We start from the raw sequence: 144,179 nt of genomic DNA on the forward strand, positions 1-144,179 counted from the left end.
ATTTGTAATAACTGTTTTAAGATAATATTTACATTTCGAACATATTATATTCGATCAATAATTCATATTTTTTTTAATATATTATCATTTTAATTATAAATAAATGTATACATTTATATCGAACAAAGTTTATAATGAAATAACATTTATACAAGTATTAAACATGTTTTGAAGTATGTTTACACAATTTTCATTGTATTTATTGCTGTCAAATTTAACTTTTTTTTTAACGTAACAGATAATCAAAGGCATTTGTTAAACATCCTTTTGTATAGCATTTATAATAATAGTCAATTTTTTTATTGTATTCAATTTCTTTTTCTTAATTTACGAAAAGGCTGGCTGTAGTTTTACGATAATACTCTTAAGAATCTTTTAAGAAGGATGTTGATATTATTTTCATGTTAGTTTTTAATTATTTTTTTATAATAAATACTTTTTGTTGGAATAACTGTTGAGTTATTCCAATTAATTACAAAATAAAATGTTTTTTCTTTTTTCCTTTCATATTATTTAAGAATATCTTAAAATAAAATGATAAAGGGGTCAAAATGAATTTTATATTTCGACCCCTAGGGATCCTAGGGGCTTTGTAACGACCTCGGGATCGTTAGAAGGTAGACTTACAACTGTCAATTAAGGTCTACGGCGGCAAACTAAGCCGAGGGCTGGCCTCTGTGAAGCCTGAGTCTGTAAGTGGACTCCCATAATCTTGGACTTGATTATGTATGGACCGCTCTAAAATATAATTGGATCTAACGGAGATCTATCGATAAAGGTAATTAATGTGTTATCTTTTCGTAATTCTTCAGATAGGGTGCTAAATTTGTAAAGGTCTCGCTGCCCTGTTGAAGTTATTGAGACAATTTTTTTTATTCAAATAAAAAAAAATGTGCGTTAAAAGTTCTACTTCTTCGGCGTAATTAAATATAGTTTTCACTTACGGGCAAAATAATTAATAACGATTAATAATAATTATCTACTCATTTATAATACAAAAATAATCATTCTTTTGATAAATGTAATTTCTTCTTTTGTTACCACTAATGTAACACACACATTTAAACATCCGCAATTCAAATTTGTAATAAAATAAACATTGTAAAATGAGATAAGGTGTGAAGTTGTCTATTTCGAGCGACTTGACAGTTATGTGACAGTTTAGCGGGCAACTTCATCGTCATCAAAAATAAACGTCATAATTTATTTTTTAATTTTTAAAGGCTTTGAATAAATGTTCTTTAAGGTATATGATATATATGGTCATGTTTTACAAATAAACTCGTAATCTCTATTAATTTAAAAAGATCTTGTTCAGTATTGTAATAAAACAAAATTAATTCAATATATTTATTAATTTTTAATTAAGAACTCATTCAAGGCCGGCATGTATTGTTTTCTGGAAGCGGCCAGATTCAGCTGTTTGAAGTAGAGACAGGTGTCCGATTCAGGTTCCAGTTGAAGTGGGGGGCTGGACCATTCTTGGAGGAACTTTGCTAGCTGTGAGATATATTGAAACAATAATTGAGATTTGGGGTCTTAACACAGGAAAAATTTAGTAGGTAATTTTTTTAAGGCTCCTGCGGCGTCGTATGTAGTTTGATGTTATATCCCTTGTGCCTGTAGTTTCACAAACTTTTTTTTTGATGTCATAGGTTTGCGGTCGAGCGTATGGGCCACCTGATGGTAAGTGGTCACCAGCGCCCATAGACAGCGACACTGTAAGAAATATTAACATCCTTACATCACCAAACCTTGGGGACTGATGTTAATGTCTAGGTTAAGTATACTAAGTAAAGATTTGTTAACAATTATTGTAAACCTTATCACCCCTCTCCGGACACGAGCTGATGACAGCGACGTCCCGCTTGAGACCCTCGTTGAGGTCCATGCCGAGTAGCACGGCTAAGTTACAACTCCTCAAAGTCAGGGCTTCGTTGACGGCTTCGAACGCTTGAGGTTTTTGAAGAAATTCCTGAAAATATCGCAATCGATAGATTTTGAATTGAACCACTAACTATAATTAATATCATTCTTCCACGACATATATTCATCTGTTTGTATACACGTGTTACTGTAAAATCTCGAACTAAGGTAAATCTTAAGATTTTCCAGTAAAATCCATCACAGGACACTAATTATTGTGAAAAAAAAAGGGTTTTAAATCTGTTTATTTGAAAAGAGCAACTACGCGAGTTTCTTGCCGTTTCTTCTCGCTGGAGGCTGCTTTCCGAAACGGTGGTAGTTTTTTAATATCGACGATTCCAAAACGCTTCGTTGTGAAGTTTACTTGAATAAAATTGATTTGATTTTATTTTATTTGAAAAACATAAGATTTACCGATTATGAATGGTAAATGTCGAACTTTTACCATCATTCACTTGGTGAATCTTAGGATTTACATGTTAGGTTAGGTTAGGTTACAATAGTGAAAGTCCGAAAGAGTCGTCCCTTTATAATAAATACTTACATTTACCAACTCATGTCGGTAAATCTTAGGTTTTACTGGAAAATCTTAAGATTTACCTTACCTGCAAGTAATTTATGTAGACGTATTTAAATTTTATAGGATATTATAAATAACTGAAATGAAATTAAAAATGTCCTGTCGTTAAGTTAATTAACGTTATTTTTTTGTGTTTGGTCCTAAAACGCTATATATTATTATACCCTGTACAAGAAAGCTTGATCTTTTCGACAGATGTGAACAGTTAAGTATAAAATCACGATATCCGCGAGTTCGGAGCGGAAACATTTATCACGGGTGACCGCAATTTTTTACCTTAACAAGTATAGGGAAGCTCGGTACGAATATGTCTTCCAAGATCTTCAAATCTTTCCTAAGAAGCTGCGATGGGGTCAGCGATGTGACGTCACTGCGCGCTCTGAGCAAGCGATCTAACTTCGACTGCCTAGAACAGATTAAAAAAATATCCGAAAAACAGTTGTAGAAAAATATTTATTCGGATACCTTTAATTCATTGTCTGGAGACTAGAACCAATCCGCTCAAGGTTACCATAAATATGAATATCTTTAGAATTTTGTTAGTTTTGTAGTTTCGTTAGAATTTGTCTTTGGAATTGAATGTATATATATAAAATTTCAACTCGCAGGATCAGATCAAGACAAATCAACATAGAAAATGATAAATACACTGCTTCGTGCCAGCAAAGTTACCTTCCTTGTTGAATATCTTCCAATTCGATCATTCCCTCCAAATAAACAGCACTGTCCTCGTCAAGAGGCGTGGCTTTGTTGACTTCCTTTGAAAAATTCACCGTGTCCAATATTATTACGTCTGAAATTAAGGAGATGGAGTCGTTAGACGCCGCTAATCTTGATGGAAGTTTCGTCTTCGGACGCCCTACGACCTTTGGTGTATTTTATCTTTAATTTGTGTTTTTTTTTTCTGTGACGGCGTATTTTTTTACCAGGCAAGATATATTAAGCAATATCTAATATCTATCTGCAAATAAGTCGCAGATTACAGACGGACATTCAAATTTGTCCTCGAAGATGTGTTATTTGTTTGACGGAAGATTAGAGGATCAAACCCTGGCACCAGTGATTAATTTTTGGTACATAGTCCTTTTACGCGGCTTACAGTAGTGTGAACTGACAGAAATCGTCATGTAAAGAAAAAACGTTACGACACACGAAACGTATACCCCCCCCCCCCCCCCCCCAACGACCTATCTCTATCTGTTTCCGTCTGTATGTTCTGTTATTTAAGCTGTTCAGTAAGAGATATTGAATAACAATGTTATGTCTTATTATTTATTTTATTGTGTCTATTATTTACATACATAGTATTTAGAGAAAGCGACTATTAAGTTCTAACTGGGTGTCCACCTTTTTTTTTCCAATTTCCAGTAAAGGAAATAATTGTTAGGACACCTAAACTCTACCACACATTCTCTATCTTGTACCACCACTCATAACACATACGATCGTCAAGCAGCGGTATAATATTCAATATACGTGTGTTCCGGTTTGAAGAGTGAATGAGCCAGTGTAACTACAGATAACTACATAACATCTTAGTTCTAAAAAGTAGTGGCAAATTGCTAATATAGGAAAGTTTAAGTTAAAAATTTCGCCATGACACCAATGTCTGTTTGCAGAGGTGACAGTTCACTTTCAAGTGGTCTGTTTGCACGTAATCCCAGCGAAGGCATTAAAAAATAATTATCACTTTATAACACTGTCGTATGGATAAGAGAGAAACTCGCTGCTCGTGTTTCTTTCTATCTAACCAAATTTGGTATAAGCTCTTCGTACAAGGGGACTCCTCATTGCCACATAAAAAATCATTTACTAAGATTTAGTAATGAATAAAACAAACTTACCGTGTAAAATATCCGCACACACAGGATACTCTTTGAAAAATGTATCCGCTACCAAACCATGTTCTTTAATCCTTTGGGCGACCAACGTACAACAAGAGCCAACAGTAACGATGAAACTCCGAACACCATCCTTGTATTTCCATTGAGTTTTATCCAACGGTCTATGATCGATTATTTCATTTACAAACGGTGTTAAAAACTGTAATCTTTTCGACAAAACATGGTGATCAACTAATATCACATTCGTCTGAGACGTTGTTACTAATTCTTGTAAGTCTACATCGTCTCTGAAATAAGAATTACTTATGTATTTTATTTTATTTAACACAAAGTCTATTATTCAGATCGGCAATCAGAAACAAGCCATTTGCACTAGAAAAAATATAGTACATGAGTGTATATGTTACTTTAAAAGCTCGAACTATGGTAAATCTTAAGATTTTCCAGCAAAACCTAAGATTTACCGATAATGAATGGTAAATGTCCATAAAACTTTGGGATTCGAACTTTTAGCATCATTCACTTGGTAAATCTTAGGATTTACATGTTAGGCTAGGTTGCAATGGTAAAAGTCCGAAAAAGTCGTCCTTTTATAATAAATACTTAGATTTACCAACTCATGTCGGTAAATCTTAGGTTTTACTGGTAAATCTTAAGATTTACTGTAGTTCGAGCTTTTACAGCAACATATATATCATAAACTATACATTTGTAGTCACTTTTGAATTAAACTATTTAAAGTAAAGCTACTGTAGATTCTACCGAGAAGAAGCAGCAAGAAACTCAGTAGTTACTCTTTTTCAACGTCTAAAAATACAGTCATGTTAGTTGAATACAATGGCAATCCAACATAGTTTTTGTTACTTTATGTAGGTAGACTGGCAAACAAGCCACCAAATAGTTATCGGTCACAATTGCCCGTAAACATTACTTCAAGACTTACTAACCATTCCTTATATCACCAATGTTGGGAAGATATTATGTCCCTTGTGCTTGTACACTAGCTCACTCCCCCATCGAACTGCCACACAAAAACAAGTACTGTTGTTTGGCAGTAGAATTTAGGATGGGTAATGTCTATGTAACTTGCACAAAGTCCAATAACCAAGAGATAGAGATTCTGCGGTAGAATTTCATACCATAGAAGATGAAACATCAGGGGCAGAATGTCTGTATGTGATTTATAAGAATCATCATATACTTAAGCATGATAATATCAAGTGTGCAATTGGCTAGTATCTCTTAATAAGAAAATTATACCGAAAAACTAAATTACTCTCCAAAATCCCACACTCCTTTAGGCAAAATGCAACCTCAGTTTTTAAAGCAAAGTCACATCTATCCACATCTAACATAGAGATGAATATAGAATTATCATTCTCATTTGAAGATTTCTCATAAGACCAATTGAGGAATGAAGCGTAGACAAGAGAGCTCACTGCCGAGTCTAAATCACAGCTTTCATTACCCATTACAATGTTTAAAGTAGTAAAGTTGTGTGATTTCTGAAAAAAAAAAAAAACACAGAAATTAAAAATATTTGTTGTTTATGACTAACAAGATAGACTTTTTTTTAATTTAAAAATTTAGGATCTTGGACAATTTTTTTTTTTTTTAATAATTATTTTATTTTTTATTCTATTTTATAAGATGATTTCACACATACAAACTACAATACTTCTTTAATATATGTTATTTTATTGGTTAAAAAATTCATCACAATGCAGAAATATATACTTATGAAGAAATTATTTAATACTATTAATTATGTTAAATTAATAATCATAATTTTTTTTTTGTTTTCTGGCGTTAATCTTTGGTAGTTGAGAGCAAAATATTCTGCCAATGTTACGTTTATTTTAAAAATACTAAACTAACCATTTTACTTAAAGTTTCTGATAGATATTCGTTCATTTTACAGTCACAAAATGTTTCCGTATTTAAAATAAGTATTTTAATATAACCTCACTAATATTTTTATTAGACTGAACTGTGAACTAATATTATTGGTTTAACTGGTAAAAAATGTACTAATCTTCAATGTCAATGTCACAAATCATATTGAAATTAGACAGAAAATCAGTTCTGCCAACTTGGAGGCAAATAATAATATATTTTTTAATTTTAGTGTCGTTATATTATGCTACGTACGCAGAATAGGCAGGCAGACTAACATTTTGACTAGCCTTTTGACATTGTATTTTTTTTAAATATTGATGCAAAAATTAAAAAAGATACAAATAAATTTTGCAGTATTTTTGAATTAAGAAAATTACTAAGCATTCATTTACTAAAGTAAATAAAGTTCGACCTAACAACAAATTAAATAATGATAATAAAACACGCTCATAAACATTATGATATTAATTGCGCGTGTTATTTGATTTGACGTTTAATAAAAGTTGACAAAAAAAAACCTTTACTGACTCTGAAAAGCGTTAATAAGAAATGTTTCTTTATTTCTTAATATTTTTATTGGGTTCGTTATTTTTTAAATTGAATTTAAGAAAACATTTTTCTTCGATAATAGAATTTAAAAAAAAAAACAAATACTTAAAAAAAGGTTGTATTTAAATGTTTGTAGTACTCCACAACGAACTTACAATAACTCAACAATTGGTTATACCGAAGCATAAGGAAACTGTGCATAAGGCCAAATGTAAAAATATCAAATGTCCGCCGACGGAAGATCCGGTGTGTGTAAAAATTAAAAATGAGAAAAATAAACAAATTACTTTTATCGTAGCAATAAATAAATGTGAAATACAATACGCAAAGTGTCGTCAAGGTAATCTACGTTTTGTACATTTAATATGCATAAAATATATCTTACCAATTTAATCTGCGTTCTTACTCGAGAGAATTTGTGAACTGTGTGGGAAATTGTATATATGTATATATATAAATCGCAGAAACTATAACACCTACAAACTTGAAATTTGGCAGATAGGTTCCTTATAGTGTGGAGTGTAGACATCCGCGGACAGACTTTACGAAATTTCACCCCTAAAAAGAACGGTGTGAAACGGTGTTGAATTTTGAGTTTCATAAGATTTGCGCGGGCAAAGTCACAGGTTCAGCTAGTAGTGCGTAAGTGTGTGCACAAACACAGGTGCACTTCCATAATAGGAGACTGTGAATGTGTGAATGTGAATTCCTATCGTATAGGAATTGATTCAGACACAGGATATATTTATGAGCTGCCGCGGCACGTAAGGATAAATCCATACGAATCAATACTAAAATCTTGAACAGTTTGTTTAGTTGAAAAACTTATTCAGTGTTCGATAGCCCATCATACTCATTCATAACATTAGCATAGCATCACGCCACGACCAATAGAAGCGGAGAATCAATGAAAAATTTTGCAAAATCGGGATACATAATGTCGTATGCTACTGGGCTCGCAATAGTATATCCTAACCTCCTAATATATCTTGAGAAAGGCTACCGTGATTAATTCGCTGAGTCCAAAACAATACGATAAGAACAATAAGAACGACTTCATCTTTACATAGTATAAAACAAAGTCACTTCCAGCCGTCTGTACGTTTAGATCTTTTACGAAACTATACTTTAAACTACGCGACGGATTTAATGCGGTTTTCATCAATAAACAGAGGAATCAAGGGGGAATTATCCTTATTGTACGCGTAAATAGTTAATATATAAATAAACAAATAGTATATGACGGAGTGTATACGTCGTTTCCCGCCGACATATACAAAACCAATAAACAGCGTACAATAATGAATTAAATAGTTACTTTAACATTTTTCTTCTTGTGTATAGGACTTGATGCCGTTGTAGTGTCTATGAAATACTGTCAACACGAGTTAGGAGATGGTAGAAGGAGTAAGTAAAAAAAAATGTGTTTTTTTTCTTGAATTCGTTCATTGGTGGTAGGGTTTTGTGCGAGTCCGTTCGAGTACCACCCACTCATCAGATATTGTACTCATCAGATCAAGTAGCAATAATTAGTATTGTTGTGTTCCAGTTTTAATGAGTGTGAGTGTAACTACAGGCTCATGGGAGATAACGTCTTAGTTCCTATTATTAGGTGGTGCATTGGCGATGTAAAGAATGGTTAATTTCTGTGACGGCAATAATTTCTATGATTGGTAGTGGCCACTAACCACAAGGTGGCTCATTTGCACGTCCTTTTTCATAAAAAAGTGATACTGAAAATTAATCATGTTTATAAATAAAAAAAACAACGTACATTCACAAAGACTTGAAACACAACGACGAAGTAGAACTGAAAACGTTCAATGTTTTGTTTTTAGGTTCAAAACGACATAAAAGGGAGACAGGAGGTATGCCTCAAATTTATAGTTTATTACATATCCATTATAATATAATAAAATTATAAAATATTGTAGATAATCGAGTTAAATTTAATATTATTAAAATTGAATTGATTTCCTTCAAAGGGATTAACGATAACGACGTAAAAACAATATTGACATTGACATTCAAACTCAAACTCAATTCCTTTATTCAATATAGAAGCATTACACTTTCTTATTGATGGTCAAATTAAACACTACCAGCGGTTCGGAAAAGGAACACCCTGAACTGAGAAGAACCGGCGAAAGAAACTCAGCGGGTCTTTTTTTTTTCGTCTAATTAATTATATACATAACTGTATATTAATAGAAACAGATTTTTATACACACAGACATTTGACATCTTGAATAATCTGTGGTATTCGTTGTGGATTCAAAAAATATTGCGTTCTGAATGTTGGTGAAACTGTAATCGGAACTTTAGAAGTAAAATTTAAATAGTGTTGTAGTAATAAAAATAAGGATATATTAATTAAGAACTATTTGTAATGTATAATATTATTTATTTATGCTATTGTTAATAGCTCTGCTATATTATACAATCGCATGGAATATGTAAATCTACTATTTGTTAATATTTACCCTTTCGTGATACGTATGGATGTTAATCGCTTTTTAAATTCCAGACAGACAACCGGATTATGCTGTATTTCTTTCTAAAAAAGATGCTGAGGCAAATGATAATGATAAAGGTTAGTAATTTTTTTTTTATATGATAACTGACAAACGAGCAGGAGGCTCGCCTGATGGAAAGTGACTACCATCGCCCATGGACATCTGCAACACCGGAGGGCTTGCAGGTGCGTTGCCGGCCTTTAAAGAAGGAGTACGCTCATTTCTGGAAGGTTCCCAAGTCGTATCGGTTTGGAAAAACCACCGGCGAAACCTGGTTCCACAGAGTGGTTGTGCGTGGTAGAAAATGTCTTAAAAATCTCGCTGTCGTTATTTATAATTCGTTATTTTATTATATTTCGCAGAAAGAGTACCAAACTTTGCTGTATTTGTCAATAAAAATGGCGGCGGCGATAACGCGAAAGAAGAAGGTATTGCGTAATTGTAACTTTTCTTTTAATTAGTTACTAATTAGACTAAGATTATATATTTAAGACTGGTGGATGTGAAAGGAAGAATTTATAATTAGAAGTACTAATTAAAAGCAACAAAGTATATAATATACGTGAAAGGCGAATACTTAGGAATAAAGAGCGTTGGGGAGCTGTTACAGTAATCGACTTTCTCTTCCCTAAGGCGCGCCAGTAGATGTTTCACAAGAACATTTTCAAGGCAATTGCACTGGTTTTGACATAACTGACTTTAATATAGTCTATTCCAATCGAAGTAGGAATAAAGATAAACAAACCTTAAATTTGACTATTTCATGCGATTTACTTAAAATTCAGCTTTATTGTGCACTACTGAGAGTTTATGATTACTATATCTTTATTTATTATACAACACTATTACACTTAACTACTTATAATATCTTTAATTTTACTTGCAAAATTCCAATAACAAGTTTGTCGACGTTCAAAACGCTATTTTTTCGCAAATCTACAGTGAATAGATTAATCAAGCTCGACCAAAGGCATCGCGTCAATTTGCTGTCAAATTTTGTTTATTTGGCTTTTCTCCTCTTATGATAGAGTATGGGTTAATCGATGACACATAAAAAAATTATCCACTACAGGCACAAAGGACATAACTTCTAAGTTCTGAAGGTTGGTGGTGCATCGGCTACGTAAGGAATGGTTAATATTTCTTAACATTGTCTATGAAATGTGGTGACAACTTACCATCAGGTGGTCCATTGGTTCGTTTGCCTAGATATATCATTGACAAAATAGAGAAATCTTTGCTTAATCAAATACCCGCTTTTAACATTAAAGCCATACGTGTTTTTCGTGCGTTTAACAGATCCAAAAATAGCTGAAGATAAAAATACTGCTGATTTAACTCGAGATGATGAAAAAAATGAACCTAATGAAGAAATTAATGAGGAAGATGTGGTTGGAGATAATGAAGAGGCTGTGGAGGGAGACAATCAAGAGGCTGAGGAGGTAGATAGAGAAGAGGCTATGGAGGGAGGTGATGAAGAGGATGTGGAGGAAATTAATCAAGAGGATGTGGAGGCAGATAGAGAAGATGCTATGGAGGGAGGTAATGAAGAGGCCGTGGAAGGAGATAATCAAGAGGATGTGGAGGAAGACAATGAAGAGGCTATGGAGGATGATAATGAGGAAGCTGTGGAGGGCGATAACGAGGAAGCTGTGGAGGGAGAAAACGAAATTAATGTTGAGGAAGACAAAGTGGATGACGAACAGAGAGATGAGGTATGCATATCATTGATCTAGTTATGTTTTTGTTCGCACAAAAAGCCTCACTTTTGAATGATAAGCATATAGACAAAACATATGCCCCAGGGCATAACTTACACCGAGGACTGAAATTGGATTTTATATAAAAAAAAAAACGTTTCAAACCAGTCTATCTCGGTACTTACATTGAGCTACTTTTTTTCTCTGTTAACCCAATTTAAAAACTTAGGAAAGTTCATGTTGTGGTTATTTTAATATTCAGCTCATATGCAGAACTGGTTTCTGGGATAAGTAGTGTTAGGGCGTGGTAATAAAGTGCAGTATATTTCAGCACTTCTGTTTAATGATTGAGAGCATAGTTCACTTTTTCATCTTATTTATACACTCGGAATGAACGTTATTACAAATTTTGTTATCAACGTTATACAAGTAACGCCATCTACCTTTACGTTTAACAAACCACAGTGATAGTAATGATTTGCAAACAACGCCATCTATTATTACGGCTACACAACTACATTAGTTAATATTTTAAGCATTATGAATCACGATTACAGATATTGACATAATTATCATAAGATACAATATTTTATAATACATAATTGTAGACAATAACTAGTGCAATACGATAGGCGTAATATTAACAGTTAACAGTAGTCTGTAACAATTTTTCCCATGCTTCAGAAAGTTTGAACTCTTTCAGTGTCTTATAGGAATAAAGGAATAAAGAGGATCTATGATTTTGTTTATTCAACTAACATTTATGTTATAATACGTTACCGATCCTACTATATCCAAATTAGACTATTCCTCACGAAAATAAAACTCAGATTAATCGTAACTGCTGACCCCTGCACTTAAGACATTTCCGATCGAAATTCAATCGAACCGCAACAGTATCGTTGTGTAGCAGAATATGATAATGGCTGAACAGCAACGATAACGTTTTAATTCAGTTGCGATAAAGTGATAATATAATAGACAAACAAGTAGAATTAGCGCCGCGTATAGTTTCTTAGTGTTGTTAGTGAGGAAACGTACATGTACGGCTTATTTCAACGAAATTCTGCCACACGTCTATTGCACCAAAACCATCAGTGTGGTGGAATATGCTGCATACCTTCTCCCCAAAGGTAGAGGAGGCTTTAGCCCAGCAGTGGAAAATTTACAGGCTGTTGATGTTAATGTAATGTAATAGTTTGGTAATCTCAGCTAGATTTCCGAAATCGGTCAGACGACTTGAGAACCTTCAAAAACTTACACCTTTTTTAAGACCGGCAACGCATCTGCTAGCCCCCAGGTGTTGCAGAGTGTCAATGGACCCTGATAGTCACTTACCATCATTGTATTTAACTAAAATGACTTCGTATTTAAAATGTTGATAAAGAGTAACTACTGAGTTTCTTGCCGGTTCTTATTGGTAGAATCTACATTCCGAACCGGTGGTAGCTAAAGTGGCGGTGGTAACTCCATGGTTAGGATTTACCTGAAAATATAAATAGGACTTTATAATTGAACACGATTGTTTAATTTGTACAATGTATATGACGGAGTGGCTTGTCCCAGCTTGTTTTTAAAAACATGACGTCAGCATTAATGAAGTCACGAATGTCAGGGTTTGGGATTTCTATCCATCTACGAAGGTATGACATTAAACGCAGGAAATATTCATCTTTGATTTATTCCAAGTTGAGGAAGTCCGATCGCTTTGACGGCTCGAACAAGCCTGTCGATACCGACGGGCGCTCGGTCTTTTATAACCAAATTGAGTGGGGGGGCACTATTCACTCAACATAACACTTATTTATGGACGGTAAAATATATCAGACTTTAACATCTCAGAATTCACTAAGTATTATTAATTTAATAATCAAAAAGATTTCAATTAATTATATAATCAAAATAATAATTTCCAGACACGTGTTCTTCCTAAATACGTCGTTTCCCGCTGACGTATATTATATTTCTTACCAAATCTAGATTGTTCTTGCTTTTAGGAACACCAAGATAAAGCTGATATTATTGGCAAAAACCTATTAAATACGTATGATGATGACGAACCACAAGAAGGGGGAGGTGAGAGTCGTGACAAAGAGGATAACGAAAATGAAAGCGAAAAGAGTAAAGATATAAGTAACCTGGCTGCTGATTACGATCAAATAACCGAAAATGGTATGATGTTTACCGATTAAGTACTAGCTACAGCTTTACTTGGGGTACCGTTTGGGTACCACGCTCTTTAGTTTCTACTGAAAAACTGCAATATTTCTTACAAAGCAATGTCTATAGGTTTTTTTTTAATGGTTTAGCATGGTTGTTGAACATATGGGCCACCTCATGGTAAGTGATCACTACCGCCCAGACAATGGTATTGTAAGAAATATTAACCATTCATTACATCGCCAATGCGCCACGAACTAAGATGTTATGTCCCTTGTGCCTGTTATTACACTGGCTCACTCACCCTTCTAACCGGAACACAACAATACTGAGTACTGTTGTTTGGCGGTAGAATATCTGATGGTAGTACCTAACCTACCCGACGGGCTTGCACAAAGCCATACCACCGAGTAAACAAACGTGATGATGACATAACATTAGGTCCATATTAACCGTTCGCCTATATTTAATAAATTCATAGAAAGCTATAAATTGAAGGTGTCTTCCTGATATATTTGGGTGACGATGGCTAATCTCATTGGAGAAGCACTATAAAAACTTCTGTGGGTATTTGAACAGGCCCAGGTGGACTCTCTATTATGTCACTTTCATAATCGGACATTCGGGGACAGCAATTCGTCACCACCGGATAGTTTAAGCACTTGGTTAGTGTTGATGATGATAATGTCTTCAAGCCGATTTCGGTGACGGCGGCAAATCTCATGGAAGACCAGCTAACTACGCAGGACATATTATTTTTATACTTTATAAGTGTGTGTGTAAATAGATGAGGTGCACTCTCAATTCTGACAGTCTCATAATCCGATGGAAGGGCTAATCAGATACAACCAGAAATATGTTGTTCAGTTGCAGGGCCAAAGGTTTCACGTGTTTTCCGAGGCACGGGAGTGTACACAAACGCACACTCCCAATGTCTAGACTTGGGGATTTTATTGTGCATGTTTTGACAAAGAAAACCCAATAACTTTTGAACAGCCCAACCTGAGGTTTGAACCCAGAACCTGAGGATCTGTGGCCTTAGCCATTAGACCAACGAGGTTAGTGATAACACTGCCAAAATTCAGCTACCTGACATTCGTTCCCAAAGAATTCAAAATACCACTTGTGAAATTACAACAATTTATGTTTATGAATAAGCTTTCAATGTACCCAAAACTAAATTTCCTTTACTTATTTCAGTGGACTTCGATCAAAACGAAAAAGATTGCCCGTCTGCTTGTGCGGCTCGGGACGTGATGGTCTGCGCGAAGTGCCAACATAACATCTACCGGACATTTATGAGTACGTGTCATCTCCGACTGTTCAACTGCAAATATCCTGACGAAAGTGAGTATAACTATGTCTCCTACATTTGCCATTTCATAAGTGATCATCTTAATTTAGAGACATTTCCATTGCCAGAATTTACACACATATATAAAACTTAAGTAACAAAAATAAGCCTGTGAATGTCTCAATACTGGACTTCTATAAAAATATAATATAGAAGAGGAGGTTTGGAGATCATTCCAACACGCACACAATCGTGTTGATGGTTTTCAGAAAAGCGGTATCATTTTATAGAGAATTGAAATATTCAACAAGGCCCATAAAAACACTTTTGAATCGGCATATTCGGAATTTGGATTCTACCGAGAACCGGCAAGAAACTCTTTTCCAAAATTTGAAATACAAAGTTATATCAGTTAACACAATATAATATCAGGCACAATTCATAACATTTTAGTTCCCAAGGTTGGTTTCGCATTGGTGATACGAGGAATGATTTTTGCGAATTCTTGAAGAACCAATGGCTCTTACTAATAAGTGACTCTTTTCCACCAATTTAATTACACAGTATGTATGTGCTTAATTTGTGTTTATAATTCATCTCGTGCTCGGCGGTGAAGGAAAACATCGTGAGGAAACCTGCATGTGTCTAATTTCAACGAAATTCTGCCACATGTGTATTCCGCCAACCCGCATTGGAGCAGCGTGGTGGAATATGCTCCAAACCTTCTCCTCAAAGGGAGAGGAGGCCTAAAGGCCTCAAAAATGTCCCACTGCTGGGATAAATCCCAGCAGTGGGACATTTTTTTTGGACATTTTTTTCATTGGACATTTACGGGCTGCTAATGCTAAAAAAAAAATGCTAATATATATAATGCTTGTTTGAAAAATAACTGTCGAATTAAAGAAAAACAATACCGTGACTCTGTGTCACGACACATGCATCTGACGGAGTGGCTTGTCTCAACTTGTTTTAAAAAAAAAATGTCACGAATGTCAGGGTTTAGTTTTCTATCCATCCTCGAAGGTATAAAATGAAACCCAGGAAATATTATTTTTTGATTTATTCCAAGCTGAAGAGGTCCGATCGCTTCGACGGCTCGAACGAGTCTGCCAATACCGGCGGGAGCTCGGTCTTTTATAACAAAATTGGGTGGGGGAACAATTCACTCAATATAACACCTATTTATGGACTCATTAGTTTGAAATATTTCAAACTAATTTAAGATCAAAAAATTCACTAAATATTATTAATTTAATAATAAAACAGTTTTTACTTATTAAAATAATGCTTTTCCGGGCACGTGTTTTTCTTAAATACGTGGTTTCCCGCCGACATATCTAATGTTAAAATGTCTTAACATAGCTGTCTTAAATCTTGTTCCAAATAAAACAGATGTTGTCCGAATTATTCGTTGTTTCAAAGGATGACGTCATATATCGTGGCTTGCACTTGTTTCTTACGGCATAACGACGTACAGCAACGTTCTATGTAACTTCAGGTTTGGAACTGATAAGTAGACAACCCTGTATGCAATCGGCGCCATTTTTAACCGACTTACCTGGAGCTCAGGGTAGAATATCAGAGCCAGGGGATCAAGACAACGTGCTCAAATTTATACATTGCCGAGACAAAGGAAAATTAGGTAATCGTTTTTTTTTTATTTAGTTCTTAAAACTGCGGCTCTACTACGAAATTTTTAAGACTTTATCTATCACAATAACTCTTATTCCAATTTTACACCCTAGAGGGGTATTAATAATATAAATATTAGTATTATACATATGTCGGAGGAGCAGGATGCCGAACAGTTGGGTTCGGGGATTGATCCGACATTTGGAAGACTATGACGTGCAATGGAGATATTCTCAAAATAAAACGTATTTAATATCTTCTAATCACTGTATTAATTGATTCAATAATCGTACACCACAAATATTAAAGGATTACAATGATTCATCTCGATTAAGAGCGAATGGGTTTGCAAGCAACCATCGCATTCGAATCGCCTGTCAAAACGTAACGGCTCGCGTTGCCATGACACTTACAACTCCATTCGGGGTGACCCGCTCTTAAAAGTAAATTAGCCATCAAACATTATTGCCAACTACTCGATTCATTAATTATCCAAATCAACAACTAAAGTAACCACGCTCCGATATGTATAATGTATACGTTATGTTGTTAGCGAAAATATATATACGTTTAACTTTTTAAGTTTTAATTATTTTTTCTCTTTTCAGATGATCCAAGATGCAGCTTCGATAGATAATATATAAATAAATACATATTTTATCTAATACTACTAGCCTTTCGTAAGGGTAACATTCATAGATAGATCCCCCCCATCCCTTTTCTACACCTTATAGTTGAAATTTCCAAAAATCGTAAAAAAACGTCTACTTCGGAGGAGTAACCGTTTTAAATATCAAGTCAATGGGATCTTGTGTTTATGGGCTTTCGCTTTTAAATTAAAAAAAAGATTATCTAGGCATTTATCCTTCTTTCTAAAAGTTTATGATTACCATATCTCTATTTATTAAACAACACTATTAAACTTAACTACTTATATGAACTTTAATTTTACTTCCAAAATTCCAATAACAGTTTCGTTGACGTTCAAAACGCCATTTTTTTGCAAATCTATAGTGAATATTAGAGATTAATCAAGATTTCTACCAATAATATCGCGTCGATTTACTATCAAATGTTTTTTATTTGGTTTTACTCGTCTTATATCTTAATTTAAATATATTTTGATGTTTCAATTTATTTAATAATTTGCTTTGATGTTTTAACCACAAAAAATAGTCCTATTATTATAAAAAATATGTATATATAACCTTAGACTATATTTATGTATATCTATGTAGATATATTCTTATTCCAACCACAACAAGGCAAAAGTCCAAATAAACAAGACTTACGTCGAACTGACGCGACGTCATTGTTTGACAGCTGGAGTAATTATGAGTTGAAAAAGCGTTTTCAACGTCGACGAAACTGGCATCGGTACTTTGGAAGTAAAATTAAATTACATATACGTAGTTATAAATTAAATATATATATATCATAACGATTTTAGTAGTGCAGAATATAACTGAGTTATTAGCAAATATAAACACATTTAATAAGTCACAACAACAATATTTCTGTTTGGCAGAAGAATATCTGATGAGCTAGCATAAAGTCGAATAGTCTATAATGTATAGTAAATCTAAGCTATAAAAAACAGTATACAAGAATAGGTGTAAATCTTACAAGTAATAAAATATATAAGTATAAATGAAGAGGATATATAGTAGAAATAAAACAAAGAAAATATTTTTATTTTATATGAAAACTTTCCCATTAATTATCTGTGGTATTAATATGTTATCTGTCGAATCAATGACTACTTCAATCTGTTCGGTGGAAGCATCTTCTTCGAATGTTACTTCTATACTATCTTTTGTATTATTATCCAAAATACTCCTTAGAATTCTATCAGTCAGTACGTTCGTCAGTTCATCAAAGACCCTCGACTTCGACACTTTATCTATGAGTTTTTTGATGTTAACCTTCTTATTTGGTCGACTTTTTGAATCGGCTATATTTTTTTGTCTGTCGTTCTCTGTAGCCTTTGTATTGTCTTGGCTCTTTTGTGGAAACAATCGTCTTGGATGGGTACCATTGTATAGTAAATTTATGATCGCTAGAATTGTAAAAAATATTAAGCTACTTTTCAGTTAGTTAAATGATAATCTAATATTTTAAAGAGGTGAAATTTGTCTATTGGTATGAAGGGGTAATCCCCGGAACTAATCATAATTTCTGATTGGCTACAAATTGTATTTATATTATATCATTTTTGTTAGTAAATTTCACTCTTGTGAACACGAAGGTGGTTGACATAGCTCAGGGGATAAACCAGCTGAAGTGACAGTGGGCCGGTCACATTTGTCGAAGAATCAATAGCCGTTGGTACAAGAAGGTTCTAGTGTAGGACCCCCTATGGCGCGGTGGAGCGATGATGTACGGAAGGTGGCTGGTAGAACATGGATGAGAAGGGCCGAAAATCGGTCTCAGTTGCCGCTTAGGGGAGGCTTATGTCGTGCAGTTAACTAATACAGGTTGATCATGATGACGATGATGAATCCGAGGGCAGGTGTAATGGTCTGTAAACTCTTTAGTGTAGTGACACAACCGGCTTTTGTAATTGGCCCAGCTAGCAAAGTAGTTTGTATAAAATTGACCACTATTTTAAATGACAGTTAGATCCAGATGATGCGTTATGAATAGATGCACGTGTTCAATCTCAGGCTTAAAGTGGTATCCGAAGCACGAGAATGTTATAATGCTTGACTAATACTGGGCAATGTATTGACGTCCCTTTTTGCTTGTCCGGCCCAAGTTTGAATTTAGGATTTCGAGATTTGTCGCCTTAGAATTTGACACTGTTAGGAATGTTAGTACTTCACATTGTCACTTTTTAGACGCCTGAAGACTATGTTAGAGTTATGTCTTGGACTCTATTGTAGTATGAGTAAATATAAATCCCACGACACGTCAATTTTTTTTTAAAATATAAGGATATTTTGAATTTACAAAAACAGTCTACTCACAGGTAATATAAAATATTTTTTCAAAGCCCATTCAAATGTTATGTTAGGTCGACTTAATATCGGTGTTTCCTCTTCGATAACATTTTTATTTCTGTTTCTATTTATGTATATTTCGTTTCATTCAAACTTTATGGGTTTTATTTAAATTGCGTTCTGTAACTGTTTATGGTGCGATCGCAAATTTTGATTAAGGCTATTTGTTGTTTAAACGAGCATTCTAACTAAATTTATGGTGGTATTCTATGGCGACTTGCTGGTCTATTGGAAAGATAATGTCACAGATGAACGGGTCCTGGATGAAGACCCCCGTGTCGGTCTGATAAAAAGTTATCTGAATTTTCTGGCTGACACTAATCTCGGAGTCTGGTAGCTGACAATTCTATGCCTCTAACAGTTTCCGGTTCTGTCGGTTTAAGATTTGCCGTCCAATCGGATAAAAGAGTTAAGGAATGTATCTCTGTGTTTACGCACACACTGGTGCACTAAAATATGTCCTTTTTAGTTGGCTAGTCTCCCATGAGAATGTCGAAGGACGACATATCACTCTGGTGATGGTCTAGCTTGGTTCTTACAAACAGCTCAAGGTACGCCTCTAAGAGGTATCCCTATATCTATTGAGTCACAAATCTTGGTGACAAATTGTAATTATTTTATGAAATTAACAAAGCCATTGCTATATCAGTTGGCTCACTCAGCAAGATACGTCGGTTAACTACGTTGATTTAGGGATTTCGTCAACCATGAAACCTTCTTGTCCGCCAAAATGAACAAATTGAATCGTCCAAATTATTTAGACAATTCAATTCCTCAAATCTAGTACAAAATCGTGGAAATTATTAATTATTACTAAATTTAAAGTAAAAGCGAATTAATTAATAACAGAACGACGGATTGATAATTCGTATATTGATACGCTAATTTAAAAATTCACTGACCATAAAAAGCAATAACGTATTGTAACGTACAATAAAATGATAAAACTGACATTTGTATGTAAGTATGATTTTTCTAATGCCATTTTATAAAAACTGCCTCTTTGGTCTATTGGTAGGAAACCCACATAACCCGGTTTCCCCTAGGGGTACCTTTCTGAAGGATTCCACAGTGTAAAAAAAAGTGGTAGGTTTAAATAACTTCAGTACCCATGGGCCTGGGATAAAATAAGGTCGACTATTCATTAGTTGTGTACAGGAGAGCCACACGCATGGTGGTCACGACTCTCAGTAATGAGGAAACGACTAGGAAGAAGAAGAAAAAGATTTATTAGTTATTGGGTTTTGCCTGTCGAGAAAATCTTAGGAACAGTCCTGAGTCTGCCAGTAACCTTACTAAACGCCTTTGGGCGGAAAACACGATTTGTTATTAGGCTCATTTTAGTCCAGGGTGCAGGGGATGCAAGATTTTTGAAAGATTTTACATTTGGAGGGAAGGCTTTGAGCAAGCCCGTCTGATTAGCTACCACGCAGTCATCAGATATTTTACCGGCAAACAGGAGTACTCAGTATTGTTGTGTTCCGCCAGTGTGACTACAGGCACAAGGGACATAACATCTTAGTTCTCAAGGTTGGTTGTGCATTGGCGATGTAAGGACTTGTTAATATTTCTTACAGCGCTATAGTCTATGGGTGGTGGTGCCCACTCACCATCAGATGGCCCATTTGCTCGTCTGCCAACCTACGTCTTAAAAAAATGCAAGAGACTTGTGAGAGACACCGATGACCCAAGACTCAAGTCTGGGATCATCGGTTAGACCAACAAGGTTCCCTGTCCAACTAGCTGATACCATTAGCATAACCGCGGAAAAAAGGGTAAAGGAAGTGCTTTTAGGCGGTAGTGACCATTTACAGGTATCCCATTTATCCGTCCACCTACCTACGTCATAAAAAAGCAATGCCGTATTTTTCTTTCGAATTTGATTTTAAATCAATGATGTAAAGAGTACTCTTTCACTAAACAATGTTTATTAATAAGATCATATTATTTTACAGTCTCCATAGTTATGACTCAGACATTCAGCTTAATTAGTACAAAATCGAAACTTTCAAGAGCCTACTACAACCCTTTTCACCCGGAAGACGATTCCGAAGAAGAAAACCAAGATGGCGCCTTTAAATACGACAGTGACAGCGATAAAGTTGACGTCACGAAAGTCACGAAAAGTGAAATTAAACTAAAAATAAATGGCAGGTTCTTCGATGATACAATAAATAAAGAATATTAGTGTTGCTGTTATTAAAGTGATAACTTTTTATGGGAGGGTAAAACGCTTCGTTACGTAACGCGTTACAGCGCGAGTCTGGCTTCCATTTCTTACGCAGCGATAAGCGGGCGCCTCTCTCACTCTAACACACAGCGCTAGCGGTATTTTTTATTTAATAACGAAATATGTTATTGATTTGTTTGGAACGAAGTTCTTTTACGCGACTTACAGTAAAGTGAACTGGCAGAACTGATAAAAAAAAAACATTATCCACGCAAATGTTTCATTGATACTGAATTGCGTTATTTCCTGATAAAGATAATGACTTATTTGATGACGTTCATTTTCATTATTTAATGACGTGTTAGAGTTTCATCGAATACATGATCAACCTTTACTATCTATTATTCGTACCGTGTCCGTTGATTCAGGGCCGGATCTACCATATGGCTTTTTGGGCTTCAGCCCAGGGCCCCGTGGATTCAAGGGGCCCCCAGCTAAGTCAAATTTGATTTGTCAAAAATAGATGTTAATGCGAAAGAATCCATAACTTTATTAAATTAAATAGATCGTATGGTTTGTAGCCCTGCGAGTCCTGCAATTAATAAAACCCATTCAATTAATTTAATTCAAGTCTACGTTCAGATATGTCCTAGGTGGGCTCTAGGAAGTATTAGCCCAGGCCGCCCGAAATTTACGGTCCGACCCTGCGTCGATTTAAACCTGAGATTTAAAAATATTATTAATACAATTAAATTAAATCTAACATTATTGTCTACATCCGGTTTTGACTAAAATATTTTTTATTTTAAAACAGATCAACGGATATTGTTACTGGGAGAGATGATTGTAAACATTTTTAACATTTATTAATGAACATGTCACATTGACATTCTTACTTTAATCCTGATATCTTTAATAGTGAATCATTTTAGGATCGAGCAAAGAAGTATTTTCTTATTACCCCTTTGCCTAAATCACCCAAGTCATTAGCAGCATAGTTAGACTGTCTAGTGATACAGTTAACTATGCTTCTATTTAGCCATGTCGTTTTTTTTTAAATACTCATTTTGTGAAATTAATGACATTTGCTTAAAATAAATAAATATTGCTAAAATAATAAATATTTTAGAATACTGGTATGCCAATCAAATAAATCAGGTGAAATGGAATAATACTCTGTCAGAGACGTATAGGTTAACAAGTGGAGTGAGGCAGGGCGGTTTGACTTCGCCGGTCTTATTTAACCTGTACATAAACGAGTTGATTGAGGAACTGAGCAGCATGAGAGTCGGATGCCAGGTCGGTGGAGTGCGCGTTAATAACCTAAGTTATGCGGACGACATGGTGCTGCTTAGTCCGTCGGTCAACGGCATTAGGCAATTAATAAATATATGTGAGAAGTATGCTACTAGACACCACCTAACATACAATGTAAAGAAAACAGAAGTTATGATATTTAAATATAAGAAAGGCCCTGATGTAATATTGCCGATAAGTTTATGTGGAACAGTGTTAAAAATTGTTACGAAATTTAAATATCTGGGACATATTGTAGCTGATAATTTATTGGATGATGACGATTTGGAACGACAGAGGCGCAGTATAGCCTGTAGAAGTAACATGCTAGCCAGACGTTTCTACCACTGTTCCAATCAAGTGAAGGTAACGCTGTTCAAGGCGTACTGTCAGTCGTTATACACCAGCCAACTCTGGTACCGGTACACGAGGAGTGCCTATAACACTCTTCGTGTACAATATAATAACGCATTCCGGGTGATGATGAACTTGCCCTGGCGGTGTAGTGCGACTGACATGTTCGCCGAGAGCAGAGTTGCAAGTTTTGCCGCGCTACTACAGAAACTCAGGGTCTTATTCTACAGCAGAGTAGCCATGAGTAACAATAGCATTCTGTCCTCAATATTCCAAACCGTTCATCTAAAAAGAGAGAGAAAAGACTTATAGTTATTCTTAATTTCGTTTAGGTTAAGTTTTTTAAATGTTCTATTTTATTTTGTTAATATTATTTTTATTGTATATTTCTTTTTATTATTATTTTTAAAATTTTAATGTATGTTGGTCTTGTGTATCTTATGGGTTTGAAATTGCCTGGAATAAAGAAATATTTAATTTAATTTAATTTTAATTTAAAACGTTGCGGTCAAATCACTCAGTTCATAAATATTGAGCTGTTAACGAATATATTAGATTCTCACATGCAATGCGATCTCATTTAGTAGGTCGTCCATGTCTATTACCCAAAATAACATACATTGTTCATTGGTTTGTTTGTTTAATGATAAACGCCGTTGATGCGATTAGACAATGTATGTCAATAAAAAGGTGGGTGAACATTAAAGGTTCTAATATTTTAAAATTATATTTCTTGCTGTAACTCGTTGAAAAATAAGGTACATAACAAAATAATTATAACTTTTTCACAAACTCTTAATGTACCTAAGAAAACTAAAAATAAAAGTATTCCGAATCCTGTTACATTGCAAACAAAATATGAAATTGGAGTTGCCTGATTAAATAATTACCCGATATTGCTCGGACAGCTACAGATAACAGAAAAAACTTATTTACAGTTATCAAAATATTTAATTTTCTAAAATCGTTGAGTTTTAAGAATTACCAAAATGTAGCTTAATTATCTGGTTCATTTACGTTTTTTTTATTAAAAAGCATATAATGCTTATTAATAAAAAAAAAATTGTCATTAGTATTATTATAGTAATCCTATTTGGTCGATGCTTATATTTATTTTTAAATTACGTTATAATTAAATATAAAAGTGAAAGCAAAGAGGCCATGCAAAAACTAAACGCAATCATCTAAAATGTCATAATCTGTAGTCACATTCACAATTGTCAATCAAAAATTCATGGCGGATCGACTTGCAACAAAACATTAAAATCGCGCTAATTATTAACAAAACATCAAATTATCAAAACAAAATGTCGACAGTCGTATCTGACTGTTTCACTATCGGCAGCATAGTCGCTACTCGAACATGTTATAACGAAGATATTGAAGGCGAAGTATTAGCTTTCGATCCTCAGACTAAAATGTTAATTTTGAAATGTCCCTCATCTAGTGGAAATCCTAAGCGCCACGACGTTAATATCGTCAACCTGTCGCTGGTTAGCGACGTTCAGATCAAAAAAGAAGTGACCACTGTCCCGGAACCACCACAGTCTTTAAATTTGCACAGACTCAACACGAGAGTTAGAAACTCCATAGAAAACAAGAGGAGATTAGTGAGTAACGTTTATATTTATTACTAGTTGTCACCCGCGGCTTTGCTCACTTTTTAGGCGTTGGTCGCCAACTGTATGCATAAAAAGCCCATATCCTTTCTTGGAGTTCAAGCTTGCTTTATATCAAATATCATCAAATTCGGTTCATTGATTTGGCAGTGAAAGAGCAACAGACAGACAGTTACTTTCACCTTTATAATATTAGTATAAATTAACCAAAGGAACCAATAATTGTGCTTGGTCTGTATGAACTATGATATTTACACAATCATAAAAAAAAAACACTATAGTTGGCACTAAACCGTAATCGTTGTAACTGTATACCTCTTTACTTCTTCATCATACATTCCATATTTAAAAGTTGTCTGGAGATCACTCCCCTACATTCTGAATGTAGTAATGGCAATTTGACGACCTCCGTGGTCGAGTAGTGTGTACACCGGTTTTCATGGGTACGCTACTCCGAGGTCCCGGGTTCGATTCCCGGCCGAGTCAACGTAGAAAAAGTTCATTAGTTTTCTATGTTGTCTTGGGTCTGGATGTTTGTGGTACCGTCGTTACTTCTGATTTTCCATAACACAAGTGCTTTAACTACTTACATTGGGATTAGAGTAATGTATGTGAAATTGTCCAATATTTATTTGAAAAAAAAAAAAAAAAATACTGCTTTTGTACATACTATTAATTTTGTATAAAACAGTATATTCAACTTGATTGTCTCTTAGTTCATAAAATAGACTTTGCATTAATATCAGTCGAGTTACTACACTATTATATAGTTAAGGACAAACCCCTTATTATATAAAAGTCGTTCGTAATAATTGTAATTGTATACTGGTTTACGAGGGATCATTTTCTTGTGCTTAATTTGTGTTTATAATTCATCTCTTGCTCGGCGATGAAGGAAAATATCATGAGGAAACCTGCATGTGTGTAATTTCAACGAAATTCTGCCACATGTGTTTCCACCAACCCGCATTGGAGCAGCGTGGTGGAATATGCCCCAAACCTTCTCCTCAAAGGGAGAGGCTCTGAATGTTATGTAATGTTAGTACATTTGAGTCAATCAAAGTAAAATATATATGCATAAACTGACTGGAAATTGATTAATACTAATTACACCCTTTTTTTAATACTAATAACTAGCCCCGACTTTGCATGAGTTCAATTTCTAAATAGTAAAGGCCTATTTAAGAAAAATTTATTGTTACTGCCAGTTATCAGTCTGCCCATTGGACAGTGAATTATTTTGGTTGTACTTAATTTGGAATCTGTGGTATCTTTGAGAGATATTTAGTGTTACGGAGGTATATTTTATTGTACTCCCACTTGTCATTCATCACATAATGCTAACTGTTTTCTAATCAGAGCTTGTCGCGAATATAATAAGCATTTTAGGAACATTGATATATTTCATTTATCTTTGATTCAATTTAAAGATAATATTTGTAACAATCTTAAATTAACTTAATTATATATTTTTAATATTGTCCAATAATTTTTCTCTTATTGTGTTAAAATATTTGAGTGCATTTTATGTTTTATCAATCGGTGGAAACTTTGCTGGATAATGTGATTTTTAAATTGTATTATGTAATTAGATTATATTTTATATCTGTTTGTTTCCCAAATATTAAATAAATAAATAAATAAATATCGGACTTTTTAGACAACTTTTTGCAATAGCTCAATATACATGATACATCTTAGTTCCCAAGGTTGGTGGCGCATTGGTGGTGTAAGGAATGGCTAATATTTCTTACAACGCCATTGTCTATGGGCGGTGGTGACCACTTACTATCAGGTGGCCCATTTGCTCGTCCGCCTACTGAAGTCATAAAAAAAAAAGATAAAATTTACCCTACATTACTTAGGCATAATGTAGCTTTCGACAACTGAAATATTTTTTAGAATTGGATTGTTAGTTCTGGAGATCACCCCTTACATACAAACAAACAAATTTTACTTCTTAATAATATATTGTATGGATATAACATTGTATCTGTAAAATAATGCTAGTTTTGGCTGTTATATTTAAAGTGGCCTCGATAAACGAACATTGATAGAATAGCATTAAAAATTACAAGATAACAATTTGCACTCTGACTTATGATTTATGTATTTTCATTATAATGCTAGAATATTTCTAATTAGTGAATAAGATATCCACAAAATTGATTCATCATCATCAGACCATACTCGTTCACTGCTGGACATAGGCCTCTCCAATTGCACACCACTGACTATTCTTGAAACACATTGACAGACAACATTGACTATTCCTGAACATTCTAAATATAGTAATGAAAGGTTATGTTATATTCTCGTTTGAAAACGAATAGTTAAGTCACTCAGAGGACTTACACAATAATTCAATAGCTTATTGGTATGTAGTATTTATTTATTCATTTAAAATAAGTTTGCTAGCAGTTTTTACATATAAATATGGTAACAATATTATGGTCAATAACACTAAAAAAAAATAAGTCCACCTCGTTAGGTACGACCCACTCATCAGATGTTTGACTGCCAAATGGCAATACTTATGATTGTTGTGCTTCGTTATGAAGGATGAGCCAGTCGTAACTACAGGCACAAGAGACTTATTTTGTTGGGATTTAGATTATGTAAGGATCATATATATAAATATTAAGAATGAATTATTTTATTAAAAAAAAATATTATGTTTTTTTCCAGGTTTCAGCATTACAAGCCTGTCTAGATCCGGAGGGGCAGAGATTGTTCCTCGCTATCGCTAGAGTTATAGAAGATGTATCGTGGTCTGGACAGAGCATTCGTGTCTACAATGAAGTAACAATAACGCCCCCATATAAGGTAACATTGGCTAGGCTGCTTGAGTTAAAGAAGTCGAGAGACTTTTAATTCTGTAGAACTCGTCACCAGATTGCAATTGAGTTCCCAATTTGCATGATTTTTCATACTGCTTCTAAAATCATTGTGAAATATCAGTCAATTTATACAAAAACACTGTGAAGTCCCTAAACCTTCCTCATGAATCACTCAGTCGTTTGGTGGACAGAAACGGCAGGCAATCTCTGTTTTATATTATCTAATGACTAATTAGAATTATGTGAATAATGAATGATTTCTAATTAAAAAATTTAAAGCTCATCATCAAATCATTGTTTAATAAGGAATATTACTCGATACAAGATTATATTAAAGATGAAAAAGTGTGCATTTAGTATTTATTGACTTCTGAGCAGGATATATATAAAAATAATGATTGTTTATTGATATTCTGTAGTTAAAATGGTGGAAAAGAGAGTAACTACTTAGTTTTTTGCCATTCCTTCTCGGTTAAATCTACTCTCCGAACCGTTGGTAGCTTTAAATTTAATTCAATACTTCAACATGACGATTCCAAAGAACTTATATGAGCCTACTTGAATAAAGAATAGTTTGATTTTGAATGGTGCTACGTGTCTGCAGTGCAAAAACCAACCAACCAAACATCTAGAGAATGTTTAAACAAAGTACATTAATATAAAGAGTGAACTATGCAATGCGTCAGGATTTTGTTATGTATAGAGCGGATTTGGTCCTAAAAACTCTGCAAAAAACTTGGTAGTTGAATTAAAGGGAAAATCCTTTTTGGTTTTCAGCGTATGAGTGAGCACTCATATTATACCAGAGAATATCAGTACTTAGTATTTTTTTGCTCCGGTTTGAGGTTTGAGTGAGTCCTTATAGCTACAGGCACAGAGACAAATATCTATCATAGATGAGTAGTGGCGACTTACCATGAAATAGCCGATTTGGATACATAAACAAAGTCGCTTCCAGTAGTCTGTATGTTTAGATCTTTTAAACTATGTAAACGGATTTTAATGCGGTTTTCACCAATAAACACAGTTATTCTGGAGGTTTATACGTATAATACATGCATTATAGTAGAGAATTTTAATTATCATAGCCGGCAAAAACTGTTTTTTTTTTTTTTAATTGTTCTTTAATCTGTAGGTTGTATAATATAGTACCCTTGTTGTATTTTTGTGGAGTCGGAAGTGAAGCCAGTTTCTTATAAAAAGAAGGTATCATTATTTATGATTTCAGGTTGAAAACGTATTAGGCGAGCCAGAATCGAAGCCATACAATTACATACGGAAGTTCGTTGAACGACACTGGAGGGATCACCGAGACCACGCCGCTGCTAACTCTTCAAGACTCCAATAAATAAATATATACCTTCCAACTTGTGTTATTTGTCTTATTTGACATTTTCCCAATATTATTTCGTGTGGCTGTCCGAATCGCGATCTCAGTCTACCTATTGAAGCCATTTTCCCGCTAATTTTAACGTCAATTCGTTTTTGTGGTTGTCAAATTAAATGTCAATTTGATAGTTTTCATTATTATAGAACAGAATGAGTTAATCTAAGCGGGTGGATGGATTGATTTTGGAACGAAGTTATTTTACGCGGCTTAGCTTAGTGAGTTGGCAGAAAGGTTGGCCCCTTCAGACTATCTATTGCTCTTTCTTTTATATACGGCTTAATATAACATTATTGAAGTTTATTTCTTTGCTTTTGTACGGGATTATTAATAAAACAAATTTTATTTCTTGTCATTTACGTTGTTAATTTATTTTAGTATCTGTTCTAATTATAAATTTTTGTCTATGGCTGTAAGTAAAGCGGTCTCAGTTCATTTATTTACCTATATTCCCGCTTATGTGTAGTCATATGAAATTTTAATTTAATTTGATACATTTAAATTATGGTGTAGAATGAATTATTTCAAATCCACGGGGGACATCACTGATATGATGATACATTTGTTTTGATATTTTAGCTGTTCATTGTTTTACCAAAAATTTATTGTCAGTTTTTTTTAAATTAAATAAATGTAAGTCTTTAATTAGAACCAACTTATTATTTTTGGACTTTTACTTGTTATTATTTATCGTCAAAGGGGGTGGTGGCGTAGTGTAGGGTGTCTCCTATTTGATGAGAACGCACCTCGGATTCTGATACAGAACGTAATCGGAACGTAATTGTTATTTAAGTCTAGATATACTGTCAAAGTTGAGAACTGATCGAAAAAAATAGTTGCCTACTGAACTTAATAAATAAAATAATTTAGTCACAGTAGCGTTTTTTAATTTATTATCAAAGATAAGCATTTTCGATAACGCAGATTTTAATCTTTTACTAATGTTGCCGCCCTTTAAAATTTATTGCTAAACAGCTTCGAACGCATCTAGTGTAAAACCTATCGTTTTACACTAGATGACTACTAGACTAGGTACACTAGACTTTAGCGCTGTGGTTGACTTCTTTTGAGTCTTTGCTAATTAAAAATAACAAAATTTGGCGTTGCGTTTGAGCTATTTATTTGCTACAGCAGCGTTAATACGTAAACACTTTTTTTTTAATTAAAAAAACGACGCAAATGTCAAAAATAATTCACGAGTACTCATCATGTATAGAACTCGCATTATTTAAAAATATGTAAAACTAGAATAACGCTTTCAACTGATTTGAAATTCGAACACGTCATTGTTTAACTAAACGCCATCTTCACAAAATTATCAAGTAAATCCATTAAAGGGTTGAAATAAATAACAAAATATTCGATAACATTTATTTTCAAAGTAACTATAGACTAAAATTACTACAAACATCAAGCAGATACTCCCTACAACGTTAAATTATGATTGAAATATTTGTACTAATAGAAAAAAAATAAAAAAAATCAATTGATAAATAGTACTATATATACTCTTTTTAATTATAATCAAAAGAGTCGTTAAAGAGCGTTTGTGTGCTAAAGGATATTACAACACTAATGACTTTTTAGTTGACTGCACACCTTGGGAATAAAATGATCGCCTCCAGGCTGTTTCAAATAACTAAAATTGTACATGGAAAATGGTGAAAAAAAAAAAAAAATTTATCCCGCTAAGTTTCTTTCGCCGGTTCTTCTCTGGTCCGAGGTGCTAAATTCCGAACCGGTGGTAGATTTTTGACAATCAATAAGCAAGTGTAAACACTTCTATATCGAATAAAGATTTTTGACTTTGACTTTGACTTTAGACACATTATTTTATTATTGTTTTAAAAAAAAATCAAAACATCAACAATGAAATCACCAATGTACATATTTCAAATAAGTAGATACAGAAAAATTATCTCCATATCTATAATGAATTCCAACGAGAGGATAAAAGATAAATAAACAATTTTGACCTTGAATTGACGCGATATCATTGGTCGAGAGCTTGATTAGTCTATGATATTCACTATGGATTTTGAAAAATTTACGTTTGAACATCGACGTTGTTGGAACTTTTGGAGTAAAATTAAAGTGGATGTAAGTATTTAAGTGTAGTGTTGTATTATAAAAAAATAGAGTAACTACAGAATTTCTTGCCGTTTCTCGGTAGAATCTACATTCCTAACCGATGGTAGCTTCACTTATATAGTTTGTTAAATGACGATTCAAAAGTGCTTGTAAAAGCCTACTCGAATAAAGTATATCTTGATTTTTTTTTTGTATAAAGATATATTCATCAAGAACAATTTTTAATGTAAAAATAATGTTTGTTCATCTTCAATCCCTCTTTGATTGGAATACACTATACACATATAATCTGTGGTCATAATATGTAAAAAAAAAAGAAACTTGAATGATAAAGCATATTGCCTGGTATTAAAAAGACCAAAATCAATAAACTTTACTTTTGGATTTTTTTTTATAGCATCCACAAGCGAACGATCAAGCTGGTAACTTGATGGTAAGTTGTCAACACCGCCTACACTACTTGAATAAAGTATATTTTTGATTTGATTTGATTTACCAAGCGGCTGTCCAAGGACACCTCTTGGTTTTCTTAAAGAATCTACTGATTCGTATTCATTAAACATTTTCACAAGTTCTAATATAACGTGATTATATATTTGATTATATTTGTTACTAGAGATCTATAATTAATGGTTAACAGTTTCAGTTTACTAATTTCGTGACGTAGTTACTTGGAAACAGTCCCGTCATCCCGCGGAGTTCACCTGAAAAATTGGGTTTAAATTATATCATTACATATATATATATATCTAAATAAAGGAGGGGATGGTCCAGATGTTAAACGGTTTCGGTTAACTGTTGATTTTTCACGTGCATATTTTGTGTTTAATGTATCTCTTGTTCAGTGAAGGAATACATCGTGAGGATCGAGAAACCTACATGTGTCTAAGTTCAATGAAATTCTGCTACATGTGTATTCATCGACCCAAAGCGACTGCAAAACGACTAAAAATTCAGTGGTGCCTGCCTGGGCTTGAACCCAAAAGCATCGGTTAAGATGCACGCGTTCTAACCACTGGGCCGTCTCGACTCTTGTTAATTTACGCGCGTACTAAACCCTCAAACATAACAATACAGAACATTTCTTTTTATAATTAATAAATCATCAAGGTAAACCCCAGCCCCCAGCTGTAAACTTAACCGACGGGGTAAATAGGAATATCAGTAACTACTTAAAAGAACTTGCTAAAATTTTTGTAAGAAAAATAATAGTAAATTAGTACAACTGGTACCACGCATGGTAATTAGTACAACCTTGCCACCACGCGGGATCCTGCGAGCGATCGGTGACGGCGATAATGTCGTCCTTTTCGAAGCTAAGTTCATCAGCGTTCTGTGCTGTGTACGAGTACAGAGCTATGACCTGCAAATGTCGAATACAATTTTAATTATAAACTACAAACGGCTAATTAATACTTAAAAAAGATCTTTAATGGGATATCCATTTGGAACGGAACAGCTTTTGTTTTTTGAAGCTTATGGAAGGGTAAACCGCTCCGTTACGTAACGCGTTACGTTACGTCTGCCCGTCTGCGGCAGGCAATATTGATACTTATAATGTACAGACGGGGTAAGAAAAGGTTCGTCACCTTAAGGTCTATTTTCATGTGCGCAGCATGCGCGATAATCATTACCGATTGAGTATGACATAATGCGTCGCAATGTACACTATTTTGAACCTAGTTACCATACTATGTTAGTTTAATATAATGTGCAGTTTTCCGTTTAATGCTTTAGTTTCAAAATGTACTAAGAGTTTACTACTTGATAAAGGAATTAATTTAAAAACTGGCGAAGGTTTTCTCACTCTGATTGTACAAACACATAATTCTAATGTACAAATTCGTTATTTATTTATGTCCGTTATTTAAATACATATTATAAGCAGAAAACGACTTCGTTCCAACGGATGTCCTACTATTCATTTTTTAATCATTCTCATATCTGGACGGTAAATAGTTGAATACCTTATCAATGACAGTTTCCGTCGGCACCGTGTCCATCTTGGACATAACCGGGGTCGTTCTTCCAGAAGTTCTGCCAGAGGACTGTAGTACCTGAAACATTAAATAAAAATAAACTAAAGTAACTAACTTAAACTAACTTCTTGGTGGTAGGGCTTCGTGCAAGCCCGTCTGGGTAGGTTAGGTTACTCATCAGATATCCTACCGCCAAACAGTATTCAGTATTTTTGTGTTCCGGTATTAAGGGTGAGTGAGCCAGTGTAACTACAGGCACAAGGAACATCTTGGTTCCCAAGGATGGTAGCGCATAGGTGATGTAAGGAATGGTTAATAATTCTTACAACGCCATCCATCCATACCATCAGGTGGCCCATTTGTTAGTTATAAAAAAAATATCACCAAGACTCAAATCAATATACATTTTACTAGGTGGTAGGTACCACTCGTCAGATATTCGACCACCAAGCATCAGTAATTAGTATTGTTGTGTATCGGTTGGAAGGGTGAGTAAGCCAGTGTGTGCGTAAACACAGTTGCCCTCTAATCCCTCCACTTTCATAAACCGATGGGGCGGAAAATCCAACCAACCAGAGGCGCGGGAGTATGACTTCCAGCTTCCAGGTTCCGAGCTGTTACAGAGACTTTTTCTAAAGAACCCAATCACTTTATCGGCCCGACCTGGGGTTTGAACCCAGAATGTAAGGATCTGCGTCCTAAAATCTCTTAGACCAACTTTGTCAAGGAATTATTTATTATTTCGTACATACCTTGACGTAGCTGGCTGGGAACCAGCCGCTCTGCCTGTTGCGGCCCTTCGCCTGCAGTTCCCCCTCCCACCAGCCGCTGTCTGCTTTCTTACGCACAATGAGCAGCTGGCCTTTCATCAGGGACAGTTGTTCGGAGCTGAAATTATTAAGATTATATTTATACTTAACATAGCCTTGTTAGCGCCTGACATAAACATCATAGTAACCTTACTCACCTACCATCACCTATACGCATGCGACCACATATTACCGTTCAAAACGGTACGCACGCAATAATCAAGCTTTACACATCAAAAGGTCATTTTTTTCGCCATGTCATTATACAGACGCTGTTAATTTCATATGCATCGAGTTTTCTTTGAACTCATCTTATACAATACAAGCCTTTTTTAAATATTTTATATAGGTAGGCAGACTGTCAAATGGGCCACCCAATCTGTGAGCAGTGGTGACTATTTACCATAGTAAATTGTCACCACTGCCCACAGATTGGTACTATTATTCATATATTAACCAAAACCTATCGACCTTCCTCAACTATGAAGTCATCTCACTTACGTCTGTTGCACTAGCACACTCACCCTTCAAACCAGCAAAACCTAGTCCAGTCTCAATTCACCCTATGTCACCTAATCCAGTATCATCTCGCTCTATCTCACCTAATCCAGTATCATCTCGCTCTATCTCACCTAATCCAGTATCATCTCGCTCTATCTCACCTAGTCCAGTAACATCTCGCTCTGTCTCACCTAGTCCAGTATCATCTCACTCTATCTCACCTATCCAGTATCATCTCACTCTATCTCACCTAGTCAAGTATCATCTCGCTCTATCTTACTCAATCCAGTATCATCTCACTCTATTTCACCTAGTACAGTATCATCTCGCTCTATCCCACCTAGTCCAATCTGATCTCATTCCATCTCGCACAGACCAGTCAGTCCCGTAGGCAGGCTGCAGGCCGCTGCCCTCACCTGGTGGCGGTGTAGTTGGCGAGCGCCTGCGCCACCTCGTGCTTGCGGCGCGCGGTGGCGGAGTCCCGGCCGGAGTCCCGCCGGGCGGCCGACGGCGGCCGGGCCGTCTCCGTGATGGAGGCCACCTCCGACGATATCGGCGTCGACGACTTCTGCTCCTGGAGATCACCAGGACAGACGCCGTATGTTAGTAAGTAAAACATTGGACAAGTTACATATTAAGAAATTATTATCCATATCGATAGTGAATCTTTAGTGTACACGCAACTGGCCCATTTTTTTACTAAGAGAGTTTAGATCATACACCACTATGCTCTTTCGATGCGGATTGATAGTTACACCAATAAAAACTATGATATATTCCATTAATTAACTATTGTTTGTTCTTCTGAGTATAGAGTAAAAATGAGTTTTCAAACGCACCTCAACAACTTGTATCGGCTCGGGCTGCTGCGGCGGTGGCGCGACCTCCTGGGGCTCCGCTGGCGGCTCGCGAGCCTCCGGTATACTGGACATGGGCTCGGAGCTCGTCGTCGTGTCTTTGGTGACGTAGTTCGATGGGAATATACCGGTACTGTAAACGAGGTGTTTGTTTTTTTGGTGGTAGGGCTTTGTGGAAGACGAAGTGTTGTGTTCCGGTTTGAAGGGTGAGTGAGTTAGTGTAACTACAGGCACAAGAGGCATGACATTTTAGTTCCCATGGTTGGTGGCGCATTGGCGATGCAAGGAATGGTTAATATTTCTTACAGCGCCATTGTCTATGGGCGGTTATGACCATTGACCATCAGGTGGACCATTTGCTCGACCGCCTACAAATATCATAAAACATAATATTATTGCTAGATGTCTGTCTTTGCAGACAGACATAATTATATTGCGTACGAAATCCATACATCCACTAAAAAACAAACAAATCCTCAAACTTAAATCACAACGCAATACGCCTTGAATACAATAAAAGTTATATTAATTAATTTTTTGAAAAAATTGCGTTTTGAATGTCCAGGGAGCTGTCGTCGGAAGTGTATGTTCGGTAGTGTATGTTTGGGGGGGGGGGGGAGGGGGGGTTCGGTCTCACCGCGGGCCGATCCTGCCGGTCCACCAGTCGCCGTCGCGGCGCACGACCTCGATGCGCTCGCCCGCCTCGAACACCAGGTCGCCGGGCTCCGACGAGTTGTACGGGTACGCCGCGATGTAGAAGTCGCCGCCCTCTGCGGGCGGAAACGAAGACTCCGTGTTAGGTTAACGCGACCCGATTATAAATATACTAATATTCGAACTTCTTTTACGCGACTCACAGTAAAGTGAACCGGCAAAATACGTCACGAAAGAAAACGCATAGGAAAACCCCCCACATCGCTCCAGGCTACCCTTTTTCAGCATTAGCAGCCTGTAAATTTTCCACTGCTGGGCTAAAAGCCTCCTCTCCCTTGAGGAGAAGGTTTGGGGCATATTCCACCACGCTGCTCCAATGCGGGTTGGTGGAATACACATGTGGCAGAATTTCGTTGAAATTAGGCACATGCAGGTTTCTACCGCCGAGCACGAGATGAATTATAAACACAAATTAAGCATACGAAAATTCAGTGGTGCCTGCCTGGGTTTAGAACCCGAAATCATTGGTTAAGATGGGTCACTGCGCCATCTCGGCTCGACCAGGCTACCTTTCCCTTTATTTCTCTCTCTGTGTCTCTTTCTATGGTTTTGTAATAAATATACATTTGTCAAGTATATGTAATCATGACATTTCAGCGGAAGTACTCACCGACAGGCGGCATGGCTCCACCCAAGTCGTTGGTGATTTCCGCTTCCGGTACTTCAGCAATACCTGAGGTAACATTACAATGATAAATTCTCTAATTGTGGATTTTAAATGGGAATTTGAATTATTATTTAACTGTCATTATAAAATATTATATTAAACGAGCTACCCGTACACACAACTCTTGGATTGAAGAACAAAGAAAAAAATAAAAATACCTTTTTTTAAACATGTTTTTTTTCGTTTAGGACATTTGAAATTCTTGGCTTATCTCTACTGTAATATACATGTACATGTAAACCTTCCTCTTAAATCGCTCTATTTATTGACGAAAGCCGCATTAAAATGCGTTGAGTAGTTTAAAAGATCCAAGCGTACAAAGCGGAGCGTCTTTGTTTTTTACTATGTAGAGGTAAATTTTAAGAAATAAAATTTTAGAAGTAAAGTTCAGAAAACAGCCTGTAAGTTTCCCACTGCTGGGCTTTCTCTTCTTTTGAGGAGAAGATTAAGAGCATATTCCACCACGCTGATCCAATAGCAAAATTTCGTTGAAATTAGACACATGCAGGTGAAGCCGAGATGGCCCAGTTGTTAGAACGCGTGCATCTTATCCGATGGTTGCGAATTTAAATCCAAACAAGCACCATTAAATTTTAATGGGCTTAATTTGTGTTTATAATTCATCTCGTGCTCGGCGGTGAAGGAAATATCGTGATGAAACCTGCATGTGTGTAATTTCAACGAAATTCTGCCACATGTGTATTCCGCCAACCCGCATTGGAGCAGCGTGTTGGAATATGCTTCAAACCTTCTCCTCAAAGGGAGAGGAGGCCTTTAGCCCAGCAGTGGGAAAATTTACAGGCTGCTAATGCTAAAATGCTAATGCATTGGTCGAGATCTATGTAATCTGTGTCTTTATGGGTTTGTGACTAAATGGCGTTTTGAATATCGATTTTGCAAGTAAAATAAAAGTGGATATAGTTAGTTAAGTGTAATAGTGTTGTATTATAAATAAAGATATATTAATCATGAACTCCCAGTTGTGCACAATACAGCTGAGTTATTAGCGAATCGCATGAAATACGTAAATCTAAGGCTTGTATCTTCCCCTACTTCCATTGGAATACTGAACATCAGAAACTCACCTTCGAGTTGCGTCTTCGTCTCCAGCGGTTCAATCGTCTCCGCATACATTTGAACGGCATTTATATCCTCAACGTACGATTCAGGAAACCAGCCGGATTGACCTGGAAACGACGAATCGTACTTAGTTCGAGTAGGGTTCTTGAAGTTTGAATTTTATAGAACTGTTTTAAACGGAAATCGACCAAGAAGAAAGAACTGTTTTAAACGGAATCGGAGAAGAATCGACTAGGAACTCGGTAGTTACGGTTAAGGCATATTATTTAATACAAGATTATATAGATGATAAAAAAGCGTGGAGTTAATGCTCGTTGACTTCCAGGCAGGAGACATAACATACATATATAATTGTATTTAACTAACACGACTGTATTTTTAGATATTGAAAAAGAGTAACTACTGAGTTTCTCGCCGGTTCTTCTCGGTAGAATCTGCATTCCGAACCGGTGGTAGCTTTAATTTAAATAGTTTGTTAAATGACGATTCAAAAGTGCTCGTAAAAGCCTACTCGAATAGAGTATATTTTGATTTCGAGTCTATCGCCTCTTACCTCTGGCCATGCCCCACCTCCAGCCTGGCTCAGCGTCACCCCTCGGAGCCGTCGCCTCGCTAACCTGACGAACACATAAAGACCAACAGTTATTATTTTACTTATTTAACACAAACCGCTGCAAATAGAAGAATCTAATCAACGTTAACGTTTCGTTAAAACAACATTACGACAAAACGTTATGCCCCTTGTGCCTGTAGTTACACTGGCTCACTCGGACGGTCTTACCTAACCCCCCACTCGAAATTATATGTAAAACTAGCTGTTGCCCGCGGCTTTGGTCGCGTGGAAGTTGAATATATTTACAGATTAACTTATATAACACTTTGGTGTGTATTTCACCCCTTAGGGGTAGAATCACTAGAAACGCTAAAAATACGTATCTGATACTAATTTTTAATCGGTAGCCCAAAAATAAAATTTCATGAAAGTAACTTAAAAAACGACGGACTTCCATACAAACTTTCAACCCCTATTTCACCCCTTAGGGGTAGAATTTTCAAAATTCCTTCTTTAGTGAGTGTTTACTCAATAAAACGATTCAACTCACCAAATTTCATGGCCCTAACTTTAATAGTTTACGTTCAGCGATGATGGATCAGTCAGTTAGTCAGGACATGTTTTTTTATAAGTAACTTTACATAGTATAAAGATTTTGATGCGGTTTTTTTAAATAGATAGAGTGATTCGAGAGGAAGGTATTTGTATACATAGACAATATAGTTAAGTAACACTGATAATTTTAAAAGTTTCTAATGTGATGTCGTAAATTTATACATTTTTTGCGCTTACATTGTAAACGCTGGCTGAACCCTACGAGATAGATCAAAATAATGTACTACAGTATTGTACACCTTAAAACGGTCTTTAAAAAAGTCCGCGATGGTATATGTCTATCTCTTAGGGATTACCCACATTGCACCCGTGCGAAGCCGGGGCGGGTCGCTAGTAAATTATAAAAGAAAATCTGTGGAGTGTACTACTACAGTTACAGATATAACGCTGTTATTTTAAGTGGCAACACTAAACAGACGAACTTATCGAACTGCCGTCTCATTCGGTACTTGGTAACACTCACCAAATCTCCAGGCTGCAGGCTGAGCTCGTCCGCCGTTCGTGCGTTGAACTCGTACACGCAGCGCCACTTCGGTGCAGCCGCAGACGTGGCGGGTGGTACCACTTCAACGGCTGAAAGTTGAAGTTCGTGTTAAGTTTATCAACGATTTAGTCCACGTTAAATTGAGACTCTCATTGATGGTGTAAATTGCACCTAATTGTCTCAATCTAAATGATTAATATTATTTGTGGCTTAATCTCGATAAAACGGTGGCTTGATATGATTAATTTGTGTTTATGATTCATAAAAAGGAGTTATCCGTTGGAGTTCACGCTTGCTTCAAAACAAAATTTTATCAAAATCGGTTCAGTGCAACATTCAAACAGACTTCCGCATCTACAATATTTTTTTTAAATATTAATAATGCCTTGGTTGGCGGACGAGCATATGGGCCACCTGATGGTAAGTGGTCACCACCGCCCATAGACAAAGGCGGTGTAAGAAATATTAACCATTCCTTACATCACCTATGCGCCACCAACCTTGGTAACTAAGATGTTATGTCCCTTGTGCCTGTGATTACACTGGCTCACTCACCCTTCTAACCGGAGCACAACAATACAGTGTACTGTTATTTGGCGGTAGAATATCTGACGAGTGGGTGGTAGTAACCCAGACGGGCTTGTACAAAGCCCTACCACCAAGTAAACTTTATAAACTTTATTTGTTTCAAAATAATCTCCATCGTCTGCAATACACTCCTCCATACTCCAGACACTTCCTCGCGTGCCAAATCCCATGAACGAATTGACTGCTCATCATCGGAATACCGGTGACCTTACAATTTATCATTGCATTAGCATTAGCAGCCTGTAAATTTCCCACTGCTGGGCTAAAGGCCTCCTTTCCCTTGAGGAGAAGTTTTGGAGCATATTCCACCACGCTGCTCCAATGCGGCAGAATTTTGTTGATATTAGACACATGCAGGTTTCCTCCCGATGTTTTCCTTAACCGCCGAGCACGAGATGAATTATAGACACAAATTAAGCACGTGAAAATTCAGTGGTGCCTGCCTGGGTTTGAAGCCGAAATCATCGGTTAAGATGCACGCGTTCTAACCACTGGGCCGTCTAGGCTCTTTATCTCATATATCATTGGGAAGAGACCAAAGTCACAGGAAGCCAGGTCAGGGCTGTAGGTAGGGCGCTCTAGTAGAATTAATTCATATAGACTAAGAAAACTAATAGAGTATACATTCATAGTCTGTGGTCAACTGCACGTGTCAAATTTGTATTGGAAGAGCGCGGCGGAATATTCTCCAAAACTTCATAAAAGATGAGATGATGCCTCAGCCCGACAATGGGACATTTCCAAGCTGTTGGTTTACGTTAAATCAGCTCACCGTTAGTAGTGGGTGCGTCTCCCCAAGCGCCTTCAGCGGGCGTCGGCTCACCCCAAGCTTCGTTTGAAGTACCCCAGTCAGCGTCTGGATTTATTTTAATAACATTATTAATATCTAGAACAAAAACTCTCTTCGACTTGATATCAATTACTTATAAACTATTCCGATGACAGCATTAACGATAGAAGAACAAGTTTGACCTTGAAATTATCAACTACTTCGAGTTGGTTTCCTGTATCGTACTTAGAAGATATGACAAAGAAGCTTGGTGCTAATACTTGTTTCACCCGAGCAAAGTCGGGGCGGATCGCTTGTTATAAATAAATATATATTTAGTAGTAGTTGCCCGCGGCTTTGTTCGCGTGTTTGAATATATTTACAGATTAAGTTCAAATATTACGTTAATTTAAGACCTCTTTATACACCACATTGTGTATTCACCATCATTATTATTCACCTCTTAGGGTAGAATATCCAAAGACGCTTAAATATAATTTTTATCAGTATACCAAAAATAGAATATAATGTTTTTAACTTGAAAAATGACGGACGATCATGCAAACTTTCAACCCGCATTTCACCCCCTAAGGGGTAGAATTTTCAAAATCCCTTCCCCAGTGGACGTCTGCTCAATAAAACGATCCTACTAACTTTAATAGTTTACGCTCGGCGATGATGAATCCGTCCAAGGCCGGCCGGCCTATTTTTATTTTTTCTTATAACGGGGGGGGGGGAGGTAGTCAAAAACCAGTGAAAATAGTCTTACGTAATAAAGGAAAGGCCCCTTGTAGTGCATACTATAACTGAATTATCAAATCGCAAGGAATATCTAAGCCTAAGGTGGCCCTCACCGGTCCCCCAGGCGGCGTCGGCTGGCGCGGTGTTCCGGTTCTGAACGTACTCGTCGCGCTTCTGCTCGTACAGCTTCCACACGGTCTCGCACTTCTCGCTCAGCTGGCTGACCGTCGCGGAGAGCTCCGACAGCTGGGACTGGTTGCTTTCCAGGTCCGATTTCTTGCTTTCGACGATCGCCTTAGCTGCGTCCACCTGCGAGTGACATCGACATAAAAAAAAATTTTTTTCAGCAGTCAAAAAAATAACCGTCTGAACCTTAAATTAAAATCCAAATGATCTTTATTCGAGTAGACTTTTACGAGCACTTTTGAAACTGAATTTAGCAGAACTATATCCAGAGAAGCTACCACCGGTTCGGAATGTAGATTCTACCGAAAATAACCGGCAGTGTTACTTGGTTGTAGGACTTTGTGCAAGCCCGTCTGGGTAGGTACCACCCACTTATCAGATATTCTACCGCCAAACAGCAGTACTCAGTATCGTTGTGTTCCGGTTTGAAGGGTGAGTGAGCCAGTGTAACTACTGGCACAAGGGACGTAACATCTTGGTTCCCAAGGTTGGTTGCGCATTGTAGATGTTTTTTTAGCATTAGTAGCCCGTAAATGTCCCACTGCTGGTATAAAGGCCTCCTCTCCCTTTGAGGAGAAGGTTTGGAGCATATTCCACCACGCTGCTCCAATGCCGGTTGGCGGAATACACATGTGGCAGAATTTCGTTGAAATTAGACACATGCAGGTTTCCTCACGATGTTTTCCTTCACCGCCGAGCACGAGATGAATTATAAACACAAATTAAGCACATGAAAATTCAGTGGTGCCTGCCTGGGTTTGAAACCGAAATCATCGGTTAAGATGCACGCGTTCTAGCCACTGGGCCATCTCGGCTCTCTCATTGTAGATGTAAGGAATGGTTAATATTTTTTTACAACGCCATCGTCTAGGAGCGGTGGTGTCTACTTACCATCAGGTGGCCCCATTTGCTTGTCCGCCTACCGATATCATAAAAAAAAAGTAGCTGTCAATTTATACTGTGCGCTCATTGGCCACCCATTGTGTCATCATTGAAACGGACCAATTGCAATTCAGATTAAAATTAGTAACTTCACTTCGATAACCGTTTCCCAAACTCGAGGAAAGTCAATCGAAGCTGTTTCCTAGTCAAGGAAGCAGGCTACATACCTTATCCCGCAGCTGTTTGAGGGTGACCTCCATCATATTGAGTTTTCCATCATCATTTCCACCATCGGACGCCTTCGTCTGTGAAAATTATACATATATTTAGTTATCCAAAAGTATTCCGTTTGTTGGTAAGTCGTGAGTAGCTATTACGAATCGGGTTCCGAGTTCTCATCCCCACCAAAAGGCTCGGCGTTAGTGAATTCATTTATTTATTTACTGGCTATTGCCCGCGGCTTTGCTGGCGTGTAAGTATGAATATATTTACAGATTAAATTAAAATTTTAAGTTAATTAAAGACCTCTTTGTATGTGGTAAACATAATCGTGTGTTTCACCCCTTAGGGTAGAATACCTAGAAACGCTTAAATACGTATCAACTCATTTTTAATCAGTATCCCTAAAATAAAGTTTCATGTTTCTACTACTAACTAAACTAAAACTAAAAAACTAAACTAAAAAAAATTACGGACTTCCAAACAAATCTTCAACCCCTATTTCACCCTCTTAGTGGTTTAATAAAAGTACTAAATAAAACGACCCTCCTTAGGAAATTTCATGGCCCTAACTTTAATAGTTTACGCTCGGCGATTATGAATCAGTTAGTCAGTTAGTCAGTCAGAACACGTTACAAACACACATGGTACGTACAACGCACACTATTCCAACCATAAGAGGAGAAAAGACAAATAAACAACATTTGACAGCAAATTGACGCGATATCATTGGTCGAGAGCTCGATTAGTATATGATATTCACTATGGATTTGCGAAAATAAGCCGTTTCGAACGTCGACGAAACTGTTATCGGAATTTTGGAAGTAAAATTAAAGTGGATATAAGTGGTTAAGTGTAATAGTGTCGTATTATAAATAAAGATATGTTAATCATGAACTCTCAGTAGTGCACAATGTAGTCGAGTTATTAGCAAATCGCATGAAATACGTAAATCTAAGGTTTGTTTATCTTTTTTCCTACTTCCATTGGAGTAATAAAAGTTAACGAAATTTAAAAATATCTCGTATCCGGTCAATCGTACAGACACTCAATGGAACTTTAAGATACGTAGAAAAAATGAGGCTCAACTAGACGATGCCTTGTCACTAATACAATTAAAAGAAAAAGCCCCTGATGACATGACGTGCGTTATCATTGGCAGTATGAATTTAAACTATGAATGTTTCATATTAAATAGATAAATGTGTGTCAAACGTATCGTAGTGTGTGTAATGGTTTTTTAATTATTATTATCTATTTCTAAAGCATATTCTATAAAAGTATCAGCTCTGCACTACTAGCCTATGGGATGATGGTAAGTGGTCATCACCGCCCATAGACAATGGTGCTGTAAGAAATATTAAACATTCCTTACATCACCTATGCCCCACCATCCTCGGGAACTAAGATGTTAAGTTCTTGTGCCTGTGATTACACTTCTCAACGTAAACTTTAATAGTGTCAAATTTCGTACAACTCCGTGCGCGTCTTTTTGGTACCAAATGTGTACGAAGATATTGCTTGACGTTTTAATAAGGGAACTGATTTGAAGAGTTCATTGAACTCACCTTGCTGTCAAGTTCGGCCTTTTCTTTGTTCAACGATATTTGCTTGGCGTTGAGTTCCTTCACCTTCGCCTTGAGCTGCTGCATCTCAGCCATACTGGCGTCCCTGTCGGACCTGGAATTTGACAAGATTAAAATAAGTAACAAAACAAGATAACTGTTCTGCAAACTGTACACTTTATTGGCTACAGGAAGAAACATCTTTAACGACGACATGTCAGACAGATAACAAATATTATTTTTAAACTATTCACAGGCAAACGTATACACGTATACGGCCAAGAACAATTTTATAGACGTAAAATTTAATTCAATAATATTGACTTTGGATACAAATCGACCTTGAATGTAATATTTCTTGAACATTTACTACTAAATTCAAAAAGTGACTTGGTAGATTTAATCTATTACTAGTAATTCGTCCGAAATCATTTAATAAAGTTAATTGTGAGTGAGCGAGTGAGCCAGTGAACAATTTTAGATCTTTCGGTAAAAAGTAAAGTTAATATATAAAGATGTTCATCCATCATCTGCAAACTTTGTAGAACTGTTTTAATTGTAGTGAGCCAGTGTAACTACAGGCACAAGAGAGGTAACATCTGAGTGCCCAAGGTGGCTCATTGATACGTAGAGTGATAATTATTTCTTGCAGTACACATGGCGGTGACTTACCCTTAAAAAGATTATTTAGGAATATCGAAACCTATGTCAGGTTTTGTTTTGATTCCATTTCCTTGCAAACCGGAAGTCACTCGTCTACATTTGGCGCCAAATGAAACATTTAAAAATGAAATATCTAATTTCAAATAGTATACACTAGTTCGGTTAGAATTGGAGTTTGTCGATAACACTTTACCGTAGCACCGCACTATAGCCGACCGGTAAGTTTTTCCCATCTCTTAAATGTTAAATTTTAACAAGAGCTCTTCGACATGAGACCATAACTGATCTTGTGCAGCTATCGTCCCATAAATCGGCTTATATTAGTAAATATATAAGATAAACGTTCACTGACCTCATCGAATCAATGGTGCACTTGGCGGCCGCCACCGCCGTCCTCGTGTCCCGGATGTCCTTGGCCAGGTTGCCGGCTCGGAGGTTGACCGAGTTCAGCTCGGCGGTGATCGCTTGCGCTCGAGCCTTCAGTGATAAGACTTTGCTCTGCTCCTCCGTTCTCAGAGTTTCTAGCTCCCTCGTTCTAGATATCGAGAACATTTTGACGTTTAGGCGGTGATGAGTTATAGAATGCCGTCTTTGTCTAATCAATAATTAGAAACACCCCCAACGAAAATACCCCCATTGTACAATGTCACCTATTGGATTTTATTTACATAAGTCTTTGTTCAACTTTAACAGTTGTGTGATCAGTCAAATCAAATCAAGTAGGCTTTTACGAGCACTTTTGAATCGTCATTTAACAAACTATTTAAAGTAAAGCTACCACCGGTTCGGAATGTAGATTCTACCGAGAAGAACCGGCAAGAAACTCAGTATCTCTTTTACAACATCTAAAAATACAGTCATGTTAGTTAAATACAATTATATATGTATGTCATGTCTCCTGCCTGGAAGTCAACGAGCATTAACTCCACGCTTTTTTATCTGTGGAATCTTATCTGATATATGTAATATTATATATTATTACATCACAAGTGTCATCTAATTGTTTCAATAAAAAAAAAAAAAAAACAAAATTCCTAACATGAATCTCTGGCAATAGAACACTGTTCTGAATCCAGAATCTTCTAGAATAGTTATAATAACATTTTGCCCACCGTTTCTTTTCCCATTCCAGTTGACACTGCCGTTCCATTTCTTTCCTGGCCGCTTCGCGTTTTTCCTTAAAAAAAAAAACACTTAAATTAAATCCACCCAACTGAAAATAATGTCTAAAAATTGTATTCAATGAGATCGGTCTGATAAGCTCAAACATATGCCTCTGCTGTTAAAATGTGGGGAGTTGGTCTATCTGGTTCTAGATGACAATGGTAATATCAATGAAGTCTACTAAATTTTTAGTAGATCAGTAGTATTTTCTCAAATCCCTTTAACAACTAGAAAGTATCTAGACAGTGGTCAGAACGCGTGCATCTTAACCGATGATTTCGGGTTCAAACCCAGGCAGGCACCACTGAATTTTCATGTGCTTAATTTGTGTTTATAATTCATCTCGTGCTCGAAGGAAAACATCGTGAGGAAACCTGTATTTCTCTAATTCCACCAATGTTAATGTGTATTCCACAAACTCGCATTGGAGCAGCGTGGCAGAAAACGCTCCAAACCTTCTCCTCGAAGGAAGAGGAGGCCTCAGAGACTGTTAACTTCGACTTCAATAGAAATTTATTTAACAAAGAATTATTTTTTGCCGAAGAGCCTCAGATGGTAAGTAATCACCACTACCCAAAGATATGTACTGTAAGAAATATTAAAAATTCCTTCCATCACCAATGTGGCTGTAGTTACACTGGCTAACTCACACTTCAAACTACAACACAACAATACAAAGTATTCCTGCTAACCGGTATAATATCTGATGAAAATGAATGTATCTACCGAGATGAACCCTACCACCAAAACGTACCTGTTCTTCTTTCTGCTTCCGAAGCATTTCCTCCTGTTCCTTCTTCTGCGCTTCCAGACGCAACTTCTCTTTCTTCTCGGCTTCTTCTCTCTCTTTGCGTTCCCTCTCCGCCTTAATAAATAATCATATTTTATAATTAATAATTTTAAGGGACTATATTTTATTTATAGTCACACAGACGAACAAAGTTACTTATATATGGCGTTGGTGACCACTAGGCTTAGTGCCATATGCCAGTTGCCAGTCTAATAAAAATACTCGAAATAAAAAAAAAATACAATATATAATAGAACAAAAAAATAATTACCTCAGCCTCCTGGAAGTGCATGAAAAATTAATAAAACATTTCATATAAATATGGCAATATGGCGGAAAGAGTGCGCCATATTCAAACTTCAAAATTTGAAAATATAATTATCAATTTAAAATGGCGTTTATTTGTAAGAGTGGTATTATTTACCTTCTCTTTCATTTGTATATCGGCGAGCTGCGACCGCCTCCTCTCCAACTCCGCCTGCCCTCTGGCTAAGTTCTCCTTCCTTCTCTCCTCGTATGACTTCACGCTGCTTAAGCTGGACACTGAATCACGCCTGGAATTTTATTTTACGCTATTATTAAACGGCATGAGACGTGAGCACCTAGACCTGCGCAGTAGTACATTTTTAGGTCTCTTTGGAGGAATGAAGGAGACGGGGGCGCCGAGGCACCGTAGATAAGTGTAATAGTGTTGTATTAGTAATCATAAACTCTTAGTAGTGCACAATATAGCTGAGTTATTAGCGAATCGCTTAAAGTGTTTGTCATATTTACCTAAAAGTAGGGGGGATTAAGTCTGGCGGTAGCTTGGCAGGCGGTTGCTCTCCCTGTGTGGCGCGTTCGCACAAGTACATCGCGAGCACGAACTCTTCACACCCTGTAAATTAATTACCGAATAAAATTAACACAAGAGCCGAGTTAACCAAGTAATTAAAATTTATGTTTTAAATTATTAGTTTACCGATTTTTACTTTGCCGACTCATAAATTCAAATCGTTAGTAAGAAAACATAAATAAATCAGGCATATCATTCAATTGGGTACAATGTTCTTCTCTAAAGTTAAAGTTTGCTTCATACAAAGTTTTATCAAATTCGGTTCAGGGGTTTGGCAGTGGAAGACAGACAGAGTTACTTTCGCATTTTGTAGTATTATAGATATAATATGGATTTATTATATGTTGACGGATTTTACTTGGTGGTAGGGCTTTGTGCAAGCCTGTCTGGGTAGGTACCACCCACTCATCAGATATTCTAACGTCAAATAACAGTACTCTGTATTGTTGTGTTCCGGTTAGAAGGGTGATTGAGCCAGTGTAATCAGAGGCACAAGGGACATAACAGCTTAGTTCCCAAGGTTGGTGGCACATTGGTGATGTAAGGAATGGTTAATATTTTTTACAGCACTCATGTCTATGGGCAGCGGTGACTACTTACCACCAGGTGGCCCATATGCTCGTCTGCCAAACAATGGTATAAAAAAAATTATAATTGAACATACCCAATTTGCCATCCGAGTCCAAGTCTGCGAGGGCCCATATCTGAGCTAATGTCTGCTGAGGAAGTCTGGATTGTAGCATGATGGACCGAGCTTGGGCACCGGATACCGAACCGGTTTTGGCACGATCCGTTGCGTTGAACAATTGAGTATATCTGAAAATATGTAAATTTAAAGGATGTCGGCGTTTTTCAAAGCGCACTGTCTATACCAGACTCAGATATGTCCAAAACGATTAACCAGTTTAAGTTAAAATAAGTTGTTATTTTGAGGTTATTATTATTGTTGCTGGAGGTGGAAATGTTTTAAAGGGACGATGGTACTGACATTTAATTTTGTCGCTAAAAAGTCCCATTTCAACGAAATTCTGCCGCATGTGTCATCCACCAACCCGCATTGGAGCAGCTTGATGGAATATGCTCCAAACCTTCTCCTCAATGGGAGAGGAGGCCTTAGCCCAACAGTGGTAAATTTCCAGACTGTAAATGTAAAAAAAAGAGTCTTACTTGAGTTTCTGAGGCTGTGGTATACTCCACTCGGCAGCTGGTGGGGGCGTGACAACTCCCATCGGGACCTCAGTGGGACTGGTGGCCAGTGATCCTGAAATAAATGTATTCTTTAGTATATTAACTCTGTAAAGACAAGAAGATTGTTCAAGGTCATACTAAGAGATATTAATATTTAAAACTAAATAGGAGTTTGTAAAATAAACAATTTTACTATGTGGCTCGTTTGGGTAGGTACCATCCACATCATATATACCGCTCAGAAGTAATAATCAGTGTTATTGTTTACGTGCTCTCCGAGGCAAGGGAGTGTCAACAACTGAATTACTCCAGGCCAAGAATGAGAATTTTTTTGACTGGAAAAAATTTAGGTAAACATTCGAATAGACCAAGGCAGTTGATAATTCGTAATAATAAGTACCTGGTTTGGAAAACGAATCACTTTTGACGGCCGTGATCGGCGTCGATGTGATCGGTTGGCCGGACATCGAACCCGCCACACTCGTCACAGCTGGCATCGGCGGGCTACTCATAGAAGCGACTGTCGTACCAGTTGGTATTTGGGGTTGGGAGCTGGGCACTAATGGGGTTGGTCCAACGAGCGGTGGATTTTGACTCAAACCAACTAATGGTTGAGTTTGATTCAATGGTTGATTTGACATATTCATGATCGGGGGTTGACTTGACATATTCATGATCGGCGGTTGAGTTGGCATTGTATTTATCAACGATTGATTAGACATCAACGATTGAGACATCAAAGGTTGGCTCGAATTCAGTTGAGGTTGAGAAGTGTTGATTAATTGGTTCATTGGTTGAGTTGAATTAGTCAAAGGCGCTCCTGGTACTAATGGCTGAATACCTCCAATCAAAGGTTGAGTTGAACCAATTAACGGCTGAGTTGGAGCTACTAGTGGTTGAGTTGCACCAACTAGGGGCTGAGTTGCGCCCATAAGAGGTTGAGTGTTACCTATCAATGGTTGAGTATTAACTAAAGGTTGAGTTGAAACCAGCGGTTGATTTATCAATGATTGGTTATTAGACATCAATGGCTGAGTTGGCATGGGTGGTTTAACACCAGATATAAGATCAGGTACAGCTGTAGGCTTCGATGGGATCGGTGGTTGGTTAAAGTCACCCAGTAGAGATTGATTAGACTGTGGCGGTAAGCCACTTATAAGTGGTTGAGAGAGATTTGGCATTGGTGGAATTGGGGGTTTTGGTGGGGGGAATTGTTGTTTTGAACCTGTAAAAAATAAAAATAATATTAGTAAAATATGTAACCACTACACATGCAGACTAAAAGACTACACGGTGCTTATTTACTTTGAATTAATATATAGTCTGTTCCAACCACAAGAGGACAAGAGATAATTAAAAAACATTTGACAGCAAATTGAAGCGATATCATTGGTCGAGAGCTTGACTAATCCGTGATAATCATCATGGATTTACGAAAACATGGCGTTTTGAACGTCGAAGAAACTGTTATCGCAACTTTGGAAGTAAAATTCAAGTGGATATAAGTAGTTAAGTGTAATAGTGTTGTATTATACATACAGATACATTAATCAAGAACTACTTTTAGTGCTACTTATGCATGAAATATGTAAATCCAAGGTTTATTTATCTTTACTCGACCTGCCATTGGAATAAACAAATTTAGTATAATCACAAGAACTTCTGTAGATGTTTTTTTTTATTTTACAGCAATAATGTGACTAATGCTGTCTTATTCTTTCACATACCAAATCTATAATGACTGAAAGAGATAAAAAATGTTTGTTAGTAAGATCTGATCGTAATTACCAGTGGGACTTAATGATGCAAGCAATGATTGCGGCAATGTCTTCGGTATTTCGATTCCATGTAACTTTAAATTTATTATCTGTAATAAATATAGCGTTAATTAATTAATTATTTATCTTATTTTCTTATTATTTCATTTATAACATCCACGGGCTTACAGTTGCCCGTGCCTTTTTACTGAACATCAGCAGATCTTCGCTGGACCTCGAGCTTGTCGTCTTCTTGGAAGACGTGGCCCACACTGACATTTCTTCTTTTTTTTTTCATTTTAAAATAATGTATAAAGTAGTTTTTTTTATCCTATTTACTGCAATCCAGCGGACCCTGCACGCCTCGGCGACTCTGATGTCGCGTTTATGTATAGATATCTTATTAACTATTTATCAATTAATTCTTTATGTTAGGTATTGTCGTTTTTTTTTTTGTTGTAGCAACACTTTTCAGCAACATCACTTAGGAAGGAGAATACAATCAAATACATGGTAAGGCAAGCTAGGTTCTCCTCCAAGTTACGCCAATGATTTGGTTCACTCAACACATTTTCCTTTAGGCAAAGATGAATTAAACATTTGAATTAAGAACATGTTTATACATATCTAGAGATTTATATCAGGGTCTGCGACTTTGAAATCCTGAACTCAAACTCCATATTAATAATCTGATGTAGTATCTTCGTCGATAAGTCCACAGTGTGGCTGGACCACCTCTTTAGAAACTGGCTATCTTGTAAATTAAATAGACTAACTAACCTTGCAAGCAATTGAGAATTCCTTTAAATCCAATTTTCCATCAGCGTTTGTGTCGGCAAGCGACCATATTTGACCGAGAACAGGTGGCGGTAGTTGTGACTGAAATTGTTCAATATGATATTGTGATGAGCGAAGATCCTACTACAATTATAAACATGAATGTCTGGGAAGGTACGACCCACTCAATAAATATTCTACCACCAACACTTAAGATTGTTGTGTTCCAGTTTCAAGGTCAGAGTCAGAGTAATAGGAGGCACAAGGGAAATAACACCTTAACTCATAATAACATTTTAGTATTAAGCGATATTTGATCGTACTATTCTATAACGACAAAGGAAGTAAAACTCAATCCTAGTCTCTCTTAAATGCAATTCATATAATACTGACTCAGTATATGTTTTAATTGTAATCTGGGACAGTTCGACATATAATAGACATATAATTGTATGGAACTACTGTATTGCTTGCAGTTCTATTTGGAATATAAATTATAAATCAGTCGTAGATTTACATTTGAGTTGGTATCGTTAAATGTTTTTAAATATTGTAACTGCCTAATTGAATGAAGTAAATATGTGTGTATATCTACACTACCTTAACCCATTGACTGCCGAAATTTTTATTCTCACAAAGTTGGCCATTACCATACATTTATCACTTTATGTATATATTCATACATGGCACCTGCGAATACTATTAAATACCAGGAAGCCAGCAACGGTTAAACACGTATACGTATAACTACATACACATGGCATCAGAGATATAATAAACCAACCTTTTTATTTAAAATAGTAGTTTCAATTATTTTTACAATAAAAAATAAGTTTTTATGTAAAACATTGTCCAAAAATTGTTATAGACTGTTTGATTCTTATGTTTTTTTTTTAGTTTAGAGTCAATAAAGTTCTTTTTTGTTAATGCTTATTTTATTTATGATGCCAAACTATAAAAAAATGTTCACTTAAGGAGGCCAGCTAACATACATTTCAAATAACTGCAAAGCAAATATATACGTATATATACATATCGGCACTCGATGGGTTAATACACTGAGGGTTGCTAGTAAGAGTCTCATGTCTTTATACTAATATTATAAATGCGAAAGTAACTCTGTTACAATTTCAAACGTAAGCAAGAATTTTCTGTAAGCAAATTCTATTTTATTTTATGATTAAATCTCGCTTGCTGCCCTTACAGGTTAGGGTTAAGGTAAAAGTGCTTATGGGTTCAAGCTTCATACCTAAGTTCAAATTTTTTTTATGGTTCAGCCTTGAAAGCAAAACAGTTATTTTCGCATTTACAAGACTAATATAAGTTACTTTATGATTTGATTTTTTTTTGAATAGGTAACTGGAACAATTTACATACTTGCAACATAAATCTCTTGGCCTGTTCTCCCGTTAGGGTACCATTGATGGGTCCAAGGTTACGGAAGTGCTCCGCAAACTTTGCATGCTCATGGGCTTGGATAACCCATGGATCAGCCATGGTTCTGTAACGAGTAACGTTATGATATAAAATTTTATCGTCTTAAGTGGGTTTCTGGGTAGCTTAGATTGGACCCAGTAGGTGGCGCTGCGATAGGGAAGTTATTAAACTTCTTATTGCACCCGGACGAAATCGGGATGAGAAGCTAGTGCTATATAAAATTTTATTTTAATATTTTAAACTACAGTCGTTTAAACAATCATACCGTATAGGAAATGAAGATAATTATGTTTATTTGTGGATTTACGTTATCTTTAGAAAGTTTTGATGTTTATTTTTCAGAAATGAAATAATTTATTAAATAAAAGATAGAAACTTAAAGATAGTTTACGATATAATACTCACGTAATATTCGAGACCTTATTTAAACAAGTTACCAACGCCCCTTCAAAATATAAAATGTAGTTACAAGTTAGGAATACTTCTACTCGACTGTATTGATTGAAATCAACTGTCAAAATTATGGTTCAGAAATTGTTGAACGTAAACATAGTTATTAAAGGATGTTTAATTTACTTACAAATACTATTATAATTTACCAAATAAATTCGTATTTCGTATTTAAATAATACGAAGATAAAATATATGTAATATATGGTAAATGATCTTTGCTCAACTTTTTAGTAGTCAGTAATTAAAATTACATGTGCTATTTACTGAAAATATAGATAAAGACGTGTATTATTATAGTGATTATTTATATTTTAAAAGCTAGAAATTTGTTAAATTAAATTTATATACATTTTAGAACGATTGTTATGTTAGAATTAATTCTGACAATCATACAATGACAATAAACATATGATCTCGTTTTCCGTCATTATATTTTTATAAACATCGCATTGGCTGTTAATATTTCTACATAACCTTGTTTTGATAAAATAAAAATGACAAAAACCGCCGATAACGTGAACCCTAACGTATACGAGAAGGGTTCAGAAAGGGAAATCACGTCAACGGAACTTGATGAAGACGTCTTGGATGATATTGATGAGCGTGAAATTTTCGACCTTATACGTAATATCAACGATCCCGAACACCCACTGACTCTTGAAGAACTACGTGTGGTGGAACAACAGAATGTATTTATAGATAATAAACAAAATTTAGTTCGAGTTTACTTTACACCAACGATACCACATTGTAGCATGGCTACTCTTATTGGTAATTTAACTAATATATATTTAAATTTATTTGTACCAGCGACCCACCATAGCCTCGCACGGGTGTAATTAATAAAGAAAATACTATAATATAAATATAATTTATACCATACAGCAAGCAGGAATATTGTAGCTTTTTTTTCAAATCAAGTCATTATTTCTTACCACCTAAATTGAAATATTATATTATAAAAGTTTATAGTAAGCCATTTTCGGAGAGGATATAATGTCAACGCTGCTTCTCCATGATGACATGTGAGGTCTTATAAATCTTATGTGACCACTTTAAAGTTGATTCTGTTAATTATTATATTGCATGTTCACATGTTGTATGGTGTGCCTTGTGTTGAATTTTATTTTAATGTGATTGTGGTGTTATTACCAGGTAGCGTCGAATCTATCGAAGGACACTTATGATATTTCCTGTCCTGTATATATATTATATATCAAACACTTCATATATATATATATATGTTTACATGTCTATATGAAGTGTTTAGTGTATATAAATGTTAATGATAACAGATAAACATCTTATCATCATTTTTATATACGTAAATAAATATATTAATTTGTCATAATTTTTGTTAACTGCAACAGATTTTAATAAAACAAAAACCGAACAGTACCTTGGAATAATTAAAGTAATGCATTAGTATTAATCCTGATTATCCATAAATAATGATTGTTATTATTTATGGATAATCAGGATTAACATGATTAATAATGATTGTTAAGAGATGAGATGGCCCAGTGGTTAGAGCGCGTGCCACTGAACCCATGATTACGAGTCCAAACCCAGGCAAGCACCACTGAATTTTCATGTGCTTAATTTGTGTTTATAATTCATCTTCTGCTCGGCAGTGAAGAGAAACATTGTGAGGAAACCTGCATGTGTCCAATATCAACGAAATTCTGGCACATGTGTATTCCACCATCCCGCATTGGAGCAGCGTGGTGGATAATGCTCCAAACCTTCTCCTCAAAGGGAAAGGAGCCCTTAACCCAGCAGTGGGAAATTTACAGGCTGTTAATGTTTGTAATGTTGTGGGTGGTACCTACATAGATGGGATTGTATACAGCCCTATAAGCAAATAAAATTTTTATTGTATAAATCTGCAAATATATTTTATTTATCAATTTCCAGGTCTGTCAATCCGAGTGCAGTTATTACGAGCCCTGCCAAGCCGATTCAAAGTGACAGTGGAAATTTCTGAAGGTACTCATATGTCGGAGCACGCTGTGAACAAGCAGTTAGCAGACAAGGAGAGGATTGCCGCTGCTCTGGAGAATAGTAACTTAGTCCAGATTATAAACCAATGTATTGCTAGTTCTTGATGATATTCTGTAATTAATATAAGAAGTTGATACCGTTTGTATCACAGATATATAAGTAAAGTATATAAATAAAAATAAATATATTCCTTATTCGAGAAGGCAGACAGTTTCAAGAAATGTAAAGCTACCATCGATCTGGAAAGTAGATTATACCGAGAACTATCGGCAAGGAACTCAGTAGATATACTTTTGCACCAATATAATTAAAAAAAAAAAAAACATTACGATTTTAGTCTCGTTTAGTTAATATTAATAATAGCCGGCATGAATCTTGAGTTCGGCCGAATAACGATAGCCGAGTGACAAGTGAGTGTCCAATCGACGACAAGTACAGACTGACGGACCAATCACGTGCCTCGGCGCCCCCAGCTCCTTCACTCCTCCAAACTAGGGGCACTCTCTGGCCTGCGCTCGATCGGTCCACATCAGCGTTGCAGAACTATCGATAGTTGACCTCGAAAACTATTCAGGATATCGATAGTAGAGCAATACTATCGATAGTATCGATAGTTTTGGGCTATCGATAGTTTATGTTAAAAGTAATACTATCGATAGTATTGCTCATGGGGAGCTATCGATACTATTGATAGTCTATCGACAGTTTTGACACGTGACAATACTATCGATAGACTATCGATACTATCTCTAACACCTTAACTATCGATATTGTATCGATATGCAACACTAGTGCACATGTTGAATCGTTACCACGCTGCATAAAGTTCATTAGAAAGTGTTTTTATTTATTATTTTAACAAACTATGTCGGAAACCTAGCCGATATACATATATGTAAATCTAAGGTTTGTATATTTCCTTCGGTTCGAAAAGGCTACAGATGTGTCAATTATTATGTCATATATCCTCGATAGTATAGTGGTGAGTATCCCCGCCGTGGAGACATTAGCTTTTCATAAAATTTACATTTCTTTATTCGAATATTCGAATCCTAATTCTGTAAACAGTGAATAAATTTACCATCACAATCATAATCCTCGGTAGTATAGTGGTAAGTATCCCCGCCTGTCACGCGGGAGACCGGGGTTCGATTCCCCGCCGTGGAGTTTACTTTTTAACAATAAGTAGCTATTTTTGATTTATATTACGCGTCTTTATTTTTTAGGTCTAAAAAGTTGTATTATAAATCATTTCAATGTTTGTGTGTGTATCAGGTATCTGCTTATGTGTAGTTACAACTACTTTAAATTAAAATGGGATCTTTTATTTTTATTCCGTATAATATGATTATATATGATACTCGAAGTCACACAAAAGATTAATTAAGAAATAACAAATCAGTTTCTAAATACTTTTTTATATGACATGTTTAAAAATAAGAATAAATCTTCGGTTATCAATTGCATTTTTATTACACAATTTTAATAAACATATAAATAACAAATGTTTTGTCCTTGTCTGGCGTGGATGCTACGTGTCAGTAGAGAAAGTGACAGGTTGTTTTTTTATTAAGAATTATTAGCTTTTGTTTCGTTCTTGATGTCGTCGTAAGAAGTTTGGTTCTGAAAAAAAAAAAAAATGATTTAAATATATATAATATCTACGTAAAGATTTATATATTATAGAAGACGAAACGTATTTATGGAATAGAGATAAATTAATATTTTCGTGGAACAAGATAGCGGTCTCGTAAATTTGCCAACATTGCTCATAGACATTGAAGTATGTTTAAGTAATTATTTATCTGTATTCGTAGTCCATCATAAGAGGAGAAAAGCCAAATAAACAAAATTTGACACCAAATTGACGCGATATCATTGGTCGAGAGGTTGATTGATCTACGATATTTACTATGGATTTTTATGTCGACGAAACTGTTATCGGAATTTTGGAACTGAAATTTTAGTGGATATAAGTAGTTTAGTGTAATAGTGTTGTATTATAAATAAAGATATATTAATCATAAACTCTTAGTAGTGCACAATATAGATGATTGTTTATTTTTATTCCTACTTCGAACTAAAACGAGCTAACTTTTTTATCTTGGTGTGTGACAGTTACGCCTAACACTCGCCGAACGTCATACTTTACTATACCCTGTTTAAGTTAGCTTGATCTTTTTGACAGACGCGCTAGTGATGAGAAACAAAATATAACATATATAACAGTCGATGGAACGATGGAATGCGTAATTCAAATTAGAATTCATTTCTTTTTTTACTTATTTTTCTAGAAAGACTTATACCAGCTAAAGAGGCCCCAACCAAAAGGACCCCTGTTCGTAACAATAACTTAACAATGATCTTTAATAAGGTTTTTTGTAATCGATATTTGTAGCAGTTACTGCCTGTTATTCGCGTCCCTACCGTCCGACCGATGTAACATTGAACAAGCGTCTATTATTTACAGTTCAATTTTACTTCGAAGCAATATATGATAGAAAAAGTCTTAAAATTTTCGAATAACGCTCGAATCTTTAGGAACTTTTGTATTATATATATTTTTTTAAATATTCTTACAATTTTTAAAATCATTTATTTAAGAAAATAATATGTTCGTCATTGCAAAGTTATGTCGATCAGAAAAATTTACATCTGTCAAAAAGATGAAGCTATCTTGTACGGAGTGTAGTGTGTGTGTACTCAAAGAAAAACTATTGTTGTTTTTTTGACGTTGACAAGTTTTGACAGTTTATTTAGACATTAATAATTTTCCTCGTCCTATAAATGTTGAATGTTTGTTGACGTTTGTGTTTAGTCCATTTTGTTCTTTTTTGTGTAAATATATTAAATGTAATAAAATTAAGTTGTGAATAGTCCAATTAGGTGATATATCTTATTATATATAGTTTAGTTTAGTTTCTATTACTAACCCTTAATGCTTGTGTTGTTCTAGGTTACGGATTAACAAGGAAATTACTACTACTATATTTGGCTTTAAAATTTAATTGAGTTTGTTATCTCAACCATACCGATCAATCTCATTCGTGTCTTCTCCATCCTACGTGACATTGGCGAAATAATCTGTGCCCTGTGGCACAACTAAAAGCCATTAAACTAAGAATTGAATTGAATTGTCACTTTTTATAAACGACGTATTTTTATTAAAAACACTAGCTGTGCCCGCGACTTTGTGCGCGTTTGAATTTATCAAATAAGTTTTTGTTGTAGCCTAAGTTACTCATTACATCAGCTTTCTGCCAGTGAAAGTACCGTCAAAATCGGTCCAGAAGTTTCAGACCGGTTTTAATAATACAAACAGAGTCCAATTTTATTATATATATAGATTAAAATTTATACGAAATTTTGTTTTATTACAATTAAATAATCATAAATGATATTAATATCACTATTAAAAAAAAAAACCTATTTATCCCTAATGTCGAATTAAAAATGAACTCATAAAAAGTATTTAAAGGTCATTAAATTCTGTACAAAGACAATTACCTCCCACAGATCGTCCTCCCAGCTCGGGAACATTTTCTTGAATGTCGAGGGCTCCTTCCCTTGTTTCAGAGTGACAACAATGGCGGAATCAACGGTGCGCTCTAAACCATCGTCTTCTATGTATTTCTGTGAAATTGTTTTATAATTTTTACACTATTATTTATTATTAAGAGCAGAGATGGTCAAGTAGTAGGAGCAGGCACCGCTGGATATTCATGTGCTTAACTTGTGTTTATAATTCATCTCGTATTCGGTGAAGGAACATCGTGAGGATATCTGCATGTGTAAAAAACCGTTAAAGAATGTTGTGTGCTGAATATTGTTATAAAATTAATGATTTAATTTATAAGCTTTGGGAATAAAACGATCGACTCCAAACAGTTTCGAAAAATTTTTTTTTTATTGTACCTAATCACGAATATTTTACCAAAAAAAACCTGCTGAGTTTCTTTTACCGGTTCTTTACAGGGTAGAGGTTGCTTTACAAACCGATGGTGGAATTCTGACAATCAATAAGAAAGTGTAATGCAAGTTGGTACAAGGAACAAACACAATCAACTTGTTTCTTCTGTTACTCGACTGCATAGAGTCAGTAATTCTTTTGTGGGGCAATGTATACGGTTCTAGAACAGGATCCCAAAAAGCGTTCAAAATGCCTCTGTTTCCAAATTAAAAAAAATAATGTTTAGGAACGCTTGTGTGCGAAAGGTTATTATACAATTAGTGAGTTTATGGTTGATAACACACCGTGGAAATGAAACGATCTTCTGGCTATTTCTTTTCATATTGAATATTTGTAAATAATAAAACTAACAAAAAAGACCCGCTGAGTTCCTTTCGCCGGTTCTTCTCAGGCGTTTTCTTTTCCGAACCGGTGTTAGTGTTTAATTTGACTTGACTTGAATCAATAATTAAGTTATAATTCTATTTTGAATGAAGGAATTTGATTTGATTTGATTCGTTGATAAAGATGTTTGAATTTGGTATTTTGACATGTTTGCACCAAATCTTAACATCGAGTATTTCTTAATTTAACGTTTGCATAACATCACTATACTTACAGTTATGATGTCAAGTCTGGCTGCCTTGACACGGTCAGGGATGTTCGTGCCCAGCCACAAGTAAAGCTCCTCGCCATTGTCAAGGACATAAGCACCATCATCAGAAAGGTCCTGAAAGAAAATAGGTTATTTGGTTAAAATATTATCCTAATTTATGCAACAAAAACTTCACCAATTTTATTTCAACTGTTGGTAAAGAGTAACTAGGTTATTTTTTTCGGTTCTTCTTGGTAGAATCTACATTCGGAACCGGTGGTAGCTTTACTTTATGACTCCTCTTATGTGTACACAGTGGCCCCAGGGCAGATGCCCCGGTTGCCCTCTCCTAAGAATGCGAATGGCACTGATAAAGAATATCTAAGTCAAATTTCTAAAGGACAAACTTTAGGCTTTACTTACCGTCTGGCTGAAATCAGGTGGTAGCTCCTCGAACTTGATCTTTTCAGAGGCGGTGACGGTGACGGCGGTAAGTGTGGGCGGTGTGGTGACACGCCGGTTGACGTTTAGCTTCCAGCGAGAGGGATCTTCTTTTTCATCAGGGGCACCACCTAGAAAAAATGGGACAATTCGAATCAGCGATTTCCAATAGACCAAATTATCAATAATAAAGATCCATTAAACGAAACGATCTCCCAAAGCGATAGCGCTTGTGCTCGTTGAGAAACGAATGCGATATGTTGAAAATGTTTTGGTCAGAGTTTTTAACTTTGCCGTTTCATAGATTCAAGTCAATTGTAAAATAGTCATCGGTAAAGAAGACATATTATTCGATACAAGATTAAAAGATAAAAAAGCGTGGAGTTAATGCTTGTTGACTTCCAGGCAGGAGACATAACATACATATATAATTGTATTTAACTAACGTGACTGTATTTTTAGACGTTGAAAAAGAGTAACTACTGAGTTTCTTGCGGATTCTTCTCGGTAGAATCTACATTCCGAACCGATGTTAGCTTTTCTTTAAATAGTTTGTTAAATGACGATTCAAAAGTGCTTGTAAAAGCCTACTTGAATAAAATATATTTTGATTTGATTTGCCAATGAAGGTTACGCGCTGAAACATACATTTTAGGAAGGTAATGGTTAACTTGCCTAATAACTCCCAGAACTCCTCAGGTTCCTCTCCCTCTTGCACTTCAGTGACTTCTTTCTCGTCCCCAATCAGTAGAGACACGAAACCCTTTGCAGCTTCTTGTTCCTTTTCGTTTGACTCCTAAAAATTAATCCTGATTAATTTAGTCTGTGATTCGATTCTAACATCGTTCATCTAAATTAAATAAATGTTTTATCAAAGGCACGTACGACTGCGAAGAAAGTATTTATTAGAAAAAAAAACTTCCAATCATAAAACGCTCATTACGTACATACATACATTAGCAGCCTGTAAATTTTCCAGTGCTGGGCTAAGGCCTCCTCTTTATTCCACCACGCATATTCCACCACGCTGCGACGCTTGCTCCAATGGGGCTTGATGGAATACACATGTGGCAGGATTTTGTTAAAATTAGACACATGCAGGTTTCCTCACGATGTTTTCCTTCACCGCCGAGTACGAGATGAATTATAAACACAAATTAAGCACATGAAAATTCAGTGGTGCTTGTCTGGGTTTGAACCCGAAATCATCGGTTAAGATGCACGCGATGCAATGCTGATACTAAATATACTACAGAATGTCTTACAACTTTCACACTTTTTCGTCATTAGACAATACAAACCGCTATATCCCTGCGTTTTAAATCTGTAATATCTTCGAAAATATCCATTTAAAGTACATGCTGTAAAGGGTCATATTGATCTATATCCAATGCACAATGTATTTAAGGATGGAGTGTACTTAATTGGAAAAGCTAAAGGCCTCCTCTCCCTTTGAGCGAGAGGAGGCCTTTAGCTCAGCAGTGGGAAAAATTATCGGCTGTTAATGCTATGCTAATGCTAATGCAGCATTGCTACCGTGCGAAGCCGGGGCGGGTCGCTAGTATTTGTTAAGTATATTTGTACAAGCTAGCGCTGGACACGTGCCTGTAAGTTCTTTGACACTTGACGTCACACAATTCGTATGACTCAGTTACGACCATTACGTTATTACATTTTGATATGTACTTTGAGTGTAATAAAGACGCTCCGTAGTATCGGTTGGCTTGACAAACATATTGTTTTCTTTGCTTGACGACAACCCCGATTGCTCTCCGATCTACTTGACATCTGACATCTGACGAATTAAGTGAACGTGTGCTAACTAGTCCGTTCAATATTTATTATTATATCTATACTGAAATAGAAGATACGTTCCTCCTATAAGAGTGGTCTTACCTTCCCAATCCATAAGTAAACTTGCTCAGCAGTCTCCAATATAAATACGTCGTCATCTTCGAGGGAACTTGAAGTTTCTTCAACTTGGGTCGCTCGCATGTCGCCTCCTAACTTCGTGCCCTCAACCTGAAATAGAAAAAAACAATGGAATCATATTTACAAAGATAGTTACAGAACTCATTCGAGGGCCGGATCTACTATAAGGCTTTTTGAACTTCAGCCCAGGGCCCCATGGATTCAAGGGGGCCCCAACTAGGTCAAGACAAAGACAAAAACAGAGGATAATGCGAAATAATCCATAACTTTATTAAATTAAATAGATCGTATGGTTTGCAGCCCTACGAGTCCTTCAATTAATCAAACCCATTCAATCAATTTAATTTAATTCTACGTTCAGATATGCATAGTCTTAGATGGGCCCCTAAGTAGTGGTGGCCCAGGGCCCTAAAATAAACTTACGGTTCGGCCCTGAACCCTGATAACTGATGAACTGATATTCAGGATAATTTACTCCTTTCGCGACCTAGACAGAAGGGGGCTTTTTTGGAGTATCTGTAGGCGAGCGGGCAAATGGTCCACTTGATGTTAAGTAGTCACCACCGTTCATAGATATTAGGCATTATTAGCAATTGCACTGACCTTGTGAGCCAAGATTGTTTTGTCTCTTGTGCCAGTAGTTATATTGCCTAATCTTTAGAAACATAACAATACTAAGTACTGCTGTTTGGCGGTAGAAAATCTGAAGTGGGTGGCACTTATCCAGACGCCCTTACTGGGGTAACTTTGTATGAATAAGCCCTGTACGAAGTCGTGACGGATCTTCTATATTATATAAGGGTAGATTGGTTCAACGGCATCGGAGAGTAGCATACTGTTTGCCATAGCCCCCAATAGAGTCAATAGATGTGTCTTCTAAAAACTGGCTCTAAGCAGCGCGTTCAAACAAGTTAAGCACTTTTCCTTTAACGAGAGACCGGTCTTTGATTATAAAGGGTCATTACGGAGCTATCCATACATATAATAAAATTGGAGTGTCTGTTTGTAATATTAAAATAATCGATTTTTACTTAACGACTGTGCCATCTCGGCTCTTCGGCTCGGTCACGCGGGCAAAACGGTACTTACTCTGAAAAGTCGAACGCTGTCGTCGTCGAATGTTTTATTGAAATTTTCTGATTTGTACTCGTTATCCTTATCACCGCACAGTATCATGAGTTGGCCTGTAAATAATTTCCATTAAAAATATTAACATAAAAATACATTAAAATCTAAACAATTTATTTGTTTGTAATTCAAATAATGGTTTCGTCCTGATCGATTACAGCAACGATAAGGGTTACTAGGCAAATACGCAGGACATATAATAGTGCCCAAGTTTGTGCGCTAAGACTGGTGCGCTCTATTTTATTTATAGATTTTCGAAACACCATCGGCATGCTCACAAAATATGATTTAAGTTAAAGTTGGTAAAAAATTCTTGTAAAGTCAGTATTCAGTGCAGAATAACAAAAAAAAAAAACAAAACACTACACTCCTTAAGATAAAAAACAAAAGTTTGATAAACAACTTGAAAGAAAATAAACAATTACAGATTAAAAAGAAATAAGAACAAAAATTAAACTTGACATTCCATTCTCTCATTATAAACCAATGGGACGTGAAATTCAACACCGGTAAGAGTTCAGGTTACAGATATTTTGACAGAAAACCCCTAATAAATTTTAATCCGCCCGATCTGGAGTTTGAACACAGAATCTCGGGATCTTTTGCCTTATTTGTACACTATCCCAACGAGATAGTCATACAAGGCAATTTTGATGCAGCGAAAAGCACCACTGGAATTTCACGTGTCTAATTTGTGTTTATAATTCATCTCGTGCTCGGCGGAAATCGTGAGGAAACCTGCATTGGTCTAATTTCAACAAAATTTTTAAAGGGTATACCTTTGAATATGTTCAGGAAGTGTCTTATTTCTTTCCCTTGCGGTATCTTCACCATGGTAACATTCCCCTCCAGTTCTTCTTCAATTGCAGTAATGGCTTTGACACCAGCTAACTTAGCTTCGTCGTCAGCGTCTTTGCCCTGAGGAATGTTTGATACTAGTTAAAAACCCGGCATCGCTCGATTAAATAAATAAAACTAATAGTCCAGTCAATAAAGCCTAAAATCCCTAACAAATTCGTAACACGGCGAAATTTTGTAAGTTTTTTTCGTAAGGTAAAATAACTTACCGTGTGATTTTGCAGCGTCGTGGGTTGAAGGGAAAGGGTTGAAAAGCCGCCCGTTGAACTGTTACGTCGACGTTAAAAACGCTATTTACGAATCCGAATATTAAATATCATAGATCAATCGAGCTCTCGACCAATGATATCGCGTCAATTTGCTGTCAAATGTTGTTTATTTGTCTTTTTTCCTCTTATGGTTGGAATAGAGTATACCCAGATGGGCTTGCGCAAAGTCTAACAAGTAACCATTACAGTACTTTAGATTTAGAAGTGTTTTATACAACTTACGATCCATAAATACACAACAGTGGCGTCTTCATCGTTTTCGTCTTTGTAATCATATCTCACAGCATACACCTCGCTTTGGTACAGTTTTGGTGCTTCAGCTTGACTCTCTGTTATATCTTCTGCTTCCTCTGCGGCTCTGGTAACAATTTTTATTATAAGTTTTTTGGTAGGAGTTTGTTATACGCGGCTTACAGTAGAGGGACTGTCAACTGTCAGAAATCGCCTTTTTTTATGATATCGGTAGGCGGACGAGCTAATAGGCTACCCGAAGGTAAGTGGTCACCACCGCCCATATACAATGGCGCTGTAAGAAATATTAACCATTCCTTACATCAATAATGCGCCACCAACCTTGGGAACTAAGATGTTACGTCCCTTGTGCCTGTTACACTGGTTCACTCACCCTTCAAACCGGAACACAACAATACTGAGTACTGCTGTTTGGCGGTAGAATGTCGGTAGGTTTGAACGCGAAAGAGTAACTGAGAGAAAGATAGACAGATATTTTCTCATTTATAATCTAGTACAGATCTATATCGAGCTGAAATTACTTGCATATATGAATATAATAGTTAAAGTCCAAACTTACCTGAAAATGGTAAGAGATCCAGCACCCTGGTCTGGCATGTAACTTCTGGCGGCTGCACTTTTGCCAATAAATTTGGCAACTGCATCCGAATCGTCAGCGTCACCGGAGAAGTATCCACTTTCTGCAATGAATTAATTCAATCATTTTTTCGCCCAGACGACCGGATTTCCAATTCAACGGGGAAATACAAACGTTCTATCATTCCTCGCGGTCATTACTAGTACAGTAACTATTTATATTTTATTAGTATATCGTATAGTTTACGGGCCGCCAAGCGATGACAAAAGTGGCAGGATCGATCCTGACTCCTTGGGCTATTGTCGTCCCCACTCCTAACACAAGTGTACACACTGTGTACACACACTTGTATACACACAACACAGTGATAAGCTTAAAATGAGGGCCAAATAAGAATATTTGTAATACCTTAGTTCATTCGGGACATCGCTACTTTTTTTATAGATAGAGAGACTGAAATACTGTGAACGTTGTATATAAAGACTGTAGTATATTTAGTATCAGCATCATTACCGTCTTTACCACAGGGCACATGGGGCACGTGCCCAGGGCTCCATCCTGAGAGGACCCCGAAGAACCAACAATTTACCAAATTAAACCAAAAAATATCTAGCAAAAGGGCCCCATATTCATGGGTGCCCAAGGGCCCCAACATAGCTTGAGACGGCTCTGATCAGCATTGCACCCGTGCGAATTTGGGCCGGGTCGCTAGTTAATAATAAAATACGTACCAATGTCAGAAGCGATGGACCTGACAGAACTGCTGGAAGGCGTCACCGAATCCCAGTTGTGGAAATATTGCTTAAACGCACTACTTTCAGCTCCCTCTATCACTCTTGTCACGTGCATCTAAAATTATCAAAGAAATTTAAGGCTGGATCTCTATTTAAGGAGTTTTGGAGGCTATTCCAATACGCTGTTCCGATCTGAGTTGGTGGACACATGCAGGTTTCCTCACGATGTTTCCCATGACTAACGAGTAGGAGATGAATTATAAATACAAATTAAGCACATGAAAAAATCTGTGGTTTGAACTCGCAATGGTCATTTATGGTATGGAAAACGTTGGTTTTAATCAATGAAAAAGAAGGCCGCGAAGTGGGAGCGTGAAGAGGCGTCTCCGCTGAACCGCTCCGCCACAGAATACGCGATATGCGATCCTTCTGCATTTTTTTCCCCACGCCGTGATCGTCGCTGGACCTAGGGAGACTAGTTGGTCCCACATACACATATCAATTTAGAGTGATATTTGTTTTGAATATACTTACCCAGGAAGGGTATTCTTTAGCTTCTAAAAATTTCTGCACGATATCGTTGTAATTCTTCTTGATATCCTCATCGACGTCATTTCCGAGCCATATGTAAATTCCTGAGCACGGGGTGTCCAAAATGAACACATCCTGAAAGTGAAAGTAACAAATTGTACACAGGGTAACAAGTGATATTTAGATAAACTGACTTCTGAGATAGATCTTCTGTAACGAGAAGTTAAAGCTTTTTCTTATGAAATGTGTAAACAGACTGGGTCGTAAGTGGTCACCATCGCCCTTAGACATTGGTATTGTAAGAAATATTAACCATTCCTTACATCAATCTGGCTTCAAGCCTGGTAACTAAGTACCCCTGTGTCTGTAGTTACATCGAATTACTCACCTTTAAAGCCGCAACACAAAAATACTTGCGTGTAAGTGTGTGTAGTATTATTAAAGAAAAAAACACCCACACAAACTCCCACTCACATACACACGCACACACACTTGAAAAATAACTATGGAATATAAGATTGTATAATTTTTGTAAATATTAATAACGTTTTCATGCTTTTTTTTTTTTTTTTTTTTTATTGCCCGGGAGGGCAAATGACTCTGCTCCACCTGATGGTAAGTGGTAGCAGAGTCCAAACGCGACGACGGCTAGTGCAGTTGGGAAAGGTGATCTGCTCTAGCCGCCCCCGCCTTGCCGGCCCGCAAGATGCCTCTTCACGCCTCGCTTGAAGGAACCCAGGTCATAAGAGGAGGGGAATACGTGCGCTGGTAAAGAATTCCATGTTTTGGAAGTGCGACAAAGAAAAGAGTTGCCAAATTTCTTTGTACGCGATGGAATTGATGTCACAGTTAGGCGGTGACATCGAGAACCAGCACGCGTGGACTTGTGAAGGAAAGGGGAAGCAGGAATAAGGGAGAATAGTTCCTCTGAGCACTCGCCGTGACACATTCGATAGAAAGCGCTGAGTGCCGCTATCTCTCGACGCAATTGTAAAGGCTCGAGGGTGTTGGTGACCTTTACATCGCCAATAATGCGAACCGCACGTCGCTGCAACCGATCCAAGGCCTCCAGTAGGTACTTAGCGGAGCCATCCCAGAGGTGCGAGCAATATTCAACGCAGGACCGTACCTGTGTTTTATACAGCAGGAGCAGTTGAGCAGGCGTGAAAAAACGCCGCACCTTGTTCAGGACTCCGAGTTTACGTGAGGCTGTTTTTATAACAGCCTCGATGTGATCCCTTGGATTGAGGTCGCACCGAACGTCGATTCCCAGTATGGCGACTTTGCTATGTATCTCCAGCGTGGTGCCACAGAGGGAAGGAGGAGGGGAAAATGGTGACTTTTTCGCTGTGAGAGCGCACACCTGTGTTTTCTTGGCGTTAAACTCAACAAGATTGTCAGAGCCCCATTTAGCGATGAGTCCTAACGTCCTATCGAGCTCAACAACAAGATCCCTCCGTCTCTCCTCAGTTTCCGCCCGTCCAGCCGCTGCGCGTCCGTGGTATCCCCCGTGCACTGTACTGTCATCTGCATAGCAATGTATGTTCCCGAGAGAGAGCATATCATTGATATGCAGAAGAAAGAGCGTGGGGGATATCACAGACCCCTGGGGGACTCCAGCATTCACTACATGGGATTTTGAAGCGCAACCATCAACTAGAACGCGAAGGCTGCGCTTGTGTAGGAAGCTAGCAATCCAGGTGCAGAGCTGAACCGGCAGACCGTATGCCGGCAGCTTGGAGAGAAGACTTCTGTGCCAGACTCTGTCGAAAGCCTTGGAGATATCGAGGCTGACGGCCAACGACTCTCCACGCTTATCGATAGCTTCACCCCAGAGGTGTGTTACGTACGCTAGAAGATCACCTGTGGACCGTTTTGGTCGAAACCCGTACTGACGATCATTAATTAGACAGTGATCTTCTAGGTAATGGATCAGTTGGTTGTTTAAGATCCGTTCCATCACCTTACAAAGAACTGAGGTGATAGCTATTGGCCGATAATTTGCCGGGTCAGATCGATCCCCTTTTTTGGGAACCGCTTGCACATTAGCTTCTCTCCAAGAATCCGGCACACATCCTGTAGAAAGAGACAGCTGGAACAGGCGCGTTAACACAGGAGACAGCTCCGCTGCACACTTCATCAGCACTATGGCTGGTATTCCATCGGGACCGCTAGCTTTCCGCACATCAAGTGATTGTAGCTCTGCACGTACATCACGTTGCCTGATTTTGATGTCAGGCATCGTGTAGCCACATGAAGGAATTGTTGGTGGCAGCGCACTACAATCATTGATTACGGAATTATCCGCAAAGAGTTTTGCCAGAAGATCAGCTTTCTCCTGCGGACTGTGAGCTAGCGATCCGTCCGGATACCTGAGCGGTGGCAGCGAAGGTTGACAGAAATTGCTTTGCACAGATTTGGTCAGACGCCAGAAGCTACGGGAGCCTCTAGGTTGTGAAATAAGGTCATGGCCAAACCGCGCAATGCGCTGTGCATCCGCTCTTGTGTATGCCTTCCTACAAGACTTGGAAGTTTTATTGTAGGTTGCTTTCAGTGAGTCAATGTTAGATGCCCCACTAACGCAGCCATTGATCCACGCGCGATAAGCCGCCTGCTTAGAAGACACAGCATCGGCACATTCGCGAGTGAACCAACGGTTACGCGTACCCTTACTGGCGAGGTCTGAGTTAGGAATGTAGTATTCCATCCCCAACAGGATCTCACCAGCAATAGCAGCGGCGCTAGCTGTCGGGTCATTCTCACTGAAGCAACGCTCCTTCCAAGGGACTGACGCATAGTAATCGCGCAAACCGTCCCAATCTGCCGACTTATAGTGCCAAATGCGACGTTTGCTTACCGTTGGTGGCGGCAGCTTGGCCTGTGGCACTTTGGTAGATATCAGGCAGTGATCCGAAGAACCAAGTGGAGCCCGAACCTCAACCTGATATTCCACCGGGTGGCTAGTCAGCAGAAGGTCCAGTAGGGAAGGCGCTTGCCCGTCAATGTCTGGGATCCTGGTGGGCTGATCAACCAACTGGGTCAAGTCATGCGTGAGAGCGAAAGCATGGGCAGTCCTTCCTGCATGGTCAGTTTTGGAGGACTTCAACCATGATTCATGGTGAGCGTTAAAGTCCCCCAAAAACACCAGTTCCGCGTTAGGAAACTGCTCTTGCGCAGCATCTGCCACCCGACTAAGATGGTCAAATAGTCGGCTTGTCTCCAAGTCACCATTGTGGGATCTGTAGAGGCACACGTAGACCCGACTCTGACGAACCAAGTCCACACGTACCACTAACAGGGAGAAGGAAGGGTCCTCCAAGCAGCGCAGACGGTGACAACAAACATCCGTCCTGACGAACAAGCATACTCCGGCTTTCGCTTTGAAGGATTCTTCAAGCATGTAGCCGGGATAATTAAGGTAGCTGGTATCGACAGGACGGAGTATTTGAGTCTCCGTCAGAAACAACATTGCTGGCCGTGCTGTCTCGAGATGGTGGTGGACAGCATTGAGGTTAGCGTGGAGTCCACGGATGTTAACGAACTCAACCTCAAACAGCGTGGGAATGGTGGGGGTGTGCACCGCTGTACGACCGTCATTTCTTTTATGCACTGTCATGGATAGGGGGAAAAAAGAGGAAGAGACGTGAAGCGAGCGATGCGTTGCCACGATAAGGACGGTCAAAGTGTGGAGCTGTGTTTCCCCAATAAGTTGCCAGAAGAGAAAATAAACCGACCCGCCGGGCGGAAGGGCCCCCGAACCCTCCCGGTAGTGGCCGCCGGGACCCCACCGTCCGGTCACCAACCGGCACGACGGTCCACACCGGGATTATGCGTGGCCTGGTGGGGCAGCCTCGCGAGCTGGTTAGGAACGCTTGGGCCCCTGTACTCTGCCACGGGCGGCCAGCGGAACAACCGTTTCTACGGGTCTCCCTGACCGGCGGGTCAATATACTTTCCTCCAGCATTGGTTCAACAGCAACATCCACCGGACCAACACTTATCGCGACAATGCGCGCTCGGGCACTGGCTGTACGCCGGCTGATCTCGAAACGCGGCTGCAAGCAGCCACTTCACGAGTGTTTCACCATGCGTACGGTGGTAACAAGCCAGGCGGATGATTGACATCCTACCACCAGATGAGCAGATGGTCGCTCAGATGTCCCTTAGTCGCCTCTTACGACACCCATGGGAGAGAGAGGGGCAGTGAATTGTATTCTTACTCCGTCACTGCACGGAAAAAACACACACAATGATAAAGAAACACTCAAAGAAGGGAACGGGACTGTTACTCCTAATTACAGATTATTATATAACCCAGCGAGGAGTGGACTACACCCAATAGATTGAAATAAGATTAATTTGTACAAGCCAATCATAAAACTAAACTGCTCTGTTTTAAAATAAATAAAGATTTATTATTATTATTGCTTGGTGGTAGAATATATGGTAAAAGGTTGGAACCTTCATGGGTTTGAATAAAGCCCTACACCAAGTGAAGTTTAGTATTAAAATGCGTTGAAAATACAAGTAAATCAGAAATGGTACAAATGGTGCTTTCATTGTTTATTGGTTTTGAGCTGGAACTCTTTATGGTCGAGTTGGGTTTTGAAGTTTATCTTTAATATAAGTATCTTTACACTATAAACTATGTTATTGCTTTGGTTTCGTTTATCGAGAAATTCACAGTAGTAGTCCGCAGTATGGGTGTTGGAAGATGCTCTCCCATGTATCGAAAAGCACTTGAAGGTGTTGTTCCTGTCTCTTTCCCGCCGTGTCTAATTTGCCTTTCATCGGATTAAAAGAGGGAGAAAATACGAAGTGTACTTGCTTCCCCTCACATTTGAGCGATATACTATCTCCTGAATAGTTCTCTATTTAGTTCTCTATTTTAATACAAGGGGGTAAGGTAGTAAAATATCAGGTGTATTTAAAAATAAAAGACCACGTGATTAATTTCGGTCCCTTATATAAAAAATTGTAATAAAGTTTTTTTTCTTACCTCAGAGCTAAGTTGTTTCTGTTTGAATGGCTTATTTAATTCTTCAAGTTCGAGTTCATCACCCGCAACCACTTTGTAGAAGTAGACGGTTGATGCACTAGTACGTGTAAAGGTCTGCGAAAATGGAAATAAATATAGTAGAATATCTGGTGTACTCATGAGCTATTCTACCGCACTGGTACCTACCCAGAGGGGCTTGCACAAAGCCCTACCACCCTATTTATTGAGTACTATTTGATTTTCGATGTTATCAATCATCAAATTCTGACATTTCTCACTCGTATTTCGTGTTGAGTGATTTCTTCTCTCAGAATAAGACCTACAGTTGTAGATTTTTACTATTAATAATCAAAGCACTATTTAACTCTGTGGTTAAATTTGCAATTAATGTCCGTATATTAATTATTTTAACATCCCGACGTTTCGAGCACTTTGCAGTGTTCGTGGTCTGCCCGTGACCACGAACACTGCAAAGTGCTCGAAACGTCGGGATGTTAAAATAATTAATATACGCGATTAAATCCGTTAAAAACTAGTTTTATTTCAATATGTAATAATAGCGAAAATCTAAATGTCCGCCTATTTGAAATAAAAATTAATACTAAAAAAGTGTTATCTACTAAAATTGATGTATCAAACTATATTTGTACCTGTGTGTCCTCGTCATCGATTAGCTCGTCCTTCGAACCGGAGCCAAGAGCTTCGAAGAACAGACCGTAGTCATCGTCGGACGAGAATTCATCTGAATTTATTGGAGTTTGATAAAATAAATTAGCGTCGTTAAATTCGTTTCGAAATTTTGTCTTTTTTTATTTTTTTTTATGGCATTGATTGGCGGACGAGCATATGGGCCACCTGATGGTAAGTGGTCACCACCGCCCATAGACAAAGGCGCTGTAAGAAATATTAATCATTCCTTACATCATGCGCCACCAACCTTGGGAACTAAGATGTTGTGTCCCTTGTGCCTGTCATTACACTGGCTCACTCATCCTTCTAACCGGAACACAATAATACAGTGTACTGTTATTTTACGGTAGAATATCTGATGAGTGGGTGGTACCTACCCAGACGGGCTTGTACAAAGCCCTACCACCAAGTATATGTCCAAATGTTCGAATATGTAGTGCCGGACTTTAGTATAGAGGAATTGTTTTTAAATGTTCACAAAATTTGTACTAGGCAGTATATATTTATGAATAAGCGATTTAATTGTTCATAATTTGTAGAACTGCACTATAAAATTTGAAGTGTAAAAACATTCGCTCAAATGCGTTTAGTAAATTAACAGACTATAAATGTGACAATGCTGGCCCGCTTAAGACTTTCTCTTTTTAAGGAGGAGGTAGAGCTACTTCCATGACTGTTATAGTGAGGGATATGGACTAAAAACGTGGCAGAATTTAGGATTCTTCACGAGATCTTCCATCAAAATTTCGCCGAATAAATTCAGCTGCGAGCCCACGATTTTCAGTTTTGATTCACAACAAATTTCATGAATCCAGTAGGCTTTATATAGACTTAACAGATCAAGTTTACAGTTTTATAATTAGTAATGAATAATGACAATATGAGTATTATTTCTGAAGTGATAACTTCTTATGGGAGGGTAAACCACTTCGTTACGTAACGCGTTATGGCGTCAGTCCGTCTGGCTTCCCTTTCTCTTACGCATACGGCAGCGATCTCCTCTCTCACTCTAATCTACAGCCGTATTTCGGACAGTTTAAGTTATCACTTCTCTCAGAAGTACCGAAACTTGATGGAAAATGGTTACCCCTGCCGATGACCACCTGCAATACTTGAAGGCGTGCAGGTGAGATGCCTTTAAAAAATGAGTACACTATTATGGATTTAGTAAAGGTGTTAGTGAAAAAAATTACCAATAATTTCAATAGTAGCCCTTCCGTTGTGGTAATCATCACGCAATTTATTGGCAACGCTGATGATTTTTCTCTTTTGTGTCGCCTTAGCGCCTTCTGGAACCAGCACGAAGATGTCGTGGTCTACTTCTAGGATGAAACAGTGGTCTCTTGTCAGCGACGAAGCTTCTGGGGGCACCTGAAATGTTTTATTCGTTTTTACGAATAATAATTTATGACCATCGAATTTCGTATTTTTTTGAAGTTTTGTAACATGTACAGGAATCTATGACGAGGATTATTCCACGATGCAAGTACGGAGTAAGCTTATACTAATATTAGATACACTCATTGAGTTTCACTAGTCACATGTTGCAGGTGTAATCTCAGGCACAAGGGACGTAACATCATAGTTCATGAATAATATTTCTTATAGTAAAATCACCAATTATTATATCTTCGAATTCGGCAGCGTAATTTCTATCTAAGTTCGCCAAAATGTGGTAAAATTTTGTTGCGTCATCCGTGATCGATAATAATTTAAATTGACTTTCCACCTGTGCAAACCATATTGCAGGCTTCTCTGGCCAGAAAGGTGGTGTCCTGAATTGTGCAGAAGCAAGTGTGAGGGTAGGAGCATCCGTGCTTTCCAACTCAACGCGCTCCATCTTCTTAACGCGGCGTGGACGCGTATTCACTTGCGAAGCTTGTGAATCACTGTCGCTACTCATCTTCTAAATAAGCGTGAACGGCGGGGTCACCAGTTTGTGGTAGATGTGTGTAAACACGTATACGAGGAAATAAAAGTACTCACGCTAACAGTCCAGTACACGTATATTAGTCACAGTTCACAAAACACACAAGAAAGTTCAAAAGGTCAATAGAAGATAGACAGAATAGAATATAGACAGTCACACATAGAAATATAGCACAACACAAAAACTTAGGAACTAAGGAAATATAAAGTAATGAGAAAACAAAGCAAATCGCATCGAACGTTAAAGCCGACTAAGTATGTGACTACTTGTTCCGCAGTAGTCGGTAGTCGGAGAATGATATCCGAACGCCGTATACTACGGGTTTCGCCCGAGTATGCTTGTGAATTAATTATTTATATATATTTTGTTATTTAATATAAATTATAATGTGTATGTATGTATTGGTGAAATGTGTAAGATGTTTATAATATTAATACATAAATAAATATTAAATAAAATATTATATTATGTTTATGTAAAGTGTAATAAATAAAATAAACTAAATAAATGTAATAATTCGCCTACAATGTCTATAAAAAAGCAAAATCCATTTCAACTTTCAAAAATTTAAAAAAAACTGTTACCTGAGTAATTAAGACGACTTAAATTAATTATCAGGTGTTTTGTTTTTTGCAATTTTAATTCGAACAAGACCATCATGAGCGTGAACCAGAGCTTCGTCGTACGTGGTCCGTGAGGTTAAGATAGAAGATCATTTTAAAGGGTGAATAGGGACAGAAGGTTCTTTCAGAAATTGTCTGATGCATAGCAAAGATATTCGTTTCAACCGACGATTCACAGATACATATCGAAGTTTGATTTCATTGAGGACTGAATTTGTTTTTTAATTTATTTTTGTTTCTGTTATATTTGTATCTACAACCAGTAAAGTTAGTTGCCATATTTAAAAATGAATATATCTCAACGTTATATGATTTATCCTGATTTTCCCTAAAAGAACTCTACATAGGATATATAATTGTGTCAATTGATATACAATGTGTCATGTGTACACCTGGGAAACTTACTTCTAAAGGTCAGATATTTTTTCCATTATTTTTACCGACATTTTTGTATAGAATTCTGAAGCGTGCAATGCTTCCAGGGGTTAGGACATTAAAATCATTTTGTAATTTTTTATAATATCGGTAGGCGGAGCAGCAAATATGCCACCTGATGGTAGGTGGTCTCCACCGCCCATAGACAACGGCGCTGTAGCAAAAATTAACCATTCCTTATATCACTTATTTTTGTTTCTGTTATATTTGTATCTACAACCAGTAAAGTTAGTTGCCATATTTAAAAATGAATATATCTCAACGTTTTATGATTTATCCTAATTTTCCCTTAAAGTACTCTACATAGGATATATAATTGTGTCAATTGATATACAATGTGTCATGGGTACACCTGGGAAACTTACTTCTAAAGGTCAGCTATTTTTTCCATTATTTTTACCGACATTTTTGTATAGAATTCTGAACCGTGCAATGCTTCCAGGGGTTAGGACATTAACATCATTTTGTACTTTTTTTATGATATCGGTAGGCGGAGCAGCAAATGGGCCATCTGATGGTAAGTGATCACCACCGCCCATAGACAATGGCGCTATAAGAAATATTAACCATTCCTTACATCACCAATGCGCCACCGACCTTGGGAACTAAGATGTTAGGTCCCTTGTGTCTGTAGCTACACCGGCTTACTGTACTGTACTGTTGTTTGGCGGTAGAATATCTGATAAGTGGCTGGTACTTACACAGACGGGCTTGCACAAAGCCCTACCATCAAGTAATAATATTTTAGAATACTTTTTTATAATTAAAGACAATTACCTCTTCAATCCTCATGTTTTCGCACCCGGATAACTTAAGAAGTCTCTTCTCTACTCCAGCATTAGTTTCGACTTCATTGAATCCCGATTCGTTCCCTCCTTCCAAATACCTTATAGCTGGAAAAATGATTAAACTATTCATCAATTCAAATTTCTGTTGCAAGAGAATTTATTTCAAAGCATATATATATATATATATATATATATATATATATATATATATATATGTCGAGGAACGAGCAACGGCATCTGTTAACACGATCAAGAACTACGCCTCGGTGTTGCTATTTAATAAATTCTCGATATCGAAATATGTCAAGTTGACAATTGGGTGGAATTGATTTTGCGAAACGGCAACACTGTATTCTATTGAGCTGTCATTCATTCGTTCGGTACCGAGGTCATTCAAATTAAATTAACGAAGTGAACCCCAGTCACTTTATCTCTGACCGCAGCGCCCTGAGCACATCGCGTCCACCGCATTTCGATATCCTTTTGCATCGACCTAATTAATAGAGTTTATTATTATTTTGACGTCCGTTACGGTTTTGTTTCAACACCGAGCAACGGAGGAAAAGCGATCTGAGAATTGACATAAACTCTGAATTAAAAAAGGCTCAAAAGAGTTTCTTGCTGGTTCTTCCCGGTAGAATCTACTTTTCGAATGAGTGGTTTACTCATTTAATTAACTTTGTAACATGGCGATTCAAAAGTGCTTATGAGTGTAAATACACTTTCAAATAATAAAGAATATTTTGATTTGATTTTAGAGTACATTGAGAAAGGGCGCGCCTGATTGGTGAGATAACGAATGATGATGAAATCGTATGTCCAAAGGATTAGAAGAAGTCACCTTCTTCACGATAATACCGCGTATCTCTTGCTTTTGTTTATATAATAGTTTTTTTTTGAATTGGTCAATTAAAGCAAAATTACTCACCAGGTCGAAAATATCCCAAAAATTGACTGGTCTCATGTCCTTGTACTTCTCTATGGTGAACAGCTTTGCCTCCGAGTTGATCATCGAGGGTTACCGTCAAAATAGCGGCTGCCCCCTTCTTGTCTTGTGTTGTCTGGTTGCCGAGCCAGAAGTGTACATCGTGGGAGAGGGTTGAGTTATCAGCACCAGATGTCTGTTGGGATTGAAAGATATGGGATTTAAGAAACAGTACATTCGTCCCAATAAAAATAGTATCGTTATATCTGTAGTAATTCATTCGAATACTCTACAAAGTAAAGGAACTATGGAGCGAGCTTTGCTCGGAGTATCTTTGAAGGATAACATTGACCATGACATTATTCATTGAAGAATTGGAGTCGTCGATATAGAAAACGTGGGACGCTAAAGTAGTAATGGAATGGTAATGTATCTTGAAAGAATTAGGATCGTTGGAGTCGATGATTTCTTGGAAAACGTAGTTAAGAATGCCTAGATGGACAGATGATTTGAAGAAGATAGCGGGACCATAGCGGATTCAGATTTACCGGTTCCAGATACGGTTACGGATACGAAATTATTTTGGATTAGGTACAATAAGATAAAATACTATCAGCTATACTCTCTTTAAATATATTATCATGAATATTTTTTTTTATCGGTGTCTGTGATGATTACGGAGCTCCATGACATGTGGATATGGATGCCAATATACAAAAATTTCATTATACCTTTATGAGTACATAAGAGGAAGTTTGAACGAACATGGTATGGGAATTTTATGCTGAGAAATGAGGACCATGTTATGAGGAAGGTTTGCAGCATGGACGTGGATGGATATAGAGGTAGGGGACGACCAAAGAAACGATGGATGGATTGTGTGAAAGACGATATGGTTAGAAAGAATTTTACTTGTGAAATGACGTCAGACAGAGAAGTATGGAAGAAGAAGACATGCTGCGCTGACTCTAAATGAAATTGGGATAAGGGCAGGAGGATGATGATTTTACCTTTAACACGATGTAGGAGTCTCCATTGTAAAATTTGCCATATTGCTCTTCTTCGATCGTTACTGGTTCGAATTTCTGTAATATCAAAATTTAAGTGTTATAATACCAGCTTTGATAATCAGCTTTAATATTCTCTACGGACAAAGCCTCTGCAGGACTTTGTCCGTAGAGAATATTCATTATTATAAGTACCCATATATACAAATATTTATATATATATACATATATAAAAGCGAAAAACCGCTCACTCACACTCACCATGAAACCATGAAACCACATGACATGACACCTACAAACATGAAATTTCGCAGATTCCTTATAGTGTGCAGACATCCGCTAAGAACGGATTTTACGAATCTCCAACCTTAAGGAGATAAAACGAGGATGGAAGTTTGTACGAAAGTCCTATGTTTTTGAAGTAAGGGACTTGAAATTAAATGTATGTAGACTTGACTCAGTCAGTTGATATTATTGTCTGACTTAAGTCATTTGACTTCTAAAGATTGTAAAGTATATTTAGAAATCAACCCCAAGAAATTTATACCATATTTCATGGAAGATTATTCAACGGTTTAAGTATGAAGAAGTTACTTTCGCGTTTATAACATTGGTATATATTTAGTTTAATTGAGCAATAAGAGTTACTATTGAGTTCCTTGTCGGTTTTTAATGGCAGTCTGTTACAACTTGACTTTTAATTTAATCTCATTAATTAATAAACTTGGTGGTAGGGCTTCGTGCAACCCCTCTCGGTGGGTGCCACCCACTCATCAGATATTCTACCGCTATCAGCTACTCAGTATTGTTGTCCGGTTTGAAGGGTGAGTGAGCCAGTAACTACAGGCACAAGGGACGTAACATCTTAGTTCCCAAGGTTGGTGGTGCATTGGTGATGTAAGGTATGGTTAATATTTCTTATAGCGCCATTGTCTATGAGCGGTGACCACACGTCAGCCAACACATGCCATAAAGTAAAATAATAGTCTTGCCAATATAAAATACTGTTGGAGATTTCTTAAGTTAAGAGTGGGGCTATGAAGACGGTTGCTATATAAGCGGCTGAATACCAGCGCCTCGCCCCTTTTCGGTTGGCATCTGTCGCGCGAGATAGACATGTGTCGTAATTTAAGTTTTGTCATATTTTATAAATTGTTATTAGTTTTAATTTTGAAAGAATTTGTCTCATTTAATTCCAAATAATCGTTAAAGTAATTATAAATTTTAGTTTTAGGTAATAAATTGTACTTTTTAAAAAAATTTAACCGCTTCTGATTTCTAATAATACATACCTATATTAGTTCGCATGGATTCGTAATATGAATCACAGTTCGATAAATATTTATCTTTTTTTATATTATAAAAGATTAATGAACGTATCTTTTTGATGTACAGCGATCGCACTAATGATAGCGCAATTGTAATTGTGATTTAATTCTTGTTTATTACATCAGTTTTAAAAGTAATCGCTCTTTTTGTAATCTTAGAGCTGTCGCTCGCTGATTCGCTTACGTTTTATGCTTCGTCCAGTGTTAGGCGTAAACGGTCCTGAGAATCGAAGTACAGTTACGGCTTTACCTTTTAAACTTCCAACTTCTAAAATTCGGGATGCTAATTAAAACTTCTTGACAAAAAAAAAACAATTATTTATATTAGACTGACATGAGATTTAGAATCAGTTCCTGGACCAAGAGTAGCAAGTCAGTGCTATGATGTTACGTAGAATGAGAGTCTATTTTTTTATGGTATAGATGGCAAACGGGCAGGAGGCGCACCGGACGGAAAGTGACTACCACCGCCCATGGACATCTGCAACACCGGGATGCTTGTAGTTCCGATGCCGGCCTTAAAGGCGCATTTTCATTGGTCGATAAGTCGGTAGTTAGCCCGATTGCAGGGAGTACCCGCATGCGAGCTAACAACCAATGAAATCCACTGGTCGATAACTCGGTCGATTAAACGTGTCCGGGTGATATCCGCATTAATATATTGATATTTATATATGCGTTATAGAAATCACCCGCACCCCGTATGCGGGCTCTGACGACCAGTGAAAACGATAAACTCTTTGCGGGCCCTATGGCATGCGTTACAGAAATCTCCCGCACCCCGAATGCGGACCTTATCGACCAATGAAAATGCGCCCTAAGATTCATAAAAATTTGTATCGTACATTTCAAGTTTATTGCGTTTGGACAGACAGACGAGACAGTATTTGAACTTTGAAGACTATTTAACATAAACTTCAAATCTTCCAAGATGATTTAAAACCATTTCCTCTGATCCTTCCAGGCATTTTAAATTTCAAGTCTGTAATAGAAACTAGTAGGACTTTCATAGGAAATTCCAACACGCGTTTAACCCCCTTTGGGGTGAAGTTTCGAAAAATCCGTTCTTAGCTGATGTCTACACTTTGTAAGGAAAATACCAGCCAAATTTCAAGTTTGTAGGTGTAATAGTTTCTGATTCATTCATTCGTTATTAATCAGGTATTTCGCTTTTATATACATATTTTATAAATATTTAATTAAATGGTAAGGTAAATGAGCCACCTGATGGTAAGTGCTATCCACAAACCATCTCCAATGCGCCACTGAACTTGGGCTCTAATATACTATGTCCCTTGAGCCTGGATCACTCACCTTTCAAGCTATAACACAACAATACTAATCCTTCTTGGTGGTAGTACCAAGTTAAAAAAATGCAACTGACTTGAATTGAAAATTAGTAGAGGTCAACGTTAAAACTAAAGACCAGAATATTTTATTGTTTTTAAATTTGTTCGAAAATATACCGCGATAATTCGTCATGACTTAAATTGTAATAATGATTTAACATCAACACTATAGCAGAGAAACCATGATAATTTTAAAGGTTTTTGAATTGATGTCGTAAATAAACACATTTTTTGCGCTTACATTGCAATCGCTGGTTGAACCTTACGAGATAGATCAAAATAATGTTCTACACCTTAAAAAGGTCTTCAAAAAAATCCGCAATGGTATAGATGATAGGTCTATCTTAGGGATAATCCAGAATAGCCATATTTTATTCTTTACTTTTTACGAGAAATTATGGCTTATTTTCGAAGCGATTTGAAGCAATACAGCATTAATCCAATTAAGTACCTTAAAAAGATTGCTCATTTAATATAGATCAATATGGCCCTTTACAGCATGTAATTTAAATGAATATTTTCGAAGATATTACAGATTTAAAACGCAGGGACATAGCTGTTTGTATTGTCTGATGACTGAAAAACTGTGAACGTTGTAAGACATTGTGTAGTCAAAACCGGGGCGGGCCGCTAGTTTAGTGTAATTTAATTTCAATGCACTTACTTCAATTGTCCAGATTTTAATCCCAGATTCTTGTCCAACATCTTCGAACGCTGGATGTTCCATACTTGAAGTGATTCAACAGACGTGCGTCACACTGGACAACTAAATGTATTATGATCGTTGTATCATAGATAAAGATTTGTGTGCCTTGAATACAGGGTGTTTGATTTATTTAACAAAGTAAGCAATGGAACTATTAAAAAAGCTGAAGCAAAAAAAAGATCTAGATATTAGATCTAGATCTTATGTCAAATTACTTTTTTGTCCCATTTGCTGTCGAAACACTTGGCCCTTGGAGTAATGGTGGAAAAAGCTTCATCAAAAGTATAACACCTCGCCTTATTGCCTCCACTGGTGACAGGAGGGCTGGTTGGTTTTTTGTCCAGAGGATCGGAATTGCGATTCAACAGGGAAATGCTGCTAGCATTCTTGCCACCACCACCACGCATTTATGGTAACTATTTTTAATTCATATTTGTATATATTTAAACACTTAATGTTATCAATTCTTATGTTAATTATTGTGTCATGACATAAAATTGTATAAATATATTTTTTTAATTATAATTAAATATTTCTTTTTGGATAAAGTTTTGTCGTCTTATATCTTTCATTGGTGTCTAAGCTTACTACATAACAAATTTCATCAATATTTGAAACGGGATATTTATCATGATTTTTTTTTTCGTTTGGTGGAGCTCGATAATTCGACATTATCTACGAATGTCTTGTTCACGAGACTGAAGTTTGCGGGTAGATGTTGACGGCATTAGAAGTGTCCATATGGGACTACCTCCTTTCGTACGTTCGCTGCGTAAACACTGGTCACCATTACCATTGGCACTTCCACCCCTGCTATTTGTTTTATGTGCACTCGACACTCAATCCCGTGTTTTACACGAAACTCGCGAATTTTTTATATTATTGATCGAGAGTTTGCTTAACTTTATCACTGAATTCCATACTTTCGACAGTTGAAACCCGTCCTCCCTATTGAAATTACTATAGTACTTACGTTTCAAATACTTATAGTAATAAAATAACCATTTTAATTTAAAATCTTATAAATTTCATCAAATTCGGTTCAGTGGTGCCACAAAGGAGTAACAGACAGTCAGGCAGGCAAACATTCAGAGTTACTTGCGTTTTTATAATATTACTAGCGACCCGCCCCGGCTTCGCACGGGTGCAATGTGGGTAATCCCTAAGAGATAGACATATACCATCGCGGACTTTTTTGAAGACCGTTTTAAGGTGTACAATACTGAAGTACATTATTTTGATCTATCTCGTAGGGTTCAGCCAGCGTTTACAATGTAAGCGCAAAAAATGTATAAATTTACGACATCACATTAGAAACTTTTAAAATTATCAGTGTTACTTAACTATATTTATTTTTTATTACATATACTATATAGATATATGTATGTATATCTGATTTATTTATTTCATAATGTAAGTTTTTACTGCACCACCATATTGCCGTCTTCCATACACATTATTCCTCTAACCCAAAGGTTGTCTGGAAGAAATGGCTTATAAGCCATAAGACCGCCTTTTGCTTGGCCAACTTCGTTTTAAAGAATATATATTTTTTTATCTTTATGTATATTTGGTGTGCAATAAAGAGTAAAATAAATAAAATAAATATATTGTCTATGTATTATATACAAAAACCTTCCTCTCGAATCACTCCATCTATTAAAAAAAACTGCTTCAAAATCCGTTGCGTAGTTTTAAAGATTTAAGCATACAAAGGGACATAGGGACAGAGAAAGCGACTTTGTTTTATACTATTATTTATATAAAAATGAAAATATATTTTTTATTATACATTAATAACGCACCCTGTATATATTATCTGATAACAGCCTTATCATTTGTTATCTCTCATGAATCATAACACGTTAGCCAAAATCGATAGATAAAATTTACGAAAAAACCTTTATTAAAAATTTATATATTAGTCTTGAAGCGTCAGATCTATTATTAAATATTATTTATTGACCGAAGGTCTTAAACGGTGAGTCTTTGTAACTACAGACTAAGGTTGGTCACGCATTGGCGATGTAAGGAATGGTTAATATTTCTTATTGGGCCATTGTCTATGGGCGACAGTGACCACTTACCACCAGGTGGCGACACGAGATTCATTTAATGTGTTCCGTTGCGCCGACATTACCCATCGACACCCACTGCTTGAAACTTAGTAACTACGGACCATGCCGATGAAAGTGAAGCTCATCTTCCGTCGTGTATAATATTTATTTTACGTTAAACATAATACTTTTATTTATAATTATTGTAATAAAAAACACTTTAAACTTTTATTAATTTATTATTAATATTCGAAATTGTTTTCACAAATACACACATATAAAGGTCATAATTGCATAAAATCCGGTTTTGGAAATGGCGTTTCTGCATCCCGAAGTTGGCAACGTAGTCTGTAATAATAAACATTTAAATTATCTAAACTTTAGGCTATTTACTGTTCCAATGACAGGAACTAAAGATTAACATGGTGGTACCACCCAAAAACTACGATATATTCTACTCTTAGACAGGAAACGGCCGAAAATTTCACAATTTTTTTTTTGGATTAATCGGAAGTTTTCTTGCACCTGGTTGGTTGTTGTGCTTACACCCCAAATGCACTACCAACCTTGGGTACAGAGGTGTGAGGTCCCTTGTGCCTGTAATATCACTGGCTTACTTTATCTTCCAAACCAGAACAAATAAATTCTAAATATTGGTGCTGGTGGTACTTACTCAGACGGTCTTGCCCAAAGCCCACCAAATAAAGTAAGTTTATTATTGTTATTAGGGAAGTATAATCTTGTTTGATTCTTCTATTGAGACTGTTCCATGTTTTAATTGTCTATTTTCCCTTTACTTTACTTTTTAAAATGAAGTATAAAGTAAAGTAAACAATGGATTATATGTACTTTGACGGCCTCGTTGGTCTAGTGTTGTGTGTGAGTTTGCGCAAACACTTGTGCTCTTTAAAATGTCCTGCCTAGTTGGCAGATCGCCTTGATATTGGCTGTTACCAAACTGACCAAAATCTGGACGATATCGTTAAAAGCAATAACTTTAAAAATAAAATAAGCACCACATATTCATAAAATATGGACCTTCCGAGAAGTTGAAAGGAAAATATACAATAAATTCGACCGATCTGAAAACATTATTTTCTTTTCGAATTCTAAATTCATAGAGATGAAATTTTAATAGGTTTTTTTTTTAATAATCGCCTTAGGTCGGCAAACGGCACGGCAAAAACGGCAAATCCCTCGTATTTACAAATATTATAAATCTCCTTTCTTTAACTTATTTATTTGAAACAGCCTGAAGGCGATCACCGCATTCCCGTGGTGTGAAATCGAATCGAATGAATGAATGAATGAAGTCATTAGTGTTTTAATATCCATTAGCGCACAAACGCTCTTTAACGATTATTTTAAATTTTACAATTGAATATTTTTATCTGGGATCCTGTTGTAAAAAAGTATACTAACTATTGCCCCAAAAACAGAGGGTACTTGGAGTAACAAGTTTATGCTCTCTTCTAGTATTAATAGGATGTATGTCACAATTTCTGACCAAAGAAACGATGGACGAATTGTCTGAAAGACGATATGGCTGGAAAGAATGTTACTTGTGAGATGACGTCGGACAGAGTAGTATGGTAGAAGAAGACATGCTACGCCGACCCCAAGTAAAATTGATATAAGGGCAGGAGGATGATGATGATTTCACAATTTCTGGAAACCAAGAAGAATACTCATTAAAACTCTAACCATACCACGCTTTCGCTAAGCTTGCTCTTCTTGCAGTTAATGTCATCAATTGAAGTTCTGAATATGGCAACTTCACGCGGATTGTTCGAATCAGGTTGAAACTTGAAGCTGCAATCAAAGATACACGTGAGTTCTATTTGTTAAGTGCATGCAAATTTTAAGTTTATCACATGTGTTAGGAGTGGGGATGAAGACCCAAGGGGTGAGGATCGATCCTGGGACTTTTTACATTGCTAGGTGGTCTGTAAACCATTGCGCCATTGAAGCTTCATTAACAACAAAAAGAGCCAAGATGGCCCAGTGGTTAGAACGCGTGCACCTTAACCGGTGATTTCTGGCTCAAATCCAGGCAGGCACTGAATTTTCATGTGTTTAATTTGTGATTATAATTCGTCTCGTGCTTGGCGGTGAAGGAAAACATCGTAAGGAAACCTGCATGTGTCTAATTTCACCGAGCTAAAGATGAATTATAAACACAAAATAAACACATAAAATTTCAGTGGTGCTTGCCTGGGCTTGAACCCGCAATCATCGGTTAAGATGCACGCGTTCTATCATCACGGTTCCCCTTTTAAATCGGAACACAACAATCTACCTCTGGTTTAAAGGACTACTGTTTAAAGTGGATTTGTAACAATGAACATACTTGTTCCGAACTCGAGCAACTGGCTTCTCAGACGTTTCTGTTGATTTTGTGTCTGTTGTTTCTTTGATGACTTCAGCGCTGTCGCCTTTATAATCTGGTACAACAAATGTCATAAAACCCTACCCGTCTTGGCGTACTATGACCGAGACGTTGATTCAGTAGAATAAGTGTATTATATTTATTTACACACAAACCTCAAAGGATATATTATATACATATATAATTGTATTTAACTAACATAACTTTGTATATTAAATTTTGAAAAAGAGTGACTACTGAGTTTCTCGCCGGTTCTTCTCGGTAGAATTTACATTGAGAACCGGCGGTACTCGTAGCTTCACTTAATATAGTTTGTTAAATGACGTTTCAAAAGAGCTCGTAAAAGCCTACTTGAATAGAGTATATTTTTGTGTCTGTGAGTCGTTTTGCTGTTGGTCCTACTGGACTTTACAGCGTTACTGGTCGTGGGGGCGTATCAATATACGTGACTCAGCCTTGAAGTTTGAGCCCTCTCGGGCTCCGAGTCGGGACGAGGGTGTCTCATATGAGATCGCACCTCGGCTCAGACTACGCTCTGTTCTAATTTATTACTAATTCTATTGCCTTGAATGGTACTCTTCCGAGCTCTATAGTGACGTTCGTCCTGAGGGTGTCTCCTGTGAGATCGCACTTCGGCTCAGAACGTTCCGGTGGGGAATTCTATCTATATATTATAACCAGTAATGAATATCTAGGCGCGATTCAGAAAAGTGTCAATTTGAATCAGCGCCATCTATCGCTAGCGGGTTGTACCAAAGTCTTTGCTCTTCTATCGTAATAAAACACTGGTAAGGATGACGTAACGTGTTAGTATGACAAAATATCAGACCCAAGGAATCCTTATAAATATCAGCGAGCTCCTTCTCAATCCTGGCTTCCTCGTCATCTTTTTGTCGATCGATTTTCTCTGTATCCTTCAAAATGTCTGGTTTGACCTGTTCATTAAAATACGTCATTTTATTACATCAAATTAGAACTAGAATTGTTATGGGATCCGCTTTCAACGAAGCTGTTTACCCCATACGCTATGTAGTAAATGCAATTACGTAAGTAAATTAAAACGTTTTAACATTAGCGTGTACGTAATCAAACATTGCACGGTAAACGGACGTTGGTCGATCTCTCGTTGGGTTATGTTTTCCTAGTACCTGATGTTTTGGTTCAGACATGACCTCGCAACTTAAGTTCCATCATATAAAAAAATCTTGACCGCGTGGAATGGTGGCAAGAAACTTCTGTCAATTTTAATAATAGCTGACAACGTCTGCAAAGGTTTTGTTTGTCATTAATAAACCTATTTTATTGAGGAATATATATTTTCTTTTACCATGAATTCTTAAAGCAAACCACATCAAACGTTCATGTTTTCCTAGTACCTGATGTTTTGGTTTAAATGTGACCTCGCAACTTTGGATCATCGTCATATAAAAAAAATTACGTCTTCAAGAATAATTTTATTTTATTTTATTGAGGACTTATAAAAATTATTAAATATTTTTTTAGCATATAATTTGTTAAAGCAAACCATGACCAAACGTTCATGTTTTCCTAGTCCCTGATGTTTTGGTTCAAAGGTGACCTCGCAACTTTTATTAAAAAAAAATAATAACGCGAAAGTCTACAAACAAGAATCATTGGTAAATTTTATTAAATAATATAAAAAAAACGATCGTTTTATTAAGTAGGCACCCACCCACTAAGGAAGGGATTTCAGAAATTGTACCCCTAAGGGAGCGAAATAAAGTTTGAAAGTTAAGTTTTTTTTTTTTTTTGTTATGGTAGAAGTATACACGTATTTAAGCGTTTCTGGATATTCTAGCCTAAGAGGTGACCAAAATGAACGTAATATTTGAAGTTGAGCTGAAAATATATTAAACTTCAAAGCGAGCAGAGCCGCGGTCAACTGCTAGTGATGTACAGAATAACAGACACATCGAAATAAATTAACAATTATTGAATAATATAATAATGACAAAAAATTAAATTGTTACTAAAAATCCCGCGCCATTTAAAACAATAAGGAAAAAATAAGCTTTTTAATTAAACCGTATAAAACAGAAAGAGACAGAGTGAACGAGAAAGAGAGGCAATGTTTCTTATGCCATAACGATTCCTTATAAATAATTCCTTATGTGAGTATTTCTGACAGCTCTACTGGAAGCTGCGTAGAAGAACTTCGTTGTCCTGCGACTTCGCACGCGTTTGAATTTAACACTTAAATAAAAACTTAAAAGAACAAATTTATTATATTTTTATATATAATTCAAAAACAAAAGTAACTTAACCTAAGTTACTCCTTATAACATCAGCTATCTGCCAGTGAAAGTCCCATCAAAATCGGTCCAGCCGTTGCAGTGATTAGCCGGAACAAACAGACAACCAACAACAATTAAAAAAAAGTTATTTTGGTATATGTACCGTGTGTACATATACATTTAGTATAAAGCGGTTATTTTAATATTACAAACAGACACTCCAATTTTGTTATATGTATAGAAGATATATAAAAAAATATATCAGTCATACAAAAGAGTAAAGTCAATGCTGGGCTAAGGTCAACTATTATGTTTATAGAAAAATAACATTACTTACATTGTCTAATACCTGCTTGGAGACTTCTTTCGCGGTCGCCACTTGAATGGTGGTCGAAGTGGCTTTATCGTCGTCGTTCTCCGCTGACGGTTCTTCTTCCAGATCTGGTGGCAGTTCTGTTTTATGATGAAAATATAAATATAAATATGACTGGTTGATAAAATTCTTGGTCATGTTGGGTATATTATGTACATCTGCTTTGTTGGTCTAGTGGCAGATCTTGGGCTATAATATTTTGGGTGTCTATTGTGTGAAGAGATTCAAAGTCAAAGTCAAAAATTTTTATTCAATATAGAAGTGTTTACACTTTGTTATTGATTGTCAAAAATCTAACACCGGTTCGGAATTTAACTACTCGGACCTGAGAAGAACCGGCGAAAGAAACTCAGCGGGATATTTTTTTTTCCGTTTTCCATGTACAATAATAATTATATTTTAGTTATTTGAAACAGCCTGGAGGCGATCATTTCATTCCCAAGGTGTGCAGTCAACTAAAAAGTCATTAGTGTTGTAATAGCCTTTAGCACACAAACGCTCTTTAACGACTCTTTTGAATTTTATAATTGAATAATTTTGAACGTTTTCTGGGATCCTGTTGTAAAAACGTATACATTGCCCCAAAAAAGAGTTACTAACCCTGTGTAATCGGGTACTTGGAGTAACAAGTTTATTCTTGTTCCTAGTGTTAATAGAAAGTACGTCACAATTTCTGGGAAAATCATTTATGTTTTTGCGTACATACATAACATTATCAAAAACAAATTGAGAAGCGACAGTCATTATTTTAATTTCTTTAAATTTACCTCTTAACGAATCTCAATAAAAGCTGAAGTTTATATTGCTATCGACCCTGGCGGCTTCAAATGGGTGGAATTTATTATTAAGACCACCACCACCTGTAGACAATGGCGCTGTAAGGAATATAAACCATTCCTTACATCACCAATGCGCCACCAACCTTGGGAACTAAGATGTTATGTCCTTGTGGCTGTAGTTACACTGGCTCACTCGCCCCTTAATCCGGAACACAACAGTACTAACTACCGGCTTCGCACGGGTGCAATGCTGATACTAAATATAGACATAGACAATTCAAGCCGGTATGTCCCTGCGTTTTAAATCTTCGAAAATATTCATTTAAATTACATACTGTAAAGGGCCATATTGATCTATATTAAATGCACAATGTATTTAAGGTACTTAATTGGATAAGGATTAATGCTGTATTGCTTCAAATCGCTTCGAAAATAAGCCATTATTTCTCGCAAAAACTAAAGGATAAAAAGTGGTTATTGTGGGTTATTCCTAAGAGATAGACATATATCATCGCGGACTTTTTTGAAGAAATCTTTAAGGTGTACAATACTGTACATTATTTAAATCTATCTCGTAGGGTTCAGCCAGCGTTTGCAATGTAAGCGCAAAAAATGTGTTTATTTACGAAATCACTTTAGAAACCTCTTAAATTATCAGTGTTTCTCAACTATATTGTGCATGTATTATACATATAAGCCTTCCTCTTGAATCAATCTATCTATTAAAAAAAACCGCATCAAAATCCGTTGTGTGATTTTAAAGATGTAAGCATACACAGGGACAGACAGCTTTACTCTACATTTAAATATTGTCGTTTACGACTCTTTATGAATTAAGAAGATTACCTTTTAATGGACCGTTGATTTCGATAACCTCTTGTCCCATGGATTCCGTTAAGGACTTCGTATGTTTGTTTGCTCCTAAAACAGTTACAAAACATAACATAAACAGAAATAAGACACGCATTTTAGATCGTTTAAATTTTCAACGACTTTTCAACTGTTTGCTGAAACCAACTCGATTTAATTTCGATCGAGATTTTTTTTTTGTGTGATAATTTTTTTCAGTGTTGCTAGTGTCAATTAAAATGATTAATTTCTTACTTACAATCGAGACTCAGAAATATTGTTATTTAAAATTAAATACGAATGATAAAAGTAAGTTTAAATATATTACACAGTATAAAACAAAGTCGCTTACCGCTGTCTGTCCCTGTGTATGCTTAGATCTTTAAAATTACACAACGGATTTTAATGCGGTTATTTTTAATAAATAGATTGATTCAAGAGGAAGGTTTATATGTATAATACATGCACAATATAGTAGAGAAACTCTGATAATTTTAGAGGTTTTTGAAGTGATGTCGTAAAAAAAACCATTTTTTGCGCTTACATTGCAAACGCTGGCTGAACCCTAAAACATTATACATGTCGGCGGAAAATCACGTATTTAAGAAAAACACGCGCCCGGAAATTATTGTTTTAATTATTTTTAATAATTGAAAACTGTATGATTATTAGATAAGTCCATAAATAAGTGTTATGTTGAGTGAATAGTGCCCCGACCCATTTTTGTTATAAAAGGCCGAACGCCCGCCGTTATCAGGAGGCTTGTTCGAGCCGTCGGAGCGATCGGACCTCCTCAGCTTGGAATAAACCAGAGAAGAATATTTCCTGAGTTTAATTTCATACCTTCGAGGATGGATAGAAATCCAAACCCTGACATTCGTCACGTCAGCATTGCTGACGTCATGTTTTTTTTTAAAAATAAGCCGGGACAAGTCACTTCGTCATACATATTAAAAAGGTCAACAAGATCACTAAGACAAAACAAAAAAAAATAACCATTTTTATCATTTACTTTTTACGTGAAATAATGGCTTATTTACAAAGCGACTTTAAGTAATATAGCCTTAATCCTTATCCAATTAAGTACCTTAAATACATTGTGCATTTAATATAGATCGATATGTCTCTGAATTGATTGAAAAAGCTGTGAACGTTGGTAAAGACGTTCTGTAGTACATTTAGTATCGGCATTGCAACCGCGCTAATTCGGGGCGGGTCGCTAACTCCTAGAGAAAGAGAGGTAAAGGTCGCCGTGAAGATTCCTGCCAGTTTGCTCTGCTGTAAGCCGCGTAGAATAACTTCGTTCCAATAAATAAAATAATAATTGATACTGTACAATCTGATGTTTATTTAAAGCTCTAAGTAATAGGTAAGAAAATTCGTTTGGTTTCTGAATCATTCCAACTATTCGTGTAAACATTTCCAAAGGAAAATGTATCGAATTTAACTCGTAGCGTAGGATGGGTAAATATGTATGTTTTTTATATAATACTAACTGAGAATTCGTCTGCGTTTCAAGTTATTGTTCTACCCTTAGTTACTCCTTATTGCATCAGCTTTCTGTCGGTGAAAGTAGCGTCGAAATCGGTCCAGCCGTTCCAGAGATTAGCAGGAATATATACACAGTCAAAAATTGAAAAAAATGTTATTTTGGTATATGTACCGTGTCTACATATACATTTAGTAAAAAACGGTTACTTTAATATTACAAACAGACACTCAAATATTATTATATGTATATGAATAGATAGGTAGGCGGACGATTTAATGAGCCACCTTATGGTAAGTGGTCACTATGGCCCATAGACAATGGCCCAATAAGAAATATTAACCATTCCTTACATCGCCAATGCGTCACCAACCTTAGTGTCTGTAGTTACAAAGGCTCACTCACCCTTCAAACCGGAACACAACAATACTAGGCTGAGGAGTACTGCTGTTGGCGGTAGAATATCTGATGAGTGAGCACCTTGACAGGCTTGTACAAAGCCCTACCACCGAGTACCACAACTTTTAGATTGAAGTACAAACATCACCTTTTATCTATTATAATATGGCTGTTATACTTAATAGATCAAAGATAAAATGAATGTTAGCCGAGATGGCCCAGTGGTTAGAACGCGTGCATCTTAACCGATGATTTCGGGTTCAAACCCAGGCGCAGGCACCATTGAATTTTCTTGTGCTTAATTTGTGAACGAACGAAATTCTGCCACATGTGTATTCCACCAAGCCGCAGTGGAGCAGCGAGGTGAAATATGCTCCAACCTTCTCCTTAAAGAGAGAGGAGGCCTTAGCCCAGCTGTGGGACATTTACAGGATGCTAATGTTTCAGTAACATTGCAGGAACTTAAGATCTTTTCTGACCAATTTACAGGCTGTTTATGTTATTTATGATCTAGTACAATGATTACGTAACTAAGAAATACTTCGACACAAAAATTTATTTAAACAATTAAATACCGATTCGTTACAAGCGTGGTGCACGGGCGCCGCCTCGTTTTGAGTGTCGTTCAAGATGGCTGCCCTTGATGTCATTTGACAAGCTGTCAACATGACATCTGACAGAAGCGCCGTCATATTCATGATAATACGTTAGGTTATGGGCTAACAGAGAGTCCACTTCTATTATGCCTTCAAATTAAATTAAGCCTGTAATCTCGACCGCACCGATCAATCTCCATCGTGTCTTCTCCATCGCACGTGACATTGGCGAAATAATCTGTGCACTCTTGGCATAAATAAAAGCCAAAACTAAAAAAAAAAAAAATGATAATACGGTGACTTAATATTTGTTGATTTCAAGGCGGGAAAAAATAAATATTTAATTAAACTCTAATGATAAACTCTGTAATTCAAATTGTGGAAAAGAGTAACTACTTAGATTCTTGCCGGTTATTCTCGGTAGCTGACGACGTCCGTGGTCGAGTAGTGTGCACACCGGTTTTCATGGGTACGCCACTCCGAGGTCCTCGGGCTCGATTCCCGGCCGAGTCGATGTAGAAAAGTTCATTAGTTTTCTATGTTGTCTTGGGTCTGGGTGTTTGTGGTACCATTACTTCTGAATTCCATAACACAAGTGCTTTAGCTACTTACATTGGGATCAGAGTAATGTATGTGATGTTGTCCGATATTTATTTATTATTATTTATTAGAATCTACTATCCGTACCAGTGGTAGGTTTACTTTTAATTCAATGTAACACGACGATTCAAAGGTACTCTTATGAGCCTACTTGAATAAATAAACATTTTGATTATGACATATTCAAAACGGTTAAAAATTAATCGCGTTAATAATAAATTTCATCAGAATCTGTTCAGCCTTTTGTGTAAGTTACAACGACTTAAAGTTACGCACTTATTTATTTCATTTACAAAAAAAAAACACCGAGTCAAACCGCAGTATAAAACTTGTTGATAAATATTTAAAGCGATAAATAAACTCATTTCAATAGTATCACGATGGAGCAATGCGAATCCGTGCCAAGTATTGGCATTCCTTTGACAAATTAAGGCCAAGATGCATTGTCAGGGTGCCAATAAATTGATTATTTTTAAATCAATCTAATCAGTCAACGTGATGTGTACGCGTCTTTATATAGATTAAGTTCAGGGTTCCGTTACTCATACGTCTACTCGTGTATGATTTATTTTAAACTAGTTGAACCTGCTGCTTTAACCGCGTTAAGTTTATAATTAATAATAAACTTTATCTATGGCACACAAACTGTAAATCAAACTAACTCCATACCAAATTTCAATCAAAATTCATTCAGCGGTTTAAGGATGAAGAGGTAACAGACAGAGTTACTTTTAATATTAGTATTGGTAAGGAAAAATCCGGTTCGAACCGATTATATCCAGAATGTTCAGGTTGAATGTTAAAATAATTTTTTCAAGTAGTATTATTATACTTGGTGGTAGGGCTTTGTGCTAACCCGTCTGGGTAGGTACCACCCCCTTATCAGATATTCTACTACCACAGAACAGCAGTACTCAGTATTGTTGAGTTCCGGTTTGAAGGGTGAGAGAGCCAGTGTAACTACAGGCACAAGGGACGTAACATCTTGGTTCCCAAGGTTGGTGGCGCATTGGCGATGTAAGTGTTGGCATATAAGAACGCAACCTTATTTGTTATCGGCTTGTTTAGTTGACAACTCTTAATTTATTTCTTCCTCTTAATCAATGATTGTCATGTAAGCTTGTAACCCTTTTGTATTAACAATATACGTTCGTTGCATTTTTCTAAGTAATCGTTTATTTATTTCCACCTAAAATATCAACAGTAAGGAATGATTAATATTTTTACAGCGTCATTTTCTATTGGCTATGTTGACCGCTTACCATCAGGTGGCCCATAGGTTCGTCCGCCTACCTACAAAACATTTAACAAAAAGTTGTATATAAATCCTTATTTTACCCGCGTGAAGCCGGGTCTGATAACTATGACGATCCAGTGACGTCCCCGAAGAGACAGACCACTGGCTTTTTAGCAGGTGTTCCTGTGTACCAATCACACATCCCCCCTCCCCCCTTCAAAGGGCATAGAACAAAGAATATGGTCTGATAGCTAGTTGATAATAATAATCATAACTGAAATGAATACACTAATAGATTTTTAATGGGCCCGTTCGCTTGGCTCGCTCATTATCACATCAACACTTAGTATAAATAACGGTTCGTCAATCGTTGGATACAGTCAATAAAGCGACACGCCAACTTCCTAACCGTTCGTTCGTAATTTATCATTAGATTGGGTTCCGTATCTGTATTATTGACTGGCCGAAACTGCGGCTGTGTCCGCGCGAAATTTGTAAAACACTAACTTTCAAACCCCGTTTTACCCCCTTAGGGGTGGAATTTCGTAAATCCTAACGGATATTTGCTAAGAAATCTACCAGCCAAATTTTAAGTTTGTATGTGTTATAGTTTCTGAGATATCGTGATTTATCATTGAGTGGTATTTCGCTTTTATATATATAGATTTCGTGCAGGTCTGTGATAAATCCGATCAGGGATAGCCACCGCCGTATCTACAGTATCAATGTACCCCTAGGCCCGGAGGTCCTGTGTATTTTTTTAATTTGGGTCCATTTAAACCACAAGGACCGTTTCCAAAAGATTCAGAAAGTAACCGACCTTTTTCGGTCCACTATTATATTTTACGCAAACTATACTTGACCGTGAAAATTTTCTTTTGTGAACAATCTTTAGCCTTTCTAAGGCCCCCAAAAGTTTTTTATACAGTGCCCCGCCATGGCACGCTATGCTTTTGGATCCGATCGAAGCCTATCCACAATTAAGACATTCACAAAATTCGTATAATCGAGATATTTCGATACCAAATAAATGAAATTCAATGACATGACAGTTCAAAGGGCGGCCATGTTTGACGTTTACGGGTGCGTTCAGAAAGTGTGTTGTAAGTAATTATTTAGGGTTCGGTAGTTAGTATATTTATATTTTTTTAGTTTTATTTTCGTCGTGTTTGAGTATTAAGTGATCACTACGTATTATAAAAGAAAGCACCCGCTTGGTCTGTCTGTTTCCTTACGATTTTCACTAAAGGACGAAGTTATTCATGAGGAAGGTTTAAGTGTATAATAAATTCATTGTAACAGAATCAAATTGACATTCATATACTCTATTCTAACCATAACAGGAAAAAAGCCAATTAAAAACTTTTGATAGCAAATTGACGCGATATCATTGGCCGAGAGCTTGATTGATCTATGATATTCACTACGGTTTTGCGAAAAAATGGCGTTTTGAATGTCGACGAAACTGTTATCGGAATTTTGGAAGTCAAATTAAAGTGGATATAAGTGGTTAAGTGTAATAGTGTTGTATTATAAATAAAGATATATTAATCATAAACTCTTAGTAGTGCACAATGTAGCTGAGTTATTAGCGAATCGCATGATATACGTAATTCTAAGGTTTGTTTATCTTTTTTCCTACTTCATTTGGAATAGGCTATAAATATATTAGTTAAAATAGTTGATATGGTCCAGTGGTTAGAACGAATGCATATTAATCGACGATTCCGTGTTCAAATCTAAGCAAACACAAATTTCATAAGTTTAATTTGCATTTATAATTTATCGTGAAAATATCCTAAGGAATCCACCAAAACGCATTGGAACTGCTTGATGACATAAGCTGCAGACCTCCTCAAAAAAGAGAGCAGGCATTCAACCAGCAGAAAGATATTAAGTGGCTGTATGTATATAAATAGATAGATAAGTTTTATTAATCTACAAATATAGAAAAGATTTTAAGATCCAAAACAAAATCACCGAAATCACACCTTTACTGTGAATGCTTATATATTTGACTAGGGAACCCTAAAAAGTGACTAATTTTCTTAATATAGATACAATATTGTAGGAAACAAGCACACAGACAGATATGCTACATGAAGCTCAACTTGGTGGTTGGGCGTGAAAATTGGTGACCAAGTTCGTCGTATCAAGTAGATCTTTTGCTAGTCATCCAAAAAAAAGTGGGACGTTTTGACATCCGGTTGGAAAGAAGTTCCTTTCGCTATACTCAAACTCAAACTCAAATTCCTTTATTAAATATAGAAGCATTACACTTACTTATTGATTGTCAAAAACACTACCACCGGTTCGGAAAAGGAAACACCCCGACCTGAGAAGAACCGGCGAAAGAAACTCAGCGGGTCTTTTTGGCTTTTTGTCGAACTATTTAAATACATTTATTGAATATGAATAGTCAGGAGGCGATCGTTTCATTCCCACTATATAATATATAATATATAATTTATTAGATCAGATCCAGATCCATACAGATCCGGGATGACCCAGTGGCTAGAACGCGTGCATCTTAACCGATGATTTCGGGTTCAAACCCAGGCAGGCACCACTGAATTTGGATGTGTTTAATTTGTGTTTATAATTCATCTCGTGCTCGGCGGTGAAGGAAAACATCGTGAGGAAACCTGCATGTGTCCAATTTCAACGAAATTCTGCCACATGTGTATTCCGCCAACCCGCATTGGAGCAGCGTGGTGGAATTTGCTCCAAACCTTCTTCTCAAAGGGAGAGGAGGCCTTGGCCCAGCAGTGGGTAAATTTACGGGCTGCTAATATAAATGTAATGCAACATAGCGAAAGCGACTTCTTTCCAAACGGGTTTAAACGATCCAACGTTTTACTAAATTTCTAAGGGTTGTTTATATAATTAATAATTAATTGTGTTACAATGAAATAAATATCTCACAAGTTATTTTTTAACACGCTTATATTAGCTTAACTTGTAACTATGTATGTAAGAAAATCTTGAAATTTTAATTTGACCCACTTCCCGGTCTTCGATTAGGATGAAATTTTGCACACGCTCTGAGTTCTGATGACTAAACATGACTAGCTAAGAAACGTCATTACAAATCCAATACGGCGGCCTACCCGAGATGGCGGACTGGCTGTTCGAAATCCACCCCCATGATATGGGTCAAATGAAACAGTTTGCTGTCTGGAATATGAAAAAAATGTTCTTTAGTTTTTTATACTATTATTTTTGGACAAAACGCTCCATTTGTAAGTGCTAAAAGCGTGTTTTTTAAGTTCTTAAACTTATTTGATAAATTATTTATTTTATTTTAAATCCCTATAGTTGCGAGGTCACGTTTAAACCAAAACATCAGGTACTAGGAAAACATGACCAAACGAGAGATCGACGAAAGTTCAGTTACCGTGTACACGCGACATATTCGAGCGTTGTAAAATAAGTTTTATTGCAAGCGAAACAAGACTGGATTCTCTTTAAACTACTATCACACCGACTCGACCTCTTTTATCCGGTTCGGAATGAATTATCTTCAAATCAAATTACAAGTCGTGTCACTTAACGTCAGAGAGCCCACAAGCAAAATGGCGGTTCTTAAATGAGCGTGAATCTTTTTTTACAACGTAGTAGGGATTGAGTGATCTTATAATGTTATTAATATTTAATCTAATTCAAAATATACTTTGTTTAAGTAGGCTTTTACAAGTAATTTTATAAAATTGTATTGCACGTAAAGTTACCGGTTCGGAAGGTAGATGCTACCGAGGAGAACCGGATAGAAACTCAATAAGTACTCTGTTTTGATATATGATATACATTAAATATTATATACTGCTAGAAATTCAACAAGTAATAACTTCACGGTTTTTTATCATCTAATATAATGATTTAAAAAAAAAACATAATTGAATTTACGAATCTGTTAACTTAAAAATACCTCCGGATTTTAATTTTAGAAACGAATACTTTGCCCCGGGAAAGATTTATCGATTTTCCAGTGACGGAAAATGGGCGTTCATACAATGATTATCACTGATTTTATCTAAGTAATGTCACTACTGGGAGGGTTGTGTCGAAGCTGTCTAGGGACAGGACTTACCAGTTAGTTAGCGAGTCCAATAAAGATAGTCTCCATAAATATACCACATGTAGCGCCCGTTTGCTTGTTAGACTGAGTTGTTTATTTCTAAATTATGATATATTTGTATTCGGAACATATTTTGCGTGCCGTGGGTTAAGTCCGATTCGTATGCCGTGATGGCACTAGGTATGATGCTCTTTTATACCGTTATGCTTCCCTCTTTTATCTACTTTACAGACCAAAGGTAAGAAAGGTCTTCGAAAAGAATACAATACAAGAATAAGAATATTCCTTCAATGACCATTATCCGATGTTTCTCTGCCAGGCGCCCCTTGGCAAACGCCCATTTTTTATTTTAATCACGGCCATTTTGTTTGAAATCGTGGGAAACTTGCTATAGAGTCACGTTTAAACCAAAACATAATACCAGGAAACTATGAAACGGAAGAGAAACACATTCGGTAGTCGGTATGCAGGTACAGGCTTTCGTTCAAAAAGATCTATAATAAATTGAACCTTATTGTTCCAGTGGGAAGGTTGAAAATAACTTTGAATAAATACATATGAAATGGAACAGAACTGCTTCCGGTTAACGGATGTGACATGTTGCAGTCTCGTCAACGTTGTAAATTAAACTTTATTACTAACATTTTAAGGTTTAAAATCCCTATAAGTAAGTGTACTGATTATTATCTTCTATTATAGCAATTTGTCCTCTTTTGTGAAAGGTGTTGAGCAATGGCGTTACAAATTAAAGAGTCGATATGGATTGTTGGTTAGAATACTTGGATCGTACTCAAACAGTCGCAGGATCAATGCATCTCTTAATTTGCGTTTATAATTATAAATTATAATTAATTATTTTCGTTATTTCCGCGGTCAAAGACAATATTGTGAGTCAGCGTAGTTGAATAAACTTCAGCCCTCTAAGAAGAGTAGACTTTTGTCCAGCTATGGGATTGTGTGGGTAATTTACATCCATTTTTTTTTGAACTCATAATTTTATATGGTCGATCAATCCATCAACCATAATCAATCATTTGACCGACTATTGTTAAGGAGAAGAAGCCATGGGAAAATGTTATAGAGTCACGTTAAAACCATAACATAACACCAGGACACTACGAAACAGGAGAGATAATGTTTGACAGGCTTTCGTTTTTATTATATTGAACCTTATTAGTATTGTAGCAAGGGTAAAAGTCACTTTGAATGATAACAAATAAATACCGATTCGACCTCTTTCAACCGGATATGACAATATTGCAATAAAAGTGACTTTATTTAAAGTGCAATAAGATATAGTTTTTGAATACTGACGTCGATAGATACTTCATTTTTTTATTATTTTTAGGGTTCCATATCTCTTTAGAAAAAATAAAGCCTATGAGAGTACTTCGTTGTTCGTCTATCTGTCGGTAGGTCTGTCTGTCTGTCTGTCCCTTGGAGCTGTGGAAAAAAACCCTCTAAGACTACGCAATCAAAAAATATGTTCTGTTTTTATTTACATCATCTAGAATCATGAAATTTGTCAAGAAGAAATATTTTGTAGCACAAATATAGGAAAAACTATTTTCGTCGAGAACGCGTAAAGGTAATCAAGTTTACAAATACTGAAATTTTCAATCCCTGGAGCTGAAGTGATAGTAAGTAGTGCGGAACCCTCAGTGTGCGAGTCCATATCGCACTGCCCAGTTTTCTTTCGTTTAACAATCAATCTGGCGGTTAAATAAAAAAAAAAACACAAACTCAATAAAATTGCTACGGGAAATGTTTATACCAAAACAAAATACCAGGAAACTATAAAATGGAACAGACTAAATATTGGCTGTTGTTATTTCAGTATATAATCGTAAATTGTACCTTATTATTTGAAAATCAAGGTTAAAGTTTCTTTACTCGACAGAATTTTTATCACACCGACACGTCCTCTTTTATCCGGTTCTATCAAATATCGATGTTAATACATTTACAGCCTTGTCCTGGAGTAATTGAGTCCGCAAATCAATTGATTAACCATTACTTGGTTGAAAATTAAATTTGAGAATGTTCCAAATTGTTAATTATTTAGGATTGAAGATAATTAATTTATGTTAAATATATAAATGAAATAATAATATAATAATAAGCAAAAATTTAAGAGAAAGTTTATGTGAAGTAAAATATGTGACTGACTTATAAGTTAAATTAAACATGCTTACCCGGTTAAAAGAGTTCGAGTCGGTGTGATGGTCAGTGATATTGATTTGACCTACCCAAATGAATTTGAACCTTGTACCGTAACAAATAAAGAATCGTTTGCAATATTTAAATATTGTATCTTCATTTGCTAGCTCTTACATTTCATAGTCTCCTGGTACTTATGTTTTGGTTAAAACGTGACTCTGAAGGAACAAAGATCCACATCATTCGAATGATGTGGATCTTCACTCGCTCGAGCGAGTGTCGTCTGTTTGTCTCTACCCAATCATACTACAAGAACCAGGTCTGCGCGGGCTTCTTTTAAAGAAAGACAAACTCGCAAATAAAAAGGTCACGTTCGGTCTTTTACGTATCTTAAATGATGTGGGCGCCGGTGAAGAGTGCATTGGAACACCCCCTAAAAACCAGCGATACCCCCCACTACATCTCTTCAGGGGTATGACAGGATGGCTGGCGCATGATACCTTATTATTTTATTTTTTTTTGTTTATTCAAGAGGTCGGTTGAATCGGTATTTATTTGTTTTCATTCAAATTGACTTTTATATCCTTTGCTGTAAAATCAATAACGCTCATCAATATTTTAACAACGAAAGCCTGGAGGCATATCCTTATGTTTCGTGTGAATCACTTATGTTTCGTAGTGTCCTGGTATTATGTTTTGGTTTAAACGTGACTCTATAACATTTTTCCATGGCTTCTTTCTCCATAACAATTAGTCGGCCAAATGAATAAATGTTTGATTATGATGGTTGATATTGATATTGATCAATCATAAAAAAATGTGAGTTCCAAAAAAACTGTATGAAAATACCCACACAATTCCATAGCTGGACAAAAGTCTTATCCTCGTAGAGGGTTGAAGTTATTAAGGCCCTATGAGCTTTCTTATATTTATATTTTAATTAATCTTTAAACCTAACCCTCACCTAACCCTTTATAAGCATATTTGTGACGGTGATTTTTAGTAAAAGTTACTAAAAGGTTTTGAGAATAGATGTGGATGGATATAGAGGTAAGGGACGATCAAAGAAACGATGGATGGATTGTGTGAAAGACGATATGGTTAGAAAGAATGTTACTTGTGAGATGACGTCTGACAGAGAAGTATGGGAGAAGAAGACATGCTGCGCCGATCCCAAGTAAAATCGGGATAAGGGCAGGAGGGTGATGATGAGTTTTAGTAAAAGTTAATTTAAAAATGGGTAGACGACACACACGGACGACACTCCGAATGATGTGGGCTACGTTCCTTACAGAGTCACGTTTTAACCAAAACATAAGTACCAGGAGACTATAAAACGTAAGAGCTAGCAAATGGAGTTGCAATATTTAAATATTGCAAATGACACTTTATTAGCGAGTGTGCAAGGTTCAAATTCATTTGTATACATATGTCAAATCAATATCACTGACCATCACACCGACCCGACCTCTTTTAACCGGATGTTATTAAAAACAACTTATAAGTTAGTTTTATATTTTACTCCACAAAAACATTCTCCTTAATGTTTGTAATTAATATTTATTTATTTATAGACATTTTGTTGGCAATATCAGGATTATTCGAGATATGTGGGCGTATATTCAAACGATTTTATATGAACGATTAACAAAGTTAGTTAGTTTTTAATTAAATAAATCAATTACACAGAAATATTTACAAAAGTCATCGATATCGATTCATTAATAAATTTATTTACAATAACACATATCAGTCACTGAATCTATTACAAATAAAGATAATGTCGGAAGTAAGCGATTCGTCGCAAACGTGGTGCGCGGGAAATCTTGAATGTAACTGTCGATCCAAGATGGCTGCCGCGCTACCATCGACGCGACGCTTCACTAGAGCGCCGTTCAACTCCCATTGACACTCTCTTCCAACCAGTATGAATAAACAAGATGGCGGACCATACGCCGTCATAATTAAAACGAATTTTATTTATGTTTAATCCTAACTAATAAACATTATGGCACTTAGGCTTATTTACGAAGTGATTTTAAGCAATAACATTAATTCTTATGCAATTAAAGTATATTAAATACATTGTGCATTTATATAGACCATTATGGCCCTGAACTGACTCACAAATAATAATAATCTTTATTTTGAAAAATATAAGCATTACAGTAATTACGCCAAGTCGCTTATATCTACACTAATTACTTAACAATTTTTTTTATTTTTAAATATTCATACTAATTTGACTAAAACATACTAAAATTTAGTAAAAATAAAAATATAATTTATAAAAAAAAGTAAACAAAAATAAGCTTAAATCTATTACTACAAAACATCTTTAAAATTCTGGAATATATAGAATTGTTTGAATATAGTATAAAAGGGATCACAAAATATGTCTACATCTCGACAACAAAGTAGGAAGTTATTTAAAAGTTTAACAGCCCTAGCAGTGGGGCTGTTGCTAGCGTTGCTTCAAGTAGGCGTTTACAAAGCTGTGAACGTTGTATATAAACCATTCTGTTGTATATTTAGTATAAGCATTACACCCGTGCGAAGCCGCGACGGGTCGTTAGTGTATTTATGAACTATCTTTATTGTTATTGTGTGGCGCGAGTGTTAGATTTTTATAGAGACTCAATACATCATGTCAGGATATATTAATATGATTACATTTATTTATTATTTTATTATATTTTAAGATTATAAGACAATAAAAGATTATTTATGAAACACAAATATTTATTTAGTCATTATAATAGCTGTAGTAATCGTAATATTGTATCAATTAATAATTACAATAAAACCTTAATCGAAATCAAAATAAACTTTATTCAAGTAGGCTTTTACAAGTACTTTTGAATCGTCATGTAACAAAGTATTTAAAGTAAAGATACCACCGGTTCGGAATGTAGATTCTACCGAGAAGAACCGGCAAGAAACTCAGTAGTTACTCTTTTTCAATATCCAAAAATACAGTTATGGTTGTTAAGTACAATTTACTAACTTTGTATATTGATAATTGAAAAAAAAACACAATTCATATATTCATCAATATTTGAACAAGCAATAACAATTATACTATATCACAAAATTATATCGTACCTTAAATGTTAGCAAGGTAAGTGTTCTGTACCGAGCTTCCATCACTTATAGCCTCACTACAAATCATGTGACTCACAATAATGAACAGAAAAGTCAAAGTACCCTCGTATTTAATATCAATGTTATCAACTCAATTTAAAAATAGCTTAAATTGAATTATTCTTATTACAGAATTGATTAAAACATACAATATCTAGTGTAAGCTTTGTTTGTAATTGTCTAATTATTTATTTGTTTCTTACTTAATCTGACACGCGCACAGGGAACATCTTTTGCGTGCCGTGAGGTAAGACCGACTCGTATGCCGTGACGGAAAATGGTGTGACGTGTCTTTTATACTTGGATCAACTATTGACAGACCAATAGTTAGAAAAGCCCTTCGAAAAAAATACAAAGAATATTCCTTCAATAACCATTAAATTCGATGTTACATTGCCAAGCGCCCTGTCGAGCACGACATTTTTTATTAAAATCGTGGGGAACTGTTGTAGAGTCACGTTTAAACCAAAACATAACACCAGGAAACCATGATACAGAAGATACATAACATTCGGTAATCGGTATGCAGTTACAGGCTTTAGTTCTGAAAAGAGCTATAATAAATTGAACCTTATTGTTTTAGAAGCAAGGTTAAAAATCGCTTTGAATAAATTACGTTTGAAATGGAACAGAACTTTAACTATTTCCGTTTAACGGGTGAGACATGTTGCAGTCTCATCAACGTTGTAAATTAAACTTTATTGTTTGTGCTTTAAGGTTTAAAATTCATCGTCTATTCCAAAAAATGTCCTCTTCTATCCGGTGTTGAGAACTGCAATGGCATTACAAATAAAAGAGCCGATATGGATTGTTGGTTAGCATTCTTGGATGGTACTCCAACAGTCACAGGATCAATGCATCACTAAATGAATATCCATGTGCTTAAATTGTGTTTATAATTAATTATTTTCGTACTCTGCGATCAAAGACAATATTGTGAGTCAGCGTAGTTGAATAAACTTCACCTCTAAGAAGAGTAGACTTTTGTCCAGCTATGGGATTGTGTAGGTATTTATTTACATACAGTTTTTTTGGAACTCACAATTTTATATGATTGATCAATCCATCAACCATTATCAATTATTTATTAGACCGACTATTGTTACGGGAGGAGCCATGGGAAAATATTATAGAGTCACGTTTAAACCAAAACATAATACCAGGACACTACGAAACAGAAGAGATTCGTTATTCCTACCTGATAGCCTAACAAGGCTTTCGTTGTTCAATATTGAACCTTATTAATATTGCAGCAAGCGAAGTCACTTTAATGAAAACAAATAAATACCGATACGACCTCTTTCAACCGGATATGACATTATTAAAATAAAAGTTACTTTATTAAAAGTGCAATAAGGTCCAAAGGAATACAATTTTTGACGACGGTAGATACTGCAGGTTTTTTTAATATTTTTAGGGTTCCGTATCTCTTAAGAAAAAATAAACCTAATAAGATTACTTCGTTGTCCTTCTGTCTGTCTGTTTGTCAAGGCTCTTTTCCTCAGGAATGCAAAGAGGTATAATGTTACAAAAGAAATATCGTGTAGCACAAGCATACGAAACTTAAAACCGTAAATTTGTTGTTATACTAGCTGTTGGCCTGTCGGGCTTTCTGTCTGCCTGTCAAAACTATTTTCCTCAAGAACGCGTGAAGGCGTTAAGTTTATATTGATATCATATACTCAAATTTGCATTGCATACTCAGATTTGTTTCCAAGTCATTGCAATCAAACGATAGCTGTACGGAACACTCTATGTGCAGGTCCGAATCGTACTTGCTCGTTGGCATTAACAATCTGTGAATAAAAGAGCACCGTTGTTGATTGCACCTTATTTTTTAAATGTCAAGGTTTAAATTTCTTTACTCGGTAGAAATTTCTATCACACCGACCCGTCCTCTTTTATCCGGTTCTATCAAATATCAATGTTACAAACATTTAAAAACCTTGTCATAGTGTCTTTTGAGTTTGCAAATTAACTGATAAGCCATTACTTTATTGAAAGTTTAATTTAAGAAAGTGCCCATAAATATATAAAATAATAATATAAGGAAAGTATCGAAAATTTAGGAAATTACACATGCTTATCCGGTTGAAAGAGGTCGAGTCGGTGTGATGGTCAGTGATATTGAACTAACCTGCCCAAATGAACTTGAACCTTGTATCGTTACAAATAAAGTGTCATTCGTAATATTAAAATATTGTATCTTCATTTACTAGCTCTTACATTTCATAGTCTCCTGGTACTTATGTTTTGGTTAAAACGTGACTCTGTAAGGAACGCAGATGTCATTCGTGTGTCGTCGTCTGTCTACCCAATTTTTTGTTCCTTAAATATCTCTACAACAACCCGTCACAAATATTCTTATATTTGTCAGAAAAAAACTAAAATAGCTCGACATACATATGTTTATTATTTTTATTCTGTCACATATGTATGTATATTAATATACTGAATTTTTTTTTTTTTTTAACGTATAGTCCTTATTACAATTGGTTGCTGTATAAATATTGATCGCGTTGAATGGTAGCGAGAATGCTAACAGCATTATTATATTGTTATTATATATGTGCTCGTGAAACCCAATAGAATAAGATAAATTGAATAATATGCGCCATGGCCATCACGGGATAACTTGCGCATGCTACGAAGATGAGGCGGCTGGTTTTTAGAGGGTGTTTCGATGTACTTCACGCAGGCGCTCGCTTCGTGTAAGAGACGAACACCGATCATGACCTATTTATTTGCTATAATTTAGTCTTTCGTAACGATGTGCCGTGGCGGACTTCCCCGCGTCTAGCACCGGAGGCTGGGAGTCAGGGGTTAACGTCTCGCGTTGGATCAAAAACTGGCTCCGTCACCAACCACACCTCTGTCTTCGTCAGTGAGGCAATATTCTGCGTGCAAAGGCCTGTCGCCGCCGACCTGGTCTCCTCCAGCGCAGCGGGAGGAAGTTGATGTCTTCCTCCTGTTCCGCTTCCTCCTCTGCTGATATAACAGCGTCGCTGAAGTAATACATTGCCACCTAGGCCACTTCACATTCGGCCATTTTCTTAACAAGGGCCGGAAGCGATTGGTCCCCTCCTACGGGCGTGGATAGGACAGCGCGAGCCGTATCCATCCAGGCTCTGTCACCACAATGGACATCCTAGCCTCTCCGAACATCTGGCTTTCAAAGAGGCTTTCACGTGCTTCCTCCCACCACTGCCAAATCTCACGAGGGTAGGGACGGTTTCCCTCCGCTCTTATTGCCTTGACCCGCCAGTACTCTCAGCTAAGTATATTTTTAACTGCTTGTTTTTAGTAAAAGTTAAAACTTAACTACTAACTATTGAGGTAGACGGATGATGTGGGCTACGTTCCTTACAGAGTCACGTTTTAACCAAAACATAAGTACCAGGAGACTATGAAATGTAAGAGCTAGCAAATGAAGATACAATATTTAAATATTGCAAATGATTCTTTATTTGTTACGGTACAAGGTTCAAATTCATTTGGGTAGGTCAAATCAATATCACTGACCATCACACCGACTCGACCTCTTTTAACCGGGTAAGCATGTTTAATTTAACTTATAAGTCAGTCACATATTTTACTTCACAAAAACATTCTCTTAAATTTTTGCTTATTATTATATTATTATTTCAGTTATATATTTAACATAAATTAATTATCTTCAATCCTAAATAATTAACAATTTGGAACATTCTCAAATTTAATTTTCAACCAAGTAATGGTTAATCAATTGATTTGCGGACTCAATTACTCCAGGACAAGGCTGTAAATGTATTAACATCGATATTTGATAGAACCGGATAAAAGAGGACGTGTCGGTGTGATAAAAATTCTGTCGAGTAAAGAAACTTTAACCTTGATTTTCAAATAATAAGGGACAATTTACGATTATTGCTGAAATAACAACAGCCAATATTTAGTCTGTTCCATTTTATAGTTTCCTGGTATTTTGTTTTGGTATAAACATTTCCCGTAGCAATTTTATTGAGTTGTGGTTTTTTTTTATTTATCCGCCAGATTGTGTTAAACAGAAAACCGGACCCTAAAAAATAATAAAAAATAATGATGTATCTATCGACGTCAGTATTCAAAAACTACATTCCTTTAGCCTTTAGCCCATATTGCACTTTAAATAAAGTCACTTTTATTGCGATATTGTCATATCCGGCTGAAAGAGGTCGAATCGGTATTTATTTGTTATCATTCAAAGTGACTTTTACCCTTGCTACTATACTAATAAGGTTCAATATAAAAAAAACGAAAGCCTGTCAAACAGAATCTCTTCTGTTTCGTAGTGTCCTGGTATTATGTTTTGGTTTAAACGTGACTCTATAATATTTTCCCATGGCTTCTTCAAATTCTTCTTCTTCTTCTTCTTCAACAATAGTCGGTCAAATGATTGATTATGGTTGATGGATTGATCGACCATATAAAATTGTGAGTTCAAAAAAAAAAATGGATGTAAATTACTACTCTTAGAGGGCTGAAGTTTATTCAACTACGCTGACTCGCAATATTGTCTTTGACCGCGGAAATAACGAAAATAATTAATTATAATTTATAATTATAAACGCAAATTAAGTGATGCATTGATCCTGCGACTGTTGGAGTACGATCAAAGTATTCTAACCAACAAACCATATCAGCTCTTTTATTTGCAACGCCATTGCAGTTCTCAACACCTCTTACAAAAGAGGACAGATTGTTTTAATAGAAGATAATAATCAGTACACTTACTTATAGGGATTTTAAACCTTAATGCGCAAATAATCAAGTGTTGAACGCAGACTGAGTGACGTGGCTTGGGAAGTGACGTCACCGGACAGACGACGTGGCATAAGAAAATATATGACACACGCGGCGAGGCAGCCATATTTAGTTGACATAAGAGATAGAATTGAATAGTCCTTAATGTTTTTGTCATTTTCTAGAATATTATTATAACTTTGTTAACTAATGAGTACTTGTGTATATTTTTCAATATTTTGATGAATGATAGATTATATCAGAAGTGGGATTGGGTTTATGCCCTATCCGACTCGCCTTCTGACATTTTCTTATATTTCTCACGCATGGACGCTCATAGCCTTCATATATTTTTTTGAATTTAACGTTTTTAAATTTTTTATCTTTAAAGGCGTGATGATTACTTTGATTTTTTGATTTCAGATTTTATGCTATATGGTTATACTAACGTTGTTAGTATTTTGTTAATAATGTTTGACCAAAAGCGTGAAAGACGTAGCCGAGAAAGAGGACGAAGTCGACATGGCCGGCATCGTGACAAGTCCTCTAGTAATGTTAGACGTCAGATGGATTTGATTCTTGAACGTCTAAATAAATTAGAAGGTAATAATGTGCAACAATCGCCAACGTCGGAAGCCGTGACTACACGGGTACCTTCGGACCTTGGCACACGGACGCCGCAGGTGACAAAGAATGTGGAAGGGGCAGGCGCTGGGTCTTCCTCGAGGACTCAATCTGTGAGTGGTATCACTGATGCAGAAATGACCACTACTGAGCGAATTGTAGATGCATTTCGTTCTATAAATACTTTGGTAAATCATTCATTTTATATTTCTAACTTTGATCCCAGTGTTCATGACATTGATGTTTGGTGCGATGAGGTAGATCGCGCGATAGCTATTAACAAATGGAATGATAATGAATGCCTCCCTCGTATAGGGAATTGTCTTAAAGGTGACGCTAGATTATGGCCTAATGAGTGGGTTACAACAGATCGTAGTTGGAGTAATTTTAAGAGAGAATTTAAGCCATTATGTCCAAAAAAACCCGACGCTGCAAATATTTTATTTGATGTCATGAATACGGAATCAAATAATTATCCCACCTATGCGGATTATGCACGTCGTTCGTTACTTCGTCTCCGAATCGTTCGGGGATAAAGTGATGAATTTATGTCTGCAATAATTATTTGTGGTATCACAGATTCACAATTACGCGCTGCCGTAACTAACGCAAAATTGATGCCTTATGATTTGGTAAATTGAAGTCAGAAACACGAAATAGGGACAATGTTAACTTCTGTATGGAAAAAAAAAGATACAAGCGATAATGATGTGGTAGTAGCAGCTATATGTGGTGTACCTGTAGACATTTTAATTGACAGCGGTTCTACTATTTCTCTAATTTCCTTGTCTTTACTGAAACATTTTGATTGTGTTCGGAAACCATGTTTTCTTGTTTTAAGAGGTATAGGAGGACAAGAAATAGAAATCACTCAATATGTCACTTTACCGATTGAGTTTGACGAAATTACATTAGAGGTAGAATTATTCGTAGTTTCATCAGAACTTATGAAGAGTCCTGTAATAATAGGCACTGATGTACTTAGCCGTGAATGAGCTACATACGTTCGTACGTGATCGTCAATATTTAAAACATGTTTCCAATGAGGTGACTGATGTGTTTACGGTTGAGTCTCATAGAAATATACTCTTAAAAACCAAAGTTATTGATGATAATTTACAACATTTACACGAAGTTATTCGTAAGTTTTCAGGATATTTTATAACGGTAACTTCAACAGAAAAAAGGTATTATGTCAATCAGTAAATATTCGAACGTATCGCCTTTCTTAGGTAGAGGTAAGTGTCAGCGAATTCCTCAACATAAAGATTGCAAGAGAATCCATTTAGCCACGAAAAAAGACGGCACGCATCGTATGTGCATTGATTTTCGCGAGCAACTTTTACCCCCTCTGATTGTTGAACAGTGGATAATTTTTAACAAACACCGTCACCCCGTCGAATCTGGTAAAGTCCTTTTCTATGATATTTTGAGTAACATGATTAAAGACAGGTTTACTACTAAATGTAAGTGTTGAAAATTTAAACTGATGTCCGATTTTCCATAACTTTATGAAAGCGTTTTTTCAATCAACAAGAAGTGTGTACAATAAGTTATGTCAGGAACAGCCGAGCATACAGAGGGATCTGTGGATCCATGGTACCTTGACGAGGCGAGTGAACTGCTGAAGCCTATGCTGCATAATGTGAGAGTAAGTAAAAGACATGCTTCACGTCGTGCCTCTGTCTTATGTACCTGAGATATGCTTCACGTCGTGCCTCTATCTCGTACATTTGGGATAGCCTCACGTCGTGCTTCCTCCCTTATGTTTGGTTTTTGAGATATGCTTCACGTCGTGCCTCTATCTCGTACATTTGGGATAGCCTCACGTCGTGCTTCCTCCCTTATGTTTGGTTTTTGAGATATGCTTCACGTCGTGCCTCTATCTCGTACATTTGGGATAGCCTCACGTCGTGCTTCCTCCCATATGTTTGGTTTTTGAGATATGCTTCACGTCGTGCCTCTATCTCGTACATTTGGGATAGCCTCACGTCGTGCTTCCTCCCTTATGTTTAGTTTGTGAGATATGCTTCACGTCGTGCCTCTATCTCGTACATTTGGGATAGCCTCACGTCGTGCTTCCTCCCTTATGTTTAGTTTGTGAGATATGCTTCACGTCGTGCCTCTATCTCGTACATTTGGGATAGCCTCACGTCGTGCTTCCTCCCTTATGTCACAAACTATGAGATATGCTTCACGTTGTGCCTCTATCTCACTTGTTAATAGCTTCATAGCGTAATTTATCTTCTAAGATGTTTTATGTTTTTTTTTGGTAGGTGCAGACTCATCAAATGATGAGGCCATTCGAGACCAAGTTGCTGGAACTGAAGATGTTCAACCTAATACCTCGTCAGAAGCGGGGCCTAGCAGAGAAGTACAGACACATTCAACAAAAGAGAACGAGGACGTTCTCATGTCAGGAGAGGCCGTGTTGAACGCAGACTGAGTGACGTGGCTTGGGAAGTGACGTCACCGGACAGACGACGTGGCATAAGAAAATATATGACACGCGGCGAGGCAGCCATATTTAGTTGACATAAGAGATAGAATTGAATAGTCCTTAATGTTTTTGTCATTTTCTAGAATATTATTATAACTTTGTTAACTAATGAGTACTTGTGTATATTTTTCAATATTTTGATGAATGATAGATTATACAAGTTTAATTTACAATGTTGATGATACTGCAACATGTCTCATCCGTTAACCGGAAGCAGTTCTGTTACAAGTCATATGTATTTATTCAAAGTTATTTTCAACCTTCCTACTAAAACAATAAGGTTAAATTTATTATAACTCTCTGAAGATCTAAAGCCTGTGACTGCATACCGACTACGATATGTTATTTCTCTTCCGTTTCATAGTTTCCTGGTATTATGTTTTGGTTTAAACGTGACTCTATAGCAAGTTTCCCACGATTTCAAACAAAAAAATGTTTGTTTGCTACCGATTAAGATAAAAAATGAGGTGCTCACCACGAGGCGCATGGCAGAGAGCTAAAAACAACAATAAGTAGAATATTCCTACTATTTGTATTCTTTTAAATAGTAGATCTACGAGAGAATAAAGCATAACGGTATAAGAGAGCGTCATACCTATTGCCGTCACGGATTACGAGTTGGACCTTTACCCACGGCACGCAAAAGATGATTCCTGTGCACGCGTCATAAAATATTACAGTCATTTTATTTTCATAACGCACCCAAAAGAAGTATAACTTTAAGGAGAGCAATAAAGATAGTATATAAACACAAATGAAGCCTAAAATTTAATGATACTAACTTGGGTTTGAACCCGCAATCATCTGTTTAAATACACGCTCTTAACAACTAGGCCACCTCGATCCTGCTTACAGAGTAACGTTGAAACCAAAACATAAGTACCAGAAGAACATGGAATATAAGAGGCAATATTTCCCAAGCAGATACAATGTTGTAAATTATATTTTATGTATAAAGCAACAAGGTTTAAAATATTGTGGATAGTCGTATAGTCGATACGAATGTCCGTCACACCGACTCGGCCTCTTTTGACCGGTTCAGCTGTGAATAGTGACTAGCGTGACTTGTTGTTACACTAGCTACCCGGCCCGGCTTCACACGGGTACATTAAGTGTCTATATGAAAGTTTTAGATTGAAAAACAAACATAAAAACTAAAAATTCTTTTCTCTCTTTTTCCGGCCACGAAAGTTGAAATTCTCGGCTTTTCTCTATTATAATATACACATAAACCTTCCTTTTGAATTACTCTGCTTGTTGATTATTAAATATATTTTGTAGTTTCAAATTATCCATTTAATTTATGTCTAGTAATCGATTTCCTACTTTTTAATTGAGTTTAATAATATTGGAACACAAGGTAGCACTCTTTTAAACTCAAAATCTCGTAAATGACCCACGTATGGGGTAAAAAGCAAGCTTAGAGCATGTATCACCTTGCTCTATGTTGAATTGAGAATTTGAGAGACTAAATTTTATATTTGTTTGTTGTTTGCGCTGAAGTAATATAGGGGGATTAAATATGGACTGAAATCAGTGACAGTAATTGTTAGCTATGAGCCGAGATGGCCCAGTGGTTAGAACGCGTGCAACTTAACTGATGATTTCGGGGTTTGAAACCCAGGCAAGCAACACTGAATTTTCATGTGTTTAATTTGTGTTATAAATTCATGTCGTGCTCGACCGTGAAGGAAAACAGTGAGGAAACCTGCATGTGTCTAATTTCAATAAAATTCTGCCACATGTGTATCCGCCAACTCTCATTGGAGCAGCGTGGTGGAATATGCTCCAAACATTATCCTGAAAGGGAGACGAAGCCTTGGCCCAGAAGTGGAAAATTTATAGGCGGTTAATGTAAAAAAAGTTAATGTTAGCTATGATGGCCTTTACAGGCTACTGGGCGGGTGATATACCCAGTAGCAAAAATCTAAATAGCGCGATGTGACATTTTTAATCAGCGCCATCTATCGCTACCGGGTTGTCATTAACATACGCAATTATACAACTGTTGTATGTGGCACGCTTTTAAAATAAGCACTGCAGTTTCAAAAGCCACCCAATTGCAAATATCATGTGATCAACTCATCCCACCCATCACCACCCACCACCTACCCAGAGTCACGTTTTAAGCCAAAACATAAGTACCAGAGGACTATGAAATGTAAGAGATAATATTCGATTCACAGATACAATATTTCTACAATTGAAAATTACACTTTATTCATAGTGCTACAAGGTCTAAATTCGTTGGGATAACCAATTTGAAAACATTTGTGAGTTTTATCAATAAAGTTTAATATCATTTAAGTTATCATTTAAGTTTTTGCACCGACTCGGCCTCCTTTAACCGGGGTATATCTGTGTTTATTAAACTCATACATTGATAAATAACAATACTTTGATATATTTTATTTCAAAACTTCACTGAACATTGTTTCCGGTTTTTTCATCATATCTATATAATTTAAGAGTCGGAAAAGAGTAACTACAGTTGCTTCTCGACAATCTAGTTAAAATGACGATTCAAAGATGATTTTAAGACCCACTTAAAGAATATTTTGATTCAAAAATCACTAGCTAAACGTATAAGCATCGGTCAGGTAGAATATACGTAATATGTTTATATTGAAGTACTTACAGTAAAATAATTAATTTACTTTTTCATTACCCTTATTTAACACCTTCAGATAAAGTCTATAAAGAAACCAAATTAATGAACATTAAGCAATTATACAACTACACTAATTGTATTCTTATACGTAAAATCTTAGACAAAAAAATACATACAGAAATATCTTTCGAAAGCAAAGGTCAATTTCAAAAATATGCAACTAGACGTGCTAGCCATCTAATACTGCCTAAAACTAGAACTAAGAGTGGAAAAAAGATGATTATTTTTGAGGGAGCAAAACTTTATAATAATTTACCTAAACAAGTAAAAACTCTAACAATTTTTTCTATGTTTAAATCTCGACTTTATAACCATATTCTGTGTAACGATTCTCTGTTAAAATAATTAATTGAAACTGTTATCTCATCTGCTTTGCTGATCCGAACGAATTGTTATATTTATAAGTTAGATATAAGTTCTCATGTAAATGACGTTGTCGTAATGAGAATAAAGTTCTTAAACTGAAAATTTCCAGTCAATTTGGGATCAGCAAAACTTTCCGTTCCAAGAACAGTTAAAAAAATTCAATCGATCGGTTTGAGAAAGGCATAGAGCTCAAAGAATCATTTTTATTTATACATATTAATCCTCACTAGTCGAGTCTGCCACACATTTTTTTTATGATATAGGTAGGCAGACGAGCTAATGGGCCACCTGCTGGTAAATGGTTGTCACTGACCATAGACAATGGCGCTGTAAGAATTAACCATTCCTTACATCGCCAATGCGCCACCAAGCTTGGAAACTGAGATGTTATGTCCCTTGTGCCTGTAGTACATCGGCTCACTCACCCTTCAAAGTGGAACACAACAATACTAAGCACTGTTGTTTGACGGTAGAATATATGATGAGTGGGTGATAGCACAAAGCCCTACCACCCAGTTCCATTATTATACTATCAATCTGTTTGTATATCCGTCGTTAAGACATTAAGACAAAAAAACAAAGAAACATACATACAAAAAAACAAAGAAAAATATTCCTATGACGTCACGTTTAAACCAAAACAAGATACCAAGATAACATGTTCGAACAGGAGATCGACAAACTATCTCTTGCCGAGTATATTTTTCAGCGATGTAAAAAGAACTTTATTGTATGCGCAGCTAGAATTAAATTTGCTAAATTAAAATTATTGACACAACGATTCGGCCTCTTTTATCCGGGTTAGCGTGAATAGTTTGGAAATTTGTTATTGAATTGTATTATTCCGTATTTCCGAACCGATACGATACCATTAACAGGTTTTTGATTGTTTTGATTTCATTTAATTGTAAACTGCAAGTCACTCATCTATGTTTGGCGCCAAAATATGAAATCTTTTAAATATTTTTTTTTGTTAATATCAAATAGTATTTAGAAATCTTTATTTACGTTTTAATTTTTTTTCTTATACAGCCGTTGTGTCGCTCTATAACCGGCCACTAACTTTTTTCAGCTCTCTAAAATTAATTCTCTGTTAAATCGTAACGATTCAGTAAATTGAAATCTAGTATCTACTTTAATTTTGACTATAACCGTTTTTTTTTATATTTAGCCATCGTCCAATATAATCCAGCTTACGCTATATACGTATAAGATGTTTTTGTCTCATTTTGAAACTCTTGGACCTTAGACTAGTAGTGTAAAAAGCTTCGTTAAAAGCATAACACCCAGCCTTATTTACCTCCACTCATGTCAGGGTTCGTTTTTTTGCCCAGAGCATCGGAATTGCATTTCCACGAGGAAATCCCAGAAAAGTATGTACTGTTATAGTCACGTTTACACCAAAATATAATACCAGGTTACGAGCAAAGAGAAGAGGATATTCTCTATGCCTTCCAAGTTATGTCAAGGTAAATTGAACTTTGTTATTATAATAGTAAGGTTAAAATTCACCTATGATAAATAAAAATAAACAACTATGCTACTGACTGGTCCTCTTCCAACCGGATATTTTAGAGTTTATTGTTAATATTAACTAAATGATGAGTAATGTGATGGCAAATCACTGCATCGTCGGTTTAGTGGTAAGATTAGATTTAATTTCGCGAGTTAAAATCTCGGTATGACACATTTTTCTTTGAGAAATTTCTTAGTATAGATATGTCTAATTTTCAGTTATAGCAACCAGGAGAAGAACTTTGCAGTGCTGCTTAAAGGTCTTCAAAGAGCATGTAAAAGCTGATTATTGCTTAGCCGTATAATAGACGCACGCAGTAAATCAATCTTAAAGTGCTTGGTAGACAATAGGAGTTTTCATCAAAATGGAGATAATAAATATTGGACAACATCACATACGTTACTGTGATCCCAATGTAAGTAGCTAAAGCACTTGCGTTGTGGAAAATCAGAAGTAACGACAGTACCACAAACCACACCAGACCCAAGACAACATAGAAAACTTTGTCTAATGAACTTTTTCTACATCGACTCGGCCGGGAATCATACCCGGGACCTCGGAGTGTCCATAAAAACGGGTACACACACTACTCGACCACGGAGGTCGTCAAAATATATATAATGTTACTGTTTTTTTTATATTTATAGCATAGGCAATATAAATACTAAATAACGTTAGGAATAACAAAATGGCTTACGTGACCTTAATAACGGACATCGCTGATTATCACGACGTCCGTACACGTACGAGCGCTGACAAGCCAATCCCTGCTACTTCGAAGTACCCGCACTTTTTGTAGCCGATCGCAAGGTGGCTATATTGATCGCAATATATATATGGCTCCTTACAATATACATATATATATATATATATGTCGGAGAAGCAGGATGCCGAACAGTTGGGTTCGGGGATTGATCCGACATTTGTAAGACTATGTGGGCGTGCAATGGAGATATTCATAAAATAAAACGTATTTAATATCGTCTAATCACTGTATTAATTGATACAATAATCGTACACCGCAATAATATCAAAGGATTACAATAATTCATCTCGATTAAGAGCAAATGGGTTTGCAAGCAACCATCGCATTCGAGAAGCTTGTCAAAACATAACGACTCGCGTTGCCATGACGCTTACAACTCCATTCGGGGTGACCCGCTCTTATAAGTAAATCAGCCATCAAACATTATTGCCAACTACTCGATTCATTAATTATCCAAATCAACAACTAAAGTAACCACGCTCCGATACGGCCATCCTGCACTATCACACGTCCTCGTGTGTCTCGTTGCTGTAAACCTCCTCGTCTGTAAACAATGAAACAACAAATGTACACATCATAACACGCTTGGCCATTCTGACCACCACACGATGAATATTATAACCGTCCATGCTATCTCAATAGCATAATATTCTCTAGCAGCATAACTTTACAAGGTAAGCGACCAGCAAGACCACCAAGGTCTATTTACGCCACTAAGTCAATCTCTTGCCACCAAGGCTGTCATTTGCCACCAAGGCTGTCATTTGCCACCAAGGCCAATTTTGCCAAGTCAATCACTTGCCACCAAGGCCATCATTTGCCACCAAGGCCAATTTTGTCACCAAGTCAATCTCTAGTAGGGTCACTATGCTATGCTTTCTCTTACCAAGTAATTTGTTAACACCGAAATAAAAACAAAATGAAAACTGCCCACCGTTATCAACAAAGAATAAGCCTACAGTTGGCTTCATCGTGCAGACATCCACTCGACGTTCCACAACCGACTTGCTTGTTTTGTTTTTCCTTCTTCGCACAACGCGTCGATATGTGGCTTCGCTCGCCGCAGGAAAAACACGTCAGCGGGGATGTTTTCTTCGAGACGTCCATTGTATTTCTTGCTTGCTTGAGCTTTGGCGTTGTTAACCTGCTGAGTGAGCCTTCGTGGTCTGATATGTGTTCTGATCCCACTTCTGATGTCGGAGAAGCAGGATGCCGAACAGTTGGGTTCGGGGATTGATCCGACATTTGTAAGACTATGTGGGCGTGCAATGGAGATATTCATAAAATAAAACGTATTTAATATCGTCTAATCACTGTATTAATTGATACAATAATCGTACACCGCAATAATATCAAAGGATTACAATAATTCATCTCGATTAAGAGCAAATGGGTTTGCAAGCAACCATCGCATTCGAGAAGCTTGTCAAAACATAACGACTCGCGTTGCCATGACGCTTACAACTCCATTCGGGGTGACCCGCTCTTATAAGTAAATCAGCCATCAAACATTATTGCCAACTACTCGATTCATTAATTATCCAAATCAACAACTAAAGTAACCACGCTCCGATATATATATATATGTAAGGAGCCATATATATATACTAAATTTGTACGTGTTGTCATTGGTTAAAAAATGTCCAATTGACTTATAAAGCATTCTCATTGGTTAAAATTGTCTCGGGTTAGACTTCTTATTGTATTCGCAGTACCATTTGAATACAAAAAAACAACAGGAGCTCTTTAAGGACGTCACGTTTTATACCAAAACATAGTACCAGGGTACTACGACGCGAGAGATATGTAATGGTAGCCTAAGTTACATAAATAAAATCATAGATAAAATCAGCTTTCTGCCAGTGAAGGTCCCGTCTAAATCGGTCCAGCCGTTCCAGAGATTAGCCGGCATAAAAGACAGACTAAATTTGAAAAAAATACCGTAGTACCGTGTATACATACATATGCATTTAGTAAAAAGCGGTTATTTTAATACAAACTGACACTCCAATTTTATTATATATATCAATGTTATGTTATAATTTTATAAATTATTATTCAAATCAAATCAAATCAAAATATTCTTTATTGAAGTAGGCTTTTTTATAAGCACTTTTGAATCGTCATTTAACAAACTGTATTAAGTGAAGCTACCACCGGTTCGGTATGTAGATTATTACAGAACTGATTTAAACATAAAATCTATTGATTTTATGTAAATGTATTTATTACTACTACTTAACCTTTCAAACTCATCATTTTTACAAAACAACTCATCCAACCGTAATATAATATTAATTTTATAATTGTAAGACCTTTAATGCGTTTAATTTAATTTTACAATTTTAAAGAGTAGTTTTATTTAAAACACCTAAGTTTAAAAACCATTCAACATCACTCTAGTGCAATTAACGCCGCCCCTCCACCTCGCCCTACCCAGCTTTACAGAGTCACGTTTAAACCAAAACATAAGTACCAGGAGACTATGAAATGCAAGAGATAATATTTGTTATGCCGTTTCAATCTTTCGGTATAGAAAATTACACTTTATTGATCACAACGCAAGGTTCAAAATCGTTTTGAATACATTTATTTTACCTTCGCGCCGCCTCGACCTCTTTTAACCGGGTTAGTGACTGCATACATTATAGATTCATTTAATCTATTTTATGACGTTTTCCAATACTATAATAATTTATTGTTAATGTGTGCCCATAGGGTTAATAACATCTCATTCACTCAGTACTGGCGTAATTTTTCAGGGTAATAGACGATTTAATCAGTATAGCTGAGGTGACGTCATCGTAGGTATAATTTTACTTTTATCTCTTATTTAAATTGTATTTATTTATTTGTTACACAAAATCTATACTAATACGTATATATATATGAGAATATGTGTTAATTTTTTTTATTTTTGTAACTCCGTACTTATAAGGACATAAGCCATATTAACAACATCTAATTAACGCGATATTATTGGTCGAGAGCTTGATTAATCTATGATATTCATTATGGATTTGTGAAATCATGACGTTTTGAACATCGAAGCTGTTATCGGAACTTTGGAATTAAAATTATAGTGGAATAGTATTTAATTATAAATAAGTATTTAATTATAGATATATTATTCAAGAACTGTTTGTAGTACACAATACAGCTGAGCAATTGCAAATTACAATTACGTGTACTCAGTTACATACATTATAATCTGAGATCGAGTCCTTAAATTATAATTTTATTAACATAAGAATTGATAACATTAATTGTTTACATATTTACAAATATGAATTAAAAATAGTAACTGTATGAATCTTGACCGCGTGGAATGGTAGCAAGTATGCCAGCAGTATTTCCCCGTTGAATCGCAACTCCGATCCTCTGGGCTAAAAACGAACCAGCCCTCCTGTCACCAGTAGAGGCCATAAGGCGAGGTGTTTGTTATACTTAAAATATTTTATTTACTATACCGCTCTAAGTGCGAACAAAACAAAAAACGATCTTCCGACGCGACGTCACGTTTAACCCAAAACATCAGATACCAGGATCTCATGAATACATGAGAGGTCGATAAACTATCACTTGTTGAGTGCATATAGCCTAAAGGGAATCTTATTGTTTCTGTTGTAGAGTTCAAATTGGTTAGGTTAATATAATTTCTGACACACCAACTCCGCCTCTTTTAACCGGGTCGGCGTGTGTTGTTACGGGTAGCATTTTTGAAATAATTTAAAACTGATGCCCCACTGCTTTTCATTCCGTTATATACTCGAAAAAGTTTAAAGTGACATATTTAAAAAATTAACCCCTTAAGGCCTTAATTTATTATTAATATTATAAGGGATGACTAAAAAACGCTATACCTACTATCTTTTACATATAAATAGAAGCTTAAGCAGCGATATAGACATATATTTAAAACAATGAGAAATATAACTTTTATACAAACCTTCCTCCCCAATTTCACCCTTGTGGGTGATTAATTTTCATTAACATTTCACTGTCTGTTTTTAACTTATTAACTTAAGGCTGAATGCCGATTTTCAAATTTCCACCTTCGGAAATTACGAATTCCTTTCATCCTTCATTTGACAGCGATTTACGACGATTACATTTTGAAAAATTCTCTCTTATATCCAGCTCCACACGATCGTCTAACTGTTCATCCACCTCTCGACGCGTAGTGAGTTAGTACATGAATGTCTGATGTACCCAGATCAAAGGAGTTGGTCGACTCAAACGAACAAACCCTCGACACATCAGTATCAAGGTATAGTAGAGAAATACCTAACGTCCTCCATAGTTAATGCGATTGAAACGTGTCTGTTTTGATTAAATGAGTTTTGACATATTGGAGTCATGTTGGAATGTTGGTTAGTTGGAGACCATAATGTGAAGCCAGCATAAGTGCTTGCCTATAATCCGTAAGTAACTTATTACTTGTTAAAAATTTCACCTTTATAGATCCACTGGTTAGCTGTGCGTTGTATCTCAGTGAGACATTTTAAAACCTGGAGTGGTTGTTTGGTATGAAGTGTACGTGACAGACTTACAGTTCGATTCGAACCCCTTGCGAATAAAAACACGTTTAATGTGGAAGGTTAAATTGTGACGTCATCGACAGATCGAGCAAAGTGACGTCGTATTACGCGCAAAGAAACATGATACCAGGAAACTATAAAATGAAAGATGTTTGTTTTGTGAACGCTTTTATGACTTTATTATTATTTATTTATTATAAACGCTTTATTTAAATTCCGTTTCCGTTAGTTAGTTTATTTTCGCTAGTGAAAACGTACTTTTTAAAAAATGACACTGCAGTTAAGCCCCCACTTTAACAGACTCGTATCAGTTAAGCATCAACTTCAACAGACATAGCTTAGCTGAGTACCGTGAACCCAGCTTTACGAGTCCGTTGAAACCAAAACAAAAGTACTAGGAGACTATGAAATATAAGAGATTTTATTCACGTTGAAATATATTTTTTTAATTATTTGTACTTTAATTTTAACTTAACTATTTTTTTTCTTAATTATATTCTCCGTTGCACACAATTTATGTCATGTAATTATTATATTTGGTAACTATTTGTCACCTGCGACTTTGTTCATATTTTGAAAGTTTTTTTGGGTTCAAGGTTGCTTCATATCAATTCTATCAAATTCCTTTCAGTGGTTTACGTAACAGACAAACAGACAGAGATGCTTTCGCATCTTCCCTTCCAGTCGGAGTGTAAAACCTCTTTTATTTAAAATACAAACCCTCTATAACTTAACGAATAATTTTATAATCGCACCTCAATTGCAACGCAGACGACCTTTGTAACTTCAATCAACTATAAAGGATAAGAGAGAGAGAGAGAGATAAAAAAGTCATATAGAAAGTGTGAATAGATTGAAACAAAAAAAAAATTATGTAGAATAAAATAAACTTTACAAAATGTATTAATTTTAAAGTTTCATTTGCATTTAACCTAGTTCGTCTGTCTTTGCATATAATTGCTAAACAAAGCTCAATAACGAACTTCTGTAACTACAAACATAAACCAATAAAAACTCCTTAACTAAACCTTTTTAGTAAGTGAAAACCTCAAATAAACTTAAATTATTTTTATACGTCTTTATCTCATCGAGGTTTCTAGTACAATAAGGTCTCTTTATGTAAATCACGTTCAGTCACGTTTAAACCAAAACATCAGGTACCAGGGTACCATTAGTAAATAAGAGATCAATCTATCGAGTATATAGTACAACGATGAAAAAGGAACAATATTGTATGTGCAGCTAAGTTTAAGTTCTCTTTAAGGTGGTTGAACTGTTATAAATCCTGACACAACCACCTCTTTTATCCGGGTTTATCAGTAACGAGCTTATCGTAAGTTCCGAATTAGTTATTACTTCGATCACGTTAAAATGTATTAAAATTAAATTTTAATAAGGAAGTAACTTTATACGTCTGTCTATCTGTTACACTTTTACGAATAAATCACTGAATTGGATTTGATTACATTTTAAAGCTCACGGACTTATGCTTTACGAGCTACTTTTGTACCTAAAACCTACGATCGAAAATCCCCAACACCCCCACAGGCAGATAAATTCGCGACCAAATACTAGTATAGTATGTACATATTAGAGGCCTAGCATGATTATCGTCAAAATGTATCATGATCAGAGCTGCCTCAAGTTATACTGGGGCCCTTGGGCACCCATGAATTTGGGGCCCTTTTGCTAGATATTTTTTGGTTTAATTTGGTAAATTGTTGGTTCTTCGGGGCCCTCTCAGGATGGGGCCCTGGGCACGTGCCCCATGTGCTCTATGGTAAAAACGGTAATGATCCTGATTATTGTAATGTGTGGAGACAATTAATAAAACTATTCAAATAATCCTGTTCCACGACAAAGTATTACACTCAGTAACAGTTGTTAACAAACATTTATTCTAATGTCATAAATGCGAAAGTAACTCTGTCTATCTGTCTGTTGCTCTCCCACTGCTGGGCTAAGGTCTCCTCTCCCTTTAAGGAGAAGGTTTGGAGCATATTTCACCACGCTTCTCCAATGCGGGTTGGTGGATTCACATGTGGCAGAATTTCGTTGAAATTAGACATATGCAGTTTTCACGATGTTTTCCTTCACCGCCGAGCACGAGATGAATTTAAAACACAAATTTAGCATGAAATTCAGTGGTATTGCCTAGGTTTGAACCCGCAATCATCTATTAAGATGCACGCGCTCTACCCACTGGGCCATCTTGACTACAATTATTTATATACCTAAAATTACACAGATTAATTCCAACAATTATTCTAACATGAAATAAATATAAGATTATAATTTCTTTGGGGATATTTATTATAAAAAACACTTTAATTGCGTTTATAAATAATATAAAATTGGACTTTGCACGGCCATTGCATTTTGTTCAAAGTATAGAGTCACGTTTAAACCAAAACATAATACCAGGGTACTACGAAACTGAAGAGCGATAATATACGGTATGTTTTCCAAGCTTTTGTTACTGTAAAATGAACTATATTTTCATTGTAGTAAGGTTAAAAGTTGCTTTGAATAAAAATATATAACTCTGAACCATACTGACTGGTCCTTTGCAACCGGATTTTTCAGCGTTAATTGGTTATAATATGTTTTTTGAATCAAATATGAGACCTAATTGCTTTCTTGTTGGTCTAATAAAGTCTTGGGAGTCAAAGGTCGTAATAACAATGTGTTGCTGTTTTTCGATCGAAATTTGTTTTTCAAAGTGGTCAAAAGCGCTGATTTTTGCTTTTGAGTCAAGGAGTTTTTGCATCGTTGTTAAGACCGATGAGGTTTTATTTATTTATAAAGTTCAACGTTCAAATATTTTGCACGACTCGTGATGGAAAACGTTGAAGAGTATGCCTCATTTCGGTAATTATAAATACCTATATGCTTATAGTTATATTACGCTCTTGTTAGTTCACGAAATTAAGATACATAGTTTGTAAACAGTTGTAAACATCATTTAATAAAGAACGATCCTGTACTCTTTAAATAATAATACAATGTAATAGAAACGGAAAAAATAATAAAATAGTCTTAAAACTTGTCAAACTTGAAAACAAGGTTGCTTGCGAATCGCGAAAGCGATGAATACACTAGGGAGCATTTTTTCTCGTACTCCATATTCGTAACTTTTATTTTATTGATGACGTCATACTCTTTAAATTGTTTTTGCGAGTATCGATCGCACCGACCCGACCTCTTTTATCCGGATTACGCTAGACAGCTTCATTTCAATACTTGTAGTAAGAACAATACTTGGATTCCTTTTTTTAATTTTAATAGTCAGCTCATAAAAAGTAAATAAATTTATTTACTGTCAGTCGCTTTTATTGCCCGCCTTTTATAATTAAAATATATTTTAAGTTTGACTGAATTGGCAAAGATCACGTTTAAACCAAAACATAATACCAGGAAACCATAAAATAGTAGTACCATGTACATGACTGTTGCAGTAAATTAAACTTTATTATTTCTGTGTCAAGGCTTAAATTTCGTCTTCACCTCAGCATTGACGACCTCCTTGGTCGAGTAGTGTGTACACCGGTTTTCATGGGTACGCCACTCCGAGGTCCCGGGTTTTCTATGTTGTCTTGGGTCTGTGTGTTTGTGGTGCCGTCGTTAATTCTGATTTTCCATAACAAAAGTGCTTTAGCTACTTACATTGGGATCAGAGTAATGTATGTGATGTTGTCCAATATTTATTATATATATTATTATCCTTCACTACAACAGTCGAACTTGACTGACGTAAAAAACGCGTAACCAGAGGATAAAAAAGCCTTTTGTGTTGCCTTATTAATAATGAAATCATTGTAATTATGATAAATGTAATTATTTCTTTTTTAACAGAACAATGTCACTAATTTAAGACAGACATCCGGGGTTTACATTTATAATACAATTGTAAAATAAGATGAGGTGAGAAGTTGTCTATTTCGAGTGACTTGACACTTAATTGGTGGTTTAGCAACTTCATTGTACATGCACATCGCCCTGTGTTTCACAGTGTGCAAAATTCACTCTAATCATTTTAAGGGTTCCGTATCAAAGGCTAAAACGGAACCCTATTACTAAGACGTGACCGTCTTTCACGGTTAGCCGCCGCTATAACAACTAATACTAAATAAGATAAATATTTAAAGGAGCTTCCCCATACAACTCACATGACTTTTTTTGCCGTTTGATATATGGAACCCCTCGTGTGCGAGTCCGACTCGTAGTTGGCCGTTTTTTCATAACACGCCAAAATAAATAAAACTTCATTGAAACATGCTTGATGTATGAAGTATTCGTGATATATAGATAGATGTAGTTTGCGAGACTTTTAAAACATAAATACAAATAAATATTCGTATGTTTGTTCACGATGCATTCCTATAAAATAAATAAATAATATATAACATACATTACTCTGATCCCAATGTAGCAGCTAAAGCATTTGTGTTATGGAAAATCAGAAGTAACGACGGTACCACATACACCCAGACCCAAGACAACATAGAAAACTAATGAACTTTTTCTACATCGACTCGGCCGGAAATCGAACCCGGGTCCTCGGAGTGGCGTCAAACCTTATAATATGATATCCTGAGTGTGATGAAAACGTTTGTAAGGGGTTCTATGTACGAGAGAGAAGGCAAAAAAAGCCTAGATAGTCGAAAAAAATATTTTATTATTATTATTATTTATTATCATAATAATTTTGTCATAAAAGTTTTTTTTTATGTTTCATGTTTCCACCCTTGCGCAGCCAGGAGGGGTTGGCTAGTAAAACATAAAATTGCAGGAGTGTGTTGTAAGTATCATTTTGGCTCGACGATACAAGTGAAATCTACAGTCACGTTTAAACCAAAACATAAGTACCAGGAGACTATGAAACGTAAGAGATAATATTCGCTACAGCGATAAAATCCTTAACAAGTTGCAAATTGCACTTTGCGTTAGTGTCACAAGGTTTAAAATGAAATTGGATATGTAAAATCAAAATAAGCCTATCAAACCGATTCGACCTCTTTCATCCGGCTTATTCCTCCGACCGGATAAGATATATTTGTTAGAATTGACAATAAGGTTGATTTAACAAGTTTGCAAGTCATTTGTTTTTTAATCATAATTTATTATACAATTACTTTACTATCTTCATTGCATTTTTCTATAAGAGACATTTAAATAAAAATAACTTATTGAGTAAGTACTTAAGTAACCAGATTCAAATATGGCTTTAAAAATATAAAATTAGACTCGTCCTGATTCAAGTTGTCAAAAGTAGTATAAGCATTTCGCAAAGACTATTATTTTAATAACCAAAAAATAATGTTTCTGAGTGTTTTTATTATATAGGTAGGCGAACGAGCTAAAAGGCCATCTGATGTTGAGTGATCCTGATCACCACCCATAGAAAATGGACAAACATATGAAATAAATTTGTTATTTTATACATTAATACGTCGAACATAATATTTTTATACAGAGTCAGTATGATATATGTACTAGTTCATAGTAATTTCAACTTTAACGTCAGATGAACAACTAACTCACTCGATGAAAGGATGCTCCACGACTGTAATGTTACCAATAAAACTAATAGGTGCCACTGATAACCATGTTTATTTTTAATTTGAGATGTTCATGCAAGCCCGCATGGCCCTCGGCCGTCGGCCGTCTGCAACTACAGACACTCCCACTGTCACGGTCACTGGGTGGATTATTATCCGTGATGTTTGAACCGGGGGGTGGTTCACGCCATAGAGCGATCATGTTTTTTTTTTCAGCGTCACTGGACCTTGAGCCGTGTGCAAGACTCAGCCTTGGAATTGAACCCTTTCAAGCTCAAAAGTGACGTTCGTCCTGAGGGTGTCTCCTATGAGATCAGCACAGGCACCTCGGCTCAGGACGTAGTCGGTGGGGATGTTTGTTTGAATCTTCCCATCCTATATATTTGTGAAAGAGCAACACACAGACCGACTTAGTTTCTTTAGTATAGATTATTATAAATTAATAATGACCGTTCGGTGGCGATGAGGCAGTAGTAATAATTGTTATTTAAATAATAAAGCGACTAGTATATAAGTATCACGCGAACTATATGTGTGCGTGCATGCACTAATGTGCATTGGAAAAGGAAAGAATGATTCCACAGTCAAAACCACTTTTTGTATATAATCTGTATTTTGGTCTGTCTATCAACGAAAAACAATAAACATAACCAGCTATTTTCGTACTTAATTCGTTTAATTTTTGTACAATGATATTTAGCGCAATGCTTAAAATTATTAAACCCGGTTAAAAGAGGCCGAAGAGACAATATGACTAAGTCATTAAAAATTGCTTATACAAAGCAATTTTAACTTTACTGCACTACTGATAAAGTTTAAATTAAAATAACTATGAAATAGCAGTGCAAGTATTGCATCTCTTTCGTCTTATGCGTTCCTGGTATTATGTTTTGAGTTATAAACGTGACTTCGAATAGACTTAACGTGCAAGCGCTGTGAGCGCTCTTTTTACTTACGTAGCATACATATAAAATACATTCATTCATCAAAAAGATTGATTGATTGAGATTGATTCTAGAGAAATGTTTATGTTATATATATACATGCAGATAAAACCGAGATTTCCAATCTTGCTCTATACAAAAAAAAATGTCTCCGTATGTATATACATATATGGATTTTGATATTTGTTTTTGTAGTACTTAATTTAACATTTTCATAACAGTGTCTCTCAAATAATCGTTTGCTTTTTACCTTTTTTCTAGTTCATATGATTAAATATCGAGCCGAGACGGCTCAGTAGTTGGAACGCGTGCATCTTAACCGATGATTTCCGGTTCAAACCCAGGCAGGCACCACTGAATTTTCATGTGCTTGAAAACTTGCTTGCTTGTGAAAACATCGTGAGGAAACCTGCATGTTTCTAATTTCAACGAAATTCTGCCACATGTGTATTCCGCCAACCCGCATTGGAGCAGCGCGGTGGAATATGCTCCAAACCTTCTCTTTAAAGGGAGAGGAGGCCTTTAGCCCAGCAGTGGGAAAATTTACAGGCTGCTAATGCTAATGCTAAAAAAATGATTAAAATACCACTAGGTAATTATTTTCTTTTTGTTTAAATTCATTTTTATTTATGTGAATTTGATCCAAAATAAAGAAAATTCCTCTTGGTTAACGCTCGTGACCTTCATTGGCCAAATCGATTCTTAAGACTGTTTCATACACCAGATTCGTTTCACTTATCTGCAGCCATGCTCATCGACTAATAAGATGCGAAAACTTATTTTCCCTAAGAGTTTGACTCGCAGAATGGACAATATTATTTATAATCCTCACTTACATTTAAAGCATTTCCATTTAAAATAAACCATATGCGTTACTGCTGAACATAATCCGGTTAAAAGAGGTTCAATCGTTGTGATGGAAAGTGTGTTGAGTTTAACATTCCATGATTTTTAACCTTGTTGCACATACAATAGAGTTTAATTTATAACATCAAAATAAATATAACTTCATTGCGAATACGATCTCCAACATTTCATAGTCTCCTGGTACTTATGTTTTGGTTTAAAACGTGACGTACATTTTCCAACCACAACTAACAACTGATCGCTGCATTTATAAATAATATAAATTACACTTCTTATTTAATTTACGTAAATTTTAACTATTATCCCGCGAGATTGGAAACTGTCGACATAAATTTAATTAAAATTACTTAAATTAAACCGTAACATACCATTTACATACAACGCATTATTTTTCGGTATACAATAGAGGTAAAATTGATTTAACTGAATGAACCATATACCGAACTATTTTTTTCACTTTGTATAAAAACTTTAAGAAAGGCAGGGCCAACCGGTGGGATTCTTACCCATTAAAACCGCTGTGATGGTCGTCTTTTACACGAATCGAAGAGCCTGCGGTATCATTTTGTACTTTGCTCGTAGCTCGATGGAGCTCTCCTAGGGAGCGAAAGCAATCTTAGGGTAATCTACGCAATCCTCGCTAGTGTTTCCACTCACCATCACAGCTACCATCCCGCTACAAACCCGCATCTCACCCATCTACGATCCCAGGGTTTCTTAAGCCTTTAGCGTAGTTGTTGCGGGAGGGCTAAGATGACGACACCTTCGCCACCGCAATGGATCAGCTTTTTTCTGTTACCACGTTACTATATCCTCCTGGACGATCTCACAAAAGGCGACTATGGCCTTCCAAGCTGACTCGGCTGCTGCTTGAGAGGATTGAAATTATCTAATTTCGCAGACCAGGATATTTAGCGTATATATTACACAGCGTAGGAGTAACGATAAAACCTTTATCATAAATAGCTAACCTCTTGAGATACCAGTAAAAGTATAAGTAATTTTCTTTTGCGTAATCTAAGAATGTCAGTTTTGTTGTAAATTCTAAAAACTTCGTACTAAAATGACTTTTTTTAAAAATACTTATTTATTATTAAATAATAACAGTGTCTACATTAACATTCTCCATTTATAATCTTAACTGTCTCAAGTAAGCGTATATTTTATAAATATAGCCGTGGTTAAAAAAATGGCTAAATAAAATGTATATTTTCATAGCTAATCCATAAGATTGCATTTGGAGTGATCGTATAGGACGCAAGCTTCATCTATAAGTGTTACTTCATGCTATAAAACAAAAGGCAGACGGAGTGACGGAACATCATGAAGCAACAAAAGCGATAACAAAGCCCCATGCAAATTCTCGGTATGTATGTAAAAAAATAGCCATTTATGAAAACATCAATAATTATTGGCTACTGCTGCACTACTGAGTTGCCGGTTCTTCTCGATAGAATCTACATTGCGAACCGGTGGTAGCTTCACTTAATATAGTTTGTTAAATGACGATTCAAAAGTGCTTGTAAAAGCCTATTTGAATAAAGTATATTTTGGATTGATTTGATTGATTTAAGAACATTCTCATTGCTGTCACAGCTAGTATTCAGCACAAATTGGAAAACATGGTATCGATATTTCGAGCTTCGTTCAGTTCCGCGGTCGATTGTAAAGTAAAGCCGAATTGGCATCTAAGAATCTAGGTGTGTTCAGCAAAGCGAGACATTACTTAACGTGGGCCCATCGTCTAAAACTATACAATGTACAAATTCGGCCTCACATTGGGTGCTGCTCACTGTTCTTACCACTTGACTCTTTTGTACCAACTTCTTCCATTTGATCGTAATCTACGCAGTGGCTCGAATTATCGACGATCAAGTTCTTTCCGACTTGCTTGATCCTTTGGCTTTGCGTAGAGATGTTGGATCATTCTGCATCTTCTACGACATTTTTCATGGGGAATGTTGCAAGGAATTGTTTTAATACCGGCTGCAGAATTTCACCTTCGGATATCGTGTCAAAATTCTAAAAGCTCTGCTATATTTTTATTTTTATTTTTATTTTATTTTATTTGAATGGCACATCAACAGTACATACATTAAACACTTAACACTAAACTTTTAAAACTGATACTTATCTGATGTATGTACCAATTACAGACGTACACAGCATTGCTGAAGATTACTGTCTAGCTGCTTAATAATAATACTTATCTTTTGAGATTACAAAAATATTACAAAAAAAAAAAAAATAAAGATAATAAAAGAATTTTCAATTACAAAAATATTACGAAAAAAATACAGATAACAAAAGAAGAAAGAATATCACATAATATAAACTACCAAAGCTAAATTTTATTGACAGAACTTGACAAAACATCACAAATTTTTCGCTTAAACTTCGGCAAGGAATCGGAAAAAACATCAATATTTTGCGTTAATGCACACAAATCGTTATACTGGCCACATATTCTATTTATCGGGGAATATTTAGCAACATTTGTGCGTGATTTCGCTATGTAAAACAATTTATTGTTAGGTTTTCTAGGAGGGCGACATGGGACTGAGATATTAATTTTATGGAGTGCCTGTTCACATTGGACAGTGCCATTCATAATTTTGAATAATAATATTGAATCGAGAAGTTTTCTTCGATTTCGCAAGGTTTCCATTTTAAAAAAATTTAGACGACTTTCGTATGGCGCTCTATGGGATATTCCACTGCATGCAAAAGCTAGATGTCTAGTGAAAGCGCGTTGAATCGATTCAACTCTATGTGAATTAACAGCGTATATAGGGTTCCAGATCTGAGACGCGAACTCTAAAATTGTCCTAACAAGAGCACTGTACAGGTAAAGCTTTGTTTTAATCGTAAATCCTTTTTAAATTTACGTAAATTTATTGTAAATATATATATTAAGCACTAATATAGTTCTTTATTAATAAATATATAAGAGCCGAGATGGCCCAGTGGTTAGAACGCGTGCATCTTAACCGATGATTTCGGGTTCAAACCCAGGCAGGCACCACTGAAATTTCATGTGCTTAATTTGTGTTTATAATTCATCTCGTGCTCGGCGGTGAAGGAAAACATCGTGAGGAAACCTGCATGTGTCTAATTTCAACGAAATTCTGCCACATGTGTATTCCGCCAACCCGCATTGGAGCAGCGTGGTGGAATATGCTCCAAACCTTCTCCTCAAAGGGAGAGGAGGCCTTTATCCCAGCAGTGGGACATTTACGGGCTGCTAATGCTAAAAAAAAAAATATATCTTAGTTATAATATTTTTTGCAACTTATATCCACTTTAATTTTACCTCCAACGTTAACATCATCTTCGTTAATGTTCAAAACTCCTCAATCTTTAGCAAATCCATATAATATCATTGACTATTCAAGCTGTTGACACATACCTACCTATACTCTGTAAAATTCAAAAAGTATTAAAAGTAAGTATTTTTTTATTTAACTACAAAGTACGCAAAGTCCACTCGCACATTGTAGTTGCAAAATGTACGTCACGTTTAAACCAAAACATAAGTACCAGGAGACTACGAAATGTTGGAGATCGTATTCGCTATGAAGTTATATTGATTTCGATGTCGCAATATAAACTCTATTGTACATGCAACAAAGTTTAAAATCATGGACTGTTAAACTCAAACTTTCCACCACGCCTCTTTTAACCGGATTATACTTCAGCACTAATGCGTATGGTTCTTCTAAGATGAAACATGATTAATTCATTTTAATCATGACATCAAATCGAACAAAACGGGTCTCATTAAAATAATATTTTGCATTCCAAGAGTCGAACCCTTAGGGAAAATAAGTACTCGTAGTAATAGTGGTCGATGAAGTGATATGTGAAACTAATGAACTAACCGGTGTGTGAGACAATCTTAAGAAATGATTTGGCCAATGAATGTCACGCGCGTTAACCAATGACTCCAATGAGCGCCTCCAATTTTCATTGGGAGCAGAGCAATTTTCTTTAGTTTGGACCAAATTTATATAAATATAAATGAATTTTCTTAACTCCTGAATGAAAAAACATGTTACATAGTGGTACTGAATATGAACTAGAAAAAAGGGTAAAAAACAAACGATTATTTGAGAGACACTATTATGAAAATGTTAAATTAAATATTACAAAAACATATATCAATACTAATAAATCAATTAACCAATTTTGAAGTAATTTAATGTATATAGGTGTATATACATATATATAGAAAATAAACTGCTGAAATATACTTGGTGGTAGGGGCTTTGTGCAAGCCCGTCTGGGTAGGTACCACCCACTCATCAGATATTCTACCGCCAAATAACAGTACTCTGTATTTTTGTGTTCCGGCTAGAAGGGTGAGTGAGCCAGTGTAATTACAGGCACAAGGGACATAACATCTTAGTTCCCGAGGTTGGTGGCGCATAGGTGATGTAAGGAAAGGTTAATATTTCTTACAGCGCCTTTGTCTATGGGCGGTGGTGACCACTTACCATCAGGTGGCCCATATGCTCGTCCGCCAACTAATGCCATAAAAAAAAATGCGTTAAATTGTAAGCAGTGTGTTGCTGTTCACAATCTTATTGTATTATCTATATATGTTAAAAAAGAGCGCTCGCAGCGCTGCACGTAAAATCTGTTCGAAGTCACGTTTATAACTCAAAACATAATCCCAGGAACGCATAAGACGAAAGAGTTGCCATACTTGCACTGCTATTTCATCGTTGTTTTAAATTAAAGTTTATTAATGGTGCAGTAAAGTTAAAATTGCTTTGTATAAGCAATTTTTAATGACTTAATCATACTGACAAATCGGCCTCTTTTAACCGGGTTTTATCATTTACGCATCGCGCTAATAAATTGTTAGAGTATTGTTTGTATGTTAGACAACATTAATGTGAACTTGAAGGTATAAAATCTATATTTACTAGTTTATTGTTTTTAGTTGATAGACAAGCTAAAATACAGATTATATTCAAAAAGCGGTTGTGTCAAAATCATTCGTCCCTTTGCACGCACATATGTAATAGACTGCGCGCGTGTGTGCACGTTAGGCCCGCTACATTATAAAAACACATTATTTTATCCTACTGTCTCATCAGCACCGAATGATGGTTTAATTAATTATTAATGGTCTTTACTTACATTATAAATTCGAATGTAAATGTCGAATGTAAATGAATTGAACCGAATTTGATGAAATTTGGTATCAAGCAAGCTTGCCAAACCCACCACCACCACATGACGACTAACTTACCCTCAAAACGCGAGCGAGGTCGCGGGCGATATCTAGTATACGATATAGTACAAAATATTTTATAAAAAAAATTGACCGCCGCAGGAGGCCCGGCACCGCCGATTTATTATACAAGTAGAAATTGAATTGATCATTGAAATAATGTAAAAAGCGTGAAAGAAAAATAAATAAAAGTATAGTTTAGTCGTTGTCATTAGTAGTTGTCATAGTCTCCCAAAGTTCCCTACGGCATGACGGTAAATAAAAACATGCTAGGTATCCCAGCTGACATCCTAAGCCTAAGCGCAAACGGGTCCACGGCTCTGGAGTCGTTAGAGGCTTAGAATATTGAGCCTAACCCCAGGATCAATCCTAAGTCTAAGTCTTCTGCTAAGTGCAACACAACCGAGACTAAAAAAACTTGCAAATAATGAAAGCTCTTTCGCAGTCACGTTTAACCCAAAACAATGTACCAGGACACTATGAAATGAAAGAGACGCAATGCACACGAATGCAACGAATGAGACTTTTCAATATATCCTCATTTAGTATGCACTTTATTGGTAATGTATTAAAGTTGAAATTACTATGAAGTAGTTATACATATGACTTCATACTGATTTATCGTCCTCTTTTAACCGGGTTACGCTATCTTAATTTATAAAATGTTACTAAGTTGAGAAAACTCAAAATATCTTATGTCAGTTAACAATAGTTTTACGAGATGTATCTTTAAAGTAAAAATGCTGTAATTTTCCTTGTAAGAAAACTTCTAGATATAGTATAAATTCCTTTAATTATATGTTAAAAGTCATCCTTAATGGTTATGTTATCAATTCATGAATTATTATTTAAAAAAATTATAATAATGAAGTGATGATAACTTCTTATGGTAGTTACGTTACGTAATGCGTTACGATGCCAGTCTGTCTGGCTACCTCTTACGCATACGGCAACGGTAGACAGGCTCCTACTCTCTTACTTTAACCCACAACGCTAGCCGTATTTCGTATAGCTTAAGTTATCGCTATGTGTGGGCGTCGCGAGACGCACTCGTAATTATTTATGATATTGATAGGCGGACAAACAGCAATTGCTTTTTGAAAGTATATATATGTATGTGTTTATTGGTGTACCATAAAGAGTATTTTGATTTACTTTGATTTGATAATTGCGAGATAGATTATTTATCTCGGGGTTATAACTTTATGGAGACAAACAGCAAAAAAAAAAAACGTGAATAAAGCGAGAATCGTCAGTGGCGAACAGTTTTAATTTTGTGGTCGCAAAATGTACGTCACGTTTAAACCAAAACATAAGTACCAGGAGACTATGAAATGTTGGAGATTCGCAATGATGTTATATATTTATTTTGATGTTACAAATTGAACTCTATTGTACGGGCAACAAGGTTAAAAATCATGGACTGTTAAACTCAACACACTTTCCATCACACCGATTGAACCTCTTTTAACCGGATTATACTTCAGCAGTAACGCGTATGGTTTATTTTAAATGGATATTCTTTAAATCTAAGTCAGGATAAATTAATTTCATCGTATCGAACAAAAAAGGTCTTACAAAAATAATATTGTCCATACCACGAATCGAACTCTAAAGGAAACTAAGTACTCGCACCTCATTGGTCGATGAACGCGGCTGCAGATAAGTGAAACGAATCCGGTGTATAAGTCAAACCTAAGAAATGATTTGACCAATAAAGGTCACGGGTGTTTTCGTGTAGATAAAAAAAACCAATGACTCCAATGAGCGCCTCCAATTTTATTTTTTGTTACCCCTGAATTTAATTGAAAATAAATGTTACATAGCTAATATGAATGATTTAGAAAAAAGGTAAAAAAGCAAACGATTCTTTTAGAGACAACGTTACGATAATATTAAATATTTTTTTACAAAAACAAATATAAAATTCATATACGTAGATCAGTTTTTTTTCTGGATAGGGAAGTTTGGAATTCATAACATTAACCTTTCTCTTGAATCAATTTGCTTATTGATGAAAAAATATAATATTTATGAAAAAGAGCGCTCTCACAGCGCTGCACGTTTAAAGTCTATTCGAAGTCACGTTTATAACTCAAAACATAATACCAGGGACGCATAAGACGAAAGAGATGCAATACTTGCACTGCTATTTCATAGTTATTTTAATTTAACTTTATCAGTAGTGCAGTAAAGTTAAAATTGCTTTGTATAAGCAATTTTTAATGACTTAATCATACTGACCCATCGGCCTCTTTTAACCGGGTTTAATAATTTACGCATTGCGCTAAATATAATTGTACAAAAATTAAACCAATTAAGTACGAAAAAAACTGGTTATGTTTATTAATTATTTAAGCATTGCATTGATTCCAATGTTATAAGTATAATCGAATGAAGTCTTCGATAAATAATAGATTTATGATAAAATTGTTAGTTTATTTTAATACAAGATTAATTAACATTAATCTTGTCAACAAAAATAAATCAACAATAAACTAAGCCAATACACTAACTGTTACTGGCTTAGTTTATTGTTGATCTTATTCAAAATGTGGGTTTGTCAGAATCATTCGTTCCTTTTCACGTGCACACTATGCACGCACACATGCAGTATACTCGTAGTTCGCGTGTGTCGGGCCCGATACGAATAATTAGTATAATGTGTTTTAAATAATTATGTAAAACATCTTTATACTACTGGCTCACTCACCGTTCTAGCCCTACCACCAAGTAAACTTCTTTACCTCCTTAATAATGTTTATGCAAAAATTTAATGTATCATTTTATTTCTTTTGAATGATCTTTTTGTTGTAGTATTTAAAAAAACCTGTTTTGCCTCCTTCATTTTTTAGGGCCTTAGTTAAGTTGGCATTCTACAATCGTAATCGCTAATAGAGAACTAATCAAATACATATATGGGCCTGACGTCATATCAACGTTAAGTCACGTGGTCAAAAATGAAGGAATAGAAAAGTCGTAGACAAGTTGGATCATTCAAAGTGATGGAATGGAATATCGATTATATTTCATTCCATCACTTTGAATGAGTTTCTACAATGTTAATCACTAACTCCATATAAACGGTTGCCAAGTTACAGTTTTGACAAACGCTGACGAAGCGATGTCGAAGTCTTTGAACGATCAAAAAGCAAACATATTTTTATTTATTTATACTACTACTGTGTCATATCGCCACCGAACGATCGTTTTCAACTAAAAAAAAAACTACATTTGCAAAATATGAATGAAGAAAGCTCTTTCGCAGTCACGTTTAACCCAAAACAATGTACCAGGACACTATGAAATAAAAGAGATGCAATGCACACGAATGCAAAGCGAGTACTGCATTTTATTATCGTTATTTAATGTGCACTTTATTAGTAGTGTATTAAAGTTGAAATTCCTATGAAGTAGTACAAATATGACTTCATACTGACTCATCCGTCCTCTTTTAACCGGGTTACATCGTAGCTTGTGTAAGCCGACTTTTATTTAATGTTTTAAATTATTATTTTTCAGTTTATTTTTATATTTTTACTAACAATAAAATATTATTGAGTGCCGGTAATTATATTTTGTGAATGGCAACATAATCTGTGCGGGAAAGGAGGATACGGTAATTTGATTTCTTCGGTTTTGAGCGTTGAAGGAAAAACAAAAGAAATGGAAAAAGAGAAAAATGTAAAGTCAAGAGAAAAACAAAGAAAGTGATCGTGATCGTTACGGAGGTTTTGTTAAGTTTACACATGATTACAAAAATGTTACTAATATGAGAAATTATTTCTCAAAAGTTCTGCTTTGAGTGGTAACTTCAAATTTCATTTTATCTTATAAAATGACCATTCAAAAGTGCTCGCAAGAGTCTACTTGAACAAAATATATTTTGATTTTATTATCGGTAATTTTTAATTTATTTAAAAAATAGCGACCCGCCCAGACTTCGCACGGGTGCAGTGCTGACACTAAATATACTACAGAATGTCTTACAATATTTACAGCTTTTCAGTTGTTAGACAATACAAACCGCTATGTCCCTGCGTTTCAAATCTGTAATGTGTTCGAAAATATTCATTTAAATCACATGCTGTAAAGAGCCATATTGATCTATTTAAATGCAGAATGTGTTTAACGTACTTCATTGCATAAGCATTAATTTGTCATTGCTTAAAATCGCTTCTAAATATGATTGTTATTGGGCTATCCCTCAAAGATACACACATACCATCGCGGACTTTTTTTAAAGACCTTTTTAAGGTGTACAATACTGTAGTACATTACTTAGATCTATCTCGTAGGGTTCAGCCAGCGTTTGCAATGTAAGCGTTATTTACGACATCACTTCAGACCTCTAAAATTATTAATGTTACTCTACTGTATTGTGCATGTATATACATATAAACCTGGCTCTTTAATCAATCTACCTATTAAAAAATCCGTTGTGTAATTTTAAAAGATCTAAGCTAGGGACAAATAGCGGTAGGTAAAACAGGTAACCAGGTAAGCGACTTAGTTTGATGCTATATTATTTAGAAGAAGAAAATTTAAATCAAAGGCATGTTTGTAAAAAAAAAAAAAGATTCACTGTATTGAAAGGAATATTGTAATTTCATATCGCGGCTAATATAATAGGGAATATTGTAAGAGCCGAGATGGCCCAGTGGTTAGAACGCGTGCATCTTAACCGATGATTTCGGGTTCAAACCCAGACAGGCACCACTGAATTTTCATGTGCTAATTTGTGTTTGTAATTCATCTCGTGCTCGGCGGTGAAGGAAAACATCGTGAGGAAACCTGCATGTGTCTAATTTCAACGAAATTCTGCCACATGTGTATTCCGCCAACCCGCCTTGGAGCAGCGTGGTGGAATATGCTCCAAACCTTCTCCTCAAAGGGAGAGGAGGCCTTTATCCCAGCAGTGGGACATTTACGGGCTGCTAATGCTAAAAAAATATCGCGGCTTCCGACTTGTAAGAAAAAATATTTTGATATTTTATAATTTACTCTTTATTACATTTAATTGTTTTTTATCAATTTGTGAATTATGTGTAAAAAACACATTTTTTTTTGTGTAGAATGAGAAAATACATAAAATACGCTTTTTATTTTATTTAAAAAAAAACTCATCGAAGTCACGTTTAACCCAAAACAATATACCAGGAATCCATAAACGGAAAGAGGTGTAATACTGTAAAATTCAGCAGTTAATTTAATTACACTTTATTGCCAGTCCGGTAAAGCTTAAATTGCCTTGTGTAAAAGTATAATTGCACTTTCCGCCACAGCCACCTCTTATACCCGGTTTTTATACACTATAATGTATACTTGTGCTAGATGAGAGTTTACATGTGCAATTTGTGAAGATTTTCAGTAATATTACAGTGATAATCAGAGATTTAGAGTAGGCTAAGATACAACGAACCGCCCGACTCGGCGCGCCCGAAGTTTGTGCTATGGAGGCATGACGCGCTACTTCAGCTGGTGTTCATGTAATTGTGCCGTTATAAACAATATAAACTCTTCTAAGGTTGTAAATCACGTCAATGGAGATATAACTTACCATTTGTCAGAAATTTTGTTGCTCTCTCTCTCTCTCTCTCTCTTAGCTGAAGGACGTCCACTGCTGGACATAGGCATCTCCGAAAGATCGCCACAACGACCGGTCTTGTGCAACCAGCGCCTTCCCGCGACCTTCACCAGGTCGTCGGACCACCTTGTGGGGAGCTTACCCACGCTGCGTCTTCCGGTCCATGGTCGCCACGAGCAATGTGCCCCGCACACTGCCACATAAGTGTGGCAATTCTTCGGGCTACGTTGGTGAAATTCTTTGTTGCTCAAACAGCTGTAATTAATTTAAAAATGAGGTTTAATAATTATCAAATATAAATAACAACTGATTATTTTTTGGTTCACAAAACAATTGGAAAATTTATTTTAAAAGTGTCGGAACCCATCCTTACTGAGCGAACGAGTGTAAAGACCAACCCACCATAATCGAAATGACTAAAAAACACCCAAACGAAAGGTAACTTCATATTTTAACTTCACAAGGGTAACTTATTAATAAAGAAATTTGTATGATTACTACCAGTGACAAAGATTTTTGAATCGGATCATTATTTGAGGAGATTACCCCCTCTACAGACAGACAAACAAACAAACCTCTTTATAATATATAAGTATAGAATTAGTCCACTTATTCACTCGCGTGTGAGATGATAGAGATAAAAGACAGACAGAGAGAGGTAAAAAAGCCACTGCAATGTTTTAAAGCTCAAAGTTCACCTTTAAACCAAAACATAATACTAGGAAACTATAAAACTGAGGAGATATTCACTCTGGCATTTGAATATATATTCAACTATATTTAATTTATACTTTATTTATCAGTGTCGTAGAGTTAAAATTTCTTTGATGAACTTCACTTTATTACAAACCGATTACACCAATACTAAACGACCTCTTTTAACCGGATCGTTCTGATTTGACATCGAAATAATTTTAAAAGATGTTGCCCGAAATAAAATAAGATTTTTTAATTTATTGTGTGAATTATAATCGGACGTGCATGTTGGAGAAGTAGTCGGGTTTACAGCTTCCATCGCAGTGAAACGCAATCAACTTAAAGAATCTTTATTCGTTATATTAACAATTTATTGTCTTTTCACAAAATGTGTCAATGCAATATGGCGTTGCTATAACAATGCCCGTCTAACGCGTCCTTTTCGAATGAATCAAACGGATATTCACAACTACAACTTTTTATAAAAAATTAATGCAATTCTATATTTTATTTTATTTTTTATTTCTTAAAATATACTATTAATAATATTAATTTGATTCTTATTATTAAATGTAGCTCTTAATTAATTACAATTGAATTATTTAAAAAATAATATAATATTTTTATTACATAAACCGTTATGACACATTACAGGTGGCGCTGCAAGACGATACCAAATTAAGTTTTACTTATTTAATAATAGTGTTTAATAAATATAAACATTAAAATGATAATTAACAATATATCATTATTATTTCATATTATTAATATTTTAAGCCATTGCCGATAAATGGTGACTTGCGCCCATATGTACGTGTGTCTGTGAAAATCGCAAACATGTGCCCTTCAGTTAGTTCAAACTAAAAATTACTCAATTAAACTTAAAATGTACTTACATTACATTTACATTAGCAGCCCGTAAATGTCCCACTGCTGGGATATAGGCCTCCTCTCCCTTTGAGGAGAAGGTTTGGAGCGTATTCCACCACGCTGCTCCAATGCGGGTTGGCGGAATACACATGTGGCTGAATTTCGTTGAAATTAGACACATGCAGGTTTCCTCACGATGTTTTCCTTCACCGCCGAGCACGAGATGAATTATAAACACAAATTAAGCACATGAAATTTCAGTGGTGCCTGCCTGGGTTTGAACCCGAAATCATCGGTTAAGATGCACGCGTTCTAACAACTGGGCCATCTCGGCTCAAAAAAAAAATAAATGTACTTATATTTTTATAAATAATTAATTCTCAACATTGTTAATATTGTTATTTGAATGTATTTGTTATTTATTTAATACATAATAATATATTGAAAGAGACTTCTTTCCAACCGGATGTTCCACGGCACCGCTTGAATTTTTTTTTATACAAGCATAGTTTTTGTCTATGACACTATTGACGATGTAATAAAAGAATTCATAGATAGTCTGTGGTAGCCATGCACCGTCAGGTAGCGCAGTAATTTTTATTTTAATAAAAAAAAATGCTTTTTTGTCGTGGGAAACGCTTCGGAAGTCACGTTTTAACTCAAAACATTATACCAGGAAACTATGAAACAGGAGACATTCTGTATGCATTTTCAGGCTTACGTTGAACCTGAACAGAACCATATTATTTTATTAACAAGGTTGAAAATCGTTTGGCATAGATATATGAGACCAAAGAGACATATACATTGCACTTTTATCAACATTGTAAATTCAACTTTATTATTTGTGTGTCAAGGTTTAAAATCACTTTGATTTGTACACTGTTTATTACTATTACACCAACTTGTCCTCTTATATCCGGATATGTTGGTAAATCTCCGTGATGGCATAGAGATTACAAGTTGTAAATCTTAGCTGATGGTTCTGAGTTCAAACCTAGGGCAAGCATATCTGAATTCACGTGCTTAATTTGGGACGATAAATCATTCCAACAACCAGAGTTGGTAGCGTGGTGGAGTTAGCTGAAAACCTACAGCTTCAAAGAGAAAGAAGACCTCGCCCTTAGTATGCAGTTACTTATATTGTGTGAATAACTGAGTCTTTTTATCTAATATCTCGTTAATATATTTAAGGAAAAAATATCTACGAGGATAAATCCAAAAGTTGGGCTACATTCTCACAGAAGAGCCACAATAATATACAGGGCCGTTTTTAACGTATGTGTGAACTCGTCACCAGTAACCGTCGCTGAACAAAAAAGTAATGAGTCGTAGACACCCATTTCGAACGATGTTCCTTTTCTTATATATTATGTATTAAATAACAGACATATGTTCATTGTTTTTTTTTTAATAATATAAGTAGACGGACGGACGGACGGACAAATGGGTCACGGTTTACCGTCAACTATACATATATAATAACGACATAAGAAATTTTATCGATTCCTTATATCGCGAATGCACCATTAACCTTGGGAATGATAACTGATGTTCCCTTGTGCCTTGTGTTGCTTACACTTCAATCCATGAATGGTACCCACAAATACAAGGCCCTACCACTTAATAAAATAGCTTTTCTGATTCTATCTTTGTCTGTTTATACAAAGTGGCTATGACGTCAACGCATTAAATGATACCCCTAATAATACAGAACGTTTTTAGAACTAGCGCAAAAAAAACAATCAAATACATTCATTAACTTAGCCAGAGGACATTTTATTAATTTATAACATTTTCGAAGATATTGCTACATAAAAACTAGCGGGTCAAGAACTTACGGCCAAAATAGGTTAAACGATGCCGTTAAGAACTATTCATCCACAAAATTATTAACCTAAACTAATGCCGGCTGTAGTCAAAGGGGACTGAGCGGGGACCGGGTGTGCGGGTACGAACAGCGCTCGCGTTGCCGCGCGGTGTTGCCGTTATTAAAGGCGACTAATTTAGCAAATGGTGTTTTAATTTATAAGATTTTAAATTAACATGGTTGCTTTTATTACTATAAGTATTTGAAACGGGATATTTACCATGCTATTTATTTTTATTTGGCTGAGCTCGATATTTCGACATCGAAATCGAAATCGAGATTACATACAATTCCCAACCAAATGAACTGTAACTTTACACGCCTCTTGTACATTTATGTTACTCCGGGTTTAAGCCCCAGGTCGGGACGATATAAAGCTATTGAGTTTCGGTCGAATAATGACCTGTCACAGTCCGAAGTCTGGGAGTTGGAAATTTGACACGTAATTCGGAACGCAAGTAAAGGCGTTTTTTCCTTTGCCTGAATTATTTCCGGTCGTGTTGGAATAGAGAGTGCGTCTGTGTTGGCACACACACACTTGTGCCCTCTAAGATGTCCTGCGTAGTTGGTTGGTTGGACGACATTATTACAATATATCTTAAAATGTCATTGACACCGATCCGGTTAAAAGAGGTCGTATAAGTGTAATAAATATGCAAAGTTATATACTAAAGGAATCTAAGTTTTACGTTACTATTAATAAAGTTTAAATTCCCAATTGTTGCTAAATATTTCAACCGTAGTAAGTAACGCTCCTTTCGTTTCATACGTTCCTGGTATTATGTTTTGGTTTAATCGTGAACTTTGAGCTTTAAAATGACAGCTTCGACACGACCGGTGACAGTTCTGGTGCAGGACCGACTGTGTTAGTTCTATCAAGTATTTGTTATTGCAACAAAGGCATTATTGCACTGGCAATAAGATATATTTAAAATAACTGATGGATTTCACAGGTCTCTTTCATTTTATAGTTTCCTGGTATAATGTTATGAGTTAAACGTGACTACGAATAACTTTTTTTTTCTTGTTATAAAAAAAAATAAAACCATTTTTTGTGATATAATTAATATAAGAACATCTTTATAAATAAATTTGTATTCTTTTTTAACAATTTCGTCTGCGTTTAAATTTAATAGTTCAATTAAAGTTATGCAACTATAAATATTTTTTTTATTTAAATACTAATAAATATTTTGCGAAATCTTTACGAT

At 36.1% G+C, this 144,179-nt stretch overlaps 7 protein-coding genes and 1 non-coding gene across 9 annotated transcripts; 4 read left to right on the top strand and 4 right to left on the bottom strand.

The window, feature by feature from the left end:
• Positions 1 to 1,353: 1,353 nt before the first annotated feature.
• On the bottom strand, positions 1,354 to 6,333 carry LOC125075288 (exopolyphosphatase PRUNE1). Its single transcript, XM_047687011.1, has 7 exons — positions 6,229 to 6,333; positions 5,611 to 5,855; positions 4,351 to 4,637; positions 3,179 to 3,299; positions 2,783 to 2,912; positions 1,823 to 1,975; positions 1,354 to 1,500 (listed from the first exon to the last, which is right to left on the bottom strand). The coding sequence occupies exons 1-7, from the start codon at positions 6,262 to 6,264 to the stop codon at positions 1,354 to 1,356; spliced, it is 1,119 nt and encodes a 372-aa protein (XP_047542967.1). The 5' UTR covers positions 6,265 to 6,333.
• Positions 6,334 to 6,924: 591 nt separating this feature from the next.
• LOC125075415 (uncharacterized protein DDB_G0290685-like) lies at positions 6,925 to 16,737 on the top strand. Its single transcript, XM_047687155.1, has 8 exons — positions 6,925 to 7,138; positions 9,326 to 9,391; positions 9,677 to 9,742; positions 10,614 to 11,029; positions 13,012 to 13,186; positions 14,375 to 14,521; positions 15,967 to 16,110; positions 16,709 to 16,737. Exons 1-8 carry the CDS (start codon positions 6,925 to 6,927, stop codon positions 16,735 to 16,737), a joined length of 1,257 nt encoding a protein of 418 aa, XP_047543111.1.
• Positions 16,738 to 24,138: 7,401 nt separating this feature from the next.
• Positions 24,139 to 28,752, top strand: LOC125075301 (protein LSM12 homolog). Its single transcript, XM_047687025.1, has 3 exons — positions 24,139 to 24,532; positions 27,230 to 27,367; positions 28,610 to 28,752. The coding sequence occupies exons 1-3, from the start codon at positions 24,230 to 24,232 to the stop codon at positions 28,727 to 28,729; spliced, it is 561 nt and encodes a 186-aa protein (XP_047542981.1). The 5' UTR covers positions 24,139 to 24,229; the 3' UTR covers positions 28,730 to 28,752.
• A 2,290-nt stretch (positions 28,753 to 31,042) lies between these two features.
• Positions 31,043 to 53,179, bottom strand: LOC125075264 (intersectin-1-like). Of its 2 annotated transcripts, XM_047686965.1 has the most exons (28): positions 53,085 to 53,141; positions 52,620 to 52,743; positions 51,246 to 51,344; positions 50,497 to 50,575; positions 49,109 to 49,933; positions 48,688 to 48,781; positions 48,185 to 48,336; positions 47,460 to 47,562; positions 47,110 to 47,239; positions 46,957 to 46,965; positions 46,650 to 46,760; positions 45,844 to 45,908; positions 45,084 to 45,266; positions 44,072 to 44,183; positions 42,512 to 42,589; positions 41,330 to 41,525; positions 40,479 to 40,562; positions 39,098 to 39,207; positions 38,020 to 38,083; positions 37,472 to 37,573; positions 36,330 to 36,392; positions 35,643 to 35,775; positions 34,988 to 35,138; positions 34,565 to 34,722; positions 33,591 to 33,726; positions 32,827 to 32,916; positions 32,114 to 32,222; positions 31,043 to 31,563 (listed from the first exon to the last, which is right to left on the bottom strand). In XM_047686965.1, the coding sequence occupies exons 2-28, from the start codon at positions 52,737 to 52,739 to the stop codon at positions 31,502 to 31,504; spliced, it is 3,618 nt and encodes a 1,205-aa protein (XP_047542921.1). In that variant the 5' UTR covers positions 52,740 to 52,743; positions 53,085 to 53,141; the 3' UTR covers positions 31,043 to 31,501. The 2 variants fall into 2 exon arrangements, with proteins under 2 accessions (XP_047542921.1, XP_047542920.1); XM_047686964.1 differs by lacking the exon at positions 46,957 to 46,965 and having other exon boundaries at positions 31,044 to 31,563; positions 53,085 to 53,179.
• A 358-nt stretch (positions 53,180 to 53,537) lies between these two features.
• LOC125075305 (MIP18 family protein galla-2) lies at positions 53,538 to 55,319 on the top strand. The gene is made up of 2 exons (XM_047687032.1): positions 53,538 to 53,903; positions 55,050 to 55,319. Exons 1-2 carry the CDS (start codon positions 53,627 to 53,629, stop codon positions 55,238 to 55,240), a joined length of 468 nt encoding a protein of 155 aa, XP_047542988.1. The 5' UTR covers positions 53,538 to 53,626; the 3' UTR covers positions 55,241 to 55,319.
• Positions 55,320 to 56,231: 912 nt separating this feature from the next.
• Positions 56,232 to 56,303, top strand: Trnad-guc. The gene has a single exon. It is a non-coding gene; the product is annotated as a tRNA-Asp (tRNA).
• A 290-nt stretch (positions 56,304 to 56,593) lies between these two features.
• LOC125075270 (gelsolin-like) lies at positions 56,594 to 81,228 on the bottom strand. Its single transcript, XM_047686984.1, has 19 exons — positions 81,140 to 81,228; positions 77,802 to 77,876; positions 76,795 to 76,987; positions 75,856 to 75,971; positions 73,284 to 73,461; positions 72,051 to 72,142; positions 71,401 to 71,514; positions 66,406 to 66,537; positions 65,869 to 65,986; positions 65,120 to 65,240; positions 64,531 to 64,666; positions 63,961 to 64,099; positions 63,143 to 63,237; positions 62,018 to 62,143; positions 60,797 to 60,917; positions 60,104 to 60,252; positions 59,705 to 59,815; positions 58,644 to 58,769; positions 56,594 to 56,759 (listed from the first exon to the last, which is right to left on the bottom strand). Exons 1-19 carry the CDS (start codon positions 81,200 to 81,202, stop codon positions 56,706 to 56,708), a joined length of 2,259 nt encoding a protein of 752 aa, XP_047542940.1. The 5' UTR covers positions 81,203 to 81,228; the 3' UTR covers positions 56,594 to 56,705.
• A 2,252-nt stretch (positions 81,229 to 83,480) lies between these two features.
• LOC125075303 lies at positions 83,481 to 94,365 on the bottom strand. The gene is made up of 7 exons (XM_047687030.1): positions 94,306 to 94,365; positions 89,881 to 89,955; positions 88,220 to 88,335; positions 86,457 to 86,562; positions 85,589 to 85,682; positions 84,948 to 85,050; positions 83,481 to 83,586 (listed from the first exon to the last, which is right to left on the bottom strand). The coding sequence occupies exons 2-7, from the start codon at positions 89,918 to 89,920 to the stop codon at positions 83,500 to 83,502; spliced, it is 546 nt and encodes a 181-aa protein (XP_047542986.1). The 5' UTR covers positions 89,921 to 89,955; positions 94,306 to 94,365; the 3' UTR covers positions 83,481 to 83,499.
• Positions 94,366 to 144,179: the final 49,814 nt, after the last annotated feature.

The sequence above is a fragment of the Vanessa atalanta genome, chromosome 30 (assembly GCF_905147765.1).
Source record: "Vanessa atalanta chromosome 30, ilVanAtal1.2, whole genome shotgun sequence".
Lineage (NCBI taxonomy): Eukaryota > Metazoa > Arthropoda > Insecta > Lepidoptera > Nymphalidae > Vanessa > Vanessa atalanta.

What these genes read in the sequence shown, in the direction of transcription:
- LOC125075301 (XM_047687025.1), top strand. Translation starts at nt 24,230, where the DNA reads ATGTCGACAGTCGTATCTGACTGTTTCACTATCGGCAGCATAGTCGCT. An exon ending in TAGAAAACAAGAGGAGATTA is followed by an intron (nt 24,533 to 27,229) that starts GTGAGTAACGTT and finishes GTTTTTTTCCAG; the next exon opens with GTTTCAGCATTACAAGCCTG. An exon ending in CAATAACGCCCCCATATAAG is followed by an intron (nt 27,368 to 28,609) that starts GTAACATTGGCT and finishes TTATGATTTCAG; the next exon opens with GTTGAAAACGTATTAGGCGA.
- LOC125075270 (XM_047686984.1), bottom strand. Translation starts at nt 81,202, where the DNA reads ATGGAACATCCAGCGTTCGAAGATGTTGGACAAGAATCTGGGATTAAA. An exon ending in TTAAAATCTGGACAATTGAA is followed by an intron (nt 77,877 to 81,139) that starts GTAAGTGCATTG and finishes TTGATATTACAG; the next exon opens with AAATTCGAACCAGTAACGAT. An exon ending in GTCCATCGCTTCTGACATTG is followed by an intron (nt 65,241 to 65,868) that starts GTACGTATTTTA and finishes AATTCATTGCAG; the next exon opens with AAAGTGGATACTTCTCCGGT.
- LOC125075264 (XM_047686965.1), bottom strand. Translation starts at nt 52,739, where the DNA reads ATGGCTGATCCATGGGTTATCCAAGCCCATGAGCATGCAAAGTTTGCG. An exon ending in GGAAGCAGAAAGAAGAACAG is followed by an intron (nt 45,909 to 46,649) that starts GTACGTTTTGGT and finishes TTTTTTTTTAAG; the next exon opens with GAAAAACGCGAAGCGGCCAG. An exon ending in GAGGTGGGGCATGGCCAGAG is followed by an intron (nt 37,574 to 38,019) that starts GTAAGAGGCGAT and finishes CGTCGTTTCCAG; the next exon opens with GTCAATCCGGCTGGTTTCCT.
- LOC125075305 (XM_047687032.1), top strand. Translation starts at nt 53,627, where the DNA reads ATGACAAAAACCGCCGATAACGTGAACCCTAACGTATACGAGAAGGGT. An exon ending in TAGCATGGCTACTCTTATTG is followed by an intron (nt 53,904 to 55,049) that starts GTAATTTAACTA and finishes ATCAATTTCCAG; the next exon opens with GTCTGTCAATCCGAGTGCAG.
- LOC125075303 (XM_047687030.1), bottom strand. Translation starts at nt 89,920, where the DNA reads ATGGGACAAGAGGTTATCGAAATCAACGGTCCATTAAAAG. An exon ending in TATTTATAAGGATTCCTTGG is followed by an intron (nt 85,683 to 86,456) that starts GTCTGATATTTT and finishes TTGTTGTACCAG; the next exon opens with ATTATAAAGGCGACAGCGCT. An exon ending in GTTGCTCGAGTTCGGAACAA is followed by an intron (nt 85,051 to 85,588) that starts GTATGTTCATTG and finishes CTTTGATTGCAG; the next exon opens with CTTCAAGTTTCAACCTGATT.
- LOC125075288 (XM_047687011.1), bottom strand. Translation starts at nt 6,264, where the DNA reads ATGAACGAATATCTATCAGAAACTTTAAGTAAAATG. An exon ending in CAGAAACTTTAAGTAAAATG is followed by an intron (nt 5,856 to 6,228) that starts GTTAGTTTAGTA and finishes TTTTTTTTTCAG; the next exon opens with AAATCACACAACTTTACTAC. An exon ending in GCTTCCCTATACTTGTTAAG is followed by an intron (nt 1,976 to 2,782) that starts GTAAAAAATTGC and finishes CGATATTTTCAG; the next exon opens with GAATTTCTTCAAAAACCTCA.
- LOC125075415 (XM_047687155.1), top strand. Translation starts at nt 6,925, where the DNA reads ATGTTTGTAGTACTCCACAACGAACTTACAATAACTCAACAATTGGTT. An exon ending in GGCAAATGATAATGATAAAG is followed by an intron (nt 9,392 to 9,676) that starts GTTAGTAATTTT and finishes TATATTTCGCAG; the next exon opens with AAAGAGTACCAAACTTTGCT. An exon ending in ATGACGAACAGAGAGATGAG is followed by an intron (nt 11,030 to 13,011) that starts GTATGCATATCA and finishes TCTTGCTTTTAG; the next exon opens with GAACACCAAGATAAAGCTGA.